Below are 140,179 nucleotides of genomic sequence, written 5' to 3' on the forward strand. Positions count from 1 at the left end.
CACCAAATGGGGTGGCCACCACACATCACCCTCGAGATGGTGCCTCTAGGCAGAGACCTACTGTGGGGAGCACATCTTATCCACAGGGATGAGGTGTTCAGCCACCTCAGCTGTTAGTCCCATTCGTCATTTTTCAGCACTACAATCTCCATCACACAGAAAAGAGTGAGAATATCCATGTATAACTCATTGTTTGATTTCATCCATGGCAGTGTTAGCTCTGATTTACATTTAAGTAGAAAAACATTCCCACGGGGGCTAAGCCTAGGGGGTAAAATAGCCCCCAGAAATCCTCAGTCCCATGTTCCTGGTGTGTAAGGAGAAGGTGTATGTCCATGTTACATGTACTTGTATCTGATTTATTGAGGTAGGTGTGATATCAGGAAGCCAGGAATGTATTAAGAGGATAAAAATCACCATATGGTCTCCATCTGAGCAAAGACCAGGCAGGGACAGGGACTCTCAGGGGACATTGACACCCTTCTACCCACAAGTAGACCTACAGCCCATGGGAGAGAAGCAGGGAGCCTGTAGCAGTGAAACCAGTTTAGGAGATGCACAGGCAAAGTCAGGATTTGTTGTTAGTGCAATTCAGATCAAAGAGCCATGACCTCTGACATCTCCCACCCCACGGGTCATGGTGAGCTTAATAATGACCAGGAGGAACCAGAGAAGCAGCACGGTGGTACAGTCCCCATACCAACACCATGGTTTCGTTTTTAAGAGTCGTGGTGTAGCTTTTTTTCCATGAAGTTCCCTAATGATCATCCTATTATATCCATTATCAAGCAGGGCAAACAAGACTGTGCCCGTATCAAAGTGCTGTAGAAATGGGTTACAAATCTGGTCAACCAGCAGGTCCGACACAAGAGATTCCTTGGTATGGCCAGGGTCAGGACTGATTCTGCAAGCTAAGGCTCTGGCTACACCACTTCCATGTCTGGATGAGTCCCAGGGTGCCCCAACATTCCTGCTCCCCTTTTTCCAGAGCCTGGGTTTCCAAATAGCCCAACAGGATGGTTGGGGAGCAGGACTACATGCCATGCAGTGGGCTGAGAGCTGCAAGGATGTCCTTGTGCCTGGGAGGCTCGCAGCCTTTCTCCATACCAGCCCATTGCAAAATCAGCTTCTGGGAGGACTGCTTCTCATTCATTTCTCTTGGGCCCATCCATGCTTCCCCCATTAATGCTGCCAAATTTAAGTCGGTTCTTAAAACAGTTTCAATTAAATGGCTTTTCAATCAGTTTGATCAAAAGTGCTCCTGCCAGAAGTGCGGCACACCCGTGTAAGCAGGAATTTCCTGCAGGACAGCTACTTTCTGAAAAAAAAAAGAGTTTGGATTTTCTCTTGGAAAATGATCAGCTCAAAACAGAACTATGTGGCCTCGTAGCCAACATTTTCCTTTTTATTTCTTCCAGAATTTGGAGTAGACGCTCCCCCTCCCCCTAAAATTTCATTCTCATCAAAATATTTCATGGAGAAAAAGCAAACCAAAAGCACTCTGCCCTGGCTCAGAGTTCAAACGCGTGAGGATTTTCACACAGCCCAGACCTGGGGCTTGAAAACGCTCTGCCTTCTGGCAAAGCCCATTCAGCAACATAGCTCAGAGTGCCCACATTTGTCCAAGGCACACCTCCAACCAGCTTAACACCAGGGGAGCTACCCTCGTTCTGATAATTTCCAATACGGATCTGCTGAGGCTTTGTTTTCCAGTGATTTTCTTTTTCCCTTTTATTTTTTGTTAGCAGCGACTATCTGAGGGACATACTTTCAGGGTTGGCTCTTTCCCCCTTTCCCAGCCTCCAGACGACCACGTCTTGATTCGATGCTCCTCGTGTTTTCCCCTTGCTCGCCACACACCAGCCCAGAGGATCGCTGTGAATTATTCAAGCTACGATGGAGCGCCCGGCGTTTGTTCACCAGACCAGATGGATGCGAGATAGACGAGCCGGGCTGCGCGCCTCCCTGCTCCTAATGCTGGGAGATTAGATGGGGAAGCCAGATAGCCCGGGTTTGGAAGCAAGCAAATGAGCAACCCTAAATACCTTCCTAGACCCGGTGACCGTAAGTCCTTGGCGGTGGCTGGTCCTTGTGGGATAATGCCAGGAATAGGCATATTAAGCACATGAATGTCAAGTCCTAATTCATCTCTTTAATGTTGTACAGTAGCAGGACTGTACCCCCCTGCTGCGGTGTAATTTCACGCTGAGGAGTCTGATGGGGCTTCCTGCAGACTGATCCTTTATGGATCAGAAAACTCACTTTCCCTTTGTGTTAGAGGGCCTGGAGATTATCTTATTAACCTCCTCCCTGCCAGAGCAAACTAAGCACCGGGCTCTGCCTCTTCTGAGGACTCCTATTTGTGTGTCTTTCCCCCTCCTATCGGTTCACATTGCAGAGGTGAAGAACATTAAAAAGCCAACTCACTGCCAGCAGGTCTAGCACTTATGTGAGCAGATGGGCTGGTTTGCATTTTCTTGGCTGAGATGCGACACTCGCCTTGCTTGAACTCTGCATTAGTTCAAACAGCATGGGGCGTCCACATTAGGGTTCCTGTGTCCCCCTTCCTGATTCTTCTTCTCTCCTCTCCCTTCCCCAGTACAGGTGATGTTTAAAACTCCTTCAGAGCAGTGCCCTGCAGACATCACCAGCCCCAGAGCTGCAAGCTCTGCCATAGGAGCAGGTCTGCCTTGGGCACTGAGCTTCATGCAGACTCCTTCCCTTCCAACTTCTTGGTCCAGCAAAGCACTTGAGGCTGCCAAAACCTGCACCAAGCATTGCCAGAGCCAAACCGAGCCAGCCCTTAGGCAATTTGCAGGAACATCAGGCAGCCTGGTGGAGGGCTTGGCTCAGGGGATGCCATGGTCCAGCAAGACACGGCAGGGACCAGCCAGGACATCCCTGTTCCTCCAGAGAAGGTCAGGAAGGGCTGCAGGAAGGAGGCAAAAACCCCAACAAGTTCTCAGGGACTCCTCAGATGGGAGATTTTCCAATCAGAGGAGACAAAAGCCTTCTGCTTTCACCTCCCTGAATGATGCCAAAGGGCCACCCTGTAGCCACGTCCCAGCGTGTAACAGGGGATGATAGTTTATAATCTCATTTTCTGGGCTGGCTGCCCTTCTGGTGCCCCTCATGCTCCATGTAAATCATCCGGAGTCTGATTTCTTTGGCTCACAGGACTGTTTTCCCTCATCTGCTTCTAACAGGCTCCTGGATGAGAAGGGAAATTGTCAGCAAAGCCGTCCTGGTCCCAGGACAGTCCCACCACCACACCTGAGGGTCGGCCTTGTGTGGATGCAGAACTGCAGCTGGGGCAGGATTCCCATCCTCACACAGTTTTGGCACAATGAGAGCTCCCTTCCAGCTGCCCTCGGTGAATTTCAATTATTTTTTTTTTAGGATATTGTTCATAACTGCTCATGTAGTGGCAAGCCACAGACCCCGTGGCAAGTTTCGCCACCACCACGGGCCTTCTTGCAGCTCATGAAAAATAACCTACTTTTTATCTGCAGAAAATAGCATCGCCTGGGTCTTATCACGGCAAATTCTTTAACAGCTCTCCAAGCATTGAATAGTCCTTACCTGTCTATAAGCCCCCAACTACAGCCACTGCTGCCCCGTCCCTCCAGCAGGGACAGAGCTGCCCCTCACCTCGCTGCAGGGCATCCTGCATCCATCCCTGGATGCTGCTATGTCAGGGGCTGGTTTTAAGAATTTTATCAATAATAGGGGTGGTTGGGTTTTCTTTTCTAATGCAGAGAGCAGAGTTAAAATCTATTAGTTTAGTTGTGATGGTATTCTCATTCTTGTTTTATTTTTCCATAGGAAGAAAAAAACCCTTCACTTCTTTCTACCCCAGCTTTGGTTAAGGTACAGCAATATGGAAAAAGGACAGCAGCTGAAACCTTTTTCCTTCCTTCCTTCCTTCCTTCCTTCCTTCCTTCCTTCCTTCCTTCCTTCCTTCCTTCCTTCCTTCCTTCCTTCCTTCCTTCCTGTCTTTTTTTCCTGCAAACAACCTGCTTAAGAAGGACCCTGGGGGAAATGTGCATCTCAAACCCTTTATTTCTGCATTTTCTGTCTGACAACTCTCTCCTATGCCCACGTGAGCTGGGTCAGGTTTGGCTTGGGCTTGGGGCTTTTATGCTCTTTCCAGCCAAGGATTTGAAGGTGACAGGGGAGGCTTTTGAAGCTGTGTGGGGTCCTTAGGTCCTGCGGGATGGAAAGCACAACCTGCAGCTGAGAGGCGGCACTCCGAGCTGCAGAAGCAGAGCTGAAGCCGTTCAATAGCAGAGATGGGTGCAGGTTACAGCAAAGTAAATGGGAAGGGAGGTGTAAGGGTGGCTCATGTGTGTGCCGAGCTGCTCATTCGCTGCTGCTGGATGCAGATCCTGCCTCGCTGAGCAGCAGGTGTGGAGCTGCAGGTCCCCTGCCCAGGCAGCAGCGGGCTTGGTGAAGAGGACAAGCGGTGAAGGCGGCATCCCTGCATCATCCCTAGGGAGCTCCAGTGCAGGCTTCACCCCACAAAGGGGGAGATTTTCAGTGTGAATAGATGCAAAGCCCCCTGTTCTGCCTGGCACGGTGGGTTTCCCTGAGACTCAGCCCCTGCCTCAGGACCCTTTCCAATCCGCCAGCCGCCAGATTCCCGAGCAGCAGGGAGGGCTGTTTGTTCAGACCTCTGTGGGTTAGGCAGCTCAGGCTTTATTCGTGAGCTTGGATAGGTCCCTGAATGAAAATCCAATCATATTTTAAGCAGAACGAGTTCCCATGAAAGTCATTTCCAAACCGCCTGGCTCACCCTACCTGTCGGCTGGATCCTCCATCCCCGCCGGGCTAAGCCTGGTGTAACAGCACTGCTCCTGGTGGTGTTACTCCCTGGAGCAGAGTCCGGCCCGCGGGACAGCACCCGCTCCTCCTGCCTTAATGAACACCTAAAGGGACGGGAGGCTTCCGAGCAGCGACCCTCCGGTCGGGAAGTTCTCCAAAGCAGCTCGGAGAAATAATACTTTATTCCTGGCGGTGCGAAGAACTGATAGGGACTGGCTAAGAAGGGTTCATGCAAATACTCCCGAATTAAGCTCCGTCTGAAGTGAGAAAGGGAAGATGATAAACACACCAGGCATTAAAACTGCAAAATATGCTTTGCAGGCATGAAACCGGAGGAGTAACAAAACTATCTAACATCACATTAAACAGCGAAGCATTTCTTATTCTCAGGGCTGCAGTTACCTAAAACCAGAGTCCCATTAAAGAGTCCTAACTATTATTTACATTTCTAAATCTTAAAACCATTAACAAAAGCCACTTAATTCAATTACTTTCCCTGGGCGCCGATGTTATTACATTATTGTCACGAAGCCGAGTTCGGCTCTGAGTTTCTCTTTTTTTTTTTTAATTCATTCCGCTTTTCTCCGCTCCGAGAGCCTCCCCCACCTCCTCGCCTCCCTCTCCCCCGATGTCATTGTGTAGAACTAATGGGGTAAACTGAAATGGTATCTGTCCTCATTGACAGGTTTATGAGAATTTAATAAAGCGTGGCGCGGATAAAATGAGATATTACAAGGCCACACAAAGCTGATTGACTTCTCCACGTCAGCATTTTTATTCGGTTATTTATTTATTTCTTCCCAATGCAGGGGTGATCTCGCTAGGCCAGGGGAGAGAAGAAGGGAAGGACAAGGCAGGGGGGTCCAAAGGGCTGATCAATCGATCCACCTGCTCCCTGTGAGCATGGGCTTCAGTGCTTTGGGGTTTTGTGCTTCAGGAAGGGGACAAGTGAGGGCCATCCCCACTCAGCATTGGTGCCATGCGAGCCGTGTGTCTGTACAGGTGTGAGATTGGAGATGGTGATAAAACGGGCCCTCTGCACCCACCCCAGACCCAGAGCACACAGGGAGGTTTATGTCAATCGACAAAGGGCAATCACAACCCAAAATGGGACTCTGAGGGTCCCCGAGGGGATGCCACCCACCAGCTCCAGCAAGGTGCCTGCTCTGTGCCTCAGTTTCCCCTCCTGCCCCATGCCCATCCTGTCTGTGTAAATGGGAATTGCAGAACACCCCCAGGTCTGCACAGACCAAACCTTCCCTCCAGGACTTCTGAGGAAATCAGTGTGTGTATTTAAGTGTGTTTGCTTTCATCCCATGGCACACAGAGCTGGAAATTCGGTCGGTGCGGTAACTGGCTGGCTGGCTCCCTCTCCTGGCCTCTTCAGAAGCAAAGCTCAGTAAGAAATAAAATAAAATAAAATAAAATAAAATAAAATAAAATAAAATAAAATAAAATAAAATAAAATAAAATAAAATAAAATAAAATAAAATAAAATAAAATAAAATAAAATAAAATAAAATAAAATAAAATAAAATAAAATAAAATAAAATAAAATAAAACCCACTTAAATTTTGATCCCAAACAGTGGAATAATTTTTGTTTGGAGGAAGGCTGTCAGGATGGAACTTGGGGCTGCTCCTGTTAGACTCAAAACCTGGCTTCACACACAAATAAGTGCAACCGTGTCTGCAACACTCAGTCAGAGTGGGTGGCAGAGACTTCTCTGCTGATCCCAAAGCGCAGGCAGTGTGCTGGATTTGAGGCACGATCCTGGGCACTAGAATAAATCCTCATGGCAGTGATGCTGTAGGTCTCTGAGCACTGACAGATTTCAGGATCAAGCCCTGCTGAGATATCCTGCTTGGCACAAACAGCCAGGTTCAGACAGACCAACAGCAAATCTTCCTTCATTGTATAAGAGCACTTAAAATCGCATGAAATCAGAGTTCCTCCCCCAAAGAGCTTGAGCTGTCCCATCAACAAATGATCCAGAAAAGAGCCTTCTGCTCCTTTCAGTGCCCTTTGCAAATCGAGGGCACACTGCAGGTTTTTAGGGCGCAAAAGCCCCGGGCACCAGGTTTCCACCAGGACAGCAGCTCAATCCTGCTCTCTGGTGGCTCACACCCGAAAGGCCAAACGCAACCAGCAGCGGTATCTTTCGAGCACCCCTTCCAGTCTGTGCCCCGATTTTTTTCTTATTTTTTTTTAATTAATTTAGCTCATTATACAGCTCAGAAGGCAGCTTTTCAAAAAAGGTGGAGATCATCAAAAGTGATGATAGTGGGAGGGTCTCATGTGCTCCATAGAGGGGCTGCAACCTACCCCAACTCATTTAAAAGCCTCCTCCAAAATCCTTTGCACCACGGGAAGCATCCTGCTGCTCTGCACAGACTGCTCACAGCCCCTTCAACAGCCTTCCCAGGGCTGAGCCTGCCTACGAGCATCCTCCCAGTGCCGTGCCTCCTTGCTGAAGGGCCACAAGGTGCAGAGCAAGCACTTCTTGCAAAGTTCCTCACCCCATCCCCACCGAGACGTTTATTTTCTGCCAGCCCCACTGATGTGGCAGCACAACACACTCATTCAGAGGGCAGGGCAGGAGGAGATGTCCCTTTTGGGGGTACCACCTCTGCTGTCCCAACCACCACCATCTCCCAGAGCTGGGCAACCACCGCTTGAGACCCCAGCTCTGGTTTTATCAATCCAGCACACCATGAGGCAGCATCCATGAAGCCTGGGCTCACCCCTGGCTGTTCTGAGAAGCATTTGATCATCTTCTCCATGCTGGCTTCAACCTGTAAAGTTCTCAGCACAGAGATGACCCCCCGGTCTTCCCTCTATAATGCACATTAATGAAGAGGCCAAACTTGACCACCCTTTGCCAACTTTTCTGCTCTCAGTCCCAAAGCATGAGAGATGCTCAGCGTGAAAATGTTTGCAAATCTTTGGCAGTATCCGCAACAGCCCCATATCTCCTGCTCTCTTTCTGTCTCCGAGCTGCTGGAGTAATTACAGTGTAGCAGTGCCAGCACGAGGCATTTCTGCTGATGAATGCACTCAATCTAAGCACAGTTTTATGTATCATTAATTCCTTTAGCATTCAAAAAAATAACTTTTTTGATGGCAGATAATACTGTAATCACTCACAATTGCCAATACAATTATCTTCATTCAGCTGTGTAAAACAACTACAGGAGTAATTTTAGCCACTAAAATTTTCTCTCAATTTTTTTTCTTCCTTATTTTTTAATGTTCACATGAAATGCAAAGCTGTTTGGACTTGGGTTGCTGTAACATAGGCACTACAAGAAATTAATCCCCATCCCCCCATTTCTGTAAAGAGGAGGTTTTCAGAGCCTGAGCCCAGTGCTTGCAAGGTACACTGTTTGCTTAGGGTGTTTTAAACAATCCTAGGGGGCTCTGAAAAGGTTCTTCCCATCCTTGGGACCCCACTGCTAGGACCTGCTCAACTTTACCTTACTATCCATCAAGCAACCATGCAACAGCTGCTCCACATTCAACACAGCACAGCTGATGAAGTGGGAACCACTTACCAAAATCCTGTGCCCTGTTCTAGCTAGAATAATTTGGCACACGAAATGGATGCCCCTGTGCCCATTTATTATTGTGCTTGCCCACCTGAAAGTCACCTGGGCTGGGATTCAGCACTGAGAGAGCAGCACTCCACAAGGCCAGAGGGAATACCTATCACTAAGGATGTTTCTTCTTCCAGCAGGAATCAGCTGCTCTCCTGTAGGAAATATTTCCTGTAGGAAACATTTTCAGGAATCTCACAGGAGCCTGGCAAGAACCCCAGAGCCGGTCTGAACCCAGCTGGCTGCAGAGGGAGCAGAGCAGCAGAATTTCTGATCAGGGCAGCAAAATTTGCTATCAGGGAAAACCTCTAGTGGGCAGGAGTCCAATGTGAGCTGAGCCCCAGCTGCTCACAGTGTCCCCAGGACACTGGCCAACGCCACAGAGCAACCCTTTCTTCTGGTTTCTGATTTCCTGGCCACGTTGCAGGTAGCTGACGCACAATTCACCTTCTGGTTGACTTCCAAGGTGTTGGTATGGAAGCAGAGAACAGAAGACAAAGGGCAGTCACCTCTCTGGGCCATGCAGGCCACCTTCCTGGGCTTATTTTTTAAGATCATGTTAGCAAAAAGAGAAAACCCACTACTATCTTCTGGGAGATTCTCTGCAGTTTCCCATTTGACCCCAAAAGTGCTCCACCTCAGGCGTTCCCTCTGCAGGCCCCTTTGAAGAACATCAGGAGCTGAACACTTCCCCTGGAGGGCTATGGCTGATCCATCAGCCTGAAGCTGATCACTATTGTTTTTAAAAACCTCCCTGAGCTAAACCAAGCGTGACCATGGCAAATCTTTTGCAAAACACGCCTGGGGTTACCTGGGCACAGCTCAGCAAGGAACAGGCTTCCTCGTGCTCAGTCCGGACAATATTCCTGCAACCAACAGCTGGTGTTTGTTCAGCTTTGGATGAACCTCATCCAAGGCCCACAGCAGGACTTTTTTCCTCCCTGGTTAGTGAGCTAAGTGCTGTAAATATAAATGCTGGACCTGCCTGCAGGGGGGCAGGCCCTGGAGGGAGCTGGCAGCTGGTGGCAGGAGCAGGTTGTTAACCGCTGGGAAGCAGCTGAGGAGCACTGGGGTGAAATGGGAGAGTGGAAGTGTAACAATTCTTGGCTGGAGAGAGCACAGTTGCTTATTCTGACACGAAGGGCAGCAAACGAAGTCAGACAAGGACAGCAAACAGGAGGTGTTGCTTCCTGCAGCGCGTGGATAAATTGTGGCTCTCCCCGCTGCAGGACACTGAGTGCCAGAAGGGGATTGCTTCACCCGAGAAGTATCTGCACACGCACAGAGCTATTTATTAGTCACTGAAGCCCAACCTCTGCCTTGAGAAGCCAGAGATCTCCCTCTAGGCGCCAGGAGATGGCGTAGGAAAAACATTCCTGGGTGTTTACCATGGCTCTGGTGCCTGCTGTCAGAGGGACCGGGGCTCGCTGCTCCTCCAGCCTGCGCTGGGCCTGCCGAGCTCGTGTGAGGTGTGATGGCTGGGAGAACAACACCTTTCTGCCCCTCCTGTGGGAAACACGGGGTGATAACATCGCTGGGACACGGTGATACCGCCCGTCTGCATGCTGGGTGGTGGGGGCAATGGGGACACAGGCTACGCTTCTCCACCTGCCTTGCCCAGAGGCTCCAGCCCTGCCAGGCAGCGGGGGAGATGCAGGGGCAGGAGCATGTTAAAATCCCATATTAAAATATTTCAAGTGCACCTGTTTTCGCAGCCTGCAAACATCCTTATTTCGGCGCTTATTTCGGCTGCCAAGAAGTGAGGCTGGTGCTGCAGAGGAGGGTGTGCCGGCTGCAGCACGAGCAGCAGGGAGGAGCAGAGAGCTGTCAGGGTGTTTGCCTTCATCCTCCCTGCAAGGGCAACCCCACCACGCCTGCTTCCCTCTGAGCAGTCTGTGCATGGGACTGCAGTGCCCTTGGAGCTCCCTTTGCTCTGTGATCCTCCGAGCCCCACGGTCTGAAAGAGGGGGGAAAAAATGAAAGGAAAAGAATGAAAGAAAGCAGGGTGGGGAGACCCAAACAGGCTCTGGGAAATAAAGGTTATTCTTGCATGTAATTTGCTTGACCCAGATAAACAGAGAGCTGCTTGTCCTCGAAACGAGAGCAAGAGGCTGTCAGCGATGAGTTAAGAGAGCTGAGTACTCCCAAGGCTCCTACACCCGTCAGCAAAGCCGGTGCCAGGACTCTGTGTACACACAGGGCATTGCTCACCACGAGAAGCCCAAAGGCTGAAGTGTAGCAGGTGGCCTGAGCAACAACAGGAGGAAAAATCAGGTTTGGGGCCATGCAGCCCTCCGTGGTGTTTCCTAGCTCGGCACTGCATCTGCCAGGGGTGGCTCAGGCACAGCAGGATCCTGCTGGGAGGCAGCAGGGAGATCCCAAACCCTTCCCAGCAGGTTTGCCACGAGAGCGTGAAATATTCGGGCATGAACTTTTTTTTGCAGACGGTGAGGATTTTTAAAGTCAGACCCCACGGAAGGCTGGAGAGAAAGCAATTTTAAGGGAGTTTCCCTGAAAAGTGAGCGCAGGGCCCCAGCGAGCACTTGTCTGCGGGTGTTTTCCACTTTGCAGGCTGCGGCAAAGCAGAGCACAGCCACACACCCGTGCTGTGCCCGGGATGAAGCGGGCTGGCCAGGAGGTTTCTTCTCTGTTTTTCTTTTTTCCCTCGCCCAGCTGCCTGGCTGCGGGGAACACGGAGGAGCCAGGCATCGCTCCTCCGATGTGCCCAGCCAAGTTTATTCCCCGAGAGCCGACAAATCCCAGCGCAGCACTTAAGACAGCCGCAAATCCCAAGCTCGAAGCCACACCGGGAGAAAGACAAACCCCAGCGAGCCTTTATCAGAAAGAGCCCACCCACCAGCAGGGAGCGAGGGACGCCTTCTCAGCTTCTTATCCCTTTCTCTCCCAACCCTCCAACCTTTCCCTTTTTGCCAAACCTCCTCCTCCCAGCCCGTGCGGTGCCTCGAAGCGGTTAACTCCCTCCCGAGCCCATCCAACGCTCGGCTGCCGGCCGCTCCTCCCCGGGGCTCTGCCTCCCCGTTCCCCGCCTCCCCGGTGGCCGGAGGCAGCCCCGGGAGCCGGCGGGGAGGGAGCGCGGTGCCCCCGGGGCCGTGCCCAGCATGCGGCCGGCGCCGCGCTCCCTGCCCGCGCTGCTCTGCTGCTGCTCCGCCGGGCTGCTGCTGCTGCTGCTGCGATGGAGGCGCTGGAAAGGGCTCTGGGAGAAAGTGGAGGCGGCCCGGCAGAGGCAGGAGGAAGGCTTGGACAGGATGGACAAGGCTGTGAGAAGCTTTCGGGAGCAGGTGGGTGCAAGGAGCCGCGCTGGGCGATCCAGCGGGGAGGGTGAAGGTGGGCGCTGGGTCGGCGCCCCCGAGCTAAATGGGGTGGGGATGGATCCTGGAGGGTGTAAGGGGGGGCAGGTGGGTGGTATTTCTGCAGGGTATGGGCAGGTGCTGGTGTGCAGCTCGCTGCAGAGGCTGTGTTTTGCCTGGGAGCGAGGCGGGATCCTGATTTCTCATCTGAAGTTATCATTTTCTTTTTGACCACGTGTGCCCACACCCCCCGGAAAGGCAGCGATCCCCTGCAGCGGGAGCCCCGCTGGGGAGCATAGCGAGGACGGGAGGAGGCAAGGCGTTATGGGGTCGTGTGGTGGGGGATAACAGGCGGCGGTGCAGGAGTCAGCAAAAAGAAATGCAGGCAGCGAGAGGAGGAAAATTCCAGCCTGTCATTTAAAAGTGCTATTTCTGCTTCCACCTCTTCCGCCATGGCAAGACAGTCAGCCCGATTGTTAAGGAGGCTGTAGGAAGTGGCAGAGGTGGCGTCTTGTAGCAGAGGCCAAAGTCCAGCGGCACAGCCAGGAGGAACGGGGAGCTGCTCGTGCCGAGGCAGGCTGCCATAAATCCAGCTCATGCGTGCCGTTCCCTCTGCGGTCCCACTGAGCTGCCCGGCTTGTAGTTCAAGAGGGCTCACTCAGGTTCAGCGCCCAGCTTGAGGGATGCGTATGATGCACTTGTGTGCTGTTTAGTAGATGGCAGGGAAATTTCTGCCAGCCCAAAATGAACTCTCTGCTGTCAGCTGAGGCTCTCGCTGGTGTGCGCCTCCCGGTTTGGTCATTTGGTAGTGCCAGGGGAAGAGCTGCCTGTTTTCCTGCCTTGCTGGAGCAATATTGAATAATATAGCCAATTCACACTGGAGTTCAGCACTGCACCGAGCAGCTCCTCCAGGCCCCGCCGAGACCTGTCTGAACAAGGCTGGAGAAAGGCTTTCTGCAGGGGCTGAGTAATACCGGTCTGGCCGGGAAGACGAGGCTCTAAAACACTTGGGCTTCTGCTGGCCCCGCAGGTTTCCTTCCATGCTCCCCAGCACTGGGGCAGGAGCAGGACTCCAGTCTTGGGGCAAATATTGCATTTGACCACTAAACAGCAGATGCTTTTAGGCTGGGATGCACTGGGCACTGGGGGGGGGAGGAAGAGCCAGCAGCAGTGTGTCATTCCCTGCTCATCATTTCCCTTAGCATCCCTCGGTGAACATGGTGTCCATCCTCTCTCTGTCTCTGCCGGAGCTCTCCAGGAAACTCCGGGATGGCTCCCTCCCTCCAGAGCACGTCTTCTACGCCTACCTGAGCAAGGTGAGGAGCGAGGGCAGCAGGGCAGGGTCTTGCCCAATGTTAGGGCTGGTTCTCCTGGGAGAAGCCCAGCACAAGGTTCAAATGCTGGTTCAAGCCTGGTTCAGACACTGCTGAGCTGTCACCACTTGGGGAGGTTTTAGAGTGCTGCTGTTGTCTCCCCATCATCTCCAAATGGGTTGGCAAACCTCAAAGACTCAGTGTGTGCTTTCATTCTCTAGCCAAAATGCCCTGATCACCTCCTGGGTTTGCACCTTGGGGTTATCACTTTATGCCACCCTACAAGCATGATCAAGAAAACAGCCTTTTGTAATCTGCTGTGCTGAGTGCCTCTATCCATCATGCCCCAGCTGGTGCTGTGGCCCTCCTGTGTCCAGACAATGGTTTGGGGTTTGGCACAAAAACTTCTTGGAAAAGACCAGAAAGGCCTGCCTTGGTGCCAGCTGCCCATGGGGAGGTGGAGAAGCAGGGAGAGGCAGGTGTGCTTTGCAGAACAGAAAGCACTTGTGCAACACTGCAGGCTGTGTCTCACCCATGGCTTTGCCTGCTTCCCCCAAGGCCCTCCAGATCACCAGAGAAACCAACTGCATCACGGAGTACATGCAGGAGAGCGAGACCCAGCTCCAGCAAGCCAGGCCACCGGGGAAGCCGGGTTTGCTTTATGGGGTGCCTGTCAGCATCAAGGACTCCATCAACTGCCAGGTACCAGGAGCACAATACCGCGCGTATCCTGAGATCCCTGGGGTTTAAATCTGGTGGTGGGGGGAGGTTTAACCTCAGCGTCTGGCTGGACTTTGTGATAGCTGATGGCAAGTAATAGGATTTTCTGCCCATCTCCCATACAAGCCAACGGAGAAGGCTGGTTAGGTTTTATTACCACCACACCATGTGGTGTGTACGTTCTGGATGTGTTGCTGGAGGTGCATGCACGTGTTTCTAGATTTAGATAAAAATACTGGGGGCAGGGAAAGTTGCAGTCCTTGATCTGTGAACCTGGTTGTACTCTGCTCCCAGGGCCATGACTCCACGTTAGGGTTCGTGAAAAACATCAACCAGCCCATGGCCGAGGACAGCGTGCTGGTGCAGGTGCTCAAGAGACAAGGGGCAATTCCCTTTGTGAAAACCAATGTCCCCCAGTCCCTCATCAGGTACGTGAGAGGCCCAGGTGCCCCCTCCCCATTCCTGCAGGAACGGCAGTTCTCCCTCCCTCCTCTCCATCGAGGGCTTCTATCAAGTCTAATTCTTACTTCCCACCTCTTTTTCAAGAACAACACCCAATCCACATTCCTAGCATCTTTAAGTTTTAAGGCTACTCAGAACAATCATTCATTCTGGTTTGAAATAAAGAAAGAGAAGAGGAGAATAATTGCTGCCTTTCTTTCTTGTGCTGGCTGGTTTTGAAGCCACCTTTAAAAAAAAAAATCTAGTTAACCCCTTAGTGGCAGTTCTGTCAGCTATACAGTACCAATATAAATGTACCCAAAACTTCCTGCTGTGTCTGCCAAGACCACCCTCGACACCACTGGCGTGGGATGAGGTGAGGTGTGCTCCCCTGGGCAGCCGCTCTGCTCGTGTCCCCCTGCCCTGCCAAACGACCTTTGGTAGAGCAGCTCCAAGGACAGCTATTGCCCAAGCCCTACGAAGTGCCTTGCCTTTCTTAACCGTAACAGGGCAACGACTGACCATGTTTTTAAAAAGCCACACAGAGGGGTTGCCCCAGGGATTATCAGATTTTGCAAGTCACTTTTTTTTTTTCACACTTTTTTTTTTTTTCACACAGATTTTGCAAGTCAAAAAAAACTTCTCAAGTTTCTTTTTTTGAAGTGAGGGGTCCACATCAGCAGATGTCTGCATTTCCCTCATTTGCACACTCTCTGTCTCTCTAGCTTTGACTGCAAAAACTTAATCTTCGGTCAGACGTTCAACCCCCTGCTCTACACCAGGACCCCTGGAGGCTCCTCGGGTGGAGAAGGGGCACTTGTAGGAGGAGGTGGGTCCATCCTGGGCTTTGGGACAGATGTAGGAGGGAGCCTGCGTTTCCCCGCTGCCTTCTGTGGGATCTGTGCGCTCAAACCCACTGGGAACAGACTCAGGTACTTCGAGTAATGCTGCAACCTCTCTGGGTGAGACCCCATGATCTGCTCTGTCGGGATGCTCGGGCTGCTGTGGGCGAGGGGAAAGCTGGGAGGTAGCGGGAAGGGTTCACTTCTCCCTCCTGCCCAGACATCTTCTGAGGACTGAAGCACCAGTTCCCCCAGAACAAAAACAGAGGAAATCTCCCCACCTGCACGCTGGGGACAGGGGGGAGCAGTTGTTCCTGACTGACCAGACATAAACCATTCTGGCTTAGTTTGGGTCTCCCTTGGGCTTCCCCTTGACCTCTCCTTCTGCCAGCATCTGCAAAAGGAGGGCAGTGGTTTCATGAGCACTTCCTGCTGCTTGAAGCCTTGTCCTTCTCTGAAAACTCAGCTGCTGTCTTTTTGTCTCTTTGCAGCAAAAAAGGAGTCATTTCTGGTATCCCTGGGCAGAAGTCAGGTAGGAATTGATGGCTGCCTTCCAGGGAGGGGAGAAAGGCAGGGCTGGGAAGGACCTCGAGCTGGCTATGGGGTTCCTTCTCCAGGACATGCAGAGAGGGAAGCAGGTTCCTTTTCAGGGACTCTTTCAGAGAGCTACCCCAATAGCACAGTTCCTGAGAAACGTGCTGATGTGTGCAAGAGCTGAGAGGAGCAGCTTGTGTAAGACATAAACCCAGATCCACCCTGTAACCCTCAGGGTGCTGTGCTGCCTGCCCCAGCCTGGTGGGAGGTGGGGTTAGTGGTCGGGGGGGATGTTCTGGTGTTGTGATTGATAAGGCTTTTTGCTCACTTTGTAAGGCATGCAATGGAGATGTCAGGGCGCATATCAATGGACAACAACCATGGGCCTGTTGGTGGGAAGGGACCTGTAAGCATCCCAGCCCCATTCTCAGAAGGGAGCTGTTGCTAACACCAGGCTAAGTCAAAGCGATGCTGAGAGGTCCTGCTTTCATACAGGACACGCTCCGTGTAAGCCATAATCAACCCTTAGCCATAATCACACTCTCCTGGTCTCCTCCAGTGGTCGCAGCAGTGGGGCCGATGGCCAAAGACGTGGAGAGCCTGGCGCTGTGCATGCGAGCACTCCTGTGTGAGGACATGTTCAACCTGGACAGCACAGTGCCCCCCCTTCCCTTCAATGAAGAGGTAAAGGACCTGAGAGGGGCTGAAGGGCTGTGAATAAAGCTGCTGTTCCTTTAGCTTGTAACGCTGGTGGCCCTGTGGGACATGCCAGCCTGCCACGTGGCATGTTGGTGAGGCAAGTGCTGCTTTCCAGGCCTGCAGCATGGGTGTATGGCTGGCTCCCGACACAGCTGAAATCCTTCCAGCTGGAGCTTTTCCTTGCTCCGCAGGTGTATTCCAGCACACAGCCTCTCCGCATAGGCTACTACGAAACCGATTTCTTCACCATGCCCAGCCCTGCCATGAGACGTGCCGTTCGGGAGACGAAGAAGCTTTTGGAGGATGCTGGCCACACGGTAGGATGCTGCACGAATCCAGCTGTCATGCCGAATCTGTGCTTCCCTGGCACCATGTGCGTTTACTCACGGCCAGGCCAAGAAGCACACTGTGTTGGCTGCTGTACAAACCAGGTCCTGAGGCAGTCTCCTCAGGGAGCTTTCAGTCGTGGTCTGACAGTGCTGGTCTGAGCCTCAGGGAGCACCTCTGTTGGGTGGCTGTGATCAGCTGGTGTCCAAGTATTTCTGTAGTCTCTTCTCAATCCCATTTCACCTCTTCTGTATGATGGCCCTTGGCAAGCAGTGCCACAGGTGCACTGCACGCTGCATAGGAAGCCACCTACTGATTGTGTATGTGGAAACAAGGACCTAGGGAGAAAAAAGGCAGCTGCAGGTGACAGCTCTCCTGTAGCCCAGTGGTCAGACCCATTCCTAGCACCTCAGTTTTCTCCTCTCCCCCATTTCAGCAAATGAGCTGCTGTTTATGAGGCACCGTGGTGGCTGCACGCCCTCCCCTGCCCTCACATAAGGATGAGGAGGGAAGCAAGGAGCACAGACTCCTGCTCTCTGTCCTCCCCTGCTGGTTTTGGAGAGACCTTTGTGCCCTGGGGCTGTTCAGGTGATGATGGTGGCAGAGCCCACCTGTATCTTTTGACAAATCAGTGACTGCTCAGAGGGAAAACTGCATTTTCAGGGAAGGATGAATGGAGAGGGCTCATGGCAGGACTCCTCAGCCCTTGCAGGAAGGAGCCCAGAAGCCCGTGATGGCTTCTCCCATGCAGCTTGGTTGTGCTTGCACCACTGACACCTTTTCTGTCGTCCTTCCAGCTGGTTCCCTTTGAAATCACGAACGTGGACTACGTGACTTACAACTTCTGCGTCAGAGGAATGTTTGCAGACGGGTGCACCTCCTTCCTCAAGAAGTTGTAAGTGCAGCCCAGGATTGTTTGTGTGATTGGTGCCTCTCTGGGAAAGCCCTTGCCAGGGAGGCTGGCTGGCGTCTGGGTACGGGTAGCAGATCCACTGGATACAGACAGTGGCTGATATGCAGAGGGATTTACTGGGGAGCTTACATTCAGTTGAACCTTGGGGCCATTTGGGACTGTTATCAGCCCTGACAGATCAAAGGAAACTGGGTGCTGATAGCCTATAAATACCACGGAAATCTGGGGAGCTGAGAGGAATGGAGAAAACCTTTTTGTCACTTAGGTATGCTGTTCGAGGGGTTGGTCCTCTGCAAGAGATCCACTGTAATTGCTTCCCAACACTGCTCAGCTAAATATCGTCTTCTCTTTCAGTGAAGGGGAGCTCGAGAGAGGCAGCATGGGGACATTCTTCTGGTTGGCGAAGTTACCAAACTGCCTGAAAACTCTCGTGTCCTGGATTGCCAAACCCTTTGTAAGGCCCACTTCTTCCTACCATAATTGTAGTCAAGCAATAGGTGTCTCTGTTGCAGTAAGATTTTACAAGAGGGAATTCTCTAAGCTTTGCTTCCTGGCTGTGTTTTGACACATCTCCAAACCCAAGAGATGCTGTTTCTGTTCCCCCTCTTCCCTTTTTGGGGAAAATCCACATGTCCTGCCTCAGCACCGAGCCAACAGCTTGCATTTGTGATAGAGCTGTCTGAGAGAGCAGAGCTGGGATTAATGTAAGGTATTTTCTTTATTACTTCCTCAGGTGCCTCGATTGTCAAATATCATAAGAAGTATGAGAACAAAGTGAGTAAACCTGAGTCTAACCAAATGTGAAGATTTGGGTTTCTCCTCTGGAGCGTGGCAGTGTGTGCTACATTAGGGATACTTCCCTAGCTGCATGCATCTGTGGAAATGCAAGGCAGAAAATACGAGGGTGGGAGCAAACTGAGAGCTGTTTATGTCAGCCTCATAACCCTGAAGGGTTTGGCCAACTGTTCTGGTACTGAGGATGGGAATAAGGGTGGGGACTCACAGCCTGTTGCTTATGAACTGGATGAAGCCTGTGGGAAGGAAATATGCTGGCAGCTTTGGTTAATGCATCTTTCATGCAATGACGTAGGGGCCCCAGAGGGTAAGTGAGAGGTAAATGAACAGGGAAGGAGGCTTGCTCTTCCTTGCTGCAATGCTGATGTTGGGCAGTTAGGGGTGAGAAAGTACTTAAATCCTGTAGTAGAGAAGGTGTGTTTTGTGCTGTGCCACTACGACACAGTACGTCTGTCTTCATGGTCAAGGATCAGGCTGTCTTTCATTGGCTTTGCTTCCTTTTTCAGCACAGTGGATGAACTCTGGGGTCTTCACCGCGAAATTGAGGTAAAGTACTGCAATTTGGGCTTAGATAGTTCTTTTGTTTTATTTCTGGAAAAAAGTTTCAGAGCTCACCAGCATTAGGAGATGACCAAGTCACTGATGTGAAGTAGGAACACGTGTCACACTCCTGAGCAGATCGCTCTTGGATGTGCAAGTTTTCAGCACACTTAAAGATTAGAACAACAGCAATTCATTCATTCACGGTCCTTAACCAGGCCTGATTTTTTTCTTGTACACCTGGAAATGTAGGCCAGCAGCTGCAGCACCATTTCTATTCTGTTTTTCTCAGAAAAAAGCCCTTATCCCAGCTTGCCCCTGCACTCCCCGCCTCCAGTTTTAGCAGGGGATAGGCTGCTTTGTCCACTGGGAGGACTGCTGGCTGAGCAGCAAAGGGTTGATGGGTTTTAGCAGGGTCAGGCCTGATACAGCTCACCCCACAACTCCTGGGGAAGGGCCAGGAGCCCAGCGGGGAGCCCAAGAAGAGCCTCAGCACCGGGGCAGCACATCCACCCCACTGACCAGCGGTGTGTTTGCTCCTCAGGAGTCTTGCCACCAGTTCATCGCCCAGTGGAAGAAGCTGAACCTGGATGTCATGCTTTGTCCCATGCTGAGCCCAGCTCTCGGTATCGGCTACCCCGGGAAGCTCTCAGGTAGGAGAAGGAAGCTCCCAGGCAGTGGCCAGTGGTGGGAAGAGCTCCAGCCCGTGGGGTGCACCCAGGAAAACCAGCCTAGTGTCTGCGGGAGCCAAGGGGCCGCTTTCCATCCTGCAGCCACTGCCTTCCCAGTGCACACAGCCGTTAGCTGGAGGTGGCGTTGGGTGTTTGCCCTGCACTGAGCCCTTTCTCTCCCTTAGTGGCAGTCAGCTACACCATGCTCTACAACTCCCTGGACTTCCCGGCCGGGGTCGTCCCTGTCACGATGGTGACAGACGAGGATGAGAAGGAGCTGAAGGGCTACCAGGGGTACTTCCGAGACTGGTGGGACCGGACCCTGGCAAAAGTAAGTCATGTCACATCCCTTTGAGGGCACGAGCATCCCCACCCCACCCCAGGATGCCTCCCTGCCCTCTCCCCACTGTGTTTTTGCCACAGGCTTTTCATGGCAGCGTGGGGATGCCCGTGGCCGTGCAGTGCGTGGCCTTGCCGTGGCAGGAGGAGCTGTGCCTGCGCTTCATGAAGGAGGTGGAGACGCTCACCCTGAAGAAAAACCAGCTCGTCTGAGTCCCCATGCTTGCTGAGAGCAGGATCTGGGCTAGCAGAGGTGCAGGCTGTCCTCTCGTCCAGCCCACCCGCAGGGCAAGTGTTCCTGCCTGCAAGGTGGCACTGATGGCTGGGGTGGCTGCCAGCCGTGGGACGCACGGGGAAAGCGAGACGAGCTCTGCTTCAGTGGAGCGCTTCCAACAATTGTCCTAATACAGTATTTTTTTTTTGTCAGTGGAAAGTCTGTTATTTCAGGTGTGTGTTTGTGTGGACGTTTGGGGTGGAATTGAGCAATCCTCTGAACACCACCCAGGGAAGTGCAAGAACATTTTCCTGTTACAAAACGGGGACACTGAGGCACGGGGACTGGTTTTGTCCAACATGCCCAGACTCCTACTGACAGTGCCATAGGGAAAAGGTTTGTCCCCGTAGTTCTCAGCTCCACAGAAGCTCCCTGAGGAAGAAATTAAGTGTTTTCCCTGCCACACACCAGCCATTGGAGGTCAAACTGAGCCTACAGCCTCTGGAAAGCAGGGAGGGAGCTGGATTGCTTCCCACACGGGGGACTGCTGACACCCTGCCAGCACGGGTGAGCACCAAGGGGAAATCTGGAGTGTGTAGCAACTCCCCAGTCCCATAGACACCTATGTTGCTTTCCACAGAGCAGAGGTATAAATTGCTTCATCCCAGTGCATTGCACTTACCAAGCAGCATGCCAGCCTCTGCTGCACAGAGGGAGCCAGGGCAGGTTTCCAGCGAGGTTCCCCAGCCGCTGGCAGGCACCCCACCAGGATCTGCTGCTGCTCCCCGCAGGTTTCCAAGGGTGCCTGAGAAAGGGGCTCCACAATGCAAAAGCGTCTTCCCAGAGCAGCAGTTCCCAAAGAGATCATAGCCAAAGCTTTGACAGGAAAAGGTATGGGTGTTTTTGTTTTGTTTTTAAATGTGTTATTGTTTAAACCGGAATAATGCAAAAAACAGTTTGTTTTTTTCAAGGGCTGGGCAAAGAGTTTACCCTGGCCTGTCCAGGACCCTGATTCTCTATCTGAAGGCTTTAAAAAAGGAGTAAGAGAGGAAAGGGGTGTGGGGGGGGGAACTCCAGGCATCCCAGGACTGAGTGCTATGTAACTGGTAGCTCCAGAGGATATTGGACTGAGTTTTTCACCAGTTGTAGGCAATCACTGCCCACACAGAAAAAGCTGGACAGGGATTTTCTGTTTGCATTTTAAAATTCAAGCCTGGGGGAGATTGTCCCAGGAGAGGCAATGCCAGGTGCTGGCCTGAGCTGGCTGGATGCAGCCCACAGCACCAAACAGCCAGGAGCTGCATTGCCTCATTAGTTTAATCAGTCTCTCCTTGGCGTAGAGGTGGGCAGGGTACAGGAGTCCAAGCGATGGAGATGCCAGTGGACCTGAACCAGTAAACACTCCTCTGGAATCCCCGAGCAAAGACCTCCAGCGAGCTGTGCCCACTGCCAAGGATCAGTGCCAAGGAACAGTGCGCAGTACGGGGCTGAGGCTGCTGCATGGTTTTAGGGGTGTTTTAGGACTTGAGGTGGCCAAAAAGGGAGGTCGTGGCCACCAGAGTGGCTTTCAGCCCCCAAACAAGACCCCTTCATCAGAGAGCACTAATTACCCAGGACACAGCCTCCTTACAAGCTCTGCTGTCCTACTGCCTGCAGCAGAGGCACGATCCTACACACCTGGCAATGCCGCCTTGAATCTTGGCAATGAACTTTCAGAGCCATCCCCCATCCCTTTCCCAGGGGCTTGCAGACCCTTGTGATTTGAGAGATGCTTGATTTTCCAACCCCCTCTATCCTCATACACTCCTTGGGAGTGTTCCTATAGCTATGGAGTACCTGTTGTGAGGGGCAGCTCCTGGGGCTGACGTGATTGCATGGTCCAGCTCCTTTGCCTCGTGCTGCCTGAAGGATGGCTTAGAAACTGGGGAGTACATGGGATGCTGGGCCCATCAGAGGGGATTTCTATGATATGGGTTGCCAAAAGGTTTGTCGAAGAGGCTTGACTTGGAAATGACACAGAGCAGTCATACTCCTTAAAGACATCTCCAGATAGCTCCATCCAGACAGCCTTTCCAGAGGCACCATGTCCTGCTTGTGCCTAACCTTCACTCCAGCCCCTTCGTCCTCCCGAGCTCCCTGCTCTCTGAAAGATGTGATTTCACTCCCTGCCCTCTGATCGATGTGATTTCACTCCCTGCATCAGGTCCCCTAGGGCAAGCAGGGCTCTGTTGTCCCAGGCTCAGAGGGCTGCACATGCTGCTGCCAGGGGAAGAGTGATGACAGCTGGGCGCTTCTAGTTAATGTGCTTAACTGCTAATGAATTATTAGATGTGGGGAAAGCCCAGACCTGGCTTTTGCAGACGTTCAGCCCCATTAATCAGCTCTGTCTGCTCCGTGTAGCCAGGTACAGCAGCAGCCAGTGGCCTGGGGAGCCACAGCCTTGGGGACATCCCTCCAAACTCAGAGTGATCCGAGCACACTGCTTGCAGCCCGACCCACAGTGGGCAGGCAGACCCTTTCAAAGTCCATGGTCTAAAAAGTCCATTGCTGGACTTTGTTAATGCAATGCTGTCTCACAGCTGATCTTGCACAGGAGGCAACTGAGAGGTCTGTATACATCAGCTCTCCTCAGAAGAAGGGGGGAGAGCCAGGCGCCTGTAGCTGACCCAGAATAGGAAGGACTGGGGGAGAAATTATGACCCAGGAGCGACTGTGGCAGGTCCTAGACCCATCATGGGCAGATCCTCGCATCCTCTCAGCCTTGCTCTGTGGTTCAGCTGCAGCCATTGTGCTGCTGAAACGGCTGGGGCACAGGAGGATCCAGCAGAAGATGGAAGAGGCACGGAGAGCACGGGATCTGGCCCTGGAACAAATGGAGAAGGCAGCTCGCAGGTTTAAACAAGAGGTAATTTGGGGGAGAGTGTGTGTGGAGGGAAGGGAATGTATCTTGGGTAACTGAAGAAAATGGGGAGTCCTAATCAATCCCTCTTTGAATAATGGTGAGGGCAAGAGCAGGGATGTGCATGTTTTGGATCGTCACCAACCTTTTCTGATAGTCACCGCCCTGTATTGTCACCGAAAAACCCCAACCGGTAAAGGCAGCATAAAGGAGGTATTTCTTAATACTGGCCTGTTGTGGGAATCCTAAGGGTGAATGCGGTATCCAAGCTGGGGACACTCTGAATCACGTCACCAGCTAAGAAAGTGTTCCCAGACCTCCCTATGCCCTTTTCTCCTCTCCCGTTGCTCCTGCCAAGCCTTTCTGCTCCTATCCTCCTCACTCTGCCACTCGATAGGAACCTGTCCACCCCATCACCCTCAAAGTACAGGTCCCTCCAGCTTCTGCACATCAGTGACCAAAAGCCACTTCACTCTGCCCACCTAGATTTTAGGAGGTTCAGTCCTTGGGTTCAGGATTTGCCTTAAACCCCAAATAAACACTAGCTGCTTTTTTTTTCTTGGGAAGGGGCAGGGGGAGGTTGCAAAGAGGACACACACTTTTTTTTTTCCCCCAAGTTAATGATAAATTTTGTAAAACTTTAGCTGGCTTAGCCGCCATCCAAAGCATTGTCTATTAATTAGGGTGGGGCCATGCAGGAGAGTAAACAAAGACAGGTCAGACCTCTCAAACCTCTTACAGATTCATGCAACTCTCTGGTCAAGAGGCAGCTTTCTGCCTGTTTTGGATCTATTTTTACGAAGCGAGACTCTGCAAATTCCCCATCAGCAAATTCCCCGCTCCAGTAGACAGAGTGCTATGCGGCAGGTCTGCATTTCTACGGGGAGTGTCTTTTAAAAAATCTCTGTTCAAGGTCACTGCTGGGCAGATGTTAGAACCGGGGATTCACAACCTCAACACCAGCCTTTTCGGTCATGTCCATCCCTCTGTGCCGAATTTCTTACCCTTTGCAGAACCCAGGCACCCAGACCGCACACATCCTCTCACTGCCCATGGTGGAGCTGGCAGAGAAGCTGAAGGAGGGGTCCCTGTCCCCGGAGAGCGTCCTTTACTCCTACATGGGCAAAGTGAGTGAAATGTACAGCATTCAGGGCTCTTCTGCTGAGGCAGCAGAAGGGGCTTTCAAACTGAAAAACAGCCCATTTTCTGGGAGAAGCAGCAAGGCCGGAGATCACAATTTGTCAATGCTGAGATGGATGAAGAGTGGCTTGTGGGTGAATGAGTAGAACAGGGATCCAGGGCAGAAAATGATCCCAGAAAGAAATATCTAAACTTTATGTGTAAGGTCTGAATGCTGGAGGTTTGAGGACATTGAATACTCATCTTGAAAACTCAATTTAAATGCTGTTTCCTTCCTTCCACCTACTCACTTGCTTCTCTGGAGAGGCTTTGGAGGTGACTCAGGAGGTGAACTGTGTGATAGACTTCATTCATGGCTGTGAGGATCAGCTCCAGAAAGTGAAGAAGCAGAAGGAGAAGGGGCTGCTCTATGGCATTCCCGTCAGCATCAAGGACCACATTAACTGCAAGGTACATCCCTAATACCCTTATCCTTGGTCTGGAGCTGGGAACAGAGCAGGATGTCCAGTCCTCTGCCCTCATACAAGGAATCCAGCCTGATCCTTTTAATCTCATCGCTACTAGCCAAAAGTTCCCTCAGGCAAGGATGTTCTGGACTATTTATTTGTGGGGTCAGTAAACCTGTCTTCTGACAAAAATTCAGTTTTCTTGGAAAATTCCTAACTTGCTGTGATCTGGAACTTTCCTCAGGTAGGAAAGTTCCATTCTGGCTGTGAGAAAAGTTAGGTGGGAGCTTTGTCAAAGGAGGTGTCAGGGCTTATGTCTGTAGTTGTTACAGCTCCAAACAGCATCTGTACTGGTACCTAAAGAACTGTGCTTCCCATCCCCAAGGGCCACATCTCCTCTGGTGGGCTGGTGAAGCTTCTGGGCCAAGTGAAGGAAGAAGACAGTGTCATCGTCCAGGTTCTAAAGAGCCAGGGGGCAATCCCCTTCGTGAAAACCAACATCCCTCAGACAATGATAAAGTAATCTTGTGTTTGCCTTTCCGAAAACACTGTGTCATGCAGCTCTGTGATCTAAGGGTGGGTGGGGCCCACATGCATATGCTCCCACTCTTGTCCAAACTAATCATGCACTGTGAATTAATTGCCTCCTTACTTTAATCTGAGTCATTCTATCCTCGGTCTTCCTGCAAAATACTACAGGGACATTATATCTCTTATATTTGATGCCTCTTTCTTCATAAACTAACTGTCCCAACAAATCTGCTTCACACTGATCCTACCCTCCAGGATTAATTCCACACTCATCCCTGTGCAGATGCTCTGTGCCTTGCATTTATGGTTTGCAGAGGCAGAAGTACCTCACTCACCTGCTGGTTTTCCCTCTCCCCAGCTATGACTGCAGCAATCTGATTTTCGGCCAGACCCTGAACCCCCTCAACCACCAGAAAACCCCCGGAGGCTCCTCAGGAGGGGAGGGAGCTCTGATCGCAGGGGGAGGCTCCATCCTGGGCATCGGCTCAGACGTGGCTGGCAGCATCCGCCTGCCGTCCAGCTTCTGCGGGCTGTGCGGGCTCAAACCCACAGGCAACAGGATCAGGTACAACCTAACTTCTGTCCCTTTCTCCACCCACTGTGGAGGCTGACGTGTCCCCCACCATGCGTAACCCAACACAACAGATGTCCATGTTTTCCTCCAGGTTTAAGTTACCACATTAATCTGCCTGCTCCTTTTCATCAGCTAGGACTAAGGACTCTGTTGATGATCTCCATGACACATGATGACCTCCAACTGTTAACGCAATAAAGACTTAATTTATGAGTCACAGTCGGGAAACTGAAGGGAAATGCTGCAGGAACATCTACTTTTTAGATACTTTCCAGCCCTAGCATTGTTTGTAAGAGTTCTCTCTGTATCAGAGCTGGTTTACTCCCACGTGAGGAATTTCATGCACCAGGGAAAGAAGATAATAGCAACTATCTCTAACCCCTAGCAGCTCACAGCCCCTGAAAGTCTTCATTGTCTAGAAAGTGTCAAGTCTTTGTGGGACCTTTCGTTCTCTTGTATGTTGCCTGGGGAGAATTAGGAAGTCTGCAGCCCAGCATGGTGACTTGCCTCACAGCAAGAGCTGCTCCTAATCTGTTTCTCCCATTACGTTCCTAGCAAACTGGGTGTGGTTTCTCCTATCACAGGAATGTACTCAGGTAAGTCCATCCAGATGATACATTGCTACTGTCAAACCTTCACTTCTTGCATCTCCTTCCGTTGCTGTGATGCCAGCTCAGTGTGCTTGCTCAGTTATGTGTTTCGCAACCAATTTAGACAGGTAATCTATTAGTCCAGAGCCTGCCTCATGCTATTACATTTTTGCACCATTTATTCTGTTCTGGATTGTGATCGGGGTTAACCTCATCACGGCAGAACTGAAGCAACAGACGTTCAGTTCAGGCAGTGCAGTGCATAACAGTGAGAAATGGGAGATGTGCATCTCAAAGGCCTGCAATATTTCACTGGATGGTTTGAAGACTCTGCTGGCCTCGGTTGCTGCCAGGCGGTAGTGCTGTTGGCAGTACGGCTGCAGTTCGTGCTCCTCTTGAGTGGGACTTGTGCCTGCAGAAGCCTGGCCCAGAAGGTCAACCTCAGTAGGTGGCACTAGGCCTCTGCTCTGAGACTTAGGGACTGTTGCTGCTGGGCTTTCTTGCTCACTTCTTGCACAGACATTGCCTTCATTCCACATTCCTCTTCCCTGACCTGAATTAAACTGCTGTCTGCTGAGTCACCACCAGTTACTAGAAGAGAGCTCCAGGCCCATCTGCCTGCAGTGATGGGATCTTTGTGCTTGCAGTGACAGGGACGCTGGGGCCGATGGCAAGAGATGTGGACAGCCTGGCCCTCTGCATGAAGGCACTGCTCTGTGATGAGATGTTCCGGCTGGATCCCACCTTGCCCCCCATCCCCTTTGATGATGAGGTAAAGCTCAGAGGCACTGTGATGCCTCCACTTTCCCATCACGAAAGTGAGATTTTGGGAGATTCACAACTGGTTTAATGTCTCAAGATAGTGAAGGACCTAGAGAGGCAAGTCTGCTTTGGAACTGAGGGGCCCCACATGAGCAACTACAAGAAGTCACACAGCTGGCTTGCCCTGATGAGACCTGCTTGATACTGACCCCTTACCCAGCAATAGCCAGGACAAGTTTGCTGGCTCCATCCTGGCCCAGTTTCTAAAGGAGCTGTTTTTGTTCTGATCAGAGAAACACCTCTCACTCTTTTAATGAGAGTCTGGTTTAACAGTCACTGACTTAAGAAATCATTGCCCTTTTCTGTTAGCTCTCTATTTCTACCATCTGATTGCTGCTTTCTGGCTCAGGTCCTAGAATCATAGTGTCCTTCAGTTGTCCCTGATATATGGACAATACAGACCAGTCAATTACCCTCAAGGAACAAGCTGTAGCCAAGTGAATTGTTCAGATGCTATCACATCTCCTATCTCATAGTTGGGACAAGTTCACATGGCAGGACGTAGTGTCTTTCTGACCACACCAAGACCACTGCTGAAGCTCTGTCTTCTGGTCAACAGTGCTTTCCACCAGCCCTATTACTCCTGTCATTCCTCCAACTCAGGACACCTCAGATGCTGCCTTCCTGAGCCCTAGAATGGTCTGATCTGGTACATCTCACATGTCAAGCAATGGCTCCTCTCCTCACAGGTTTACAGCAGTTCAAAGCCACTCCGGATTGGGTATTATGAAGGAGATGGCTACTTCCAGCCCTCACCCAGCATGAAACGGGCCATTCAGGAGACCAGAAAGCTCCTCCAGGAAGCGGGGCATACGGTGAGTTTTTATGCCTGTGGTTACCAGGAGCTGCTGTCCTTCTGCTTCTTACAGAATTCGGACAAGTCATTTCCCATCTCCTCTTTCACTGCCCATCAAATAAAGCCATTCCTCCCTGCCAAAATGCAATTGTCTGTTTCCCAAACCAAAGTGATCTCGCTTATGTTTCTGGCCTAGCAGACAGGAAAATCACCTTCAGATTCAGAGTTCACCTCCAAGTCTGTCTTCTTTAAAGCAGTGTGGGGCATGTTTTTTTCCCATCATGTTTGGTGTCCCCATAAATATCAAACTCACAGCAGCCTCCATAACCCCTCAGCTGCTGAATACAGTTTACAGATTTCTTGGTTGGTAAGGGTTTTGGAGCAGTTGACCTGCAAATAGACCCTTTCTAGCCTAAATTATACTGTGATTCCACTGATGGCAATTTGTATATGGGTGCTGCTCCAGTAATTAGTATAAATTAAAAGTATTTGGTGTTTTGAAGCCTCTAGATATTCTTCTCTAAGGAGTGGAGAAGAGGAGCCCACGCCAAGTCACATCATAAATAAGTGCTAATGCCTTGGAGACAGGAGAGGACAGCTGGCAGATGGCACCAGCCCAGGTCCCTCTGAAAATGCAGAGTGGCACAGCCCCTACTGCAAGATCCCCACCTCCATCCTGTTCTGCAGCCCTAGGCACTGGGAGCAGCTGGTGGGTGGCCCATAGTCACGGTTCCCAGCTGTTTCTGGCACATTGATCCACAAATGTGTGAGCCCCAGGGGAACCTGAGGCAAAAGACAGTGGTGTGAGCTGCCCAGAGGTGACCTACCATGTCCCTTGTACTTGAGAAGGCATCACAGTGGTAGGCTGCAACCCAGCATGACCCAAGCAGGGGTGCAGAACTGCTGGGCACACATTCCTGCTGTGTTACACCTTCCCACCACTTCCCACTCATCTCATTGTTGAGTCAGGAATGTTTAAAGAGGGCTCTGTGAATCATTTGTCTTTCTTGCATCCTGAACGGGGATGGTTTTCCTGCAGCTTATTCCCTTTGCACCGCCCAAGATTGACTACGTGGTAGATGAGCTGTTCACCAGAGGGATTTTCTCGGATGGTGCTGCTCACCTGGTGGACTGCTTGTGAGTAAAACCCGCTTGCTTTCAGTGCTGGCCCTGGGACTTGGCACTATATGGCCAGTGGATGCATTCAGAGTGTTTTTATTCCTGTGGGTGTGTACTAAAGAGTGGGCAGTACAGGAGCTATTTTTGGAAGGGTAAAATTAACATGGGCAGCAGCTAGTTCAGGAGGGTAGGTCATATGCGTCAGTAACCCTGTGCAGTAATAACATGCTGTGTGTCCACAGTGCTCTGGCACTGTGTTTTTATGCAGTTAGCTTTTGGTGCAGGGGAAACACCACACACTGTAGGACTTCCCCTGGAGGTGGGTTAGACCTGGAGGGCAGCTCACTCCTCCTAAGCAGGAAGAAAATCGGATGAGAAAGATCGTGGGTGAGGATAAAGACAGGGAGATTGCTTACTGATCACCATCACGTACTGTGTTTTTGCCCTTTCTCACGTACACGTTCAGAAAAGCACCACCAGTGTTGTTGAGGGGCCCAGCCATGCCCTGAGGTGGGCTGGTGGAGCTGGCCATGACCAGCATGGGGCAGCCCCGGCCTCTCCTCACAGAGCACCAGGCAGCTCTCCCTCCACACACCACAGTGGGCGCTGAGGCCATCCCTCTGCTCCATTTCAAGGACATCTACCACAAACATCTACCACTTGGCTCAGGGGTAGCATTGGCCTTCCCGTATCAGGTACCCTCTGGCACAGGTTGCTGTTCTTCACCACCCCTTCACTCTCTGCCCTTCCAGCAAAGGAGACATTGTGGATCCCAACCTCAAATCCCAGTTCAATACTTACAGGCTTCCTGCTCTGGTGAAAAGGATCTTGGCTATCATTCTGAAACCCATTGTAAGTATGAGGACATTTTGTCTGTGTTACAGGAATTGTGCAAGGTGGGAAAGCTTCCACGTGAAGGGTGGTGGGCTGCTCCACTCAGAGCTTTGCTGCTTCATGTCAAAAGTCTGATGGTTTTCAAAGAAAAACACACTAAAGTAAACTTAGTCCCTAAGCAAGGATATAAACAGCATCTCCACATCCAGGAGATGCTCTCCAGGGCTAGCAATGTTGTCTAGAGCCTTATTTCCATGGGTTGTTGTGATTGAATGTATAAATTAATGTTGGAGTAAAACCACCTCATTGGAGACTACCTGTTCTTCAGAGCCACTTCTGCTAGGACAAGAAGTGTGCTCAAAATACAGTGTCATGGTAGCCTATGTCATGCTGGCATGCCAGCAGCATATTTTAGATGCACTGTTGTTGACTAATCCCAGATTTTTCCTCTTCCCTCTGAAAGTACCCACGAATCGCTCGGGATCTCAATGCTCTCTGTGGAGTGGGGTAAGTGGCATTAAAATAACTCTAAAGGAAGGGATGTACATGAATATGTCCACTGGGTTCGTGGCATCTATCTAGATGTTAACTTGCTGGATAAAACCCTGTCATGGGGCTGTGCAGCGCAGGCTAAGCCTGCATGAATACATGCTGCCTCAGCACCACCTGGGCTCAGCATGGTGTTATCCAGGGCTATGCAGCCAGAGATTATTTTAAGAGCTCATCTTGGCAGGGCTAGGAAGTCTCAGCACAGGCAGATACAGGCTGTTTTCCTCAGTGTCAGGGGAATTCTGGTACCCAGAGCAGCATGTACCAACATGATGGAGAGGTATCTGCATGTGGATGCAGTATGGTGTGAAATACAGACATCTCTGAGAGAGGCAAGAGAAAAAAAAAAAAAAGAAAAAGAAAAAAAAAAAAAAAACAACTGCTGAGAGCAGCTGAATGTAAAAGACCACCATGATTTTTGTCGGGGTGCCAGAACAAGTGGAAGCATGGTGGTAAGCTCTTGTGGTGTACCTGTAAATACTTGTGAATCTGTGCAATCATCTAGGTAATACTATAGCTTCTTCCAAGAACAGTCAAACAGTTTCCATAAAAGTGGGCTAGAAGTGTATTTTTAAAAATGTTTTCTGTTGCTACAGTCCCATTGCTGATTAATTCTGCCACCTTTCCAGGTCTGCCAAAAACCTCTGGGATCAGCATGCAGCAGTAGCGGTAAGATGATTTCTTTTACCTTACTAAGTATAGTGAGATCCCTAAAATTTCTGAGCAGTTGCTTTCAGCTCTGTGATTGATTTGGTGTTAGAAATTGATCATGAGGAAATAAAATGGCTGGGCTTTTCTTTGAAATTCAGTCTTTACAAAAAGCGGTAAGAGCTCAAGACAATAGATAGTCATGTGGACGTCTCTGCTTCCTGGAATATGGGGAAGAAAAATTATCCAGTGCCCTGCATTTTCTAAGCAGAAAGAGCATAAAAACAACCACTGAAGATGAGGCTTCATTTTTAATGCTTTCCATCTCTTGGTGTAAATCCTTCATTTTAGACATTAGGTGCTATTATCATTAGTTAAAACCATGCTTGAGCAGAGATGCTCAAGCAGAGATGCTGGGAGTGTGTTATGGTTTAACAGGTCGAGCTGCTAAGCACCACACAGCTGCTCACTCACTCCCTGCTGCAGGATGTGGGAAAGAACTGAAAAAGCTACAAGTGAAACAACTCACGGATTGAAATAAAGTTATTTTAATAAGGAAAAAAAAAAAAAGTAAAAGCGATGCAAAACATTATTGCTTGCCACCAGCCAACTGGTGCCCAGTTGTTGAGCAACAACAGCAGCCCCCCTGCCAACTCCCCCCTGTATTTGTTGTTCCATATGGCACACACGCTATGGGACACCCCCCTGGCCAGCCTGGGCCAGCTGTCCCAGCTGTGTCCCCTCCCAGCTCCTTGGGCACCCCCAGCCCCTCGCTGGCAGGGCAGTGTGAGAAGCTGGGAAGGCCTTGGCTCTGTGCAAGCACTGCTCTGCAACAACTGAAACATCAGTGTGCTGTCAACATTATTTTCGTTCTAAATCTAAAACATGGCACAATACCAGCTGCTGTGAAGAAAATTAACTCTGGCCCAGCCAAAACCAGGACAGAGTAAAAAAACGCATTTGTGAACAATTTGGCTCAGGTGTATTTTGTATGAACTCGTTCTAGTTCAGGAATAAAGGACAGGAAGCGTTGTCCTGGACAACTGAGTCCAGCACTGCTCACAAACCAATCATATTCCTCTTCAAAGCTAGTTGGATTTTGCACCTGTATTTATTTTATTTGGCCATCTCCTCTCTTCCCGCTCTGATAATTGTAAAGCTTTGTATTTCCCTTGTTTATTCACTTGCAGTTTATTCTCATTTTATTCCCGTCCTTGAGATTAAATAACACCTCTCCTCTCTGGTATTTTCCACTGCCTCCCTTGTCCTTGATCTATTTATAGAGAGCAGTTGTATCCCCGTTCAGCTGGTGTTTTGCAAGGCTGAAGAAGCCGAGCTGTTTTAGTGTCTCCCCACAAGCCAGGATCCACGTTCCCTGTTCCTCACAACCCTTCCTAGAGAACAAACACAGCCCCAGAGTGCACCATGCAGCTTCCATCAATGTCGGTCACGAGACGGAAGTGCATGCTCACTTGCAGCAGGTCTGACAGACCATAGATCATAAGAAAAACTTCTGTAAACCAGCCTGGGCTGATGGGAGTATTTGGAAGGAAAAGGTCTGATTGCTCAGTGTTGGATTTTTCTTTTTATTTTTTAAGGTGAAAACAGATCATCCTTCCAGCACTCCTATCCCTTTACTGCTTCCCCCCCCCAAAAAAAATAAAAATTAAAATTAAAAAAAATCTCAAAAAGCTTTGTCAACCGCAATGATATTTCAGATTGTTTTGCTTTAGCAAAACCATTATTCACAGTTTCTACTGCAAGCAAATGCCGATCCAAAAATTTTGGCTAGCTACCAGCTTTCCTCTCAGAAAAAAAATGAGATTAGCTGCATTGACTGTATTTCCTGGAAACCCTTTCTTTTGTCAAACTTTCAGCAGGAAGGATCTCAGACTGCTGGTGGAATTTGAGGTCAGATAAAAAATAGCCTGGTGGTCAGGGCTTTCATAAATGATGTGAGAGACCCTTGTACAGAAAAGTTGGGGTAAGATTGCACAGAACAGGGTCTGGAACATGGGACAAATGTGTCCTATAACCAGGGTAGGCTGCGGAAGTAGCCACACTGGTCTGTCTGTATCTATTTACTAAGAGAAAGTGGAACAGCTCTTTTGAGGGTAGATTCATTCATTGCCTGATGTTCAGCAAAGGTGTAGAAATCCAAAATGCAAATCTAGTTCTCTCTTGGATGTACAGTACAAACCCAAAGCTGTGACTCCTACATCCTAGAGGAGAAGACTACAGGCTTACCTAACCGTCTCTTGCTGCTTCTTTTTCTTACCTATAACCCAATGCAGAATGAAAGCAGGTTTTGTGAAAATATTTGGAATTCATGTCTTCTATCCAAGTTTCTTCTACCAAAATAACAAAGCTTTTAGGAAATGGATTTTTTAGTGAGCTGAACATGATTCTTTGTATTACTGTTGATTTCCATTCAATCAAATCTGAAGATAAAACTGTACATAAGAAGGATTTGGTTAATACTCAAAGGAATCAACTCTGAAATGCCCACATAGCACCATGTCTAGGTCTGAGCAGGACATGGTATTCTGCCAGAAAACCTAGAGTTGGAAGAACAAAACCCATTGGCTCTTTCAAAGCACAGCTCAGATTTGATTTGATTTTTCACTTTTATCCAAGCAGGGTTTTTTTTGTCCTTTTTCCATGCTGTAGGCATTGATCTGCCACTGCTGTCCAACAAACATTGTTCATCATCCGCTCTGTCTTTCCCTCTAGGTTTACCGTACCGAGTTCATTGCTAAATGGAGAAAGCAAAGACTGGATGTGATTCTCTGTCCTGCACTGGGTCCAGCCTTTAACCATGGCTATGCTGGGAAGCTGTTTGGTAATCTTCACTGAGATGTCTCTAGATGCATCCACAGTGGTGTTTATGGGCACAGCAGGAGCAAGATATTTTGGTCTCATTAACATTCCCCAAGCCATGTGCAGTGCCTGCTCTTCCCTCCAGGGAAGATAGCAAAGGGACGTCTCCTCTGGGTGGGCCTCCCCATGCCCCCACCCCATCTGAGCTGCAGATGTTTGGATTACTATGGAACAGCATTAAGTGACTCATCTGTCCCAGCCATTACTGGGTGACTTTCCCTTGTATCATCTGTCCTGCAAAGTGCTTGTGAGGATAGTTGTTAGAGTTCTGGCTGCCCTTAGCACCAGAGCAGGCTCTTCTGACTGTGGTTATCTATGTTCTCCAAGACTTTAAAAATAGCAGAAAGACTAAGTTGCCTCTGACTTGCAGAAAGAGGCAATCTAATAGCTTCCTGCTGTCAGGGTCCTCCAGCCCTCTGAGATCCAAAATGCCCAAGATGGTGGTGTAGTCCCAGACCTGGACATCTGGATTATCTTGAAAAGATAGCCAGGGTTTTTCTCTGGGCTATGGTTGACATAGATTCAGACTTTGTCACAGACCTAATCTCCACCGTGACTGACAGGTGAAGTCATGGGGCTCACTCTGATTTCAACAGCCGTGCAGCCCTCAAACTTCCCCACCAAAAGTCCCTTTAAAAACAGCACGTTCCCTTTTAAAACAGCACGTTTTCATTGTCTCTTTAGGTCCAGCAACTCCAGTTCAAAATCCCTTTAAACCAAATCGTCACCTGAAAGTCCTTGCTGTCCCAGCACCCTTAAATTTTGCCATTGTGCATGCTCTGTGTGATCTTTTCCAGCTGCAACCTCCTATACCAACTTATACAATGTCTTAAACTTCCCTGCTGGAGTGGTGCCTGTCAGCACAGTCACAAAAGCTGATGAAGAAGAACTGAAGCATTACCGAGGGCACTACGGGGACCCTTGGGATAAGAGGCTGAAAGAGGTGAGCAAGGAAAGAGCTTAAGTCTTAGCAGAAGGCTATGACTGGCACAGTGGCACATTGTCCCATATCTTCTCTCTATCTCATAATGAGAGTGGAAACTTCTTTAGTGATGTGGTTGCATATAACGTGTTACCACCCTGAATGTGGTACAGATAAGCTGGTGTACACCAGCCTGCCAACTGTCCCCTTGCATATCTTTCGTCGACTTTCTTTCTTTACTGCCAAAAGACAGCATTTTCTTCTTGTGCAACACCTTGGGTGCTCTGACTCAACACCACACTTATTTTTTTTACAGGCTGTGGAAGGAGCTGTGGGGCTGCCTGTGGCTGTCCAATGTGTGGCTTTGCCATGGCAGGAGGAGCTGTGCCTGCGGTTCATGAAGGAGGTGGAGACACTGTCCCGTGGCACAAGGAGAAATGTGTGATTTATCAGGATCTGCCTCCATGATAGCTTTTAATTCCCTGTCCTCCTCTCCAGTCACCTTCTACCTAATGCACAAAGCAAAGTAGATAGCGAGCTGCAGACTCTGAACCACCATTTCAATAAAATGACAATAAATGCTCTTTAAAAAAAGTCAGCAAAATCTCATCTCTGTCCAAACTGTTTGTTAAATTGGGACAAAAGTAAAAGAAAGAAATGAGAGTTCACGTTGGACCAAAGGAGTCCAATAACTGTAGTGAAGTTATATTTGTTGTATGACATGAGGCTGAAAAGGTGTTTACATCATTATTTTGCTTCCAATAGTGGGAGTAGCAGATGTTTGTGGAAGAGTGTAACCTACTAAGTGTAGGATTCTTTCTTTAGCTGTGCCACAGCGAAAAGCTATCACAGCTATCTTGGCTTAGATACTTTTTGGCAAAAACTTGTAGTCAGCCCATCAGTGTTAATAGCTGCCAAGAAAGCTGTCCTTCATGAACTTGTTGGCTCCCTTTTTAAAGTTGTTACTTCTGTTGGTCTCCACACCATCGAACGGCAGTGGGCTCTACAGTTTAATTGGTCAGTGTGTAGTGGAAAGCTTCATTTTCCTTGTTAAAGCATATGCAATCTGAAGTGGTTACTAATCTTCCTGTGCCCCTTGTTCCTCATTGTTTCTTCCAGTTAAGCAATGGGAAAATGAGGTTGTTTTTTGTTGATGCTTATTTGTTTTTTTAATTTATTTGTTTTGTTTTTAATTGCTTGTAAGCACATAAGGAAACAATTCAATAATTTCTGTGGCTATTTTTAGGCCATTTGCACTTTTGGTACTTCCAGCTTTACTGTGAAAATTGTGTGCTGTTTCTTGTTCGTTGCACTCCAGGTGGATGAAGAGGCTGGGAGGGAAGGTGCAAGCAATGAAGGGAAGCAAAAAGCTTTGAATAAGCAAGTGTGTCTGGAAACATGACATCAACCTGAGTGATGATCCGTGCCTGCTCCAAGCCTGCATGTCTCTCCAGGTTACAGGGGCTGGAGATGGTATTTGTCAATGGGAAGAGAGGCTCAAGGCCAAGGGGCAATACAGCTCCTGTTATTTATCTGCCATCAGCCCTAGAGCCTCCTCGGGACTGCACAGGGATGCTGTGGTTGTCCAGCAGCCTCACATGCTCACAAGTGGGAAGATGGGAGCTCACTGCTGAAATAACCTGGCTAGGAAGGGCACCGAGCGATCTGGACAAGCACAGACCTTGTTTTGCAAGGAAGGGATGTTGTCCTGTGCTCCTGTATCCCTCCCTGTCAGTGCAAGGCTGAACGAAGCAAAGGGGTGCTGTTCCTAAAAGGACTTTCCACCAATATTTGCTTTTTGCTTTCCAGCTACTCTCTGTGGGTGGCTCTGAAAAGGCCTTACTGTTCCTCCCACTCTCCCCTCTCCAGCTTCCAGCCAGACACTAGACCTCAGGATCCAGCAGTGTTAGCAGCCGTTCCCAGGATCCGTCACCCAAAGGGCAGGGTCACCACCATGCAGCGGTCCTGCCTGAAGCTGAGACAGCCCCAAGGGTGCTCTCAGACATGGTCTGCAGCTCAGTTGGAGCCCTTCTGGTGCTGAAGCAGATGAGGTGAAGACAAGGTCCAGAAGAAGATGGAAGAGGCTTGGGGGAGAGAAAATCTGGGTTTGGATCAGATGCAGACGGCTACTCAGGAATTTAAGGAGCATAAGGAAAAGCAGAGATGCTGAGAGAAGGCTGGCAAGTTTAGACACTGAAACTCAAGGAGGGAAAGGCCTTTCATAGGGCATAACCTTATGTCTGCAGGAGACTTCTTCCAGGGCTGGAGAGAGGATGTCAGCTCCCTCCTGCTCCCATGGGCACAGTCACTGTGTTTCAAACCTTTCTGCAGGCAGCTCAGGCTGTGCTGCCCTCAGAGAGCTGCACTGTTTGCACTGTGCTTGCCCAGCCTCCTGGCACCAACTAAAGTCCAGACTTTGGTCTGTCTCAAAGAATTAGGTGGAAATGCTGCTTAGGCCAGGACTTTGTTCCCACTAGTTGCCAGTTCTGCTTATCTCCAGCACTGTATCTTGGCTGTAGTCTTTGCTTTGATCATTTTTCCTCCTCCTGATTTTAATAAGGACTTAAGCCTGCTAAATTTTCTCTTCAGTTTGGAGGGTAGACTTTATCTAGTTGCAACATCATGAGCAAATAAACTCTCCAGAAGAACTGATAGGAGCCGAATATACATTGTTTAGACACATCACTGGTCTCTTATAATACCCAAAGCAGGCAGAACCATCTGTGGTGTAACATAACAGAAAGTGGCAGGGGATATTAGAGACATTGAGGCCCCTGGGATCCTAGGATTACTTAACAAACAGGGTTCAAGGGAGGAGGTAGTTGAAGTAACTAAAAGCAAATGTTTGGAAATAGGTGGCATGAAAGCACTTTATCGTAAGGAGGTTCATCGTTGAAACACAAATGGAAAATGTGAGAATTATGACTGGGCCATCCTTCACTCTGAAACAGCTGTTTCATCTTTCCAAGCGTGATTTCAATCTGCTCTTTTTTTTTTTCTCCCTCTCTCTTTTTTTTTTTTTTTTTTTTTTTCCACCTGCTTACCCAGGATGAGACAGACCAGTGGAAAGCCAGACTTCTCTGGCATCTCTGTAACTGGAGAAGTAAGTAGAATCCATAAAACCCACTTTCCTATGAAAAGGCCCAAGGAGAACAGTGGTTTCACCCATAGAAGTGAGAAACCTGTAGGGATGGTCTGGAGAGAAAGCAGGCAAACCCTGCTATCAGAGGAGTGAGGGTTGGTATGGGACATTTCTCTCCCCATCCTATTGAAGCTTATTCAGGGAGAGCCAACAGGGTCCTGGCTGAGTAACATGACACAGGGACGATAGAGACACCTCTCAGATGATCTTCTCGGTTGTTGGAAAAGTGCAGATTGAATAATGGGAAGTTTCTGATAGGCTGTTTTGTCTGGAATTAAGTTGTCTCTTTTTATGAAAGTCTTATGATTTCAATAAATATTTCTGGGTGAAATGAGTCAGAAACTGGAGAGTGCCCAGAAAGTACTTATTCAGCCCTGAGTCAGTCGGAACAACTTCTGCAGAGGGGACCAGCCCATTTTCCTGTGACTTCAGCAACTTCTGAAGTACCTTTAAAGTTGTTTCTGAACAACGTAGTTAACACACTTCATTTTGTAAATTGTTTGAAAAAGTACATCAGAGCATTTGGATCCAAAAAAACATATATATGGGATATAATTCTTGAGGTTCATTCTTTGTCATTTACATCCAAATGGAGTCAAAGCTGACCTGACTTTAATAATAATAATAATAATAATAATAAATATTACCAATTTTGAGGGAAGACAATTTAATTATAGAAAGATTCTAATGGAAACCAGCCTGCTTGAGAACTGAAGGTGTTGTGTGGAGTGTGATAAAAGTGAGACAGTGTGGTTTTGCCTCTGCAAGTTGAGCTTTGCTGGGGACAGGCGTGGACAGACTGGGTTGGTCCAACTGCCTACTTCTGTGGTGGTCCAAAGTGAAGGAAATGTGGATGTCACAGTGAAATCCCAGATCAGCTGCCTCTTCTTGTTAAAGGGTCTTGGCTTTCATTTTAACTCCACTGGTGAACTTAATTAAACTGGGAAGTTAGTTTGCATCCCATCTTAACCTCCAAAATGGATTTATCTACATAGGAAGTTAATCTGGATTTGAGGGGAGTGCAGATCTGGAGCAGAACAGCCACTCTCATTCATATGGGTATCAATCCTCTTCTGAAGTTGTCACACCCAGGAATACCATACCCACATGCATTTTAAAGATAAACCTCGTTTGACAAAGTATTTCATTGGAGCAAATCAGCCAAACTCCATCTGGGTCTACAGAAATAGGAGAAGTAATAATGGTGCCATCTGCCCTAGGGGTCAGATGAGTACTGAAGGGATGGGGATTCTTTCCTTTCTGTTTTGCCTCCAGTCCATGACCCATTTAACTATAATTTCTATTGCTTTCCCGGCATTGCCCAAGACCTAAAAGCCCCAGGTGGAGTCAGGTAAGCGTTTTTATCTCTCTATACCAGTACAACAGCAAAAGGAGGAAACTGTGGAAAGGACAGCAAGGAAAATCAGTTAGGTGATTATCTGAAAACCTATCTCTTCTGTGTCACCAACACAGAGCGTGAGGCAGCAGGTCAGTGATGCAGTAAAAAAATATAAATGTATCTGGAGACTGCGTGATGGGACTGGATCAACTTTGCCTCCTTTAAGCTGATGCAGCTGGGACAATATCTAGAACAGCGTTCAAAACTGAGAGAGGTAGATGCCACTGGAAAGCCAGGATCTAGGATGTTCCCCCATTTGGCATCAGGGTGGTATCTCAGTAGTGCTGAGGAGAGTCCTGGGATTTGGGTGTAGTTTCTTCATCCAATTTTGAGAACCTAACAGAGGTACAATGAGAATCTGTGGTTCTGAGTTAAAGTGTAAGGAAAGTGCTTGGCAATAAATGAGGCACGATACTGTGGGACTACCTGTGTCCCATCTGAGCACAGCCACAACCACTTTGATATTGTGACCTTGGACCTAGATTGAGTCAGGTCATAAAAATATTGCGGAAACATTGAACTTGGCCTTGGTTGTTTATCATCAGTGCAGTGTGGAGGAATGAACACAGCACTGTGAGTCAGGCAGGCAGGCTCCCCTGCTAGGGACCTGAGGTTTGAATTGCGACATTCTGCAGGACATTACCTGCCTCCGTTTCCCCATGAGAAGAGTGGTCTCTCTCAGCAGACTTTTCTCTGAAGCACCCCTTGCTCCCCTTTGCCTAGTCATAGGTCCACACAAAGCCTCCCTCACCCCAACCCAGCCCATTTGCCTTCAAGTAGCTGCTCCCTTCATTGTTTTGGCTGGGCAAGGGTTATTTTTCTTCCTAGTAGCTGGTATGGTGCTGTGTTTTGGATTTAGGATGAGAACGATGCTAAACACATACCAATGTGCTAAAACTAATCGGGGACACAGCTGGGGCAGCCGGCCCAGACTGGCCAGAGGGATGTGCTGCACCATATAACACCATGCAGAACAATACAGCTGGGGGATGTTTTCCACCAACCCTGCCATTCGGGTACCTTCCACGATGTACGGTTCTGCTACACCCCAGACGGGCTGCTCTCCAGCCTTCAGGGTCTGAGATCTGATCAGGCAGGGCCTGCTCATACTCACCCGTTATGCCTGCTGCCCACTGCCAACAGAGGATTGATTTAACGTTAGTTAATCTTAAACCATAGCTGAGCCAAGGAAAAAGCTAATCCACTGCAGAGATCAAAGGTTACGCCCCCCCAGCAACCCCTGGAAAGCTCAGATAGGCTTTTCTCCAGCTGCTGTATTTATAAGATAAAGTGACTGGCAAGTAGTCAAACTCAGCTTCCTTGCCATGTTCTGATGTGGGGTTGTTGAGGTTGAGGAGCAGCAGGTGCCGATCGCTCCCACAACGATGTGCCAGCAGCAGCACCGCACCAAGCAACTCCCTGATTCCCATCCATGAGCTGAGGAAGTTTTTGAGAAAGGGAAGAAAATATCCTAATCCTCCTGAATGCTGGTTTTGCCGTAAAAAAAAAATAAAGTCTAAACACCTGCACAAGAGATCCAGTTTTTATAAATAAAATGGCAAGAGGGACGTCATCAAATCCTAATGGACGTGATCGACAAAATAACAGCTACCTCCCCAGCAGATAACAAGCAGGAAACCCAAACTTTCCTAGGTGTTTTTCCTACAGGTTTTTGGAGAATGCACATTCCAAACTACAGTCTGTTTGCAAGCCCTCTCTATTGAGAAGCCTTTGAATAAATTAAACAGGAAATAGTTCATACAGAAGCCCTTGGCCCAGTCCAAGCAGGACAAGATATAAAACTGCTCTTTACGCCATAACTGGGGAGAAAGGTCCCACCTGGAGCCTCTGGCAGAAAGCACCAGGAGAGACTCGAGCTCAGCCCCTAGGGTTTTGGAATAGGGGAAAGAGAGGATCTGAGGCCCGCTACACGCAGAGACTGGCAGCAGATGAAGGGGTTTGAGCTGCTTCAGAAGTGGTTGGTGCTGAAGCACAGCTCCTCCTGGCACCCCAATGCTGGGATGGGTGTTCAAAGGGAAGGTCCCCTCCGCACATCACACAGCTGATGCTGCGTGGAGTACGTGGGTCACATTGATCCCACAGGGGTTCAGATAGGAAACCCCGGTCACCCAGGAATCTTGGAAGTGATCGGAGCTGCCTGCCAGGTTAAACTACAACAGGACTCTAATTTCACATGGCTTTTGGAGTGCCTTTACAGCCCAAACTCTACTTGGAAGGTGCAAACCAGGCTTTGATTTTGAAACCACCCCATCCCTCTGGCTGGATTCAGCCCTCACCCCCCTCCAGTGGCTCTTCACTGCCTGTGTCCCCACTGCAGGCTGTGTCAGCACTGTGGGGCTGCCCGTGGCCAGGCAGTGTATGGCCTTGCCGTGACCAGAGGAGCTGTGCCTCTGGCTCATGACAGAGGCAAAAACACCAGTCCATCAATAAGGAAAGGGGCTTCCTCAGCAGCATCCGGACACCCGGAAGCACAGCTGTGCTTGCTAATAAAACCACCTTCTGAAATCCTGAGCTGGTTCGGACACAGCTGGCTTTGTCTCTGTTAAACATTTGCAGAATGTCTAAAGGGCAGGAGCAGAGCACGGGACCCGGTGCGCAGGCGGATGTGGGAAGTCCATGCCCCGATGCCTGCCAGCACAGGGAAAAAACTCCCACATCCGCTCAGCCCATCGCAGGGTCGTGTTGCTGTCGCATACACAAAGAGCTCACCTCTGACTCAGGAAGCCTTTGCATGGGTCCCAAGAGGCTGGGAGAGGATTTGGGTATTGATGTGGGCTGACCCTGTTCGCATGCACCTTCCTGAGGCACCTGCCCTAGCAAGCACCGTGCAGCAGGAGCTGGGGGCACTGCAGACATGTCCCTGTGCTGCTGCTCTCAGAAAAGGAGCAGTTCACTGAGGAGGCATCCTCTGAGCAAGGATTCCACTAAAAGAAAGCACAGAAAGTGGCCTGCTTAATTTGTTACCGCCTAGCTAATTGCCATCAACTCCAGACTATTTCTTAGAGGATGTCAAAGTCAATTTTCTCCACAGCCCCTCATAAATTTCCCCAATTAAAAACAAAGAGAACTCTCCCTGCTGAGACCAATGTGAAGAGGAAACAGTGAACTTGTCTTAGAGCTAATGATGGACATGACAGTGGATGGCAACTTAAGCATTAGAGACTGTCCAGCCCTTGTGGGAGAAGGCTCCACCTTCCTTTCCATACCCAGTTCCACACCTTGTTGGAGCAAGATCAGATTCTGAGCTTCTGGCAATCGAGTGCAACCTTGTGAAATTTTGTAATGCACAATCCCCAGCAGCCACCTAACAACCTTTTCCAAGATGAGATCCATAGGAGGACCCACCAGCCAAAACTGGATGACCATGCCAGACCATGGCTTTGGTTTTGGGGCTGATGTTGGCTGGGCTCTTGCCTTCAGCTCAGAGCACAGTTCTTGTGTGCTTGTAGTGAGAGGCGTCTGTGCTGGAAGGACCTCAGCAGTGGCCGTCTCAATATCTGATGGGAATATTTTGCTTCTGGACTGCAGTGTTGTGGGATTTTCTGCTCCTAAAGCAATAACCACATGCTCTGTCATGGGGTGGACCCACCTCTCCTTCTGGTTTGTGCAGGCATTGTGGCAGAGCTGAGCCCTATCTCACGGGCCTCCTGAAACTGCCTGTGGCTGCTGTGGTGGATGAGTGGGTACCCCACAGCCAAGCATCCTCTCGTCATACTGTCCTCATTCCTGTGCAAGGAAACCTTGAGAGTTCAAGCTGTTTTTTCCCCTTCTTCCATTGTCCTCCTAGGCTACACAGGAAACAGGAGTGAAGCTATTTCCTTGCTTCTTTTGACCAGCTGATTCCCCAGCCCTTCCTCCCCACCAGAGAACTTCCCACAGTCCGGAGAGCCTGTATAAACCCAATACAGCCCAGGGTTCACTGGCTGTGCAAACTTAACCTTTTGCCTTTCTCCATCAATCATTCCCCACTTCATGCCCCCGTGAAGGCATCTCTTGCAGGGGTCAGCTTTGGATTTATAAACTACTTGCTGAGCTGAGACACTGGTGCTGGAAGGAGCAGACCTGGGGAGGCAGGGAAGCTCTCTGCCTTGCTTCTCTTTCTCCCTCCATCCTCAGAGATCAGAGGGTCGAGCAAAATGATCCAGCAACAGCTGAGACAGCTCCTGACAGAGCCAGAAGTGGCTCCTGCTGCTGCCCTCGGCCTTCTCTGTGGCTCAGCGGTGGCCGTGGTAGTCTGGAAGTGGCTGGGTGAAAGGCAGATCCAGCAGAAAATGGAAGAGGCTCAGAGGACCCGGGAGGAAGGTGTGAAGAAAATGGCAGAGGCTGTCCGGCAGTTCAGGGAGCAGGTAACCCATCCCTGGGGTAGGCTGAGTCCCACCGGTGTGTCTTCTGACGTTGTTCTTCAGCTCCTGCTGCTAGCTTTTGTCACAGAGAGCCCAGGGGAGATGTTCCAGCAGCCTTCACCAAGGGGAAAGGCTGCCTTGGGAGGAAGGGAGATCACTGCTTTTCTCAAGCTGTAAGATGTGGTGGGAGCCTACAGCCAGGGAGATGTGAATTACACACTGGAAGAGGTTATGGGCAACAAAGGTGATGAAGCACTGGATTTTAATCAATTCAGATCTTCTCGATCTTTAGGGATCTATAAATATCTCTCGCCTCTATGTGTAGAAGCAAAAAAGCTTTTTCTCTTCCTACCTCTTAAGTTTATACATCCGTCCACACCCCTCTGTCTTTGGCTCTAAAACCTGCCTTCTAGATAGCTCTTGGAGAGTCTTCAAAGGAAGAATTTTCACCAGGATTCCCAGCAAGTGAGGCCTCCCGGCCCACCAATCTGCCCAGAAGAGACTTGGCCTAACTTAACACTAATGAGGCACAGGGCACTTAACTTCTCCTGTGAGCAACCAGAACACAACACGGGGATGAATGAGGCAGGCACCCAACCAGCATGGATGTGGGTGCAATTCCTGCAGTTCAGCAGCACTCATTTCTAACCCTCCTTTCCCCCCTGCTCCGTTTGCTTCTGCGTTTGTGCTGGTTCAGCCAGATCATGTCTACACAGGTAATGCACTTGGAGACAAATCAAAGCAACCACAGTGATATATATCTTTACAGTCTTTTTTCTTAAAACTTTAAAAATACATATTTATATATATATATACATTAGAAAAATGGTGTCTCTGAGAACTGCCAGTTGTCTTCACCTAAGCAGAGTTCACCCACCTGTGAGTCTTTATTGATTTCTTTAGTTTGCTTGGCCTGAGCTATTAGGTGTTTATTGCCACCCCAGGTTGATGCCAGGGCTGTCAGCATAGTGCCTGTACCCATACCAAGGGATGAAGGGCCAGCCTGAGACTTGTGTGCAAGGACTTTGGTACTTTTAAGGCACAAGTTGGACTCAGTGATCCTTGTGGGTCCTTTCCAACTCAGGGCATTCGTCTAACCAGGTTGGTTTGCTCAGATGAGATTAACTCTGAGTCAATGGGTAAGTCCCACAGTGTGGGAAGGGAGGCTCAGATGTGATTGTGAGTGTCCCTCACTGTAATGGATGCATGAAGGTCTTCTACACTCAGGTGAAGCAATCATCAGTTCGGAGTCTGAGCCCCCACATGCGTGATCTGCCTTTCTGGCAAGCTCTGTTGTTAATGCTGGCAAAATACAAGGGACTTATCTCCTGTGAGACATGGCAGAGACCCCTGCCATGGGTACCTGGAGATGCTGTCCTGCCATTCTTCCTCATCATCATCTTTCAGGTCCCCAGTGCGCAGACAGATGCCATCCTGTCCCTACCCCTGCTGGAACTTGCTGGGAGACTACAGGAAGGGTCCTTGTCCCCCAAGACCGTCCTCTACACCTACATAGAGAAGGTGAGTGCTGTGTGCAGCATGAAGGGCTGTTCTGCTTGCTTTGGAGTATGGGCTGGTGACTGAGAAGACTTGTTGGAGCTGCTGATTATAGCAAGTCTTTAATCCAGCAGATATCGGAGGAAAGATATGAAAGGACAGGAATACCTCTTACTCCTGGGTCGTGCTCATAATGAGATAGCCATCTGAGATGGTCTGAGCTAGGATGCTCTGGGAGGGGTTACCACTACTACTTGCTTCGAAGATCCAGATAGTTATTGAATGCAGTTATATCATTAAGATGTTCTTAACTAACACTTCTTCCTCTATGTGTCTGGCAAAGGCCCTGGAAGTGACCCAGCAGACAAACTGTGTGCGACATTTTATCCCAGAGTGTGAGGAGCAGCTCCAGGAAATACAAGGGCAGAAGGAGAAGGGGCTTCTCTACGGCATCCCTGTCAGCATCAAGGACCACATTGGCCACAAGGTGCTTCCCTTTGCTCCCCTGAAGCATCCCATCATGAGCCAGGCTGGGTGGCGATGGGGGGGACACAGAGGGTGGGGAAGGGGCCCGATCCCTCCTTTGCTTATACCGCAGGAAGCCTGGCTGGGCCTGGGGCTGTGGCCCCACATCTCATTGCAGCTGCAGCCCTGGCAGTTAGGAGCTGCTGATCCCCTCACATGAGGTGCGTGGATCTGGTGGGTGCTTTCTTTGAACTGAGTTAGGCCAGACAGAGTCACTGAAAGGGCAGATTTCAGTGACTCCACTCGTGCTGGTGGGAGCAGACTCGGCATTGATCTCACAAGCAGTCCTCCTGCCAGAAGGTAAATCCTGAGCAAAGGGCCCCAGCTGCACATCTGTTGCAGGGCCTCCATCAATGAAAAACCAAATGATTTCTCCTCTGATACATGGGTGAGCACAAGCTGGGCTATGTGGTATTTTGAGCCATAAGTTGGACTTAGGCTTCAGGGTTTGCTGTATGATTGATAGGAACAGGGCTCAGCTTCCAAAAATTCACTGGCAGCAGGAACCATTAACCTTGAATCCCTGCAGACCTGTAGCTTGTCCGTTGAGCCCTTTAGCAAAACAAGACCCAGGTACCAGAGCTAACTGAAAAAGGACCACAGGTTCCAAAGCAGCCTTAACCCTGTAAGTGCATAGCAGCCCTCTGCTAAGGATGGAAGGAGAGGGAGTGCTTGGCCCTTCATGAAGAGGAATAGATTAGTACTCCCCAAGGGGGACAGCAGATCTTCCTTCCAAAACTGCAGGGGAACCGTGCTGACCCTGTCCACTGTCCCTTCTCCTCTCTGCAGGGGCAACTGTCAACTTGTGGGCTTGTGCAATACCTGGGCACTCCAGAGCAGGAGGACAGCGTCCTAGTCAAGGTTTTGAAGAGACAGGGGGCCATCCCATTCGCTAAGACCAACGTGCCGCAATCCCTCTTCAAGTAACATAAATCATTAGAAATCTCTCCTCTGGCTGTGCTCCTGAAACCAAAACCCATCCTTTAGGTCATGGACAGGCCCCTTCCTGTCTCCTAAGATGTTTCGCAGATGAGTCCCTCTTCCATTAGCTGTCACCCATCTCAGTTGAACTGAAAATGGCTTTTCTGTAAGATGAAGGGGAAAAAACACCGTGACATAAGAAAAACTAAGTGCACTTGTGCATGGGAAGTGGGGGCTCATAGGAATGAGCCTTGTCCCAAAGGGTATATGGGGTGGATGGAGGGGTTGGCTATGCTGCATAAGCCCAGTGCAGGAGAGAGACGACAAAGTAAAGGTGCTAGACTCTTCCAGACTGTTTGCTGGCTTTCTCCTCAGCTATGACTGCAGCAATACCATCTTCGGCCAGACCCTGAACCCCCTCAACCACCAGAAGACCCCCGGAGGCTCTTCAGGAGGGGAAGGAGCTATGATCGCAGGGGGAGGCTCCATCCTGGGCATCGGCTCGGACGTTGGTGGCAGCATCCGCCTGCCGTCCAGCTTCTGCGGGCTGTGCGGGCTCAAACCCACGGCCAAAAGGCTCAGGTAGGTGCAGAGATCTGCCCTTCCCACTCTGCAAGGAGCCTGCAAACCCACTCTGCTCCTTCCCAAGGCACAACGTGTCCCTCTGAGCTCACACCTACCTTGTGCCCTACCCACCGTGTTCAGGGAGGGCTCAACACACGTATGGGTCTGCTGTCTGGTCACACAGGACAGCGTGTCCTTGGTGAGGAAATGGGAATTCAGACCTGCCTGAGAGTCAGTCCCTAAATCTCTGAAAGTAAATAAAGGGAAAACCTAACTTGTAAATTAGAGACAGAGAGAAAATTCTTTGGACCATACAGTCAAGTTGCCCTCAAGCTGCAGTTTTGGAGGAACGGATGCTAATTGCCAAATTCAGCAGAAGGATGATGTACACAGCAAGTATTTGAGGGAAAAACAAGACAGTTTCATAAATGCTGGCTTGCTTTGCTCAAAACCTTTCCCAAGAGGCAATATTGCTAGGTTCTGCCTGGAAACAGCAGTGCTTTCACTGTAAAACTGACCTGGAATTTAAAAAAAAAGAGGGGCTAAGGTGGTTCAATAACTCCAAGATGGAACATTTTTGGTTAAACTACAACTAAGAGTTGTTGTGGTTTAGATTTTTTATTTATTTTTAATTTGACAAAAATTTTCTGTTTTACTCAGCTCAGATCAAATACTTTTAATAATTTATTTCTGGTTCAGGTCCTGAATGGAAGATCACAATGCTCTATTCAGATGTATTGAGAATATCTCCCTCTTACTGGAATTACAACATACTTTTTTTTTTTTTTCTTTTTACGCAGCCTGTCTGGAGTGAATGGCCCAGTCAGTGGGATCCTGTCAGGTATGTGAATTTCAATTTTTTTATTTATTTTTTTTCTGTATGCTGTGACAAGCAGGAAGAGTGGAATGTGGCGGCTTTGTAGGGCAGGATGAGACTCTGGCCTGGGTTCAACAAGCCCCGGTGCAGACTGCCATGGCTCCTGGGGGTCACCTCAGAGAAGTTATATCACCTCTAAGGTTTTAAGTCATCCTCTAGACCTGAGAAAGGCCTGAGGCAGCCAAGACCTGTGTGGAGGCCACCTAGAATACCCCACCTCATTGCTTGATGGTTCCTTGCAGTCACTGTGACCATGTGGAGGGACAAACCAGTGCTTAGCACACTCCTTTGCTTATTATGGACATTTCCTCTTGTCCCATACCAGTTCCCTCTGCGCTGGGGCCGATGGCGAGAGATGTGGACAGCCTGGCCCTCTGCATGAAGGCACTGCTCTGCGAGGAGATGTTCCGGCTGGACCCCACTGTGCCCCCCATCCCCTTCAACGAGGAGGTGAGCCTGGTCCTTAACAGTCCTACATGCCTCAAGGATCCAGTTAGCTTTATAGTCCTGGTTTCTAGTAACTGGCTAGATCTCTTTGAGGGCACGATTCATAATTACCAGGGGAAATAAAATGGTGAGCAAAAACAAGTAGTAATTATTTCTGTTCTCTCAACTGGAGTGTGGTTTATCTGACTGAAAGACCCCAGCAAAGGGTGGGGAGGAAGGCAACATGAGACTGGTGTCTCCTTTGCTCCAGGTGTACTCAAGCTCTGCTCCTCTGCGGGTTGGGTACTACGACACCGACGGCTTCTTCCCGCTGCCTCCTTGCATGCGCAGGGCGGTGCGTGAGACCAGGGAGGCTCTGCAGGCAGCGGGGCACACGGTGAGCACCACCACCCCACACTCATCCCCACAGGGTGACCCCAGCTTTGCCCCTTCCTGCTGTAATCAACCTTCAGAAACTGAACAGAGCCACCAGGCCCAGCTGTGGGATAAATAACAGAGGCGCTATCTTAAATTACCACGGCACTGAGGGGAGAGTGATTGCCTGGAACAGGGGGGAGGAGGAATGAGGAGGTCTCAGATCTGAGCCAAACAGCTGCCAGGGACAAATAATCATATGGAAAGATGGCTAAAGGGCTGAAATGGGCCCCTCCACCAGTGTGTGGAGCCCAGGGAGGCTTCTGCTCTGCCTGTGAATATATCCCCAGTCAGGCCTTGGAAATTATTCACATCCTCAGGCTGCCAAATGATTTTGTGTTTTGGTGCAGCTGGTGCCCTTTTCTCCACTTCGGATCCAGTATGTCATGAATGAACTGTTTCTGAAGACATTTTTTGCTGATGGAGGCCGTGCTTGGTTGGATGAGTTGTAAGTAGGAGCCCTCTGGCAGGAGTGCTCTAAAACACCCCTATCCCCATGCCCCTGAGCACAACACACAGGCACAACTAGCTCCTCTCACACCCCAAACAGGAGATATTTGGGTTTCTGAGAAAGGGCAAACAGCTCCTCTGGCATGATCCCCTCTTGTCATCTCTCAGCACAGGAAATATTGTAGATCCAAGCTTAAAACCACAGGTGACTTGCTACAAGATCCCAAGGCTGGTGAAGAAGCTGCTGGCTCTGATTCTTAAACCTCTGGTGAGTTCCTGGCCTCCGGCTCAAAGCAGAGAGGTGTCAGCAAGGCCCTGAGATGCTTAGAAGCGTGATGGTGCTGGGAGCCACCTCTAACTGCAAACACGGGGATTTTAGGCCAAGGCACATGCTGTCACTTTGGAAGGTCTTTTCTAGAGCCCTGCTGGGGTTTATCCAGTGCAAAGGGAAATGAGAAGAGGACCAGCAAAGAGCTGTAAAAAATAATGCAGAACTCACAGCAAGTGGTTCTTCAGATGCTGTATCTAGTGGTGCCCAGTTTCCTACAGATTTATGCGTTGGGATTAGTACAGCAGGGAACTCAAGTTTGAAGCTCTATCCCTGCTTTGAGGCCTTCCAAAGAGCACACCTTCACAGGGATTCCTGGTGATTAATAAGAGCTGATCTGCACTGCGGCCCCATTTGTACAATAAACATCCTCTCGTCCTGCATCCTCCGGTTTTCACTGCCCTTCTCTCCAGTTGGGTTGTTCTCAGCTAACAGGATCAAAAATGTAGCAGTGTGTGGGAGGCAACCAAAATGCTTGCAGAAATCTTGTTTCTATGAGACACCAAGGAAAAAAAAAAAAAAAAAAAAAAAAAAGTTTGATTTATCAGAAATAAGTGTCTTGGTTCAGGTCAGTGCATTCCTCTGTGAGTAGGAAATAGTGAGCTGTAAGGAAAAGGAAAAAAAAAAAAAAAGAAAGAAAGAAAAAAAAAAAAGGAGAACCAACAACAAGAAGTTGGAAGCCAAGCAAAATGAGAACCATGTGGAGCATTCTTAAGCAATGTCATTGACCCTTAGCACAGCAGCCCCATAGAGTCAGGGCACGAGCAGAGGTTTCCTGGGATGGCACAAGTTACTGCACCCTCACACCATGCCCCTAACGAGAATCATTTGCCTTTCCAGTTTCCCCGCCTGGCTGACTATCTGAATGCCTTGTGTGGAATGAGGTAAGACAGAGCTGTCCCAAGGGATGCTCATGGAAATGAACTATGTTTTCTCCTCTAAGTGTCCACGATGGAGTGGGGGGCACCAGGTTCACAACAGGCTTTCTGCAGGAGGTTTCTCTGTCCTGGACAAAGCTTCAGCCTTAGGAAAAGGTCTCCCCACTTCCCTAGTGTTACACTGCCCCTAGTGTTACTCTGAAAGGATTAAGGGACTTGGACAAGGTCGTACAGGAAGCTTGTGGCAGAGATAAGCACTCAATCCAGACTCACAAGAGAAACCTTCTCTCTTCCATTTCCAGACATTTGTTGCTTAACAGCTTGGCTAAATGCCTACGGAAACTTCAGAGAAATTGAGGAAGACGTATTGTTTTAAGTAATTGCTAAAATCACTGAGTCTTATCAACCTGGAGGATTATTTAAGCAGTTTCCCCTCTTCTTAAGCTTAAAAAAATGTTACTATGATTTCCGCTTGCAGGTCAGTGAATGAATTGTGGAATCAACAGCATCAAATAGAGGTATGTTTTGAGGGCTTTTCTCTTGGGCATCATGTGATGAGTTGAGGCATTATGGTGTCAGTTTGGAAGAGAGGAGGAGGGTCGGTATTTAACAAAGGGGTTATGCAGTGGGGTGCTGGGGAAAAGACAAGGGGAGAGGCACAAAAGAGAGGTAAGAATGGACTAGTTGGGCTTTTTGGTTCAGGACTTCATGGGTTACAATGCTCACGCCCAAATGCCCACACTCAGTGGTCCCAGAGCAACAAAGGCTGTCCTGAAAGCAAGTCTGGCTCAAGAGGAACCTTGCCAGTTCCCATCCATAGTTTGTCCACGTGCTGTGGAGGCAAACACTTGGACACAGTGTGGGTCTCCTTCTGGGGATATCTGCACTACAGGCTGTAAGAGAAGAGTCCATGACACCAATCTGTCCTGATAGCACTGCAACCCAGCTGGGGTTCCTCCATGGGGCCCACACGCTGTAACCAGCCCTTCCTCTGCCTTGCCTCTGCTCTGGTGCACAGCCATTCCACAGCCTGGTGCATGCCCCAGAGAATCCGAGGTGTTCCAGGTGTGGACATGGCCTCAATGTCATCTCCCCTCTCCTCCCACAGGCATACCGCTCGCAGTTCATCACCCAGTGGAGGGAACTCCAGCTGGACGTCGTGCTGTGCCCTGTCCTAGGGCCTGCCTTCACCGTGGGATTCCCGGGGAAACTCCTCCGTAAGTGAGCCTGGGACCTTCCTGGGAGGGGAGAGGAGCACCGTGGAGCTTCACCACCAAAGCATTTTATGGGCATTAGGAAGGAAAAGCAACTGCCATAAAGCTTGGCAGACACCTGGGTGAGGTGGATCTGGTGGCAGTTGTTTCTTGCAGTAGGACTGGGACTCAGGGATGACCAGCCCTGGGCAGTTTTGCCTCCCAAAAGCAGCTGATTCTCAGGGCGTCAAGGAATATGTCTGAAATTGAGTCTGTAGCTGCCTGTGTTGTCTGTTTTGCTTCTCTCAGCTGCTGTCTCCTCCACGATGCTGTACAACGTCTTGAACTTCCCCGCTGGGGTCGTGCCTGTCAGCGTGGTGACAGAAGCTGACGAGGAAGAACTGAAGCTTTACCAGGGATGCTGTGATGACTCCTGGGACAGGACACTGAAACAGGTATTTGACAGGGAAAGTGGTGGAGCAGACTTCTGGTGAACGTTGAGGGTAAATGTCGCTGAAATCCGTGGTTCCTAAATGTCTGTCAATATGGGCACAGTGCAAAAAAAAGCACTTCTTGAGCTCCACCAGGTAACCCCTCGCTGTGTCCCCTCTGCAGGCTGTGGCAGGAGCCGTGGGGCTGCCCGTGGCCGTGCAGTGCGTGGCCTTGCCGTGGCAGGAGGAGCTGTGCCTGCGCTTCATGAAGGAGGTGGAGACCCTCAGCCGCAGGATGGGAGCAGCGTAGCCTCTCCAGTCCCAGCTCTGCAGGGCCAGAGGCAGCCGAGATGCAAACAGGGCGGCTCTGCATCAGTTTCCCCTTTTGCAATCCGAAGGGCATAGATTCCAGCAAGGAGGGAAGGAGGAAAGAGAACGCATTTCCTGCCCTTCTTCCTGCTGACAAGCACAGATCCTGTAAAGGACACAGCAGTTTCCTCAGTAGTCATTAAAAGGACTGCAAATCTGCCTCGCTGTCCTCTGTCTTGGCTGAAAGCTGCTGGATTCACCTCTATAAACAGCTCAGCAGCTGAGGCAGAGACCAAAACATCAGCATAAATCCTCCAGCACTTCATCATACAAACCCTTCACAACACCAAACTCCTTTGTTGAAAGGAAACCCTGCCTTGCCTGCATCACATTCTTCCTTGGAAGAAAAATGAGAGTATCTGAAGACTCCAGATGGACAATGCAGCTTCACATATTATCCTGCCGTCTGTCCCCCACCTCTCCTGCTGCTCATTCTCCTTTCTCCCTGTTTGCCCCAGTAAGCTGATAGGGCTGAAGACAACCAGTTCCTTTTGCTGCATTACTGACTGTGCAGTGTTCCCCACCAGCACACTCTGCAGCCACACTGGCACTCGTGATGTGATGCAGAGGGTTAGAATGTCTAATGTTGGGTTCAAATGATCAAAAATCTATGAAGTGCACCTCCCTGAAACAATGGGTATGGGTGGGAGCTACCCTCAGCAGTATTTTCGTGCTGGCACTGGATGTAAGCATGGGCTATTCTGCTGAGGCTAACAGCCCTGCTGGGAATACAGCTGTGTCTCTCTACCCCCTCCATCACTATTTTACTTGAAAAAAAATAATAAAATACAGGTATTAAGCAAATGTTATTGTAAACTTGAGTAACCCTCCGCTGACAGATGAGATCATATGAGTGCACAGTTATTCCTCAAAATCATGCAGCTCCCCACTGGACATTAAGTGGCATCTAGCACCCATGGCAGTGCTCACACCTCTCTGTCTGTGGGAGATGGCAACAGTCACTTGCCTCTCCACAGCACTAAGCTGTTTCCACCAGCAGCTATCAAGCACCACAGGTGTATTTTCAAGCCCAGTGAAGCAGCATTCTTAAGAACCTCTTCTTTAAGGACCTCAGGCTGCTTTTTCTAACAGCAGAGAGCTGATAAGCAGAGACAGATTATGCAGATGGTGAGATCTGGGGCAGAAAGCCTGAGATCCCCAGATGGTGTTTATTATCCTGAACCTGCTCACGTAGGACAGAAGCAGTCAGATGCAAGGGAGAAAACAACATCTGCACAGCACCATTTATCCTGTTCTGAGACAGATGAACTGCTCCATCTGATTGAGACCTCTCTTTCCTAGATTAAAGTCCTCAAACAGACAAACAGGCAGTAGACTCCACAGCAGGTCTTTCTCATTTATTCTCTGTCTGCAGTAAAAAGACTTCCTTAGAGATATTTTAATACAAAAAATAAATATCAAGTAGTTTTTCTTTCCCTGGAAATCTAGGATATTTCATTACAGCCAGCAACGGGGAAGCAAGTTCCAATTGAGATGGCCCAAAGATGTACAATGAGGAAGCTGGAGCTGCCCAAGAGCCAAAATCTGCCACCCCTTCTATGCTCGGTGTAACTTGCAGAAATAGATAGGTCCAAAGTTGGCTGTGAGGTGAGGAAGAACGAGCTCCCCCAGCCGGCAATCTGAGGAGAAAGAAAATGTGTCCTGGAAGAGCGTGCGGAAGTGGCTCAAGTCCTCGGCGTGGGTCATGATGTTGAACTGGGTTTCTGCAATTTCTATCGCTCTCTCGATCACGTATTCATTCTGCAGCGGGGAGAGGGAGCACGTAGAATACACCACGTCTCCTCCTGGCTTGGTAGCAAGGATCCCAGAACTAGGGGATGAAGAACAAACACACCATCACAGGAGGAACAGGACAGTGCAGGACACTGGCACTGAAATCAGGAAGCCAACACACAGCACATATGAGGTGGGGAGAGCTTTGTACAGGTACACACAAAGTAAGAAGAGGTTTCAGTGCTGACAGTAACAAGAGCTGCTGTTGTAACACAGCTAACAACAAAACAGTGTCAAGCTCACTCACATCAGCAGCTGCAGCTGCAGCATTGGCAACATCTGACGCTCCTTGGTTCTCCTTCTGTGGAAGATGTTGTTGTCTGTCTCCATCACAGAGTGCCTGTCCGTCGTGCAGGGCACGTCCACGAGGACCTGCAGCAGCAGAGATCCTGCATCATTTTTGGCCTCAGATTGAGCTCGGAGGTCACCCAGCACCTCACCCAACACCTCCAACCCTGCCATGCTCCAGGTAATAAAGCAAAACTCCTGAGGGGACACCTCCCGGTTTAACAAATCCTCCTCCCCCAAGCAGAACAAACCACTAAGGGGCCAGCACAGCCTACCAGGCTCCTGCCTGTCAGGGGAATGGGTACGGGTTGAGAAACAAGAAGCAACCATCTAAGTTTCATATCTAACCCCTTGCAAGTGAAGAATTAGGATGGGATATTTACGGATCATACAGACAGATAAAGGTACAGCTCAGGATGCCCATACTCACCAGATGCTGCAGAAAGGGTATAAGTAGAGGAAATACTACTCTATATGTGGCTTAGTCTCAGCATTTCAGGCTGTGCAAGGCTATACAATTATACTGTTGGATGAGCTGCTGTCTTCCTCTGAAACAGGAGAAAACTAAAATAGCTGGGCTAATCTTCACCGGTTTTCAATCACTTACCTTATGGAAAGTTCCACCTTCCAGCTCTGCCCAGTCCCTTCCATCGTACGACGTGACACTCACGGCTTCCCTGACATTTTTGGGAACGTAGCTACTGAGAATCTGGTACAATCTCTTTGTGCGGGAAATGGAGACGTCGTTGGCTGCCAGATGCCCTGGGGCGAGGGGAGAAAACAGCATGCTGAGAAATTCACTCTGGAAAAAAACACACATTATTCCCAACTCTTATAACCACAAAAGATTAACAGGCAGACAGGCAGCGCCACGTACCACAGCACTCTTTCCCATCCCAGTTTTACTCGACAGCCCCTTCGCTTACCACAAGCCCCAGTCTGCAGCAGAGCCAGAGTCTTGCCACCTGGAGCTGCACAGAGATCAAGGACGAAGTCATCCGGCTGCACGTTGAGGGCCAAAACGGGCAGGAGGGATGCTGCATCCATCAGATAGTAGCTGAGGAGCCCCAGAGAGTCTGGCCTGGAAACCACCATTACAGAAAAGCAAGCATGTGAGGGAACAAAACAACTGGAGGGTAAGAGGGACACATACAAAAGAAGCTGGTGCTAACACCCCGACAGTGGCAATGGCAACCCTGGTTTGTCCTAGGAATGGTCAATAAAATATTATTAAAGGCCTAGCTGGGGATAGTCTGGCACCTCTCAAAGCCAACTAAAATTGTTTGTTTTTTTTTCAAAAATGCAACTTCTTTAGCTAGTTGTATCTCGTGTGCTACATCTGGTTGATATCAGTGCAAAGAAAACAGGAAAACCACCTCACCAAGCAGGACGAAAGCGCGTGATGTCCCCCCTGGGGAAGGTGTAGCACTTGATGTTGGAGCCGATGGGGGCAGGCGGTGGTGGTGGCAATGTCCCTGCCGGTGTCACCGTCCTGCCTCCACCATGCCCCTCTGGGGACACACTCTCCCCCTTCTCCGCTCCCACTTGCAGCAAACTCTGTGCCTTTCTGGCAGCTTCGGAAATGAAATCGGCGGCGTTGTGCAGCTCCAGCTCCTGGGCGACGTGGTCGGCAGAGGCGAAGCTGTTGAGCAGGGCGCCGTACTTCTGCTCGCACAGCAGCGCGGCACGCACGGCCGGCCAGCGCTCCCCCAGCTGCGGGCTGTAGCTGGCGTCGAAGTGGTGCAGCGCCAGCCGCGTGGCAGGGATGCGGGGCGCCGTGGCAGCCTGGGGAAGAAAATTTTGGGGTGTGTGTGAACAGATAAAATCTCCAAGAGACAAAATCCCCAACATCGCGGTGACCTCCAGCCGCTGCGCTTCACTCGGTGGTCTCTCTGCTGCCATGCAAGGAGGGGATGGGCTGCAGGGAAGAGGGGAGCAGCGAGCATGCAGAAGGGTGGGGAGGAAGGAAGATAAAGGGGTGCAGCAGGGATAAAAGGGGGTGCTGGAGGGCTGAGGGGGGGAAAAGCCAAACTACACGGTGCCCGGGGAGCGGCGGCGCCCTCACCCACTTCTCCTTGTGGCGGTGCCTCCGGGGCGCCGCTCCCAGCCCCGGGGTCCCCAAACCCCATCGCAGCAGCGGCAGCAGCGGCAGCAGCGGCCGCCCCCCCAAAACCATGGCCCCGAGACCCCCCCCCACAACCCACGGGCACCTTCCGGGGCGGGCCCGGTACCGGCAGCGGGCGGGCGGAGCCCCGGGAGGCGGCCGCAGCCGCACGGGGGCGGCCGCGGGATGGGGATGGGGATGGGGGAGCCCCCCTGCAGCAGGGTGACGGCCACATGTTTGCAAATCTTGCACCACTGGGAAAACGGAGAGGGAATAAAGTTGCGCTAGGGTTGGGGTGGTGCTGGGGTTAAGCTCTGTTTGGGTGCGTTAGGGGCTGAGCTCGGGATCCGTCAGAGAAAGGGTGATGCATTTTGGAGGTGATGTTGTGAGAGCTGAGGAAGCATTTGCTACACAGCTAAACATCGCTGTTCGTTCCCTGCTCCTAAATATCCTACCCCGAAGGGAAACAGCGTGATTTTATGAGTTGGGCTCAGTGATCCTTGCAGGTCCCTTCCAGCTCAGGACATCCCGCGATTTATGAACGCGACCCCACTGCCCCAGGCTGGTGCTTACCGATGATGCCACCTCACTGTGCAGCAGTGCCCAAGTCCCCAATGCACCACTCAGGCATCATTCCCTGCTCCTGCACTCAATAATAGGGGGAACCACCACCCTGCCTGTCTGCAGCCCCATGGTCAGTTGTACTGGGACAGGACACAGAGCTGACCACAGCAGAGGCTTCTCCAACCTCTGTTAGCAACCCCTGAGGAGCAGCTGCCAGTTATCCCCAAAGGCTCATGAAACAGAAATAGCTTCACCTTGCAGCTTTCTAAGGGTGAGAATCAGGTATCAAGTTTGGGAATAACTAGCACTAATGAAAAAAAAAAAAAAAGTCTGAAAAAAAAAACCAACTTCAAATTTTTAAGTAAGTCTATTTAGCTGTTCAAGAATGTTACAAAAATGATGTTTCTTTCCTATAAAAAAAGCCAACCTTTCATGTTTTTCCTCTGGAAGGCAGCATTTTTGTAAAAACTGGTTTAGTCACAACTTACCAAGTGAACAACACTGGTCTTGTGGGGCTCAGAAATGTCTTCGTGGCTTCAACAAATTCTTGTCTATCACAGCAGCCACTGGTCACTGAGGCTGCACAAGGACATTCCCACAAGTGAGGAAAAGTCTCCCCACGGACACACAGGTGGGCTCTGACCCCCACTCATTTCATCTTAACCCAGTACCAGTACAAGTGAGAACCAGAGACTAAGAAATAAACCAAGAGCATTTCCACAGGAACTTTGAATGTTTATTATGGAAAATTACAGAACATCAGCATGGGTTTTCTGTAGCTGCACATCGTGCATGAGAACAGATGCAGTGACATGCTGGCAATCGGTCACTGCCAGAAAGCTGCTCCGCTTTTATTTCACATTGACAATAAACAGGCAGGAAGCAGAACTGTGAATCCATGAACCGACGAGAGCTTTCTGTCAGATTATGGAAGCAGATGGACAATCGCTCCAGTGTTCATTTCAGCTTGGTAAAGAGCTTGTGAGCAACCTGAAAGAGAAGACAAAGCACACAGTGACTGATAGTTCCTCTTCAAAAGGGCTGGAAGTCAGCAGGGTTTTACCACCCGTCTCTTGGTTTTCTGGGCCCTCTTGCAAAAAGTCATTCCAGAAAACTAGTGAGATTTCTTACAAAGCTGCACCTCAGATGAAAAGGGGTTAAATTGGGAAAAGCAAATACAACACTGAGATAGCAAAGTGCCACATGCATGGCAAAAACATTGTTTGACATTATTGTTTAGTAATCTACAGAATTTAAGCTGGATCTGCTGTAGCAAGTAGGAGAAACGTTTAATAAGAAAAAGCACCGACATTCACAGCTTTTTGGAGATTTTGGAGTGACTCGAGAGCTACCAAGCATCACACTTTCACGCTCAGGAGCCTGGCTGAGGGCCGGCCTGCTGTGCACTTACGCAGTGGTCCCTGGCGTGCAAGAAATCGAAGAGCTCCTCGGTGCACTGCTCCTCCGTCTGGGACCTGGAGGACACCCTGGCGTCGCACAGCTCCAGCCGCTCCCTCGCCTTGGCGCACTTCTCCGTCTGCTCGCAGTGCTCCCGCAGGGTGGTCAGGGGGTCCTGGGGGGACACACAGGGGCTGTGCTGAGCACGGGGAGCCCCGCACCGAGCCCCTCAGGGCTCAGACCCGCCCGTGAGGCGAGGCGAGGGGCCCTCAGCCCCGACTTACCACCAGCTCCTCCTCCTCCTCCTCCTGCGGGCAGAGCACAGCACAGCCGTTAGCGACACGAACGGGCACCGAGACGTTTTTTGCCCCATCCCCATCCCGTCCCCGCTCACCTCAGGCTCCCCTCCGCGCCCGGCAGCTCCGTGCAGCCCCATGGCGGCCCCGAAGGACTTCCCACGGTCACCGCCGCCCGCCCCGGCAGCGGCAGCGGAAACGTCCCCGCAGCGCCCTGCGCCCTCCCCGCCCCTCTTCAGCGCTTCCCCTCCCAAAATGGCAGCCGCCATATCCCCTCTTCACAACATGCCCCTCGCTTTTGCCCTCGCTGCTCCTCGCAGCCGCCGGGAGCGGTTTGACAGCGGGGCTCCCCTCAGGGACCCGAGGCCGGGGCCACCATGGCCGCCGTTCCCCTGCTCCCCTTTTCCCGCCTTGACCTCCCCAAGATGGCCGCCCGCTGCCTCCCCTCTCAAAATGGCGGCGGCGCGGCCCGCCCCCGCCCCAAGATGGCGGCGCGGCGCGGGGCGATGGCGGCGGAGGGGCCGAGCAGCCTCCTGGCGCTCAGCGCCGCGGCCGTGAGCCGCAGCATGGCGGCCCTGGAGCCCGATGTGTGGGGTAAGGAGGCGAGGGGAGGTAGCGGCATCAGGCACGGGAGCGGGGCGGAGGGCCGGGGGCCGGTCCTTCAGCTGCCGCCGTCTCCTTCTCGCTCTCCGCAGCGCTGCCCGGGCACCTCCTGAGGGGGCTCCTGCCGCTGCTCTCCGTCTTCCGTCTGGAGAGAGCCGAGGCCGCCGCGCGGAGAGCAGGTGCGGCCGGTGGGGATGGGGGGGGGGGATCTGGGGACCCCCAAAATTAAGCCGGTGGGGAGAGGGTTCCTCGCCCCGGCTCGGAGGGGGGGATCCCAAATGGCAGGGATCCCCCTCACGGACCCCAAAGTGTAGGGATCCCCCCCCCCGACTGACCCCAAACTGTAGAGTTTCCCCTCAAAGGACCCCAAACTCTAGGGACTCCCGTCATGGACCCCAAAGCTATAGTGACCCCAAACTGTAGGGACTCCCCTCATGGGACCCCAAAACTGTAGGGACCCCCCCCACACACACACTGACCCCAAAGCTGTAGGGACTCCCCTCACGGACCCCAATTTGTAGGGAGCTCTCCCTCATGGAACCCCAAACTGTAGGGACAGCTTCACGCTGCCCAACCAGACAGGGATACATACCCCTGTCAGGAGGCATGATCCCAAGCTGGAGTACCCCATAACTTTTAAATCCCACTGTCTTTACTTCCTCACATTCAACCTAAGGACCACAAAACACCTTCCTTGTCCTTGCCCGAACCCCTTTTCCCTCAGCTTCCCCCTCAGACAAGCACCGAGGGGCTGAGCTCTGCGGCAGGACTTGTAGCTGGTAAGAAGGGGTGATATGTTTGTGTTTGTGGGTTTTTTATAGGGCTCTCCACGCAGCCCGTCTGGCGCAAGCTGTGGGATGACGTGATGAAAACCAGGCCCCCCAACTCGGAGGTGAGGGAAGCGGCATGGCACCGATGTCCCGATTCTGCTGTCCGCTGAAGGGTTTCACTCTGGAGCGTGCCGCTGCTCCTGGTCACTGCTGGCGTTTACGTATAGGTGTTTGTAGAGCTTAGAGACATGGCCCTGGTACAGAAATCATTTGGGGAAACAGTTTATAATGGGACACACAGCGTACGCAGCCTTGATTTCACACCAGTGAGTGTGCTGAAGAAATAAAATCTGTCTTTTCAGATGCAATTCTTAGGGAAACAGAAGATAAAAGCCAGTATCTCCTGTCACACTCACACCTACGCTTGCAAAAATGTGCTGATGTATTAGAAGGTGCTGGAAAACCCTGACAGAAGAGAGTGAGTTTGAAAGAATTGTTTTGTGTATGAAAACTAAAGCTCCATCAATTCAGGATCACAAAAGGATGGTCAACAACCAACTTGTGTAGCCTATAAATAGACATTTGGGAAGAAAATTCCCAAGTTTTGGTTTCAAAACACTGAAATATATTTAAATTAAGCCAGAAGCAGAATGAAAAGATAGTGACAAGAGCAATTCAGTTTTTGAACGATTAACACGGGGGGAAAAAAAATGGATGGAAAGAAAAGGATGCTGAAAGCTAGGAAGACACTACTGCTAGCACAACTCAGATTGTTGTTGGACACTGTTTACCAGTGTAGCAGACAGCAATAATTTGATTTAAACAGAATAAAAGAAATTATGGCTGAGTTTTTGTTAGCGTGGCGCTGTTCAGGAGTTTTTATCCTGGTTGACTCTGAGGTAATTTCATTGCAGAGTATAACGTGCTGGAGGAAGAAGTTTCTTGAAACGTTCTTCTCAAATGTCCTTCACGGTGTCTTGGATGTTTCCTCTGACTGGCGTCTCAACGACCATCATTTCTCACCGCTGCTCCACAGTTCACCACACGTCACGCAGCTCACCCTGTGCAACATGCTACAGGGCGCCGTGGAGCTCACTGCTGAGCACAACCAAAAAGTGCTCGAGAACCTGGCCCACTCCCTGCGGATCCTGAAGTTCCAGCACCTCCTCTCCTCATACCAGTCCGTCAGGCATTCACTGGTTTTACTTCTTCACCGGCTGATTCACCACGGCTCAGTCAGCCAGTTGTCCATATATTCCTGGCCTGTTCCTGACACGGTTCTTCTCGTTCTCATTTTGAGCATGAGCGCTGGCTTTTGGCGGTCAGGAAATGCTCTTGCCTATCGCAGCAGCCCGTGTGGCCTTTGCAGAGAGGAGGGCAATGCCCAAAGCCAGGGGTCAACACGAGAGCAACCAGAGAGGGAGTGGAGCGATGGGGAGAACCTGAAGGGGTCCTGCGGGGCTCTGAAGGAGGCTGATGTGCAGGTGGAGGGGGATGGACAGGGGGCTGGCCAGAACTCCGGCCTCTCCGGACTGAGCTGTCCTCTGCAAAACCGAGCATGCGAGGAGGCAAGCAGCAAGGTGTCCTGTGACCACGCCAGCGTGCAAGGAGGGTCTTCTTGCTGCTCCGAACAGCTGTCCTGTCACCCGGTCCTTCGAAAGTCTCGCAGACGGCTGAAATCTGCAGTAGGGAAGAAACGCCGCTGCCTCAGACGCAGCAGGGGACTGTGTGCTGACCCGGATGACCTGTATGATTTTGTTTTTACTGTTGCTAGAGAAGACAGTTCAGGACTACTTGACAAAAACAGCATCACAGAGGGAGAAAATGCTGGGAACTGGACTAGTTCCTCCACTGGATATCCATGCTCTGGCAATGCTGGCTGTAAGAAAAGAGGAGGATCTGCTGGGATCTTTCCTCTGAAAACTGCTCCCCGCTTCCGAAGTGTGTCCACACTTGAATTGTGCTCCATCCCTTTGACTGGGGACACGTGTCGGACTCTGAGTAACCTGCTAAGCTCCTGGGTGTCTTTAGAAAACCTGGTTCTGTCTTACAACGGTTAGTGGTGCGGACAGGACGCTTCCTTCCAGCTGCTGTCTAAGGGTCTGACTTACTGCTCAGGCTTACCCTGATCTTATTTGTACTGGAAGGGGCAGTATTGGTTCCTGATCTCGAGAATGGCATTGTTAGAGAAGTTTAATGAGAGGGAGGACTTGTTTGAGGGCAAGAGGAGTAAGAGAGGAACCTTTATTTGTCAGAGGAAATGGTGCTGAGATGAAAGCATGGAACTGCAAAAACATAGCACATCGGGGTGGAGAAAAGAGAGGTGCAACATAAGCCCAGTAGGATCACAAGGGCAGATGGGGTGGCCAGGAAACAAAACAGAAGATGAACCAAAGCCTGGTCAGATACCAGCTCCACCTTCCTGGTGGGCAAGTGAGGTGGGCCCTGAGCCTGCCAGTTTTTCCAGGCTGGTGGATTCCCCTGTATGCAGTCAGTGCTGTAACTTAGTGTGTGGATAGGGCGTACCTAGGAGGAACCCCCTCTGGCAGTTTGTGAGTTTAGCCTTTGACTGCAGTAGCTTGGCTGGACAAGCTGAGCTGAAAGCTCTGCTGTTGGTGGAGCTCCAGCTGAGCGTGCGTGGTGCCTCTGCGCAGGCACATCTAACTCCTCTCTGTACAAACGCTGTTCCAGGCCTGGGTGTGAACATCTTCTGCATCCTCTCGGGGCTCCGGGCCCTCTCCCGACACCCGGACTGCCGCCTCCACGTGCTGCGCGTGAGCGACGTCTTCTCCCACATGCCCTGCATGGAGCTCGTTCGCTGCATCCTCAGCACCCTTCCCCAGCTCCACACACTCTCCGTCAGCTTCGACCTCAAGAACCAGCTGGAGGGGAATGGGCCAGAGGGGAATCCAAGCTGCAGTGATGCAGAAATCCCAGGTAGGAAACAGATCCTGAGCGATGCACAGGATGTGGCAGGCAGATAAGAGTTGTCTTGACATACAAGAATTGAGCTCTGCATTGTCACAGTGGCGTGTAATTAAGTGATTACGGCCTCACCTTCCTGATTCAGGTGGTGGTGGTGGTGTGCACCTCGTCATTTCCAGTCTGTGATGCTCTCTGTGGAGCCAGAGTTTTGGACAAAGCACCTTAATGCCACACCAGCCTGCCACAACATTGGCTTTGTACAAGACCAGACCCAACCTGCCCAGCAGCCCACAGGGAGCATATCCCACCAGATCTTTAAATTGTTCAGGAGCTTCTGCTGTGCCCATGCCACTGACTGTGAGGCTTCAAGTCTTACGACTTTTAAGAAGAGGGCAAGCTTCTCTTGATGGTCACAGCACCAGAGGACATGGCAGCGCTGTGCAAGCTTCTGAGTAAGTCAGGGAGGTGCAGCAGGGTGTTCTCAGCTCACAGGACTCTCCTCACCCTTATTAGCTCCTGAACAAACAGGGTAAAACTAGTAACTAACCCCTGAGTCAGTATGGAGTGGGGTCAGTGAATGTTGTGGTCTGGGAAGAAACTACAGGTTTGTGCATAAAGGGTGGCCTTTTCTCAAGGACTGTTTCACTGCCAGAACACAGCAGGAATTGGTGGTCTTGCAGGATTCCTGAAATGAGGGGTTTATATTACCACAGGCCTGAGTTCCCATATGGTGCTATGGGGCCAGCACTTCCCACCAATCTAAATGAGACACGTAAGGCACACGGATCCTTGGTTGCCCCGGGACCTAGCTGCGTTGAAGACAGGTACTCCAGACCAAGCTCTTTCATCGTTGTTTGTTTTTCTTGCCTTAGAGAGCTGCCTGGAGCAGCTGGAGATCCGATTCCCCAGGGAACCTCTGCACACCATGTTCCTGCTGCCAGTGCTTAAGGCTTCAAAGTCCCTCCAGCAGTTGTCCCTTGACAGCGCCACGCTGCCCTCTTCCCAGGAGCTCGGGCTCCTTTTGCAGGCACTTAAAGGTACTCTGCTATCCCGCAGGTAGCTGAACTGTGACACAGAGCAGTTCCTTGCTGTGCTCTTCCATCCTAGGAGTGGCTGCTTGCTTTTTAGTTGGCTCAGACTCTGCCAGAGCCTGTTACAGCTTCCTCTTGCTGGCAGTTCTGCTGGGTGAAGCTTTAGTCTAGAAGCAGTTTGGCTGCATTTGTGGGACTCTGCTCACAAACTGCTAGGGAACACCCGGCAGCAGTCCTGAGGTGCTCAGGTGCCTGAACCTCCTGTATCTAAACTCTGGGCTTTTGCTGTGTCCATGTCTTGCCAGTCTTTTTAGCATGGAACCAGTTCAGGTGGGTCCGTGGCTTCAGTGTGAACATCCTTGGAGTCATGAGAAAAGGAAGTGGGTGTCAGCCAGCCCGTTTTCTGTGCTGAGCTCATGAATGCTCTGCACAACAGGATGGTTTCTTTTTAATTATCCACAATCCAGCACAGTTTATCCACTGCCGAGTAGTTTGTGGGTGTTAGCTGGTAGTTGGGTCAGATTCTTTTTATCCTAAGGCCATGCAGTACTTGACCTGAGAACTCATTTTGCTTTCAGAGTGCAATCCAAGCTTGAAGAAGCTGAGCTTTCACGATGTGAACCTGGCTGACCACCAAAAAGAAGTTCTGCTTTTGCTTCAGGATCCCGTCTTGCAAGGTACAGCAAGCTCCTGGGCCTTGGTGCCACAGCTGGCTGTTTTGGCTGGCTGGCTGATGTTTAAGAAATGATCTTCAGAAGGTTTGGCCAAACGTCAGTGTCCCAGGGGCAGAGCTGTAGATGCTGGCAGAAGGGGAATGTGTTGGGTTCTATGTGCCAGCAGGGCAGAGAGGATCAGCTGCAAAGTTAGCCTGTGCTGCAAAGAGGTCTTAGCTGTAAAAAAAGGTTTTTAACCTGCAGAAGACATCAGCCTTTAACTGGGTCAGCTGGCAAAGCCACCTCCTGGTGCAGTGACTGCTGTCTTCACGTGACAGAACAGCAGTGATGTCGTGTGGTCTGCTGCCAGGGAAGCTTTGTTCTTGCACATGGAGCTATACGCAGGATGTAATTAAGGAATAATGAAGCACACAAGGAGTTACTAACGTGTGCTGTCAATCCATTTCTTCTGTAGAAATCTCATTCTCTTTCTGCCGGCTGTTTGAAAGCTGCACTGCTGAGTTTCTGACGGAAATCATCAATACAGTGAAGAGAAATTCATCTTTGAAGAGCCTCAGACTGCCTGGGAATCGCCTTGGTGAGTATTGTGGATGTTGGTCATGACCTTGGACCAGCTCCCCTGGAGTTAGCGTCAGTGTTGGAGTTAGAACCATTCCTAGCTGGTGCCAAACTTAACAGATGTGTGAGTGGAGTCAGCTTAGTCACCATTAGCTCATAAAATGAGGGGGCTGAGAACTTTTTTTTTTTTTTTTCAGTAGCACTCAGCAATGCACCAGGAGTCTTGGTGCTACAGGGACATTACAGTTATTTTTCTCTGTAGCTAAAGCAAGTATCAGCAGGAGTTCAGATCTGCTGAATGCTGATCTGCTTCAGCCTCTGACAGGAATGGATACAGCAGCAGATGCACTACTTTTCATCCAGAACCACAGATTTTACCCAACTTTGGGCCTTAAAAGCTTTAAAAACTCATTAGGCACTGGAGGGGTAGGAACTAGTAAAGGTTATTTTAAAGAAGTAGAACCAAACCTACAGCAGGAATTGCCTTTATGGATTACAGACCACGTAGAAATGTTTGAGAAATGAATTTCACGTCCACCCAGAATATTGTTTTCTGATCTTTTAATGAAATAAAACAGGAAAGCTTGGAAGCACCTGAAATGCACTAAATTGCTAAGGTTTGTGTTTAAGCCTCTGCTTTTGTCTGTTTCAAAACAAAGCTGAATTTTAACTTGCAAAACAAAAACCAGGATTTTTTTCTAGTAAAACAACCTGTCCCATCAGCAAACATTTCTAGCACCTTGAATACTGTTTGGGGGCTGAACTCACTTTTAGGGACAAACTAAAGATAAGTCCTTTGTGTTGTCAATGCATCTTCAAAGCCACCTCTCTGCACTGCTCCCACCCCCAAAATGCTTTAAATATTGAGGGTCATTCCCAGTTTGCATCTAACAGTTGCATTTCTCCCTTCTTAGGGAATCACAGGTTGGTTGCCCTGGCAGACATTTTCTCTGAAGATTCCTCCTCTTCTCTTTGCCAGCTGGACGTCAGGTATTCTGCTGCTCTTAACACGCTGTACTTATTGTTTCAGGAAATCCAGGAAAAGCCCAAGCAGGGTTTTGTTCCTTCCTTAAGGGAATGTGTGCACAAGAAAAGCTCAGAGAATGCTGTACTGTGGCTAGAGAATGGGCACTTATAACCTCAGAGATCTCCAGTGTGTCTGAGGCCAGGCCCTTCTCCCTGAGGAGTTGCCCTGCACATTTATAAATGAGTCAGGCTCCGTCTTCAAAGCAGCTTTCATTTTTTTGCTCCCCTGGGAGACTGCTGCATCCCCTCCTTGCTCTGAAGGTTAGAACTGATGGATCTACATACATCTATTCACAGGCATCAGCATGAACAGCTCTGTTCCCACCACCCCAGCACAGGGAGTGAGCGCTGTCATTGCCCCTCTCAGATCCTATGAATGCCTCTGCATTCCTTTCATCATCTTTGTTCTCAGCCTGAACTGCTCTTTTTTTTTGAGCCTGAATGGCCCTAAACAGAGGCAGTAACCTGCACTACTGTGTTTATTTCTTAAACTGACATTAAGGGATCATTCCTACTTTATACTGTAGAAGGAAGCTGTATTTTACACTGAAACATCCTCTCATCCTTGCATGAGTAATTACTAGAGGGGGCAAGTGATTTAAACTGCTCAAATTGCAGCCTAGACTCTTAATGAGTTTTTTGTCCTCCTTTTCCTGGAAAGCTCAAACTGCATTAAACCTGATGGACTCCTGGAATTCACCAAGAAGCTAGAAGGCCACATCCAGCAGAGAGGGGGACAGATTCAATTCACCCATCTCCGCCTCTTTCAAAATTGGCTGGATCAGGATGCTGAGACAGCTCAAGAAGCCCTTCGGCGTCTCAAAGCAGTGTGCAGCGTGGTCAATGACTCGTGGGACTCTTCCCAGGCCTTTGCTGACTACATCAGTGTCATGTGATGGACACAAGAAGAGAAGACAGATCAGCTTGAACTTGATCAGTTCTGTTCATGGCCAATAAGATTTCTCTCAACACAGGTAGGGTTTTCTTTCCATGGTTCAACAGGTTGCAGCTGTCTTGTCGCTTTTCTGTTCCTTTGAAGAAGAGGTGCCACAGCGAAGCAATAGAGGTGGCCATGTTTGTCAACAGCTCTACTTCCAGTTTGTCTGTCAGCTCCAGTTTTAGACTTTAAGTGGGACAGATGCATCAAATAAGCTTCTGTGACATCCTGCAGATCTCTGGACAAGCAGTTATTTATTTCACTGGAGTTTTGTACAAATTCCATGTTGGTTCAGCCAATATCTCATTAATAAGTATCTCAGTCCTTCAAAACAGCAGAAGCTTTCTGGACATGGACCCTGACAACTTGATCTAGGTTACCCTGCTTTTGAGCAGGGGAGTTGGACAGAATGACAGCCTCAGCCAGTGTGATTCCTGAAATAGGAACTCCTCCCTCCACTTCAAATGAGTAATTAAAAAAAGCTAAATAAAGCTCTCACATTTGAGCTTTTGTTTGGAAAATTTTACTTCCTAAGAAAATTAAACAGCAAGCTGCTTTGTATATAATTATTTGCAATCGTTTATCAAGGTGTCTGGGAAAAGAATTCTTCTTGCCTCTACTCCATATCTGCACTCATTTTTCAGGAGTTTTGAATAGTTTGTTTTGTAACATTTTTATAATAAAAATAGAATTAAGACCCATCATGTATCATGTGTGTGAATTTTATTACTGGATAGTAATAAATTAAAACACTCTGCTAGATCTGGGGATCCCACCCATAATAAAGCAAGTGGTTTTAGAAATGGATTGACCTTAATTGAGCCTGATTTTCTACTGCCTGCGTGTTCTCTCAGGCAAGATGCTCAACATAAAAGCAGAGGGTTTTTACAGACCCTTTTGTTCCTGAGTAATCACCGGGGTTCACATTTCATGGCAGAAATGGATCCCGCATGTTTTTCCCCCTGCAACTTTGAGTAACAGCTATCAGTGGAAAAAATGTGACTGCACCTGGAGTGCTCTAAACCTGCAGGCTTACCACAAAGCTGAAGGCAGGACTTCGAGCAGAACGCGTATACCGTCAGCATGAGAACCAGCACTGAATCCGTGATCAAGCGCACAAGGTCCAGTTATTCCCAGTGCGCTGCTTCTCAGGCATAAAATACAGCAGCAGAGAAAAAGCCCTGAACTCATTGCTGTTGCAGCAGACACTGACCAGTGCTAAGGGCCTTCCAGCCTCTCAGAAACCACGCTGTTCTGCTATCCCACAGCTGTGTAACAAATGTTTGTGTAACAAACCAGCATGTACTGCTATCCACTGCCCCTTTCCTTGAAAGGGATTAACGTGCCCCCACAGGGGGACGGTAACCTGTTAGGGAATTCCTCGCTGCTCCTCATGGGAGTGGTGGTGAAAGGTGAAGGTGACAGCAGCATCCCACGCAGCCTTCAGCACGGAGTCCTGCAGCCCCCGCTTGTCAGCGCAGTGCTTCCACTGCGAGAGGTCAGAGGTGCAGTCAGAGCCCTCCGGAGGGGGCCGGACCTGGTGGCCGTTCACGCAGCGACGACACTTGATCCTGGAACAGAGGCAGCGCAAGGTCAGTGCAAGGTTCCTCAGCTTGTTTGGCTTATGGGTTGTTTAAAAATGCAGCCCAGTTACGTCTGGATTGCCTCTCATCTGCAACCCTCCGACTGGATTATCAGGCAGCATCAATTACTGCTGTGCTTCATTTAGACTCACAACCAAACTCTGGCATGGGTGAAAGAGATGGAAGCATTTTGGAAAACCTCTGGTTTTGTTTCTAATGGTGCTGCTCCCTGCGTTTAGCTGTGTAGAAGTGAGCCAGCAGGGCCCAGAGTAAGTTTGAGATGTGTTTCCCTTGAAACGCAAGGAATGTTTAGAGCCAATCCCAAATGAACACCCCCACTACTAACACATCTTTAGCATCGTGTCAAGCACCATGTCAAGCCTCCTGAGCTCAGGAGAGCACGCCCTGCTCCAGACTGCTCCATCCTGGCTCCTGCCACAGCCACTGGGTTGTTGTGCTCAGGCTGTCCAGGAGATGCCGGGTTGAACAGCTGCACAAGGGAAAGGAACAGCAGCAGTCCTGACAGCTAGGCTTGGTGCCACACAGACAAGACACTTACACAGAGCTAAGCCTTGAGTCAGCTTAAAACTAATCCTCTTCACTTCCTGCTTGAATTAAGTCTTATTAACCTTCCCAGTGAAGCATTTTCCTGCACTGTCATCTTTCTGGTAGCTACACCACCACAGGTCTTGGGGGCTGGGGATACAGAAGGAAGGGCAGACAATGGAGCATAGGATTTTTGCCTGCTCAGAGCAGCACTTGGGTTGGCCTCCTGAGCTCTTAGCAGACAGAAAGCGCAGGCAGCAGAAGTAGCTCAGCATTTTGGCACTGGGAAATTGGGCAAACCATAAAGAGAAGGAATGGGCAAGGAAGGACCAAGCTGGGCTCCACCAACTTGTAACAGTTCTGATCAATCCCTCTTTCTCAGTATTTCACAGCCTTCAAACAAAGGCAGCTAACAAGATAGCTTGCTCACTCATCAAGCAAACGCAGCTCTTCTAACATAAAAGTAGGAAGACAGCACGGAACTGCTAATCTCCAGGTGGTTAACAGCTTCAGAAACAGACACTTGAGGCTCTCCCTCTCTGAGCTTCTTCCTGCTGCCTGTAGCAGCACTGAATCAGTAGAATAAAGTGAGGAGTTCTTTGCTGACCCCGTGTTACCTCTTATACCACCAGTATACTCACTTGTCATGGGTGTCACTGGTGGTGGTCTCATTTAACGTGAACAGCTCCTTGAGCTCCCCGAGCGAGAAGTGCCTCTCTACATCCTGCTCTTCATCCACCACACAGCTGCTGAGTGCCTTCTTGTGGGTCTGGCGCTGGAATATCTTCTCTTCTATGGTCCCTGTCTACAGAAGAGAAGGTCAGAGTTGAAGCACAGTCGGGATGCTAGGGGAGGAGACGACACCGGGAAGTGTCACAGAGCAAAAGGCAATCAGACATAAGCTGCTGGGACCACTGAGTGCCTTGCCAGACCAGTACGGATGTGAGGCACGCGTTATCAGCTGTACTCTGACCGTGTCCCATGTGGTTACTGATCTAACCCAACTCTGCTTCTCTTGTCTTTCTCTGTGGCCACAGGAGTGGATCCCACTGGGATACGGATGAGGAAGAGGTGGAACTGCCCCTTGTGTCTGGAGCTCACACACTGCACCAGGTGATGTTGATGGGAAGAAAGGGAAAGCGCCTCCTAACAGAGCTGCCAACATACAGAACTTGCACAGCACAAGCCTTCAAGTCATGAAACAACAACCCTGGTGACAGCCCAGGCCACTGAGGTCAAGGCAGAAGTTTGCTCCCCAGTTCCTGCCCAGCCTAAAATTCCTGCGAGCAGCTTTCCTTTCTAGCACTTGCCCAGTTCATCACAAACATCCTTGCCAGAGGAGGCTCAGTAGTATGGGAGCTAACAGCAGCACTGTTTGGTAGGATCAGTTGGTAAGCTACAGAACAAGACATGGGAGAGCCATAAAATGACTAGCATTGCTTGGCATTGCCTGCTTGGACTGGAGCACTCTCACAGTCAGATGCTCCAGGGGCCAGATGACAAAAAACAAAAAGCAGCAAGAGCTGGCCCTGGGTCAGAAGAGCATCAGCAGTGTTTGCTGATTCACCCACACACAGATCAATCCCACGCTCTGTCTGGAGGGAGATGACTACTTCTAAAGCAGATGTACATGTAAGTCAGTATGTTACATTTTTAAAGCAAAAAATAAGAGGAAAAACATCTGTTTTGCAAACAAATGTAATACAGAGGTGGGTAGGGGTTAGGTCAGATTTGCAGACACATTTGGTAGTTCTAAAAGCAAAGGAGCTGCCTGCTTCCAGGTGCAACCAGGTCAGAGAAAAAGTGGAACACCATAAGGAAGAAAAGGGCAAAGAACGTCTATTTTGCCAAAGTAAAATAACTATTCATCAAGGAACACAAGTTCATAGAAGAGGTCATCCTGAACAAGATGAAGTGAAGGTGAATGGAGAGGTAAAGGTGAACGAGGGCATAGAGAGGACTTTTCTGAAGAGTAATCACTACTGACACTCCCATACAAGTTGTTCCAGCAGTGGCATTAAATCTTAGTCTGGGCTGGCACCAAGGACCCCACGGGGAGGAGGTGAGAAGATGAACTCACCGAAAGCAGCCGATAGATGTAGCACATCTTCTTCTGGCCGTCCCGCCACACACGAGCCATGGCCTGTTCATCGTTAGCAGGATTCCAGTCTGGGTCAAACATAACCAGCCTGTTCGCCCCGATCAAATTCAAACCGCAGCCGCCTGCTTTGCTGCTTAGCATGAAGATAAACTCAGGGCTCTGGGGAGAAAGGGAGGCTTGGATTAAACAACAGAGGCAGCTACACCGTACTCACAGCTCTAAGAACTGGCAGGAGAGCTGCCCACATCTGGCAGGTTCTACTTACTGAGGGGCTGTTGAATCGCTCCACGATCTTCGCTCTCTTTTTAATGGACATGGTGCCATCCAGCCGGACGTATAAATACCTAGAATATACAATGTTTGCTACCATCTGACTGCTGTGACCTTTAGAGCATCCCACTTAGACAAAAATCTTCCCCAAACTGCCTTCTAACAAGGTCCTAGGCTTTAGAAGCTTTTGCATCAGGCCAGAGCTTTTCTGCTGAGTGACCCCAGTAGCAAGAGCACAAGCCACATTAGTTCCAATTCCAGAACATCTGAGGTACGTGACAGGTCAAAAGTTCCTGCTGACAGAAGCTTTAAAAATAGGCAGTTTCTTTTACAGTGTAGGCTGCATGTACAATTTTGCAGGATTAGACAAATGAAACCCAGAGACAAACCTTCTGCTCCTGCAGAGCTTTTCAAATAGGTCCAATGTCTGAGTGTAGTTAGACACTAAAACCACCTTGTCATTACTGGTGCTTTTTGTAACTGCAAGGATGTAGTCCAAAACCAGCATCTTTCCTGGATAAAAAGAAAGAAGAAAGCAAGCTAGAAAAGAAGTTCTAAAATTCCTGACCTTGGAGGGTCACTTGAGAGGACACTACACTCTTCATGGTTGCCTGTTAGGCAGCACATTTGCACTGCTGAGCTCCACAGTACCTGAAAGCTGGGGCTCCACAGATTTGGTGCTGTAGCCAGCAGGGAACAAATCCAAGGCTCCCATAAATCCTTCTTCTTCTTCCACACACTTATCATAAATAAGGGCAGGGTCTAGAAGACAAACAGAGCTCAGAGTCTGTGGAATGCACAGAGACACAAAAAGACACCAGTGTGAAAAAAACAAGCCCATTACACCAGTAGAAGAACTCACGATTGCAGAGCTTCTTCAGGGAAGTGATGGAAGAGAGAGATGACACGCTGATCTTGCCCTCCTTCAGCTCCTCCACTGGCTTAGCTTGCTTCAGGAAGTTCTTGTAAAGCTCAGCCTGCAGAGGTGTCAGCCTGAAACAGAGTAAGAGCCCTGCAGTCACCCTGTCCCCAAACCAACACCTCTCCTCCTCCACCTACACAGTGGCTTCATTTTAGCTCTAGCACCCCTTTTTAGCTACAGCCCAGACAGCCTAGAACTGCCTCCGATACTGGTGGTGGATTGCTGCTATCTCTGCCCAGAGCTGAGAAAGCAGCTCACAGATACGCAGCGTAGCCCAGGGCTCTGCTCCACACAGCTGCCCAAAGCAGGCCGGTCACCTGGCAAAACCCCCAGCCGTGGGTTGTCCATCCCTGCTTCAGGAATTGCAAATGGTGTCAATCTTATTCCCGAGGGAAGCAGTCAGCACAAGCACAGAAATCACTGCTTTTTGCAGCTTTTTAATCCTTCTTGTTGCTCCCTCACTCAGGGCATAAGCTTTCTGGTACCTGCAGCAGACCACCTGCTCTATCTTCACCGGCAGGTACTTAGAGAGAATGTCCGAAGTCCTTCGGATTAAACACCTGCAAAGAAGAAAACAAAGATCAGATGCTTAAATGACAACAAAATCCTGTTTTATCAGTATTATTCCTCATGAGCTCAACACAAAGCTTTGACATCTTATCTCTAGAAGTCTGTGACAATCCAACGCATGGCAGAAGCTGGACACCCACCACCCACTAAGCAGCTTCATCAGCCCATACTACAGAAGCCAAGACACCCCACTACCTCTGCCAGGCTCCCAGCCTCATGAGATTTGGAGAAATCAAGCATAATCACACCTAACAAAGCCCAGTCCCTTAGCAGAGAAGTTCAGCTCTTCCTCAAACTACCAACAGCATTATCAACTCACATGACACCAGATCAATGGCACGGACAGCAAACAGGGAAAGGATTTAACCATCACACAACAGACAGAGCCCAAAGCAGTCAGCTCCTCCGGTAACTCAGTAGCCATCCTCTGCCAAGGTGGATTCGTTGTCTGGCCCACAACACGAGCTCACAGCATATCCTCTAGGGCTCTGGAAATGCCCCATGGAATAGTTCTACCGTACTTCAGAAAAGATGGCATGGACTAGAAAAAGTGCTGAACTGAACAACCAGAATTTAAAAAGTGCAGAAACCCAGTTCTGCCAGGAAATATTAAAAATATGATGTTACAAAATCCACAGAAGAAAAGACAGCAGGGATATATCACAGCTCTGAAATCTGTCAAAGGTTGTTAAAGAAAGGAATAATCTGGTCTCCAAACCCATAATCAGTAGGATGAAAAGTCACAGGCTTAAACTGCAGTTAGGAAGATTTAGGTTACACATTAAGAGCATTTTCTAACTGCAAAGACAGTGATGCCCTGGAAAAAGTGTCGTGAGCAATTTGTGAGGTCTCTGATGCTGAGTGGAAATTAAGTTATGGGATGCTTTAGGTCTACCACCCTCTGCCTTGGTACAGTAAGACAGATTAGAAGCCTTCTGCAGGGCATTCCAGCCTATGATTCCACGTATCTTTGGATCACTACCTCGTCTGTAAATCCAACCAATTCACCTTGCAATTCACGCATTTCGTTTTCCTTGTTTGTATATTATGACTGTTACACAATAAAGGAAAGGACACAGACCTCAACACAGCTAGGCACAAGCATTCCTGAACACACTTTGACATCCCATTTGGATCAGCTAAAGAAAAAATGCACCTCAAGAAAGAATAAGCTCTTCTCCTAGCCTTTTCTTTCTCTCAAGTCTTCTGCAGGCTGACCTGAGTCAAGGCCATGGCTGTCTCTATAGAGAGGCTATACTGTGTGAAATTCAATTTACCATGACTGTGAGCTGCTAGACTGTATTTGTGATGGGTGCAAAAGCTAAGATTAAAAAAAAGAAAAAAATGATGATGATAGTACCACTAAGAATTCAGAAGAGTATCTAGTAAGAGAACTGCCAGCAGATGTGGACACACTGGTTGTATTCATCAACATAAAACAAACCAGATTTAAGTACATACTAAAAATCAGACAAGTAAGATTGCATTTTGCTTGACAAAGGTGCTATCTAGGGATCAAAAGGTACGTCTCTGATGCTAGTATCCTAATCCCATTAGCCCTACAGAACAAACAGCTATGAAAGTACAAGCTGGACTCTTCTGTGACTTGGGCATCACCAGCAAGCTAAGCAACACTGCTCATACTGTCTGCTACTCACAGCTGGGTCAGATGGATCTGCAGGCTGACCCCATCTACGCTGTGGTTATGTTAATGCAAATAAAAGGATGCTACCTGACTGTTCAGGCACCAAGAGAAAACCAAAACATAAGAGCCAAATCACGAGTCGGTATCTGAGTACATTTGCTCAGGGGTGACTGCAGCTAACTGTGCCATTTCAGTGTGCTGCTTTTCAGACTAAAGATACATGTCACGTAGATTCTTAGGCAATAAACACTTGCACAATCACTTACCGAATAGACTTAACTGGCAAGGGAATTTGTTACAGCTACAACTTTAATTTGGGAACATATCCATGCACCAAGGGTTTATGCAAAAGCTCTGCAAAAAGAAGAGGGATGAAGTTCACCTGTTCACGATGCTGATCAGCTCTTTAAGCCTCTCTTCTCCTTTTTGTCGCTCAGCATCACTCGCATCTGCATCTCTGCCTTTCAAGATGGGTAATTCAAAATGTCTTTTAAATTCCTGTGCAGTCCCTGCACAAACAGAGATGAAAAGGTGACAACTCCTACCAAATAACCTTTGATCAGTACCCCCACAGCCCCAGTTATCATACCATAAAGCATGTGGCCCAGCAGATAAAACAAATTCTTGCCCCATCAGTGCGATTTGGTTTTTGTTCTATCTAGGGAAGATTCAAACAAGGCAGGCAAATCTGTACAACAGCAGATTATTTTCTATTGTAACAACACTGCCCTGCCAAAGCTAATACAAGTTTAGTTAAACCCAAGTCCCATCAGGCACATACTGATTTACTCACATTCCAACTACAGTTTTACTCCCAGAGTTTATCCTTGCAAATAGCAGCGCAGACATTACGCGTCTGTTTCAAAATTATTTGTCATCAGTTCCTTGTTACTGCTCACAGGCTGAAAGTGGGAAAGTGACCACTGCATGCATATAGCTCTGACAGCACTACTTAGAGTATTAGCCTCATCTCAGACAGAAAGAAGTACAAGTACAGGGAGACTAGTTTTGCCCAAAGCACAAGTCAAGGGGCAAAATATTTTATTAAAAAATAAAAAATGAAGTACATGGAAATAACACATGCCACAACATATACTGTATCACCATGCTCTAGTCAATTCAAACTCCTATGCCAGATGGGTACAGGGACAGCAGGAGGAAGCTGTCTTCCAGGCCACCTCTGTACTCAATGCAAAGAACATGTCACGTCAAACCCTGCTCTGGACAGAGCCTCCCCCACAAAGGCATCATTCCTGGCCTAGATTGCTACTTTGCTATCGCCTTTGAGTGTTGTGGGGAGTATTGTTACAAGCTGGCTCTTCCAGCTCAGCAACTCCTGCAGTATCTCCAAACACTTACCAGAAACTCCTAGCCTAAGTGGACACGTTGGCTGACCAGTATAGCTACATAAGATCAGCCATGTAGTACTCAGGGTCACGTATCATCTTATTTTAATCATTAATAATCCCTCTCAAACTGTTTGATTCAAATACTTTAAACTGAAACAGAGCTCTAATCACATGCAGCCTCTTGACAAGAGGATCTTGACCTAGACTTTTCTAGACTCAAACAGAAGGAGAATTAAGTCTCCAATCTGCAGGTGACCTTTCCTCTCACCAGTAATCAGGGGAGGCCTTGCCAGCAACCTCCCCCCTTCCTCATGTCTCACACGTTTGTATTTCTTACCTAGGATGCCAGAATTAACAAAGTGCACCAGGCTGAAATATTCAAGCAAGTCATTCTGAATGGGGGTGCCTGAGATGAGGACCCGCCGAGGTGTGTTTAAGCTGTTGAGAGCCTGGTATGTTTGGTTTTCAGAGTTCTTCAGTCTGTGGCCCTTTGAAAAAAGACAACACAAATGCAACTGATAAATCTAGTGGTTGTGATGGGAAGCAGCTTAAAGACCCTTATCAGGACTGACATGTCATGATTGTTACAATCCACCTCATAGCTTGTCCCATTCCTGTAACAGAGTAAGTGTTTTACATGTATTCAGCCGTTGTGACACACATCTTTTAAAGGCAAGAGCCTGGTGGGAAACCTGAAGTCACTGTGATGAAACACAGCATTTCCATTACAATATTCCCAGACTAGGGACATCTGAGTCACCCCCAGGTGAAAGCACCTTCCATGACAATGCTGACAGTTGCGAGCTCCGAGAATTGTTTCCCAGTCAAAGCCAAGGACACTTCCAGTTACCAGCATCAGGCACTGAACTCTTGGCCTTGCATCATCCAAGGTCAAGATCATCAAGTCGTTCACACCACCTATACTCAGAACTCCCAGGCCTTTGCACCCTAATAAAAGGGGTTCTGCATCAACAGCCAGTAATCCAAATATGGGCCCCATTTCCCAATCTAAAAAGGGGATGAGGCAGAAAACAAATTGCTCTACACCAGTGTTTCACAGCCTGTGTTCCACGGCCTGGAAGAACTGGGAGGTAAAATGAAAAATTACTTTCAGGAAAAAGAAAAAAAAAAAACAAAGGATTAAGAAAGAAAACATCTACAAATACATGAGCAAATTAAAACAAACAAACAAACAAACAAACACACACGCAGGAGTGGAACAAATCTTTTTCTCTTGCTTTGATTTGAAGTCTGCTTCATTTTCCACAAACTGTTACCGTACATACACTCTGTATGTACACACTTGGAACTGCTGAGGCCTCTGATTCCCAAAGGAATGACAAACAAAGCCCCTGCAAAACCCTACGAGACAGCTAGGAAAAGCAGTTCTATTAGCATCTGAGTGTTTTGATGTAGGACAAAGCCTACGTGGAGAGATGCTTGTTACAGGAGCCAGGTTACTTCAGAGACAAGTATTTATTGGGAACACAGGGAAGATGCAGAGCCAAGGACCTGCACTCCCAGCAACCCAGCTGCTAGCCTGCCCCAGGGACACGGCGAGGTGGAGGCAGTCACAGAATCAGTGCCTAAAAGGCAGATGCAAGTTGTCTGAGTCCTGAGGACACTCTACATTCCTCACAGCAGTTCCAGCACATACAGAACCAAACCACCGGGTGGCGCCACTTTGTAACAAATCTCAAAAACAGGCCACAGAGAGAAGAGAGTTGGCTGAGGGCCCCAGCTTTATCGTCTCAGGGAGGCAGAGGGCATTTGCTTTTCTTCAGAATCTCTTTGCTCCTCACTAACTGTAAGCATAAATATGTAATGATAGAGGAAAAAACAACTCCATTTCAGCCATATGAAAACACAGCTTGAGGACTCAGGCTTGGCATAGCTGGAGCCAGCAGCCAGCAAGCAGGGAGTCAGGCGAGGTCTGCTTGTTCTTGAACAAGTAGCACCTGAGGTACCTCCCACATCTCCTCCCTCTGCTGCAAGCAGTAGGCTCCACAGAGGGGAAAAGAGTCCTGCCATGGGGGAACCCTTCAAACTCCCCCACAAGCACAGAAACAAGCCTTCTGAGCTTGTGACTCCAAAGAGCAGGGCACTCCTACTCCCCCTATGCCAAGGGAACCTTGGGAAACAGGACTGCTGGTTAACTGGCTCTCCTCAGGTCCTGACCCTAATTCCATGACCTGTCTGTTGTCCCCTGGAGAAGCACAACAGCACCTTATTACCCCGTCCTCAGCAGGATTCAAGCCTGGACAAACAGCCTTAGAATATAGAGATTTGGGATGTTACAGCTAGAGCAGCAAAGCGGCCTAGCAGTCAGGGAGTAGGGAAAAGGGTGAATAAAACCTGGGTTCAACAACTGAAGTTCAACGTGACTTGATGCACGGCCCTCAATCTGAGCAAAAGTGACCGTGACAGATACCTTCCTCCACATCACAACTTGAGACTGCCAGACAAGGGGCTGAGGGCAGCCAGTATGACACACAAAAGCATGCTGAAACCATTTACCTCAGGAGTCTCCAGCCCAACTTCTTGCTCAAAACATAGCCAAGTTAAAAATTAGTGGGTAGAACATAAAGCTCAATTACATCCCACCTTTTCAGAAGCAAGATTTGTCCCAATCTCAAGAAAACATCAGGAATGTGTTCTCCTTAGAAACTCCCCCATACCTCATCACATATGACCAGCCCAACACTGCCCTTCTGTAGGGCCTCGGCATGAAGTCGGAAGGTCTCATAGGAGATGATCAGGATGGGTGAAGGCACTCGCACACCACGCTGGTTCATAAAGCCAACTGTGAATGGAAAGGGGGAAAAGGAGAAAGGATTAAAACAGAAAAAGGGTCCAAACTCTGCAGTCAAAATCAATCCTTTTGCACTAAAAAACTAGGAAAACCTTTCCATTTGTTTCAATGCTGCCGGACCCTGACAAAGAGCTGGTTCCTCTGTAGGCACTCTTTCCACCCACATATAGCAAGGACACTTCCCCCATAACTGCTCCCATTTCCAACCCCTTCCCACCTCTGCCCAGTCCTGTCCTAGATTCTGTCTGGAGCAAAGACAACACACAGGAACTGCCCTGTCTTAATCACACGGCTGGACTTGGGTTATTGCAAAAGAGCAAGCATTATCAAACAGGCAGTGACCCTATCTAAACACGGTACAAGGAAATTTTCATCAGTCTCCAGAGCTCTAATGACAGCTCACAGCTGCTGTAGGCTTCTTCCAACACAAGATTTTGACCTAAGCCAGCCAACCGCACCATTTGTAAACATTTCTGTACCTAGTTTGTGGTCAATTTCTTCTTTGGAGCCTCCGTCAATGGCCAGTGGCTGGATCCTTCCCCCCAGCCATTTCTCTACTTCATTGTACCAGTTTCTGACCAGGCTGGAAGGAGACACCACCATGGCTTTCTCAATTTCAGGCTTGCAGTCTGGACTCTGCCGGAGAAGCGTCCACATGAGAGTGATGCACTGCAGGGTTTTGCCCAGCCCCATCTCGTCTGCCATGATACAGCCATGACTCCCAGGGATCCGCCGGCTCGTCACGCACTCCCAGAGGAATTTCACTCCCTGCCATGAAATTGTTCTGTTAGAGCAGGACGGGGACAGCCACAGAATGACAACTTCATTACAGCTTTATTACTGCATTGCACAGGACTGATATTACAGCAAACAACGTATCCATGTAGCACGTCCCAGGGGATGTACAGCACTCTAATGAGACAGAGGGAAATCACCCAAGACACAGCTAAAATTCAGCCCCACCTGGTCTGAGGAAACATTACTGGTGCTGACAATTCGTAACATGCACACAATTTCAGTACGTTTTTACTGTGTAGTTATAACTAGCTCCCTAACTTGAATTCCCCAACATTTCTACCCTTGGCCAGGCTACCTAGGCCCAGGCCATCAGCTAACCTGCATCAATGAATGCAAATATGTGTTAAGCATCTTAACAGCACCCAATGGAGCGCCCAGTCTTGTTTCTACTCCCTGATTAACTCTCAGAATACCCTCAGCAACCCTCAAGCCTTCTGCCTAGAAGCACGGAATCACTATGACTCACCTGGGGACTCAAAGTCCAAAACAGATTTAGCTTCAGAGAAGGAACAGAGCTGAGGTTATAGCTCATGTCACGTGGTGGAAGAGCTCAGCCCATTTGCTAGGCTTTGACACATAACCAGGACAGATAAAAGGGGAAAAAAAAAAAAAAAAAGACTCTGCAAAGTGTTCTATCATGTGATGATAGAGAATTAAAGAAAACCTGGGGCATTGTCCTGGCAATGAGCAAGCTCCCTGCACTGTCAACTGAGCAGGGAGTGACAGACAACTTCAACACACCAACAAATTCACGCCCGTACTTTCCACTGTATGGGACCAGAAGACAGACCACTTGCACTTGCAAGTCATTTTCTTCCTTTCTCAGGCTCTTAAGAGCATTGAAGCTTATTAAGTAATTGTTCAACTGGTTCAAATATACTGCTGACCAAAAAAATGGAAAAAATTGGCTGGGGAACCAGTTCGGTAACCTCCCAGCAACAAGGCAAATTACATGACAAGGAGCAAAGCTGTACCACAGGCTGGGAGCATCAGCTGAAAAAGCAGCACAGGAATCTCAGCAGGCAACAACTGATCAGTCGGACTAGAACAGAGTCTGCTTTTTGAGCAGCTGTCGAAAAACAGACAATGCGGTTAGGACACCAACGTAACTATCATTACCTGACAAAAAAGCCAGCAGGCAGGATCTTACCCAAACAGAGTGCCTCCAGCTATATAGCCAAAGGCCAGCATTATGATGGGTCATGGGTTCAGCACCAACTCTGAGATAAAAGAACAACCCAGGAGCAGCCTACAGCGCTCTCAGAGCCATCTGAAGATCTCCCATGCAGGGAGACAACAGGCTTGACCTGCTTAGCCTGAAGATCAGCAATAACAGCTTCCACCAGTGCTGCCTCTAGGCTTAAAGGATATTATACTGCATCTGTGATGAATCTCAAACTCTGCAGATATCTACACTAGATATTTGGGGATTAGCTTTAGCTTCAATATTGTGATGTTCCACATTTTATGGCATAAGATGTTTTTAAGCGCTCTCCACCTGTAAATTCCAAGTCTCCCTAGGTCACTGATGGCTCACAAGCACAAAGGACACACAGGACTGTTGTAACACTCCCAGCACAGCCTCTTGCATAATGCAGGACACAATATTTACACCATACAGGCCTCTAAGATGATGGTTAAAACAAACATTTCACTTTGTTTTTGTAACAGACTAAAGTCTGTTGTCCCATGCTGCTAGTTTGTGAGGGCTGTGCAGACCTCACAGTTGGTGAGCAACAATTACAGCAGAGGGACTACAGCTTTCGGAAATGCACCAAGTCCTCCAGCCATACTCTCATGTCCTGGTAGAAAACTTACTTCTCTCTGATGAGGCCGTAAAACACGGCTGAGGACAGGATCCACCACAACATGGACAGGTACTTTGTCCCTGCAGGAGAGAGTCAAGAAAGATGACAGTATGATTACTTCACTCGGCACAGCATGTGTTTAGGTTTTGTTTTTTCTTTAAGTCTCACTGCTATTCTGAGGACTCCTCAGTGGCATAAAGGAAACAACTACCAAAGAAAGTGAAAAAAGGATGAATTCAGTTTTGAGAACAGAGTTGCACAGGCCTGATCTACTATATAAAGTGTCCGTGCCCTAGAACAAGGGCAGAACATTATTCAGAAAGGCATTTAAAAGTCATTATTTTTTTCCTTGTCTCAATAAGAATACTGTAATTGCATTACTGAAGAGACCAAATCAGGGAACACCCCCTTCTGTCTACAAATATCCCAGCTGACAGCCTTTTAAAAGTTACAATGGCACAGAAGGAACTATGGCAGAATAAAAACCATTAGGCAGCCTAATATCTGACTGTCAGCCATCTCCCTTTTGCTGTCTCCATACACTGATGTTTCCTGAGCCACAAGATTTTCTAAACAGCTTCTACATGTGTGCACCTGCATTCCCTGCAACAGGTTTTAATGTTTGATGAATGGGAGATCAAACAGGCTGTGGAAGAAGGGAAACAATCTGGCATGGGTGTATGCCTTCCTTTGACTGTTGCCATACCTGAAGCAACTCAGAGGGAGAATACTTGGAACCCAGCTTGCCTCGATGTCCAGATCCCAGCTCAGACAAAAACAGGAAGAAACCACACAAACCTACATGTGCAAAGAGGTCAGAGCTAAAGCGTTTGCACAGGTGATGACTCACTTGTCTATTTTCAGCTGTTCGTGGGCACTCAGCGGTGGGGGCTCATATAGAACCAGAGCTCCTTCCTCAAAAGGGTCATGGAGAGGACTCCTCAGCCCTGCCCGTTTGATGCCCAGCGCCCGCAAGCCCGTTGGCCCTGAAAGCAAACAAAGGCACAACTCAAAGAACAACTTCTTCCAGAAGAAAGCAGAGCCTTGCAGAAGTGTCTGATTAAGTTTGGAAACAGTGGATTAACTGGGTGCAGTGCTAAAGTGGAGAAGACAACTGTTGCAGACTGCAAATCCACGAGGGCACTTGTTTGGCAGCGCTCTGCCTGCACACAGAAGGTAGCTCTGCAAAGATGCAGAGGCGAAGATGGAGCAGTGGCACTGCCCACACTGGGTGCAGCAGATGCCAGCTATGCTGGCATACAACAGGACAAAGTAACTTGCAAGGTGACTGACACTGTCACACCAGATCAGAGCCACAAACAGGCACAATGTTTCCCTCTGGGCACCACAGATGCTCCTAGTACTTAAAGGTGGCCGTTTCACTTTTTTGAAAGACTGGCAGGATTCAATCTTCAGCAGCTCAAAAAATACGTTTCCATGTACATCGTATGTACTGGGACAGAGCCTCTTTTGTATCCTCTAATCCAAGCTCAGCAAGAGCTTTATCTTTTGCACAATGTCAAGAAGAAACTTAGACATTAAGAAGTTCTACAGTGTTACAGTTAGAACCATACTGCTGTTACGTAAGCAAGGATATTATTTTACTCTCCGCTGAGCAATAGCAGATGTTTGGCATTGTAGCCAATCTCTCAGAAAAGTTAAAAAAAAAATAAAATAAAATAGGAGGAGTCCATTTTCCTAGTGTTATATTTTGATTGTAGTTTTGGAATTGAGATTAACATAGAAAGAACACAGACAAATCACTTCTCCTGTCAAAATTCAGCTCAAAGACATCTGAGACAATTATGCTCCCAGGATTGATTTTGCTTGGGAAAGAATCAAGCGGAATCAATTCCCCTACTGCTTGCAAAATGGGAGCGTATCACAAGTTGAGACAACGATGCCTCCACATCAAGAAAGAGTAAAGGAAGCAATCTCCACTCCCAGTTAAGAGAGGAAGCCAACAGTCACAGAAATCAGCTTTTACAGTTATAGGTCCACTACAGTCTCCTGATAATTCTGCTTTTCCTACAAGCTCAGAACTATGTCAAACAAACTCTTCCAGGGCCGCTCATTTAATATGCAGCCTGGCTGAACATGCCTCCAGACATATTTTATAACTAACGTGTGAGTGAAACTGACTGACCCATCTTTCAAAATTTCAGCTGGATAGCGAAGGGAAAGAAGGGGTCAAGAAAAGCTCCTTTTGTTTCTGAGATCTTCCGATCCCTGATTCAAAACCAGCTGAGGCTTTCAAGTTCAAAACTACCCTTGCTTTGAAGATCACCTTGAGACTCAGCACACCAAAGTTGAAAGAACTCTCTTTTTCACCCTGGCCTTCTGTCTGTTTGTACCATCAGGGTATTATTTAGGTGATAAATTTCCATGGATTAGAATTCATCTTGCTTTTGTATTTGCAATGTGGCATACAACCTCCTGGCACTACATCAAATACATAACCATAAGAATACAAAATCCAGTTCTGAAATGCAGGATTATCCAAACTAAACACAAGTAAGAAATACGAAGACTTTGTTAATACTGGTGTATTTTTCTTTTGGAGTTAACTCAGAATTTTTGGAACACATGCATCATTCCAAACGAAAAAGAAACACCCACACAGTAATCCCCACAGACATATTTGACAGGCCAGAGCATTACCTATTTTACTGGAGTCAGAGAACACAGACAATCCTTATATCTCCTCATCTTACCTTTATAATTTGGAATGGGGATTCTGAAGGGTTTGGATAAAATGCTGCGGATAAAAGCCTCCTAAGAATTCAAAAAGAAAACATGCTTCAGAAGTTTGAAATCAGAGATTGGTCAAGACAGCAAGCCCAAAGTGTTTTTTGAGAACTCAGTTTTGCCAAGTGTTGAGAGTCCCTCTACTCAATCTTCTCAAGCTCCAACCCCAACTATTTTCAAAAATATCCAAAAGGAAGAAAGTAACAGAACAGCACAACTTCTCCACCAGCACCTCCACTTCTCAAAGCTATTTTCCTCTGGGTTATCCAACACATGAAACTGACTTTCTTGACTCCGTCTTCTTAAATCCACTGGCATTACTCACTTCTTTAAATCCTCCCTAACCTCAGTAATGCAGTCAGGCAATTCACACCTGCAAAGGGGCTGTGTTCCATCAGTGGAAGCCCAGAGAGCACAGAGCAAGCAGACAGCACCTGAGACGCGCGTGTGGAAAGCCAGCCACATATCTCAGCACAGTCCTTCACCCAGGCCCTACAGAACTCTTATAAAAGTTTTCCAGTGTAGAAAGTACCCCCACCACATCTCCTTTAGCACATCATGAATGGAACAAGCAAAGGTCCCTCCTAAAAGCCATGCAGAGCTTCTGTAACGCCTCTGAATGTTACATATAATTGGGATTATATGGGTCCATGGAAGTCCCTGTGCTCCCCATACACAACCCAGGCCAGCAGCACACCCACTCACATGCTGACTGCTATCCATGCAGCGGGGCCCGTTGGTCAGCTGAGCCAGGGGCTTACGGAAGGGCGACCTGTAGCATTCCCTGCTCTCCGTCTCGCTGCCAGCCTTCCTTCTCTTCTGAGCCTGAAAAAAACAAAAGCAAGACAAAACTTGAGGGCCGTCTGGCAAGACAGATGTGCCACTGTCACGCTCCGTGAGCGCCCAACCACACAGAAACCCCACAGCTGGCTGAGCTGACCCCATCGCCACCACTCACCTCAGCTGCCAAAGGACAGAACCAGGGTCACCAGCCCCTACAGACAAGGCTGTGTCCCCCTCCTCATCACAAAACAGCCCCCAGACCCCACAAAAGCATCCCCCAGACCTCAAAAAGCCCCCCCCAGACCCCACAAAAGGCAACTTTGCCCATACCAAGCCCCACCCCACAGCCCCCCGAGGCTCCCCCACGACCAGCAGGCGCCCCCCCGACTGAAACCCGCCCCAAATCCGCCCGGCTCCGCCACCTTTCCCTCACACAGCGGGGGGAAGGCGACCCCTGAGGGGAAGGGTTGGGGGGGGGGGGGTCGCCCCTCACTCACCGCCGGCGGGGCCGGCTGCCAGCCTTCCTCCTCCTCCTCATCCTCGCCACCCGCCTTCCTCTTGGCCAGCTGGCTGGGGGCCAGGCTCCTGCGCTGCAAGAGAGGGGCAGGGGGTGAAGCGTGAGGGGGGCGCCGGGGCTGTGGTGGCCGCGCTCCCCCTCCTCCATCCCCTCACCCCCCCCCCACTCACCATCGCCTCACGGAGACGGGGGAAGGGGGGGGGGGGGGCGCGGAGCGTTGGGCGCGCGCCGTCCCCGAGGCGGGAAAAGCGCGGGCGCGCTGTGGCGCCGCCCCCGCCCCCGGCAGGGCGCTAGGCGCGGCCGAGCGAGCGCCGAGCGGCATCGAGCGGCTCGGTGTGCTATGGGGGGGGGGCTGCTGACTGACTGACAGACTGACAGACTGACTGACAGACTGGCCAAGGAGGGCTGGGGAGGGGCGGCTGCCCTCCCTTTATAACCCTGTTGAGAAATAAAGTGCCGATTCCGCGCCGTTTCGTCTCTTAGTTGTCCTTCTGGCCACGCAGGAGAGACCAGGCTCTGTGAAATGAGCCGAATTTTGTTGTTGTTTTGAAGCATAAGAGCAAAAAGCCAAATTTGCTCTGTAATTCAGTTAGTCAGCTGTAGACAGGGCCACCACCACCCTGTGCAGGAAATCCCACCTGGAGCAAAACATGGCCTTCAGGGCAGTCTAACAAATAAACATTTAAACAGGTAACACACCCTCAGCATAGCTCTTAGAAGAAATTTGTCTTTCCTTCCTCCTCCTAAGATGAAAAGGAAAAGAGGGGAGAAGGATGATTTCCCATTTATTGATTGTTTCACTGGTAAACTTGAGAAATAAATACAAAAACTTTGGTCACGGTTGCACAGCTGACCTTAAATATCAAGAAACACAAGAAGCCCCTTTGGTAGTATCCCCACTTCACATTACCTAATAAACTGAATAGAAAAATAGTAAATATCTATGTGAATACATTTATTCACCCTTAAGGCATGGACCATAAAGCAAAGCAGATATAAAACAAAGCTAAATTCTTGCAGCTCCAGGACATCTGAGGTGGAGGAGGGCAAGGACTGCCTGCAGCCATTTACACCAGCTGAAGATCTGGTACCTTGATTTAAAAGAAAAAAAAAAAAGTTCAAAACCATTTGTCAGTATTTATTCCAGAAGTGCTTTCAGAGCTCAGTGACAAATGTTAGATGTTGCAATTATTGTTTCGCTGGGCAGAGAGTGGTTCTATAGGAAGGTAATGGCTATTTTTCCTGGCATGAATAATATTCACATTAATCGCCTTCCTCACTGTGGCTTAGGGAGCAATTCTGCCTTGTGCTTTTTGCCTGCTATGGGAACAGACACATTTTCTGGCCTAGGCAGTATGGATCAATAATAAGAGGAAGGGGAGGCAAAACGCTCTTGCCTGCTCTGTGTAGAGAACTGCTCCAGCAGCAAGAAAGGTCTCAGCCATCCTACATCCAGCACTGAACAGCTGAGTCCTATGATGGCTTTTCTTTGCTAACCATTCATGGAAAGGCCCAGAGGGAAATCTGGGGAGATGCTAACATCTGAGCACAGTGGTAGGCTCACTCATAAGGGAGCCACACCACAAGCCTGGAGCAAGGCGGGCAGGTGTGTGGGACAAGCCCTTATGCTGGGTACAAACACTCTTTTCCACTCTTCTCTCCAAACTATCACCTTCAGGCAGAGCTTAAGTCATCCTCTCTTTTCCCTGCCTAATTACACAATTTACTCCTTCTCTGGTTGTAATCAGCTCCCATTTATACAGCCCTGAGAGATCACAGGATAATCACCAGGGGGAATAACCCTGTGATTTCCCCTGCTGCCTCTGCAGAAGTCCCTCCAGTGAGAGGGGGGGGGTGCCAAACTCCTTCCTCAGGGACTCTGCAGGGTTAGCCTGGCATCCCTCTTCTCCCTCCTGGTCCCTATCCCACCCAGTCCCAGGTGGATGCAGTGACTCTCCAATGACTCCCCCAGCTTGTGGGATCTTCCTTTTTAAATTCTGCATAAACACTTTTTTTTTTTTCTTTCCCTAAGGCTCTTTCATTTTGCTCTGGAGTTAAGAAATACCTAGCAGGAATCAGGGTCTCATTTTTTCTCAGCTCTTTGCAGGCACCAGGCAATGACAGGTCCTCCCCAAGAGAGCTGACAGCCTCCTCTCCCCTCAGGAGAGCTTGTGAACCCAGGGACTGGCCAAGAACAGCATGAGGGAGAGGTAATGTGACAAAATGTCTCCTGATGGAAGCAAGCCTCAGACCTCATCTAACAGCTTCAGCCATTCTGCAACAAAAAACAGGCAAAAACCTGTCATCATGCTAAGGAGAGCAAAGCTGTAGCTTTAGCAAAATTAAACAGTGCCATGTGGATCTTCTTAGGTGAAGCTCTGAAGGGATCAGGGCTGCAGGATCAGGACCCCAGCCCACCGGTATAGTTTGGACATACTCAGCTGGGAAAGTAATTAGAAAGTAATTAAATATCCCCAGTTAATTCCTGAACAAACCACAAGAGGGAAACTGAGTACGGTCATACCAAGTTGCTGTCAGCTGGAGTTGTAATCCCATTTCATCACTGTCAGAGGCAGCTCAAATGCCCTTCCACCAAAGCCACTTACTGAGAGAGAGGAAACATTAAGTGCTTTAAAAATATTCACTTCAGGGAGAGAAAAATCCTGTTCCTTTCCTGAGGTCGGATGCCGCTCACCATGCAGCCGGGCTGCACGCTGAGTGCCGGATGGAGGCAGCGGTTCAGCAGCAAGGACCCAGCGCTGCAGCCGCTTTTGGCACATTTGCATGAATATCACCCAAAAGAAAATTGAATATCGAGCCCAGATTGGTTCAGGCTGGGTGGCTGGCATGGTTCACGCCTCGGCTGTCTGCCTGCTGAGCTGCCCCAGCGATGAGCAGTGGGCTGGGGCTACACCTGCAGTGCAGCACCCATTGTACAGGTGGGAACAGCCAAGGCACAGCCCTGGTGCCCCCCAGTTTGGGGGCACAGTTGTGCAGATGCTGCCTGCTTTGATCTCGAATCCCTTTGCCACCACGTATGAGATTTCATGGTGCCTTTCGATTCATTTATGACTGCTGTCCTTTTGGCCCAAGTGGTACCTAATCCTTATTACTGCTAGAGGAGAAAAAAAATAAATCTCTGCTAATCTCGTTTATTTACAAAAAAAAAAAAAAAAAAAAAAATATCCTATTTTCTTAAAGCAGAAAAGGCAGATGGAGCAGGGAGATCTGGGGCTGAGAAATGTCCACAGGCATTTCTCCAGCGAGCTCTGAGCCCCAGAAATGCTGCACTCCCCACTCCCATGGGTTTGGGGCTTCCCTCTCCAAATCCCTCGTTGTCTCTGTGGTGGAAAGCAAGCCGACCACCCTTCCACCGTGCTGAGCCACATGCCATGGCAGGGGAGCCATGAGGTGGAGAGGGAACCAGGCAGCCTCCAGGAAAAACAACAACCTCCTCCAGGGAGGAGGGCCCCGGGGCAAAGCCCTGGGCTTTCTCCTTGCACTTTGTTGCTGCATCCAGCACTGCTTGCAGCTCTGGCCCTAATTTGGCACAAAGCAGCTGATTCCTTTGCAGGTTCATGGTGCTGGCTCACAAAGCAAGAGACCCCCTCAGAGCCCCCAGGACACTGCTCCACTCCATGGGACCACTTTCAGGAACCAATCCTCCATTCACAAGAAAGGCTGTCCCTACCAGGGACTTCCCCCCACATTCACTTTTGCTTCAAGGTTGTTGTTTTTTTCCCCAAGAAATATTTTTATGTGCGCACAAATCTGACTCAGGTTTTGAATCAGCTCAAAACATTTCGTTTGATGCAAAGCAAAACGTTGTATTTTGTTTACAAGCTAATTAGCCAGTCTTATCTCCCTCACCTTTACAAGCACAGGCAAGCCAACAGCACAACCTGCAAACGTTAAAAAGGCTGGATTTAGGAAACATCATACGCAAGCTGTGTTGGCACTTCCAAAAACACATCCCTCAATTCTCAAAAGGAAGAGGGGAGGCTGAAATGACTTCCCAAATTCAGCTTGATTTTGCAAATTGGCTTAGCCCTGCTGAAGGCCCCTTTTTGCAAGAAATTTACAATCAGTTGCAATTTTCCTTGCCAAGCTCAGACACTTACAGAGCACTCAGAGAGCTGCAGAACAAACCCAAGGGCAAATCTCAGCCTTACGAACCAGACCCTGGTCCCACTGGGTCCCCTGCGACCCCACATCACCACCACCAGAGATCTTTGGGGCTGTGTTCAGGATGCTGCCCGTGGGTACGAATGCACCTCTAAGTGAGTCCCAGTGCAGGACCAGGACTGAAATGAGTCCTGCAACCATCTTAACAGCTTCTACCTCCAAAATATCACAAGTGTGAAAGCTGAAAGACAGAATACTCATGAATGCATAGTATATATACATATGTACATGCTTACTTTCTAGGTAGGTAATCTGCTAGGTTTTACAGGACAGACAGAGCATTGTTTTGCTCAGCCAGGTGCTCTGGGGCTGAAAAGGGAAGTGCCACCCCCAGCTACTTGTCACTGCTTTCCCCAGCTGCTGTGCCTTGCTTTGGAGGAGCCCTTCCTCTGGCAGGAGGCAAAACATTATCCTCCCTGCCCCGTTATTAAATCTCAACAGAATTACAAATAAAAATAAAAATAAAATCTGGCTTCTATAAGCAATGGCGCAGGACAGAGGAAACATCATTTCATTGGGGCAATTAGCACAGGCTAATTAAACCCTAGTCTTCTGATCAGGCTCTGCTGATTAAGTTGGTTGCAGACACTCTGGATTATATTAACAAAATGAATCAGTTAATTACACGACAATCAATAAGAACCAAAAAGTAGGACAAGCAATTTGCCTTTAAATGACCATCTAAATTCATCACCATGATGCGTGTTTGTAAATGTTAAGGAAAGGGGCAGACACGATGGATCTCTTAGGCGCTAAGATAATCATTTCTGATAGCTGCTATTCACAAAAAGCAGGGAACTTACAGCATCTCCCTGATGAAAAAAAAAAAAAAAAAAAAAAAAAAAGGCCATTATTTTCTATAATAGTTTACAAAACAAGGAGAGCACAAACAAACACAGCTACTGGGGAAAAAAAAAATACAAACAAACAACTCAGCTACTGGAAAAAAAAAAAAAAAACTACCTTCACAAACTTAGTCCTTTAATAAACTGAAAGTCTTCATTTGGAGTTGTGACCTAAAATGATCAGCATTGCTTTGAAGCAGAGACATTGTGGTCTTGAATGATTATCTGACTTAGAGCTCCCATCCAAATTGAAAACCTTAGTGAAGTGGAAGCTGGAAAATGACATTGTTAAAGAAGCAATTTTGCCCTGAAAAGCTTAAAGCCTGAATGGAAGGACTTAAAAAAATAAAGAGGAAAAAACTATTCTGTGAAAAGAAATATATATATATATATATATCTGTTGTTCTCATTTGGCAGGGTTCAAAACAGGCAGACCATGAGGGATTCTGAGCATTTGTAATGAGTGCTTTTAATCATTAAAAAAAAAAAAAAAAAAAAAAAGCTTGATCAAGATGGCTATTGAGAATTTCTTCTCTCTGAAAGCTGCTTTTCAGTCAAGCTAAAAAGCAGTAACATTTTCAAGAAAAAAAAAAAAAGAAAGAAAGAAAGAAAAAAAAAAAAAACCAACAGTGAAAATGTCATAAAAAATGAAACATCTGACAAGCATGACAATCTCCCCAACCTTGAAAAAAAGGGAATTGGGTATTTTATTTTTGACTCTTTGCTTTATGCTTTTGGCTGCCAGGATAATGCAGAATTAGGAAGGTGACTTTTCCTTCTTCCTGGAGACCTCAGGAGCAGAAAGATGAGCCTCATCCAAAATCGTGCCTGTAATCACAGTCTCAGGTGGGTAAGGGGAGACCTCTGGAGATCTCTGGTCCAAACTCATGCTCAAAGCAGGGCCAGCATCAAAACTTGTTTGCTTTGGGCTCTGAAGACTCCAAGGTTGGATGCTCCAGCACCTCCCACCACCCCTGATCTCAGGCAGAGGAATTGCACCCAACTTTTCTGCCTCCAGCATCAGTGCCCTGACAGGTGCCCCTCGCTGCCCTGAGATGGCCACGGCAGAACAAAAGCAGGGGCTGCACACTTAGAGGCATCTCCAGTCACAAGGGAAAGAGCCTCAAGAGCTTTTTGAAGGCTCTGGTCCATGGCCTTCAGTAGGACGTGAGAAGTGGAGAGCAGGTGCTCTCCAAACCAGCCCCTTCCAACCAGCCGTGCTGTGGACACTCAGCCCCACCACAAGCCGGCCTCCAAGCCATTCTCCAAAACTGCCATACCTGGTTTCTCTTCCAGCTTTGTTTTCTCCCCTTTCAGTCTGCTAGCAGCTGTGTTTCTGAGGGCACAGCGGTCACTTACGTGTACCAGTCCCTGCAGCGCTAAAACAAAGAGGCAGAGCTGCAAAGCCACAGCCTGGCCTGCCAAGCAGGGAATCTTCCACATTTGTGGGCAATCCCTTGCCACGTGCCGTTTGGTCTATCTCACACGGGGAGCGGATCAAGCTACCAGGGGACCTTCAGCTCTAAAACCTGCTAAAAGACTGAAACTGCCCAGGAAGAGAGTGGATGGCAGCGAGAGGGCTCAGCAGCAGCTCTCCAGGTTCCTGCGATTGCTTTCCCAAAGCCTCTCAAGCTGTCTGCCGAGGTGGAGCCTGCAGAGAGTTGAGGCAAATACCTTTCATCTTTTTTAAGCTCCGTTTCTGAAGGAAGCAGAATGCTGCTGCTTTTCTCCTTTTTTCTTCCTAATAACTTTTAAATCCTTTGGCTGCTCGCACCAGGTTTTTCACAGGGGGACTGGAATAAACAGGCAGCCGGGGAGAGGAGGGAGAAGCTCTGCTAGTGCAAAGTGCCTCTCGTTGACAGTCACATGAAACATCTCATCCTCTGAGCAGAGCCAGGCCTCCAGGATAACTCCGTGGGCAATGGGCTGCTCTGGCTCAGCCGGCTGAGTCCCAGGCAAGTTGTTCTGCTTCATGGAAGGGCTTTGCAGCTTAAAGAAGCAGGCAGAAAGAGCTGATTTGTAGCATGGAAGGAGGTCGTGCCCAGAGCTTCTTCGGTAAGGAGCTGCTTCATCCACCCCACGTGCACCTGCTAAAGAGTTGCAGCCCAAGGAGATAGAGGTTAGAAATTAAGGAAGACCTTGCCAGGAGGAAAAATAATCCTGTCTGGCAGGGAGGGCGTTCCACCTTTGTTAAGAAAAAGTAATAAACCCTTCTTTTAGGGCTATGCTTTGGGTGCAGGTGACCCCTACACCTCTATCCTGACCTAATTTCTAATGTCCAACCTAATTTCTACTTTTCTGTAAGGAAGCCACTGTCCTTGAGAAGACCACCAGCAGGTTTATGCACTGCCTGAAGTAGATGGGCAGCAAACAGACCTGAAAAGAGAGGGTGACAGCGTGACAGATTTTAGGGCGTGCATGGTGCTGCACAAAGCCCAAGGACAACCCCTGTCCCATTGCTCCAGACAATAAGGATGCTGCAAATTCCAGGTGGTAATTCATGCCTACATTAATGCCAAAATTGATGTATGTGCTGGACATCTACCAATGCTCCTCTGAACATTGAGAAGAAGACTTTTCTTCTTCAAAGGCATCCTTGTTCTCCTTGGAGAGTCTGCTTTGAAGGCACAAGGACCCTGAAGTCAGGTGATTGTGCCACACAGTCACATCAGCAAACCTGGCACGTTTGTGTGCAGAAAAGAGAAAAAAAAAACTTGATCACTACTTGCATTTTACCTTAACTAAATCCGCCTTGATCTCACAAAACCCAGGGTGCTTGAGTACAAAGGCACGAGTTCAAAGAGACTGCAAGAAGATAATCTGAAAGCAAAAGGAAGCTCTTCAGGAAGTTGGGAAGAAGTAATTAGAAAGCACTGCTATTCCAAAGCTTCAAAATAAATGACATCAAGTCAGCCATTATGTACTCACTAACCTAAGAGCATCCTCTTCTCCTGTCAGTCAAGAAAAAACAAGCCTGTAGACCTGTGGGATTGCAAAGGCAGGAGCTGGGGCTCCTCACCACCCTGCTCAAGCAGGCAATGGCAAACACTGCCGGTGAGGCAGGGACCAGAAGCTTTTTGGGTTTAATTGTGCTTCTCTGTCCCCGCCACCACCAGTGTCCATTGTGAACTCCATGAGCTCCATGAGCTTCAGCATTCAGTAGCAAACATCCTGTTTTCATGTTATCCATCCAAAATGTGCTGGCTTTTCAGTTCAGTATATTCATTATTATTTCATTTCACCTTCAGAAACCATAGCTTGGCCTAGGAAGCCTGGTGACAAATCAGAGGATACCTCTGTATCTTCCAGCCCAGGTTAAAGCTAACACCAGGGCTGCATTCAGGATCCTATTGCTTCAAAACTGCAGCAGGTTGCCTGGACTGGTCACACAATTCTTCCCTCTCTAGCCTCCCAGCTGTACCACACCGCTAATCATTGCACAATTTCTGTCCTCTCAGACTGAAAGCTCCGGGGGCTATCCAAGGACACCACACAGGAGGAGCCCCTCCATCAGACAACCAGGGGCTGACGTGCTTAAGCTGAATGCAGACAAGGCTGGCAGCGAGGGATGGCATCCTTCATCAGGAAAATTGATCCACAGAAGTGAAGAGGAGCAGTTTTGTCTCCAGCAGGCAACATCAATACACACATATGGGTGCAGAGCTAGCATTTCTCCTGCAGCATTTCACCATCCCCCTTCCACATCCCTCCCTACCCCTCACAACTGGTCGGATCCCCGCTCCTACAGCCCCATGTGCTGGTGGTGCAAAACCCAAACCCCTTTCCCATGCCAGGAGGATTGTGGAGGTGCTGAGCAGGCTCCCAAGGTGCTCAGAAGATGCCCATGTGAGCATGTGGTGCCGCTCTCTGCTGTCAGCAAAGCTCCACGAGCCTCCCAGGCTGGGGCTGCCGGCAGCAGTAGGAGCTCAGTCCCCTGCCATTAGCACTGATCCCTCCTAAACCCCGAAGTGATTGCATTAATCAGTTTGCTCCGAAGTAGGCCATGCTGAATGTGTTTGAGCCGGGCTGATAAAATAGGGAGAGGAAGAAGCGCAAGGAGATTAGAAAGGAATCGTGCTTAATTTGGGAACGTCTCTGAAGATTTATTCCAAAGCGTGAAAGCCACGGGGAACGCTCCCGCCCGGAGATTAAAGATGCTCTGACTCACGTCTCCGAGGCCTGACAAAAGCCTATTCAGGAGCACTGCCTGCAGCCACAAGACAGGGGATACAGTTTTCCCAAAGCATTTCAATTTGTGACAGAAAGAAAAGAGGAGATTTCATTAGTTTCACCACATAACACGAGACACGATGGTGCCCAGCGCTCCCACAGCTGGCTGTAGATCCCTGCCCTTTTGTGGGCCTGAGGGGAACCACAGACAGCAGCTGGGCACAGCTTCTGAGTCCCCACTTTCTGGTGTTTCCTATCGCTTTTGGCCTCCGAAGAAAAGCAGAGCAGAGCCAGGAGAAGGCAACCAGAGAGGAACAGCGTGAGCATCACCCCGTGTATGCTGTGCCCTCTCACGTCTCCATATTTCACAGAAAATAAATGCATTGGGTATGTGCGTGGTGCTGAGGCCTCAGCATCTCTTGCCCTGCAAGCACATGATGTCTGTGCCAGCTCCAAGGGAAAGAAGGTGGCACCTGTAAGAGGGTGGGTGTAGGAACTGGTCTGGCATTTTCTCCTTCTCTTTGAACCTGGGAGCGATGGGATGGCATCCACAGGGACCTGTGGTGTCGCTGCTGACAGACTGCCCGTGCTGCAGGGCCCTTTGTGGTGCTGGTGTAACCAAGGATGAGCAGCACAGCTCCAGGGCACTGGCATGAAGGAATCAACACTTGGCTGATGCAGGGACAACTTGAACATCCCCTGTTGTAATCACTGTAAGCACAGCCCTGTGTTTTTGCTCACAAGGGCTTTTTGGTGGATAACCCAGTGAAGAGCTTGTGGCTGATCCTATTAGCACCAACACCATCGGGGTGAAGGCTAAGATGGGCAACAGCAGCTTTAGCTGCATTTGGGAGGTGGCAGCTCATGTTTGGGCCTGTGGCTGCCCATGCCTCCATGCACAGGACCACACACCAGGTACTACAGCTCAGGGCATGGGATACCAGCAAGCAGGAGAGCAGACGTGGCACCGTGCTGCCTCCACGTGAGATGTTCCCCTGCATGGCAGTGCGGCAGGTTGTCCTCAGCACAGCATTACAGACGGTCCTTTCTGAGCAGCTGCAATTGCTGCTCCTTGTTCTGTTCTCCAAGACAGCTGGAGCTGAGACAAGTCCGGCACTGTCTGAGCCTCTGCAGAGTTTGTTTTGATCTTGCTGCTGATGGGGAAGGACAGCCAGAGCCTGCTGAACAGAAAAGGCTGTGTACCAGCTCTCGGTGTCCAGGTAATTGTACTCATCTTCCATCCATCATCCTGGGAATGGCAGGCTCTGTTGCAGGACCTAATGCCCTTTATGCCATTTCTTTCATGGAACGAGCTTGAAATTGATTTTGAAACAGAAGCAAGAGCCTGTATCAATTTTCCCTTGGAGGTGTGACAGTGTGTCTGCCTTCTGCCAGGTTACTTTATTTTTGTTCTCTGCTGTGCGTGTGTTCCCCTCCCTTTATTCACCGAGACAGGTAGAAAGGATCCCATTTTTCTGCAGTCAGGCTGCTGGGGGAGAGGAGATGACTGATAACACGGGACAGGAGAACGACAGCCACCCACACACTTCACGCCGTGTCCACCACCATCACCCTCACCAGCTTTGTTTGCCATGGGAAAAGTTCAAGGAGGAGGTCTGAGGCAGATCTGTTCTCTGTAGCTCAGTCAGGCCTTTCCAAATCACAAAATCTAGCTGCCAAATTGTGGAAGGAAATCAAGTTTAAAGGCTAATGCACAAGGGGCTTTAAAAGCTGCAAGGGGACCCCATTAAAAGGCACCCACAGGTTTCTAAGCAGTGCAGGGTCGTAGGACTGCTTTTTGGTGTCATTCTTGAGCCTCTGAGGTTCATGCTTCAAAACTTGTCTCTCTAACAAATGAACCTGTAATGATAACATGCAAAGAAGTGACAGGCATGTTCACAGGACTGCTTTTGTGCAGGCATGGAGCAACATTATGAACTCAAGATGAAGCCTGAGGTGGAACTCGACCCTACGAATCCCTAACAGAAGAAAAGTGCATCGTCCAGTTGTCAACAGGATCGAAAATCAGAAGGATTTATTTGTGTTTGTCTGCTTTTTTGTTTGTTTGTTTTTCTTCCAGATCTGTTTTGGATTAAATACTAACAGAGCAATCAAGATTTCCCCCATGCTTAAGCAGAAACCTTATAACCATCTGATCTTGAAGATTCCTGTTAACAGCACACTGTCAATCACCAAACACAGCTTCCAGATCTGGTTCAGTGGCAGCTTGAGGTACTGCCAGCTGCTATGGACCTGGTATGGTTTTCATGGCCTTTCATTGGACACACTCAACTTGGTGTCCACCAGGACTCCCAGGCCCTTTTCTGCCAGGCTGCTTTCCGGATGGGTGGCCCCTGGTGTGTCCTGCTGTCCTATCCCTCCCCAAGTGCAGGACCTTCTCCTTCTCCTTGTTGAACTTCATAAGGTTCCTGGCAGCACATTTTTACAACCTGTCCTGGTCACTCTGGATGGCAGCACGACCTGCTGGTGTATCAGCCACTCCTTCCAGTTCTGCAGCATCAGCAAACTTGCCGAGGGTACATCATCCACATCATTTATAAAGATGTTGAACATGATTGGGCCAATATTGACCCCTGGGATACACTGCTAATTGCTGGCCTCCAGCTGGACTCACACCAGTGACCACCACCCTCTGGGCATGGCCATTCACCCGGTTTTCAATGCACCCCACTCCCTGCTCATATACAGCAGTGGAGATTTCTTCTTTTTGTCTGCAAAACCATTGTTGTGCTTCACTGTCCTTTTTTTTTTATTATTTATTTATTTTTTTCCTGCCTCGCTGCCTTTTGAAACTGACTTTCAAACAGTCCATATTGGCACCTGGTGAGACCTTGTTGCCACGTACAGAGGGGAGCAGGGAGAGGTGTTGTTTTTCATGATTTGCTCCATCACCGAAGGAAACAGCAGCCTTGTAGCACAGGCTTCTTCATCGCTGTTTCATGTCCGTGCATCTGAACTTCTTGTTTTCAGATTGCTCCGGGGCTGGCTTTAACAGTGGTTGATTGAGAGGTCTCAGCACGGCTCTCGTGGAATACCCACGGAGCAGATGGAAATGTTCTCAGTGAGGCATTCATGCATATGCAATTGGTACAGAGGAAAACATCTCAGATCTCACTGCTGCTGCCAGCAGTGCTGCGTGTCAGCTGCTGGATGGACTCGTAATCGGGTACTTATTGGGCAGTGTCAGACAGCAGCACAGGTAAAAATCTCCCCAAGTCACGTAAAAATGCGATTGATGGTTCTGGTAGAAAACCTTCAAATGTTGTAAATATTGAGATGGCTTATTTTGTCACCAGGTGTTGAAATCCTGACAAAATGCTTGAGAAAAAAATAAGTATATCCTTTGATAATAAATATTTTGATCAGCTTTTACAAAAGAGTGTGATTAATAATTGCAAAGGATGTCTTCCTACTTGAGCAGGCCTTTATAATTTCTGGAATCATATGGGTAAACAAGACCACCAGCACTTTCAGAAAGAGCAGGGGTTATATGGCTGAAAATGGACACAAAGCTGTGTTATGATTAGAGGGTCATGCTTTTGGTTCCCTCATGTTAGGAGAAATGAGGCAGCGAGGAAACCAAGCAGCAAGTGCTCCCTCACCAGCTGGAAATATGCTGTGCCTGGTGCGCCTGCCCGGCATGAACACGTATGGATTTATACTGGAAGTGAAGTGAGGCCCTATTTTCAAAATTACAAAAAAAAATCCTTTTTATTTGTAACACAATAAACCAGCTGTCCTCTCTCATCTTCCCTTTTTAATTTATCTTTTTTTATTAATTATATTTTTAAAATCATGTTTGCCATCAGTCACGTCCATTCTCTAACTCTCATCCTTGATCCAGACCATCCCTCCATTGACCACAAACAACCTATGGTGAAAAGTCTGGTGTTCTCAACAAGACCCCAAAGCCATAAATGTTTTGTTTTGTTAGAAATTGAGTTTTTCTGGACCTTCCACGTGCAGGCACAAGTTTCTGTAACTGCTGTCCTGCAGCCCGTGAAACACTGAATGGCCAAGCAGAAAGGCAGCGGGCTCAGGCAGCGCTTGCATTGATTAGCTGGGCCCTGATTGATGTGTGGATGCTTTAGGATTTGTTCTCTAATGTACTTTCAGCAGCGCTAATAAAATTTCCTTTGAACAAGTGGGAACAGGTGATCACACAATTATGTGTGTCTTGTCTGTCTGGATGATTCAGCCTCATGTTGTTGTCATAGCAGCGTGTCCCCGCCGCGGGCTCTCACGCGGAGGCAGGGCACTGTTGTGTATGTGCTGGTTGGTGATTTGCAAATAATAAACAAAACCCAGTCACCTGCTTTGTTAGGAGAGGGTTTGCTTTGTTGTTGGAATTGTAACTGCATATAAAGGTGGGAGGAAAAATGGAGCGGATTGTTAGCGCCCCTAGGATGCCCCTGGAAGGGTTTCCAAAGATAAAAACATAGCCCAGATTTGACTTCAGTTCTGGGAGCAAAAGGAAAGATCTGTTAAATTTGTTTTCAAATCCTCTGGAGTGAGAACCCGGTTCCCTCTCCTTCCAAAGGAGTCGAAGCATGCTCTTCGGTGGTGCTGTGTCATTTCCCACCCAGCATGGCCCAAGGAGCAGGACTTGGTTATCCAGCCAGCTCTGACACCTGGCTGCCTCCAGCCCCAAGCCGCAGACCCACACCTGGAGCTGAGTCTGCACCATCAGGGACACCATCATCCTGGTACCGTGTGCTGGGAGCTGAGGCCGGGTGCTGTGATGGCATCTCACATCAAGTGCTGTCACCTAATACTGCCCTGGAACTTGGTGGATACCTGAATTTGCTCCTCGCCATCCTGAAGAGCCACATAGGTTTGAAAGGCATCACAATGCAAAGGCAGCAGGGGTTTCTAGAGATCTGAAACAGCAGCGTGCCAACTCCCCGTGATAAAACATGATGTAAGAACAGAGCCTGCTGAAAAGGCACAAGGTTTCTGGCCTTAGTTATAGAAGTAGCCAAGCCTGAAAACTTTGGTGCTTCCAAAGCATTGTTTCCCATGTTTATGTAGGTGAATATTCAGTGGGGCATTAAATATCTGGAGACCTGTGGACAATAAAGAAGTCATGTCCATGGCTGGGATCCTTGCAAAACTGACCAACAGGAAGGTCCCACAGTGACCAAGGGGACATCAAAGCCCCAGCTGGGCACAGCACCGGGCTGTGGCAGTGCATGTGGAGGACTCAAGCATGTACCAGAGGCAGGTCCTCACTCAAGGTGGATCTCAGTCAGTGACTAATTCTGCTTGCTCCATACAAATAAGACCTGAGCAGCTGCAGGTCCATTTGGGATTGATTACCAGCCAGACATGTTTTGGGAATGTGTTACAAAACAGTAAAAGACAACACACTCATGCACACACAGAGCAGCTAAGGAAGAGAGTGGAGATCCTCGAAGATCCCTAAATCTAGGAGCAATCTGAGTGTCACTAATTTCCTTTCTTTCTTTTTTTTTTTCCCTGACAGACAGAGCCCAATACGATTCAGGTGTCTAAAAAAATTTTTGATCATGTTTTTTAAAAAAAGAAAAAGAAAGAGATTGAGGAAACCAGAAAATGGGATGGGATTGCACCGTGGTGCTGTGACCTCTGTGTGCCCAAAGCTCCACCATAAATTGAAAGAAAAATGCCAATTAATCTGACGCTGAGGAAGGCACAGGCAACAAAACCATTTCATGTTCACTCATTTCCCCCCGTGACACGCAGCGCTCTCCACCTTGCTAATTGGAGAAAGCTCGCTAACAGCTCTCTGATGTGGGTTTAATTAAATACCTTTTGAATGCCTCCGAGCTGTGGGAGAAGCTGGTGGAGCTGTTCCAAGTGTGACAGGCTGAGGGACGGCTTCTTCGGCGCTGAAAAAGTGCAGATGCTGTGGGAGCGGTGCAGGAGTCTCCAAAACAACAGCGCTAGGAACTGAAGGCTGATAAGATCTGGCTGTGGAAAGGAGGATCTTCCACATCCCAACAGGTCTTGTAATGCTGCGGAGAAGGTGTTTGGTCATCCTGGGAGAGCTGCAGCAAAGGAAGGGCTCAGAGGGAGGGGGGACAACTCTACAGGGCATATCTGCAAGGCCAAACCCTCAGACAAAGCCTTGGCCCTAAGACAAGATTCCCTGCTTCTTTAAACACCCACTTTCCCCTCCATCTCTCCCGCATCCCAGGCTGAGCACTGCAGGAAAGAATTCACAAATAATCTAAGAGCAAGGGAAAGAGTCTATTTAGCTTATCAGAAAGGAGGTCAAGAGGTGGTTTGATTACAGTGCATAAGAGCCGTCAGCGGAGGAAAACACCAGTTTCTAAAGAGCTTTTTAATCTACCAGAGAAAGCCAGAACAAGAGCCAATGACTGAGAGATGAAGCCAGACAAATGCAAATAAGACACAGAGCACATATCTTGAGCAGAGGGGGAGATAAAGGAGAAGAGCAAACTGAAGGAGAACAGTGCTCAGCATCTCTGGGTGCCTTCAGCTCGGGGCTGGATGGCAGGCCTGAGGCAGGGGGAAGCTGGTTTGGTGCCAAGGAGGTGTTCAGGAGCCTGCGGTACACATCAAAGATATTCTGGAGATATCCCATAGATATTCCTTCTTTCTCAATAGCAGTCCCTGAATATTCAAGTTCCTTGTTATTGCAAGGGCAGAAAAATGCTTGATGTTCGTGGTTTCTAAGCCAAAGCCATATACTGGGGGCTTGGTGGTCTGGGAGTTTGACATTGCTCCTGCCAACCAACCAGCCACATCCTGGTGAGAAAGTCCAGCAGAGTGGAAGGAGAAGCTCCACCATGGGTAGGAGTTAAAGGATGGCCAATAAAGCTTAAAAAGAGATGTACCAGAAGTCCATCTCATCATGCACCTGGGTCTGGCAGACGTGTGAGACTCTAGCAGGGATATAGGGGGGAAAAAAACATAACTCTGGAGTGATCCTTTACTCAAATTTCTTCCTGATTTCCAGCAGTTTGTGGCTGCTGAACTCCCAAATTGGAGGTTGACACACAGCCATCAACAGGCTCTGAAGGATGTGTCTCCCACGAAATTCCCAGGCTGCTTTTGGATCTATTTACACTTTTGCCTGGAGCAACAGCGTTCATAATTTAATAACACAATGTGTGAAAAACTACATCTTTCCTCTCATTTCAAGTCATCTGATCTTTTCACTGAGGCTCCAATTTTTTTTGTGTGTCAGGAACACAGCATTCTTACTAATTGCCATTTTTTTTGTAGGAGTCAAGATTGTTCAGGCTTCTCGCCCACCCTCTTGGGCAGAGCATCCTGACGGTGTCAGTTCCCTCCAGTGACAAAGTGGCACATTGCTCCATCAGGAGGTGTGTTAGAGCCAGGCCAAATGAACAGCCAGCTGGTCACTGCTGCAGACCAGAGGAGATACATCCTAGAGTCATCCTCCAGAGCTGGATTGCAAAGGGCAAGGGGAGTATGCACAAACAGCATGCCAGAAAATAGGGTTTACCTTGGGCTGGCTGTGAAAATTCCGTATTTCTTTTTTTTTTTTCTCCTACTTCTAACCTCAATATCTCTGGACATCTGTAGCAGAAATGACACTAAGCCCAAGCAAAAGAACTTCCCAGAACTATTTTCTGTGTTTCCCATCTGAATTCCTCCAATTCAATGATGAAATAAAAGGAAAAAAAAAGGGGGGGGGGGTTCTAAGCCTGGATCCTCCAGCAATGTCCAGACACCTACTCTTTATTATTGTTGCCACGTTTTCTCCTTTTTCTCTGTAAAGCTATGTTGAATAAAGGAAAACTTTTAATGCATAATCCAAGCAGGCCCTTTTTGCCTCAGGGGTTATTTGCTGGTGAAACCAGTATTTAAATATTTATCACTTGAATGTGAAGGAATACCCTGGGTTGCACTGTCTGGCAAATAAGGCAGCTTATTCAGCACTGAGTTAAAGTCATCATTAAGCCTTGGAAACAATTTCATATCAGCAATGGATGGTTGCTAGCAATTGGGTAAATTGTAGCACAAATGAACCCATCTTCATCCTCCTGTGCTGCGTGGGCTGTCAAAATGAGGGTCCACAGGTGGGAGAAGTAGGCTGAACGTGGCTCACCCTGCCAAATGTTTGCCAAAGCCTGCTGAAGGCAGATACCTTGACTCAAACAACAGTAACAACAGCAAAAACACATGGAGAAAACAATTTTGATTCAGCCCACATTCTTTTTTTTTTTTGTAATATGGTTCTAAGAATAAAATAACCCAACCTCATACATCAATGCTTTTTCTTAAATTAAGTGTTTAATCTTTTTAATTTGATTTATTTAATTTATATAATGCGAGTTCAAATAAAGTTTAACGAGTGAAAAAGAAAATAAAACATCACAGTATCTACAGGAAACATATTGCTTGACCCATGCTGGGAGCTAAATAGTTTGGGCGTGCGACAAAAGTCAATGTTTAGATTTCCAATCCCCTTCATGCTAGGAAAGATTTGTCAGCTCTTGAAAGGTATGTTGGCTGTGGCAGCTGCTTCCTGCATTTGTCTGGGTGGCGTGAACAGTCCTGCCTATCCAAGTCAGGAGGGATGTGTGGGAACTTTCCTTACTGCTCCTTGTAACACTGCGTGTGTGTAGTTCCCATCTGAAAATTAGACCACCAATTCCCAGCCAGACCAACTAGGAGACAGTCTCGAGATGGAAGAGTTCGCAGGTTGAACACACAGACCAAAGACTGTTAGTCCTGTTTTACTGAGTGGATAATAAAGCCCAGAACCTTAAAAAGCGGGAATTAATAATTTCAGAAAGGGCTAGAGAGCGTGAACAGAAATTAAAATCAATTTTCTAAATCTGCGTGCACCTTGGAGCAGAGAAGGGACGGACACATCGGTTTGGGCCTTCCTGTGCTTACCGTCCTTGTTGAAACCTGGAAACCTGCAGGGACTTCATCTCAGCAACATGCTGGGGGTGGCAGACAGTGGGCAAAGCACCTGCAGTGGAAGCTCTGGCGTACAGCACCCCAGGAGGGTTTTATCCCAGGCACGGTGAGGTGATGCTTTTGGTGGGTGAGGAGAGGACTTGCTCCCTACTGAGCTCTGAGAAAGATTGTAGTCTGCAGGCAGAGACAGGATGATTAAATAAACAACATATGGCACTGACGGCCCCAAAACACAGGCTCTGGGTAAAGGAATAGCCTATCTTGAATTTCCTCCCTTTCCTCAACCCAGAGAGGGTTCAAAAAAACCTGTGTCCAGCTTCAAAAGATAAAAATAATAATAATTATTATTATTCCTCTGACTTTCAGGGGCCAGCCCGGTTGGCTTCCAGCTGCTTTTAGTCCTTTCCAGAGTTTTAGGGAACAGCCAGGATTCCCCTGCCAACCAGGGAGCTGGGTGCAGCCCCCAGCCCTGGGCAGTTAACAGCGAGAGGCTTTTTGGGGCTTTTCAGTGAGCACAACATAAAGGGCTGTTGATTTTTTTTTTTTTTTAAAGGATGCTATTAGTGTTCTGGGAAGAGCCTGGGCTTATACTCATTAAGTCTGCAGTCTCCAAAGCTTTTACAGAGAGAAAAAGAGCATAACTGGCTGAAATTCTTATTGTCGTAGCAAATGATCAATGCACTTATTCGCAGAGACATCGTGTCTGCGATTAATTCATAGCCAGAAAAAATAGCAGAGCACCTGCTGTGTTGCTATTACCTTATCTCTGCCTCGCTGGTTGGATCTCAGGTACGAGCAAAACTAACCCTTAATTACTTGGTTAAAGATCCATCGGCTGCCAGGGAACAAATGGAGTGACAGAGCTGCGTTTGCTGCAGCGTTTTGCTGCTCACAGCGATAATTGAATGGAAGGAAACATATCACAAAGTCCCACAAAGGCCAGCACATCAGCACAGGCAGTAGATACCAGGCTGTGCCCCAAGAAATGGCCAGGGACTAAGAAAAGGATGTGGACAGAGGGACTGCCAGCCCTGGGGAGTGAGCTTCACACACTGGTGGGGAGCTGGATTATTTCTATTCTGCTTTCAGGAGGACCTACTCTGGCCTCCCTCAGCATCCCCTTTGGATACTTCTCACCTCTTGCATTGTCATCATTGCTATTCCCTGTGTTTTAGAGAGGAGTTGATGTCTGGAGATGCTCCTGTTGTGTCTGGCACCTTCTTCAGGCATCTGTCTCTGTAACCCTGTGCACGCCGCTCCCCCTCCAGGCAGCATTTCCTAACGCCCAGGCAGCAGATCAGAGGAGGCCACCCAGCACTCATCACATCTCTGGTACAGGCTAGGGACACCACAAGCACCTCACAGCCTCAGCCAAGCAAATTCAATCACAGCCCCGCCATCTGAAGCCTGGAAGTGCAAGGAGCAGGGAGGAGATACTCCAGGGAGACAGAGGAAAGCTCCAATCCTCTCTCTGGTAGGACGCATCCACCAGCAAGATGCTGGGACAAACACCCCTGGGTGTCCTGTGGTTGTGCACAACCCTGGCCGTTGATGCCAGGCCCAGGCATGACTTGTTCACGGGGTCACAAATTGCACAAACTGCACTCCTCCAGGTGGAGAGAGCATCCCCTCAGAGCCCAAGATCTCAGGGCTGTGCAGTGATGGAGGAGACATTGGGATGTCCTTGGCGGGGCAAGCAGACGGGCTTGTTCGTGCTGCAGGCGGACACGCTGCGGGATGGAAGCGAGGGCTTCTGAGCCGCTCTCGTTAAGGACACGGGCAAATAAAAATGCAGGAGAAAATCAGCCGTGTTACATGGTGATGCTTTTAATTGCCTCAGCTAAATGGGAATTAAATGCTGGGATCTTCAAGTCCTGTTTGATGTTTAGCATCCGTGCTCTAAAAGGATGGGTTCTCCAGGCACGGCTTTGGTGTGCCCAGGGAGCGTGAAATCACTCCAAAATTGCTCAACGTGTCAGGTAATTGTCCTCCACCACCCGAAATGCTCTGGTTGCAGGCTGGGGGAGCAGCCAGCACCTCTGTTGAGATGACGGGGGCTGTTTCCACGTGCCTGGCATCGAGGCAGGTACAGGCACCATCTCCCACCGCTGTAGAGGAGCCACAGCAAGACAGAGATTTCCTATCCGCCCTGGGCTACACACTTTCCATTTTCTCCTTGATATGCTCAATCAAGACACATTTGAGTTGAGATTAAGGAGAATGTCAGATAGATATTTGTTCCCTTGCCAGAAAAAGGGAAAAATCACAGGCATGCATTAAAGCGTGTTCCTGCTCACAGCACACCACGTGCCACAACGGCTGCCCCAAGCTGCAAGTTTTGTTCCCTCAAACGGGGTCCGTGATAACGTCTCACCTGCCAGTTTGGTCTGAGTCGTGGCCATTTCCACCTCCTGCAGTGAAAATCTTCTACTCGCCTCCAATTATACCACCACAGACTCTGCACGGCTATCGAGAACGGTGGTCGAAGGGCAGCCAAGATGCAGCCACCGCGTGCAGCAAACACTCCCAGATAAAGCAGCCCCATCCCACATGTTCCTTGCATGAATATGTTGCACGCCAGTGGCCATCCTTGCTGCCTCTCCCAGTTCTGCTATGCCTTTGGAGATGAGGACTTTGGGGCTGGGGATGAGAACACATCATCTTCAAGATTCATGGATTTCTACAGTGGCACAGAGACAACCCAGAGACAACGCCTGTTCTGCTCTTTCACCCTTTCCTGATAACTTCTTGCTAACAGGAGCGGGGCTGAGATCCAGTTCCAAGCTCAAATCCCCCCGTTCCACCCCAGGACTGCCTCCCCACAGCCCATGCAATCTCCAGAAGCCCAGACCCCCTCTGGGGACCGTGCAGCAGCTCCCATCCTTCACACCTCTCACAGCTGTCTCGTTAGCAGCATTCCTGGCTGCAATCTGCTCCGAGCTGCAGGAAATCCTGGCAGGGTGATGGGATAGCAAGGCTTGGGAATCAGCACAACCACACACCCAGCCCCTTTTCACCTACCCCACCCCTGCAGTTTGATGCTGTTGGCCTCTCCTTAGCTTTCACTCTCCAAATATTTGCTTAGAGATTAGGAGCAGCAGATCAGAAGGCAGCCTGCAAGACCCAAACATGGCTTTGGGCAGCAGAAAGGAGCTGGCTGCCTTGGGAGGAGGTGTTCTTCACCCAAAGGAAACAGAAAAAGTCACCTTTCCAAGCTTGGTCATTTTTGGCACAGAAGGCCAGACTCTCCTCTGGTGCAAATGGCTAGAGCTGCATTAAAACCAGTTTAGAGCTATCAAAAATATCAATTTATCATTTTTTTGGGGTGTTTGTTTGTTTTATGGTAGGAAAACGGGAGAAGGGAGTCCACCCTCACCCCTCGTGCTCCAGCTGCCTCCCTGCCAGCCCCAACCTGCTTCTTTTCATCACCCCCGTGACAAAACGCCCCGATGCTTTATCCCAGCAGCGACAAAGAGCAGCCCATCATCTCCAACAAAAAACTGTGCAATTACCAAGCGGCTCTGAGCTCACCTCCTCCACTAGCTCACTTGTTTATTTTGGAGGGGTTGTAACGCACCCCGAGCCAGGGGAGCTGGTACTCATCCAGCCCACAGGAGGATCTTGGCCAGGAAATAGAAGCTGTCACCACCACCACATCCTTCCAGACAGACGTTGTGGAGATCGACAGCTCCGATAGCACGCAGGGAAACTCCCAGCTGCATCTCCTGGCATCGCACCCTGCCTGCTGTCACTCGGCCTGCTCCGAGCTCAGCTCTGCAACCAAACCCCTGGCCTCCAAGAGCAAAAGAAGGGGACCTGCACGTCCCACACAGACACCTGCCCCAGGCTCTGTGGTCCAGCAGGGACAGGGCTGTTTTTGGAGTCAGAGAAATGCAAATAACGTGAGCAGATGTTTATTTATTTCCCCCGCTGCAGCTCAGCCACTGGAACGAGATGCCCAGCAGAGCAGTGAGGTCTCCAGGTTCTGGTGGCTTCAGATCAGTTTTTTTTTTCAGGCAGTTTTTTTTTGTTTGTCTGTTTTTTTTTTTTTTTTTCTGGAAGGGATGTTTTGTCTAGGCACAGCACAGGGTAGGTGGGAGAAACAAAACCTCCAGCTTGGATGACCTCCCCAGCCTCATAGGCTTGGCACCTGCTCTGAGCAGGAGGCCAGCACCCCAGCAGGATGGGACATCCCTGGCCTGAGCTGCTGTGGGGATGTGTGCACGGAGATCTGCTGCACCACCAGCATAAACCAGTGAGCGTTGCAGTGAACTCTGCCCCTTTACTGGGCCATGCTGGGAGCTCTCCAGCAGGAGATGTCCTAGGTACTGCGGGCCGATCCGTCACAGAGCTGGCTGGGGACACGTCCATCAGGCCTTTCCAAAAGCCCACGGAGTTTTTCTCCTTGCTTTCTTCCTCCTCTCCCTTTTATTTTTCTGCACTCTCAGGTGAGCGTGGGATATTTCAGAGAGATCTCTGCCAAGCTCGGGCGCTTTGAAGGCAGCTGGTGGAGCAACCTCCAGAGACGGGGAGAAGGAGCGGGGCCGGCTGGGTGCCTTCCCAGGAGAACCGAATCAAAGCCAGAGGAGACGGCAGCACGAGCTGATCTGACTCAATCCACCAGGGGTTCCTCCCTCCCTTTGTTACCGAGCCCAGCCCCGTGGCCCTTCCCGCTTTGAAATTAGTGAAACCTTTGCTAAACTTCAGATTATGTTCCTGGGTTGCCAGTGGAGATGGCCTGCAGCAAAGCCCTGCGTTTTATCTTTAATTACCAGCAGGAGTTTTACATTCTTGCAGAAACCGAGCTGAGAGAAAAAAGCCAGCATCTGTGGTCCCCGCTGCGGAGCTGAGCACCTGCTCAGGGGAAGGCTGGTAATAGGAAGAGAGGGGTCAGCAGAAGATGATCTTCTCAGCCCTCCTGTACAGACTGCATCACTGATGTGTTTGCTTAGCCAGAAGGAAATCCCTTCCACAAACCCGTGGCACTGCTGAGTAAAAGAAGGCACAGAAAATTAACAAAGTGGGAGCATCAATTCTTTGTCCATCACCAGTAAGAGTCTCCTGAGGACTACGCGGGAGGAGGAAAACGTTCTCTCTCCAATGCCCTGGGAGACAAAGCTGTGCTTCCAGCACCGCTATCCAACTCCCAACCAAGGGTTTCCATCCCCTGTACATTGTCCTGTGCTGGAAGTGGTGCACAGGTTGCTGTACTGGCACGTGTAGGGGCAGGAAGGCAGAGCAGCACGGGCTGAGCTGGTCACGGTACAAGGGGCTGGGGCAGGGCAGTGTATCTGGAGCTTGTTTCCTACCCGTTTGTTTTTCTTGCTGTTCTTGACAAACCACGCACAGATCTATGTGTGTTCCTCGGGTTCGAGGTCACCTTGTGTTCAGCCGAGCACAATAAAACCTTAAAGGAATGGGGTGCAGCAAAAGAGCTGGGTGGCTTTGAGCCCGAAGGAGCAACGGGCCTGGAAATATCACAGCTACCAGAGGTCAGAGAGCCCTACAACTGCTATCTTTGCAGGTGGCTTCCTAAGACACCCCGCTCCTGCAGTGCAGAGGTCTGGGGATCGCCTCTGAGCTGCTGGTGACAGCTAAGGAGGGGTGAGAGCCTGTGCGATGCCGTTCCCACCCCGGCCAGCCTGGTCAATTAAAAAACAAAGGCAGAGGTGCTTGGTCCGGGTCTGCTGGCCCTATTAAACTCATTATCTCCCCCCAACCAACAGAAAGAGGGCAACTGTTCACGTAAGACGCAGCTAATAATATCTGAGTACAGGACATTGCTGCTAAATTATAGGGAGGGCTCGGGAAGGGAAATTAGTGTCATTTGCAAGCCCAATAATAGGGGCTGCGCAGCATGAATGCCGATGCGGGAGGAGGGTGCGTGGCTTATGCAACCGTCCCCATCCTCCTCCGGCAGGGCACAGCCACCTCCTGCCCCCGGCAGCTCTGCCAGCACCCATGGGACCGCGGTACCCATGGCCAGGGGGTGCAGGATGCCAGCTCCGTCCTCTGAGTTATTCCTTGACCTTGGGGACCCTCCGGCAGGTGATTAGGAAATGCCCCCTTCCCCTGACGCACAGGTGAAGCCGTGATTACACTAATCAGCTGCTCATTAGTGTTACTCAGCTCAGGCTGATCCTACACCCACCGTGGGCACCACTGTGCTCCTCCTCTGCCTCCCTCAGCATCCCAGAGTCCCTCCAGCCCATCAGGCTCTGGCTCAAAGGTTTCCTCACACAGCAGCCACCCTGGCTTTAGAGAGATGCAATTAAGATGAAACCCATTTATTGGAAGCGGCTCCACGCCCAGCACTGCTCCGATGTCACCTTTGATCACTGTGACCAGCCCAGCGCATGGATTTGCAGGAATGATTCCTGTCATTTCCTCCCTTCCACCCTCACTCAAGGCCAGGGAGGTCACGCAGGTGATGCTGGCACTGACCTGCAGCAGGGCAGGGACCCCTACACCAGCACATCCAAATTAAAGGCACCAAATTTGCCATGGTGGAGGAAAATCACTGCTGGGGGAGGCTGGGCCATCCTCCCCACCTACAAGTCAGACCTGCTCACCCCACCACTTCAGCACCAGCCCAGTTTTAAGCCCCCAGGATGTGTACAGGTGCTGCTGGATCAGAGCCCTCCTGCTCTCATCAGCTCCCCCCAATCTGACTGCCAGGCACCGAAACCCCAGCTCTCTCCTCCGCTGCCTGCATTCATCAGGTTGCATTTTCTGAGATGAGAGGTTTTTCCTACTTGTCAGCGCTTCCACCCACGCACACGGCTCCCTCCTGAACTCTGTCTCACTGCCTCCAACCCTCCCTGCTTTTTTTTGGAAATGGAGAGCAGATCCACGTGCATCCCCCTACCCCCCAGGGAGACGCAAAGCCACTTACAGGGCTCCCTGGGTGGAGAGGCTTCTTCCCCTGGTCCCTAACTCCAGCCTGTTTTGATCTCCAGGAGAGATGTCTCCTCCCTGGGGGTGGAGGGAAGAGTGAGAAGCTGCCCTGCTACAAAACACACCGGTAATTTGCAATTCATCACCAGCCCAGGCCCAGGTGCACTCTCTGCTGCCATTACAGGGTGACACTTCCCTCTAATGCTTGGGAACAGCAGCTGTCACGCCACAACTCTGAGCGCTGCTCTGTGCCTCTCCAAAGGTCTCAGATTTAGCAGCTTCTGAGGATTTCTGAGCACAGAGCAAATTGGTGTCTCATGTAGGCGACAGCCCAAGGGCCAGGGGCTGGGTCCTGGTGTGACCCTGCCGGGAGGGACCCTCCAGGCTCCATGGGGCTGGATCAGGACCCAGGGGCTCTCCCTACACAGGGGGTCAGGACAGGACCTACACATTCAGCCCCAGGGCACCATAATCTCAGCAGCAAATCCCTGCCCCCCTGAAGCTGTCCCTGCCAGCCCCCCTGCCCTCCCGCCCCGTGGGAGCAGCTCTCCTCCCTTCCAGGTGTGAGCAGGAAATGGGAGGCTTTCAAAAACCCTGCCATTAACAATAAAAATAATAGAGCAGGAACATATGTCTCTCTGCAGGCCCATCACTTTCTGCTTGCTGGAATTGAAGTGTTTTGCCATCAGTGTGACAGCATGCTGATACATCGCCGGAGCCATAAAGCTGCTGGGTTTATTACTGTTATTAACCAGGTTTTCTAAAGAAACAATAGCACGCCGTGTGGGACCGCCTGCATGTCAATTCACGCTCAGCTTGGGAGCTGGTCAACCAATTTCAACCCAAATAGCTCCAAAGTTGGAGGCTTGGAAGCTGCCAGTTTGCACGTGTGCCACTGGAACAGAGGGATGGGACAATCCCAGTGACAGCCCTGCTGTGATGAGACCTGACATCACTCTGGGAGAGCCCCACTTTATACATTTTTAGACCCCAAAGAAACAGAAAGCTAGTATTTTGTTGTTGGATTCCATTTTTTTGTTTTTGTTTTGTTTTTAAAGCACCAATGCTCCTCATCCAGGATGGAGCCAGCATGGAGTTACAAGACAGGACAGGCTGGGGCTGAGCCCTCTCCTCAGTTTGTCTTGTCAAGGTATCAGCATCAAGCACCTCCCAAAGCTTCAGCTTTGTCATTTGAGATGTCATTTCTCAAAGAGACTTCTAGGGACCTTTTCAGGACCTCCAGGCTAGATTGGCTGAAGAGGGATAAGTGGTAACCCTAGCTCAAGTTTCCTGCCCAGGGACCCAGTCCTGGGCTGAAATACCAAACATTTTCAGCATCTTTCTTCCAACCACACAAAACTAAGCCACACAGCTAACACCCCAGCTCCCAGTTAGACCTGCTTGGATACTGGCTCTGGAAGGCTTTCCACCTCAACCCTCCATATTCTTCAGTTAGTTTCCCCCAATAAATTCTCATTTTCTCATGGGTTGCTCAGAGAAGCAGGGTAGTTTTGCTCTGGGAAGGTCAGGGCCATCCATCTCCTTTGCCAGGGGACCAGAAGGGAGCATGGTCCTTTGCACACAACCAAAGGCAATGCATGCCCAAGGTTACATTTTTCAGGATAGCATCCAAACCATCATCCATCACCCCAGCAGTAACCCAGACAAGCAGCCAGACCGACAAGCACAAGGAAGGCTTCCCATGGAAAGATGAAGTCAGTGCAAGCCATTTCTCCTCGTGCTGTGGAGCCAGGAAATCTCTCCATTGATCACTTGGAGCTCACACAGTTTAGTCTTCCAGTTCAGACCATTCCCACACAGCTGTGACCAGGCTTGATCCTGCAGGAAGAACATTTACCAATGCACACACAGGCTTAGCTAAGCATCAGGCCTGGAGCACCTTGTTCTTACTCATTTCTTCTCATTAAAAAGGCAAATATCTGTAAGTAAGCAGGGGGTGTTGCTCTTCCTACTTCACTTGTTTCTTGCTGGAAACAGGGTTGCCCTGATAAAGGTCTGGGTGAGGCAGATAAGACTTCATAACTGCTCCTCCACTGGTGAAGGCTTATTACTGCCATGAATTAGCCTTTGTCCCCTCACTGGCAGCAGGAAGGGATGATTTCATGCCATACAGCAATTTAATCCCTGGCCCACATCAAAACACTGTTTGTTGTGGCAAAACAATGATATTCACAGATTGACCAACTTTCTTACAATGAGAAACCCACATGTCCACATCACCCCTGGGATGGAGCATGGCCCAGCACCAGACTGTTTAGACTGGCAATAAGCAACTATTTAAAATAAAAATAGGGGATCTCAAGATTAATCTATGCTAAAGGCTTGAAACTGAGCTCAGCTTCTGGCCAGAAGCATCCCCTCGAAGTACTGCAGCAAAATAAATGAAGCACCACGACAGTCACACTCCCAGAGCCTCCAAGGTCAGTGTTTTCACACCTCGCTCCCCTGTGTATTGGCGTTTGGAGTCCATTTTTCACAGGTACAGACAGTCACAAGCTTGTGAGGGGAAAAAAAAACTTCGTCTGTTGTCATTCCCTGTCTCCAAGCAACAACTGCATCTCCTCTGCCTTCCACCCTCTCCACAGCTGGCAGAGACCTTCCCACCGAGCAGCTTAGCAAGGGGATGATCTCTTCACCCGCAACAGTGCTGGTTCCTGGCTTTCTTCTCACTAAGCAACAGGCATTTGAGAGCTGGAAGTCCCTAGCTGCATTTTGCAAGGAAGAGGAGGCACTTTTGTAGGGCAGGGCAGCTGGTGGCCTTGTCTGGGCTGACACCCAAGTGTCATAAATGCAGCACTGGGAATAACCCCATAAGGACCCCAGCAGAGAAGGAATAGGCACGCAAGGACACTGCCACTTCACCCTGTCTAACCAGGGATGCTAACCCCAGGAGGAGTCTCCTGGGTGTTATTAGAGTCACAACTAAGCTGAAGGAAAGCTCTCAAGGGAGTAGATTTTGCTTGGGGAGACCTTTCAGCGCTGTGTCAGGATGGAAATTAGCAGTCTGAGCCTCCCCCGGAGCTTTTTCTTCTGCCAATTAATACATGAATAATCAGCATAATGTTTTGCCAATTGTTTAATGCTCCTACACCAGCGGCTACCCTCCCACAAGCCCTCCAGCCCCATTGAGAGAACCAATTAACTGCTTAAACATCTTCTGAGTCCTCCAAATCACCCACACAGCTCTTCCACAACAGGCATGGGCAGAACCACACCCTCACAAGTCCATCAGCACATTAAAGCCAAGCACAATCAGCAGCTGAGGACTTGCAGGAAAAGTTTGAGGTGAAATAGTGGCTCTGCAATGAGTCCATCAGCCTTCCCTCGTGCATGGTCAGCTGTGCCTGCTTGCAGAGAGCAGTTTGACACCTGTATAGGTGCTTTCCTGATATTTTCAGCTGTCCTCAATTCAGCTACGAAGAGCTGTTATGGTCTGTGCTGGAAACCTTGTCATCAAACATTTAATTCAGCTTCCAGCTGATTTGGAGTGCCTGTGTGCTGAGGGGGATCACCACCTTGCTAAAGTAGTGCCTGAAATATATTGTGGGTGTCCATCCATTCCTTAGTCATAGTGATAATGAGGGTCCAGAAAGATTTCTTCAGAGCTTTCTTGTGGACTTTCCTCCATCCCTTTATCCACCCTAAGAATAAGGAAGGAAAGTATTCTTTCTGCAGTGAAATTTCCCCTGGGAAATTTCCCGTCAGAATCCACAGACAAGCATAAAAAAAAATATTCTTGTGTAGCGGAGTCCCACAGAGCCTCTGAGGAGCTTAGATGCATCAGATGGTACCAGGTACACACTGCCAAAGGTTTCAAGTTTCTGTATTCCTGAAGGCAGACCCATCTCTGACCAGTTGTTCATATGATCACCAACCTTGGTGCCTGTGTGCACTACCATCAGCAAAATAAAGAACAATAAACATTGGTAAATGCACTCAGCATGCACTAGTGGTGCAGTGTCACAGCCAGAGAAAGGACTTCAGGGTCCCCGGGGAACAGCTGTGTTGTTGTTAAGCTGTGTTCAGAGGAATTGTGGCCTATGCTGGATTTAACCACGAGAGCAACATTTACAGGCCATCACAAATACAAGGCCATATCTGCGTTCAGTGCTTCTACCCTAATAGTGCATCATGCTTAGCTTATCTTGCTGAAAAAGCAGTTTGGCCCTGCTGATATATGACACATCCCTTTTAAGCTGACATGAATCCCTCCATTGTCACCCAGGGATGCTGGATCAAGGCCTCCTTGGATGCAAAGCTGCCAGGAGGCCAGGGAGGAAACCAGGCCCAGGCCATGAAGCCAGAGCTGCTTACAGGCTCAGCGGGTCTTCTGGCCCCTTCACTCCAAGTGCAGAACAGCAGAATTGTTATTAAAGCACCAGCTGGGCTGGCAAAAACAAGCCTCTCAAGCCATCCTGCAAAGCCAGAGAGGTACAAGATGACTCCTGACTTCCCATTAGGCACCCCTCCGGGCACCTGCTGTCTTCCCTGCCACGTGTGTTTGTGGGCATACCCTCAAGCCATGTTTACAAAGGGATTTCAGGCTCCTTTTAGGATAAGAGGTTGCTATAGAAACAGCAGATAAGAGATTGAGCTCACTGGGAGAAGGCCTGGGCTCTATTGGCTTAAACAATAGGAAAGCCCATCGGGGGAATACATCTGGCTGGGGACTGAGCGTGGAGCGCAGTGTTTTAATGAACTCATCCTGCCTTTTAGGAGAAGGCTGAGTGTCTGCAGCACTGGAAAGCTTTTGGCCTTCTGGAGGATGAGGTCCACTAAACCGTGAACAAAGATATGTCCACCCACAGGGTCCTGAGCCCAACCATCCATCAGGAAGCTTCCAGCTAGAGCCTGGGCTCACAGCTCAGCCCTGCTGTCACCATCTCATGCCTTTGGCTGGTCTGTGAGCAGGCAGAGGTGTGACTGGTCATAGAAAGTGCAGAGAAACAATCAGGATGCATCTAGGTAAATGAAACTGGGTACAGACGAGTGAGGATATAGTCTTGAAGAAACATGTGCCAGGATCATAAAAGAGCTGCTCAGTCCTGATCCAGGCCAGAGCCATTTCAAAATGCAAACCAAGACAGCAGTAAATCAACCCCAGGGGCACACTGTGCTAAGGGGGGGACTCTGACCAGAGGCACAGGAAAATATCTCCTAGATATTTGGCTGCAGGTGGATGCTTGCATCTTCTCACTCTGTCCTGCAGCCAGCCTCCAACAGGAGAAATACACCTGGAAAAACACTTCCAAAGAGAAACCTCTGTACAAAGCACAGCCAGGGCTCATCAGCGAAAGGCAGTGATTAACTGCTGAAATAGCAGGGCATTTCCATTTCCAAAGGCAGAGCTACCACACAGTCCTGAGAAAACCTCTTCACAATCAGCCTGTGTTGAAACAAACCCAATCAGTTAGACACCAAGAATGAGTGTCCCTCTGCGGATCCCTGCGGGGAGCTGATCTGATTATAGAGTCAGCTGGGGAGGTACTGGAAAGCACCCAGCAGGGGTTCGCAGGGAAGAAAATCACAGAGGAGTCTCAGACCAGACAGCCTGTCAGCAATAAACTGCCTACAAATGTGTGGGGAGTTTGCCTTAAGAAATGCAGGTCCTCCTATAGCCTCCTGAGTGAAGCGGTAGGGCAGGAACAAGTCAGCACAGGAGTGTGCTCTCTCAAGTGGTCTTTGGGACATGAACCACTAAGGTAGGAAAGCTCCAGCCCAGGGATAGCATCCTGAATCCACAGGCCACATCACAGGAGCTTCAGAGCTAAGTGTCTCAATCCCTGGAAGGATGAAGACTGAGCACAGTCACAGCATGGAGGTGGCCTTTCCTTACCTTCATAAGACAGGACAGGGCAAGGCTATCAGCCAGCTCCCAAGGGATTCTGTCCCCAGCAAGGAACCCTGTCACCCCACAGCCCAGCCAGGAGCTGGAACAAGCCTCAGGTACCCCACAAGCAGCTGTAGGGTCAGCTCCAAGGAGAGGCCTTCAGATCATTGCAGAGATGCCATCTTCTCCTCCTGAGCTTCTTGTGGGGCAGCACTGGTGCCAGGGCTTGAATGAGCAGGACCTTGAGATACACCAAAACTGACCCTAAGATTAGCACTCCAAACTCTCTTGTATTCCGTCACTTGTCCCTCTCCCCACAATTATTTCCCACAAACACTGCCAGCAGTCACAGCCACCCCCCAAAAAAATGAAGCTCATGCACAGGAGGGGTGCTTTGAGGGGGGAGGTCCTGCATTTGCCCACATCAGAGGGGCAGAAAGCAGCAGCAAGGGCCTGGAGTGGTGACTCAGTGCCCACCGGTCCCTGTCACAGCATGGTGCACAGCCTCTCCTGTCACCCTGCAGCTGGGAGCTACGAAGGACCTTTTGAGACAGGCACCGGGGGAAGCCGTGCAGAATAATCTACAAACCAACGTCTAATAATATTGTCAGATCCCCAAAGGGAATGAGGAAGAGAAGCAACCTGAAATCAACTGCCAAAACAATATGCTTCCTGATGTGGGCAGGGAATGGTTCTCTCACTAGGTAAGAGTCACTAATTTAACCTTGCTGCTCACCCCCTCTTCTCACTTAAAGTAAATACTTACTTAACAGCAAGAAGAAAGGGAAAGAGAAAAGGAAGCATCCTCTCTGGAAGTGAGATTAAAGGGCACTGGAGGACAGAAATAGACAAGAGAAAGGATGGTGCTTTTTGGAAGAACGCGTGCTCTGCTTCTGGGTCAGGACATTCTCCCCTTGGCTAGATCCTATTACAGGCAGCAGGATTCAGAGATACTCAAAGACACTGATGGTAACTGAACAAATCCTGCTGGAATCAGGCAGGAGCTTCCTCCCACCTCCCACAGCTTTCAGGTTCAAAGCCCAGCTCCTGCAGGAGGGGCAGGACAGCACCCATTAAGCAGGCAGAAGGAGCTTAGAGTCATACCAGGCAATGGGACAGGAGGAACCAAAAGAGGAGGTAAAAGAACACTTAATCCCTTCAGTAAATACTCAAGCTGGCACTTGTATTTGTCAATTTGCACATCGCTATTCAATCAAAAACAGAGGCTGGGTGTCTGGGAGCAGCAAGAGCTGGGCTGCTCCCAGGGGACAGCAAGCAGGGGGCAGAGGAGCTCCATGGGCCCTCACAGACCAGGGCACAGCACCCCAGCACCTCAACAAGGCAAGCAGAGCAGGGTGCAGGTGACAGTCCATTGACAGCCCCACATGAGGCAAGGTGATAAATCAGACCCAGCACCCATCCAGGGAGCCCCCAGCAGGAAATGGGGCAAGTTACTTGCAACACACATCCAGGGTTCATTATGGAAACAGAATCAGAAATGAGAGAGACAAAATTTTCCCTCCCTAGCTAAGCACCAGGACCAGAAAAGAGGCTGGCAGCTATGCCCTGAGCTTAAATGGAGCCCCCAGACCAATGTGCAGAGGGTGCAGGGGTGGGTGTCCCAGCTGAAGCTGCTCAGGGCAATTAAAGCCTATTAATGCACAAGGGCGATTTGCTTAGCAGAAAAAAGCAATTCTGACTAGACAGAGGGCCCTTGAGAAGCAGCCGGAGTCCATTAAAGAGACAAGCAAAAATAAATCTAATGTAGCAAGGGGAGTTTCCACATCTCTTTTTGTTAATAGCCTATTGCCAACCAGCAATAAAAGGGAGGAAAGAATTAACTTCCTTACCATATCTTTTCAGAGGTCTTAGGTGGGGTAATGAAATAGAAAATTCATTTCCAAAACACATTCAGCCCTGAAACCTGAGCATGTTTCCCTGGATGTTTGAGAGGGATGCAGAAGGAAATAAAATAAGGCCATGGGCTCCTGAGGTCAAGTCAGAAGTTGAAGTGTTCATTTAAAAAAGGGGGGAGCTGGTGTTTCTGGAAGAGTTCATCGAGGGGAATCGTCTTGCTGACACTTGCCAGGCAAATTCATTCCATGGGAGGCCAAGGCAATGGGAGTGATAGGAGATTCTTCACAGTTTTATTACTGCTTGAAAAGAAACACTGAATTTGGGGATTCAGGGAACAAGTGATTCCTTCTCGTGGCTGCACTGGAAACCATTTGTTACATAGCCTATATAGACAAAGCCACAATGCACTGCATATCTACTGAGTTTAAAGCATAGCACAAGCTGCAAATGAAACATTTCTATGGGGAATAGCTTGGAAACTTTGCCCTCAGAGTCCTGCTGTCTTACAGCTCACTGCTGAGGCTACTGATAAGAGAAGCAGGGAAATTCCCCGGGAGCAATAGCTTGCCATAGGGACACTGCCCTCCCCTGTCCTCTGGGCCAGCTCTTCACCGTTTGGCACTTTTCTCCCCTTTAATGTAACACTGCAGGTTGACTCCCTGCTGAAACAAGTGCTGAAAGGCCCATCTGTTTGCCTGTAGAACAGGCAGCTCCTGGCAGATGAGCTGCCCATGTCCACACTTTTCCATCACTCTCCTGTCTGCCGCTGCCTCTTGGATATTAAAAACCACCTGCAGTGATGTTTCCTCGTTGCTCTGTGCTTCCTCCTCCAGTCTGTCACCTTCAGCCCCTTGGCAGGCGATTAGCTAGTCGGGGAAGCCGGGCTGAAGGAAATTACCAGCTCCCTAAATAAGCATGCAGGCTGACTTAGCGAGGGTTTCATGATGGACAAGCAGGCTATTTCGGGACTGCATCACTAAACCGCATTATGGCTTTGTGGATGCACAAAATCTGTGTAAGAATGAGGCTCAGGCTCAGTGTGGCTGGCCTGCTGGCCTTTTCACCTCACCTTGCTCCTCCCTTGGAGCAATGAAGCACTGCTGGACCACGGCCGTGGTTTCTCCAAACCTTTTTGTACCACATATAACAGTACAGGTGCTGGGCTCTGGTCCTAACACCATGCCCACTGGGTTTCCCTTCCAGCAGGCTGGCATGGCTCTTCCACACCGTGGATGTCAGGGCTGTGTTCCTGGGCTGGAACCTCATCTGGGACACTTTGTCAGAGCAGATCTGTCCCACTGCCAGGCTCCCAGGTCTTCTCCCTGCACGGCCACCAGCTCAGTGCCTCCCTTCCAGCCCTGGGCAATGATGGTTTGGCTGCTCGTAGGCACTCAGGGTGAGTCTATAGCGCTTACTGATTTATTGGTTTTCCCAGAGCCAGATCAAAGCCCTTAGCACTGAAAGGCCTTAGCCAGTTCGTTTCTTGCCTAATAATTCCTCCGAAGTTAATTTCACTGTGAGACGGATGCTGTTTGTGCTTCAGCCTTTATAATCTTGCCTGCCCTTGCTCTGGTAAAGCACCCTCTTCATCTCCACCCCTCAGAAAACCCATATAATAGAGAAGAGGCAAGAAAATCATGCTCTGCATGTTTTTCAGGCAGCTTGGCATTTAATAAGTACACTCTACAACTTGAAAGGTCAGCTAGATCCATACTACAGCTGTGGCACCTTGTTATGTATTTAGGAAACTAATTAGGAACATGGGTTCTATGGGGGAATTCTCATCTGTCCCCGTGTTGCCTAATCTGTTGTCCTTTGAGACACAAAGGAAAGAAAAAAAAAAAAAAAAAAGAGAGAGAGAGAAACAGAGTGGATGGTACTTGAAAGAACAGCAGTACAAGGTCCTATCTGCATCTGCCCATCCCAGAGATAAGCATTAAGGAAATGCTGCAGACTTCGGCCTCTGCCAGTCCATGGCTTGCTGCAGAGGGAGCTGGGCAGTGCTCACAGCACATCAGACACCGCAGGAAGCAGGGACTGAGCAGCATCCTCCATGGAAGGGGTTTCTGCCTTGGTTTCGTGGTGCGATGAGCCAAAGTGGGTTAGGAAAAACCCCAAAATGGTATTCCCAAATGTAATTTTTTGAGAAATTTTGAACCATAGGGGGAAAAAAAAATTGAAATCTGTTTCAAAGGAAGACCAGAAACTAAAGAAAAATAGCTGTGGGATATCCTGCAGTCCAGAAGTTCTCCTGCTTATGAGCTCTGCAGAGCCACGCTGGTTAAGCAGTGGGATGAAAGTGAAGAGATTACTTCTGAGGCTGTGGACGGGTTCATTGGAACCAAATTAACACCCTCTTTCATGTTCACTTTCCATCCATGCTTTTATTTGCTGTCAGGAGACCTAACCCGTGCCTTTCACTCACTGAGTCTCCCCCTTTCCAGCCTCCCATTTCCAGGCCCCCGCTCGCCCTCACTCGCCCCGTCGCAGCATCTCTGCGCACCCACTCCCGACGTGACTAATTGTCCCCAGGGCTGGCAGCACTTCCCACGGTCTGGATCCACATCCCTGCTGCCATCTGTCCCTGCTGTAACCTGCTGCCTGCCTGCAGCCCGCTGCTGCACAGTTACTGCAGAGCCTCCCTGCAAGGCACGAGGTCCCTGTGGCACAGCTGTGGCCAGCCATGGAAAGCCCACGCTTTCTCTGGGGTGTTATTTTCTTCCTTATTTACACCATCCTGTAAGATTTCCTCAGCCCAAAGGCCAGCCCAGCCCTCTGAAGAGGAATGGTGTCCGTGCTCCATCACAGAGCAACACCTGGACATGCCCTGCAAGCCCCCTTTGACCCCCTGGAGCTGGTGCACACTCATGAGCCATTCAAAGGGAATTTTCTCCGGATGCAGAAGCTGCTCTGGCTGGATTTCCAGCCTGCCTTCAGCTGCCTCTTGTGCAAAGGTGTATTAGAAATGACATGAGTGAGCTTCTGACTTGACAATCCTTTTAATAACGACCCTGCAGTGGGCCACAATTACTGTCACGCACCAGAGCTCAGATCAAACGCGATCAATTTTCAAGTAAAAAAGATGGTTTTCCTGACCGTACTGCTAACAGCACTGGTCTCCTGCTTGTTCAGGGCTGTCACAAAGCTCTGCTCACTAGCATGACCCAAAGTCTGCTGGTGTGTAAATGAAGGCAGAGATCAGCTCTGAATCCCTGGCCTCCCGAGCTCCATGTTTCCACCACAGCCACTTTCAACACCCAGTAGCTTGTGACTCCCCTCCTGCCTGTCAAACTGCTGGCACTCATCCACACCAACACGGAAACGACCCTGTTGTCATTCATCCCTTCTAGAAAATCATCCCTTCAAAAAGATCACCCCTGGCACAAAGATCTTCCTATCCTCAGAGCTATGCACTGACTTCACGCCGGCTGCGGGAGCAATGCTGTGAGCAGGCAGTGGCAGCATAAGGGTTTGGACATGGGCTGGGCATCAAGGCACGAAGCACAGCAGCAAGTCCTCTGCACACACTCCAGGAGCACAGTACTGTTAGCAGGGGCATTGCTGGAGTCATTGCTGCTGGGTTTGGAAACTTCCCTCTGAGGACCGAGACCCCACTGAGGATGCCGAGGGCTTGAAAGTGCATCCCAGAGCCTTGAGGTGTGCCCAGCACAGAGGAATCCCAAAAGTGTGAAGGAAACTGAAGGCAACTGATGAAATATAAATCTCTGTTTCTTGGAGAAGTCCCTCTGGCTCAGATAGGGGTCAGGTCTCTCGGATGTCCCACTCCCACTGACCAAGCTCCCAGCTCACAAGCCGCAGGCTCACATTGCCACCACAGCTGGTGAGTGCCAGCTTCTGAGCAGACCTGGAAGAAAAGAGGCACCACAGAAAAGGCAAACAGTGCTAGGGGGGGAGAACATTCAAATGAAGCATTTAGAGCTGCCTCTTGCTGTTGTGTCTTCCCCCACACCATCAGCCTGGACTTTTCTTGCTCTGCGCTGCGGGTGTGACTGGCTCTGACTGATTGCCCCTCATTTCCATATTAAGCGAGGCGATTGGAAATGAACGCCTTCTTCTGCCATGAAATTCTGTCTATAATTTTTATTAAAAGGTCATTAGCATCTTTTTTGTGTTCCCTCCTTCCGACGTCTGTGTTTTTGCATGCCATTAAGAGAACCATAGGAGAGAATTTTAAGAGTTATGAAATGCCAGATTATGTTAAGTAGATTCTGGACGGTCTTAGCAGAAATCTGGCACCTCGATAAACCTGCTGCACTGCCTGGGGTGTGCAATATTAATTCGAAACCCTGTATGAATATCCTCCGTGGATGCTGCATGGAGTCCCACCAGGTCAAGGGATGGTCCTACCTAGTCTTACCTGGCAAATACCACTCAGTGAACCAGAAATGCCCTTGCTGTGGTTACCCAGCTCACCTGACATTACAGCACAGGCCGTCTTCTGGACCAGGACCAGCTCTACAGACTTGGCTTTCATTAGCCAAGGGTCTATCAAGATGCTGAGGCTGATGAGTTTTCTCTCCAGAATGCCAGGCAGCTCCTCTCCCTGGAAAGGGCTGCTTCTCGTAGCAGATAGGTGCAAGACAACAGAGAGTTTGTGTGATTGCTTCAACAGAAGGTCCTTCCATCATGAATGCGTTCTCCAGCTAATTGGAAAGCCCAATGGGAGCTGAGGAAAATAAAGAGCTGCCCCTTAACACGCCCGAGCGCTTTCCTTCGTCAAGGCACGCTCAGCATTCAGATGAGCTGCTTATTTACAGCTGCCGTGCCTGCCTGGAGAGCTGTGCTGCACACACTTGGGTGAGTCCAGCGAAAGGTCAGCTGGTCCTGCTTCACGAGGAGCACTGCTGGTGGGCTCTGAGCTCCAGCACTCTCATGCGTGAGCACCACAGAGAGCTTAGACCTGTGTGCGCAGGGAGGAGGGGTAGTGCAGCCTTTCATCTCCTTTTCCCACAGAGTGAACAGCACCAACCTTAGAAATCCAGGTTAGGAACCTTTTGGTGAACAACAGTCCCCACTCACCTGCCTTCTGCTCTGGGTGATGTCCCCCACCCTGCAAAAGGAGCAGCCAAAAGGGACACGTGCCCGTGCCTCAGCCTCCCCAGCTGACAGCTGCCTGTAGTTGCTTGCAGGAGGATTCCCAGCTGAGATCTGAAAATCTGATTTAGATGGAGGAGAGGGAGGTTTGGGGAGCCCACCGACACAGAGACAAGCCTTTTTTCCCAGTACCAGCATTACAAGCCAAGTGGGTAAAGGGTTTACTTCACAAAGCTTCTGGAGATTTCTTCTTTTCCCTCCAGTCCCAGCTGATGATGAAAGATAAAATCTCAAGCTTCTGTGAACCGCAAATGAAATGGTATAAAAACAAAACCAACTGGTTTGAACCAATTAAAATGTTTTGTTTCAGTAGCTTCTGACCATGCTGTTAATAATCAGATTAATTTGCGGAACAAGGGTGTTTCAAATTGCAAAACTAAAAATCTCGCTTGTTAAAGTGGCACTTTTCAAGAATTTCAGGGCTGTTTTTTATCTGAGACGTTTGTCAAAGCTGTTCTTTTTTTACCCACCAAAAGTTTCAGCTTCAATACGTCTGCCACACTTCTGACTCAAACAGAGAGAAAAGCAAGGCTGTCCTTGCTGGCTCAGTCACAGCCCAAAGCCAGTGTGGAACCAAGGTCGAACCCAAGGTCACTCCCTAAGTCAGCATCACATCAAAGGTTTGAAGCCATCGGACAAGTCCTGGATCCCTCACAGGATTTCACTTTCGGTTTTCACCTGGATTTTGTTAATGCCTTAAAATCTCCAGCCCATCTTTCATCTCCAGGCATTACATGCAAACCACATTAACTTCTAAAGAGATTAATGGGGCTGTGTTGTACAAGAGCTGGTGGTTTCCACTTCATTTGCACCGCTGATCCAGGTGACTCCTTCAGCATGCTCTGTGATCGACCTACCTGGGCAGCTTGGATGTGACTGGAATGACAAGCGAGCCTGTGGCAGAAGACAAATCTCCTCGGCACTGCTGTTACTGCTGACATTTCTGCTCTTCCAGACATCAGCTCGGAGGCCTGGGTACTGTTCCAACAAATGATGCTTTGACTATTGCAAGAGGCTCCAGCATATTCAGGTCCCCAAGTGAACAGCCGAGCGGTGTTCACTTAGGAAAGGAGTTGGAGAGATGCAGCAGTGGCGTAAAGAAACCTGCACAGCTGAGGTCACAGACAGCTCTAGGATTCCTGGAAAGCATCCTAGGAAAATCCTGGGAAGCAGCATGGACAATCCTAGAAAGCAAAGGGGAGATTCCTACAGGAAAGCCTAGGAAATCCTGAGAAAACATCTACAAAATGCATGGTAAGCATGTTAGGACTTCCCTTGAGAGTAACATGAGAAATTTCTTGGAAGCAACACGAGGCATTTCTAGAAACCAAAGAGGAGATTTCTAGAAAGCAATGAGGAAATTCCTAGGAAGAAACATAAAAAGCCCTGGAAAGTAATATAAGAATTCCTAGAAACATAGTGATCTATGAGTTGGAAGGAACCTGAGAAATTCCCAGGAAGCACTCCAGGAAAATCCCTCAATAAATAAATAAATAAATAAACCAAAGGAGAAACTCCAGGTAAGCAAAGTGGAGATTCCTAGAAACCAACACGAAAATTCCTGGAGAACTCCTTGGCAGATTCCTGAAAAACATCCCGAGATGTTCCTGAAAGCCACATAGGGAATTCCTTGAGAGCACCTGGGGACAATCCTAGAAGACTGGGAGCAAATCCCTAGAAACCTCCTGCCCAAAGCAGGGTCAGCTCTGAGGTCAGACCTGGTTGTGCAAGGCTTTGTCCAGCCAGGTCTTAAAACCTGGACAGGGATCACACAGTCCCTCTGCTTGACTGTCCTCATGGGGAAAAACACAAGCCACAGAAAGAGTACACATAAAAAGAAAGAGTCTGAACCTCTCTTGTTCCTGCTGGTGTCCATCACTACTCATTCTCCCCCTGTGACTGCTGTGAAGAGCTTGACTTGATCTTCTCGGTAACTTCCTCACAGCCTCACAGCCTCCCATCCTCTCCAGCAGGCACTGAGCCTGCCTGCCTGCCTCCCAACTTGGTGTTCTTTTCTCCACGCCTTCCTCAGATGCTGCTTCTCAGCCCACTGCTGCTCAGGAAGAAGAAAAGATCACAGAGAAGTTGGTGGCATCACTCTGGTGATGTTCAATTATCTCCAATAGGCCTCACTACGTCTGATTGCCTTCCCTTTGCTTTCATGCCTGACACTTCAAACATTGGGGGTGGTAAAGCAGGAAGGCTTTGGTTAATTGAATGAAATGAGGACTCCAAAAAATTGATTTGCCTCATTTAGAAGGTCCTGGTCTGCCTGTCCCCATCGCTGTGCCCAGCCACCGGCAGTGCTCAGGAGCATGAATACCAGGAGAGAGGATGGGTGAATGCAGGATGGTGCCCTCAGGACTAGATAGACCCCAGTAGTGCCGAAGGCACCTCGCAGGGAACTGGTTTCAGCATCCCCACGCTCAGCCTCCCCCCTCACCACCTGCAGAGCACCTCAGCAGGATGGTGGCTGCTCTCCAGGGGAATTCCTGCTCCTGAAGCCTCTGCATTTCTGCCTGCAGGATGACAGCTGCTGCTAGGGCAGAGCCACGCACGCCCACGGGCTGGCTGCATGATGAAAACAAAGACGCCTGGATCCTGCAGGATGTTGTTTTTATCACCTGGCTTGTGGCTGCTGCCGTGGGACTCTCCTTCAGGGAGATGTCCCAGCACTTGTGCTGAAAGAGAAAAAAGGAGAAATGATTACAGAGCCCGAGCTGCTGTGCAGTTGGGAAAGCAGATCAATGTATCTTCAGCAGATCAATCACTGTCCCAGGCAAGGGATTTCTAGCTGGAAAAACTCCCCTGCTGGGCCATTAGTAGAGCACCCTGTTCTAAATCAGGGCCTCCAGCTAACAACAGCGCTCTACTTGATTAATGCTGATTAGCCCTGCTTTGCTTGGTATGTTGATTAAAAAGCAAGGTTCATTTCCCAGGTTTCCTTCCCAATCACATTCCCTGATTTCTTTTGGCACCTCCACAGCCTCTTAATTCTTCAGCCCTCCAAGAAGCTCATCAGGCAAGGACAATGCTGAGGCACCAGCAAGCAAAGGTCAGATGTGAACCATGTCCAGAGGGAAGCTCTCTCCCACGCCGTGTTACTCCCAATGGCAGGCTGGCTGGTGGCATCTTGACCTTAAACTGTTACTTAGGGACTTCAAATGCAGATAAATAGCCAAGGCTGCTCAAGATCTCCTTACATCCTGGTGGGGCTTTGGGCTTTCCTTGGTTCTCACCAGCCCTGGAAGCAATGGGGACTGTGTTGCCTCTTCTCCAAATTATCAGCTGAATTGCTGTAGGAGGTTGAGACCAATGGTACACCCAGCCTGTTCAGTGGCTGCAGCAGATGCATGAAAAGCAGCAGAAACAGGGCACTTACAAAGTGGTCTTGACTCAAACTTCTCATCTTTGGTGGTGTGTGGTTTGGGGTTTCATTAGCCAGAAACTGCATTCATCTCATGGGGTTTAGCAGCCACGTCTTTTTCTAATCCCTCCCTGAACTCGCACCAGCCTCCACAGCATCCTATGGAAATGGGCTGGGCAATTCAATTGCTCTTCATGGAAAAAAAAATACTTTCTTGTGTCTGTGTTAAGTGTGCTGATTGCTCACTTTCAGAAGCACCTAATTATGAGGAAAAGACAGTGATCTTCCTTCCCTCTGTGATATAATACGATAGGCCTCTGTCATTGCCCCTTTAGGCACCTCTTGTTCTAGCTGGGGACTCCTACCTTCATACAGAAATGATTTTGCAGCTTATTGGAAGTTGTTTTAATAAAACAACCAGTGCTCAGGAAAATGAAGTTCCCATTACCGCCTCTGCTTCGCAGTAAGAAAGGGGAATTCAGAGCATCCTTAAAACACAGCCGAGTAAACAACAAGTCGGCACCGAGAGCAAGGAGTTAATCTGACATCTGAATATTCCCTGCTATTAAATAAGACGAAGACTTGCCTCCTTCAGCTCTTATGTAAATAGAACTCATCTGCGATGCAGATTTTATTAATTAACTGGCAAATCGAGAAAACCCTAATAGGCTGTAATTGAACTCCGCGTTGATGATGGATGAGGAGACACTTACAGGCCAGCCGCTGTGTCTGTGCAGCCACTCCTGGAGGGGCTGCCATCCCCTCTCGTCCTCACGGCACAGGCTGCAATGTCCTGAGCAAAATCAAGGAGCTCCGCGGAGCAGACACGTGGCACTAATGGGACACCCAGCGCATTTTCCTCCTGAGCCACCTTTCCCTGCAAGGCAGCACGTGGCAGAGCTCACGGGAAGAAAGCAGTGGCATCATGGAGGTAGGGGGTGAAGGAAGTAACCACCTGCACGGATGCTTTGTGATTCCTGTCGGGGAACTAATTTTGCTTTTATTTTGATAGGGGAATGGTGAGGTGGCAGCGAGGTGCCCGCCCTCAGAGCTGCTGAAGCCTGGGTTTGTCTCTGCAAGGGAAGGGGAAGTGGCATTTGAAACAGTGAGATGTGAGAAGAGTCTCATTATTGCTCTGGATGGCCCCTTCATTAGAGGAAAACATGGTATTTAATGAAGGGGAAAGAAAACAGGAGCTCCCTGCTGGGTCCAGAAAGGCTTCTCTTTTCAGCTCTGGTCTTGCTTTTCCTTATTTGTGGGAGTGAGGGAGGCTGGACAGATCCATCCCCACAGTGCCCGTCCCTGGGTCTCGTGAGGGGTGCTCCAAGGCCACCCCAAACCAAGGTCTCCCTGTAGACAGCAACACACAAGTGCCATTCCCTCTGCACAACCCAGCTTTGGGGCACCTCCCCATGCCCACACTCAGGTGGTCAGAGACAGGGACAGGGTGCTGAGGGCTACCCCTCTCCAACCATATGCAATGTGGACATAGTGCTTAGGGACACGGAGAAGTAGCAGAGTTGGTACTGTTAGGTTGATGGTTCCACCTGGTGATTTAAAGGTATTTTTCAACATAAATGACTTTATGATTCTAAGATTCCTTTGTTACCAAGGGGAAACTGAGGCATGGGAGATGTGTTTTCCATGCTCAGCACCAAGCCTGAAGACCACATTTGATTAAAGAGAACATTGCATTTTCCTCTTGGGCTTCCTTGCAAAATGCCCACAGATTACCATGATCTTTCTCATGATTGCTTCAACAAACTCAATATGGGATTCACACATCAGGCTAATTCCTCCCTGCTAGCACCAACAATTTGCTCTCTCAGTGACACCCCGCGAAGTTTTCATCATGGGAAGGCAGAATCCCTGCTCTTCCCCTTCCTCCTCTCCCAGTAATTGGATTTTCTAGCAGTGTGTCAACAGACTCCAGGAGAAGAACCGGCCCACGTTCCCTTTGCTGGGACGAGTCTAGCTCTGCTAGGAATTGAGATGAAAGGAAGCTGGTTTCCATCCCAGCACAAGCAGGCAAGAAGTGAAGCATGAACAGAGAGAAGACAAGCAGAGAAGCAAGCACTGTTTCATCCTGGGTCTCTGCACCCCAAGCTGTCCTTTACCACCACTCATGGCTGATAACCTTCACTCGGGTCTCCAGATGGGGTGTTTTAGTTTCAGAGTCTCACAGACATGTGAGGCCTTTTTCCTGCTCTTGCTGCTTTGCCCTGTGAGCCAGTGCCTTCATCCTGGGCCTCCGTGCATTATGTACCTGACTGCAGAGGCCACAGCGCCGACTAAACCCCATCACCGGGGCCTTCCAACCAAAGGAGCAAGTTTCCTTAAATTACATTTCCAGCGAGTATCTCTGCTAATTAAAGATTATGAAACGAATTTACCATTGCTTCAATTAAAATCCATTCACAGCTAATACCTTCCTCTTCTCAAACGTTATTTATTTACCGAGGGCGGGGAAGGAAGGAGCTGCGCTCGGAGTCTCCAGAAGTTCTCTGGGTTGGGAACAGGCTCGGCTCTGCCTCGTTACAGGGAACGGGTCCCCGGAGAATGCAGGCTGATTGCAATCTAATTTATGGCATTCATCAACATATGAATTAATGCTGGGGTCTCAGATAGGAGATCTCTCTATTTCTCCCTCCCCTCTTCGTGAAGGCTTGGCTCCCGCATCCATGTTCCCTTCCCTCCTGGCACTGCTCCTCTCCTCTGGTGCAGAAACAGCCTGGATTTGGGTTAGAAAATGGGCACCTCACCTGGCTTTCTGTGACTGAATTAAAGCCAACTGAAGCCAAGGAGGGACTAGTGCCTGTTTTGTGTAAGCTTGAGACCTGCTTGGCAGCTGTCTGCCTCAGTTTCCCCATCTGTAACCCAAGGATGCTGCTCCTGGTTCACCTTGGAGAGCCCCAGGGAGAACAAAACCACACTCATGCTGTGGAGCCCTGCGTGCGTGCTTGCAGAAGGCTTTTGTGTGCTTTCCTATGGCTCGTCTGTGTTGTTCTTGGCTTTGACCTTGGGCAGAGCTGGACAAGAGAATAATCAAAGTCACTTGTATTTTGGGTGCTGTTACACATGTTAAAGAAAACTTAAAACTGCAAAGTTTTCTTCTGGTTGGAGCCACTGACCCCCAGAGTAACTGAAAGCCCTGGAGCTTTTGACAGCGAAATAAATCATCAGCAGCAGTGGATGGAGGGCCATGTGTCTGCTGTCTGCCTGGAGGCAGGCACAGGCGAAACACGACAGCAAAACAAGTCTGAGGCCACAAAGTCAGCCTGCAGCACGCCTTGGGGCGGGAGAGGGAGGGCTGGGAGCACCCGGTACAGGTGACAGAGAAGGGAGCTGTGGTCCAGGATGGGACCTATCGACCTCTGGTGTCTGATGGCCAAGATCAAGCCCCCTTCCCGTGGGGCACAGCCCCAGAGCCAGAGTTGCTCTGGGGACAGAAATCCCGCTGTCACACTGCCCAGGTCCCTGGGTCAGGTCTAGAGAGAAGGTCTGCGTGCACATTTGTCTGAGCCCAGCACTGTGAGATGGAGGTGCTGCTGCTCCGTGTCCCACTTCTCCATGCAACAAAACCACCCCCTGCTCGTTGTGGATTTCATTTTTGCTCTTAATTCAGCCTTCCTCTGGGGTTTCATCTCCTAGAAGGGAAAATACAACGTGCAGCACCTTAGTCACAACATAATAAGGTTGGTACAGCCACACCTCTGGTTTCAGGTGGGCTCAAAGTCACTTCCATACTTGTTAAGTACCATACTTTGACTTCTGCTAGGTCTGTCCCTCAGTCCCCGTGCTCCCGTCCCTCAGTCTGGAGCTGCTGCAGACCCCGAGGAGCTGGCTGATCTTGCCCGACCTGAATGAGGAAAATTGCCATCCAGTTTCAGCGTTCGGTCCAGCAGGGCTGTGTCCACACCTCTCACATACTCCAGGACCCACCTCCCTGTAGTAGCTGGATGCTCCCACCCGTGACCCACCATTTCCACACATTGCCTTGGCATGCAAGATGTCCTTTAGGACACTACCCACTAGAAAAGAAGCACAGGGCAAAGTTTCAGCCCCTTTCTGCCATCATCTCCCTTAATGTGAGCGTGCCTGGTGTGAATGGGGCAGTCTGCAGGCACAGGTACAGCCCCGCAGGCAGCAGCACGAGGATCAGGCAATGCCCTGCATGATGCTGAGCTGAACCAGTGCCTGGGAAACAGCAGGCAAGGGCTAGGGAAGGTGTGAGGATCAGGGCACGGCTGGAGCACGATCTGCAATGCAGAAGAGAGCACTGCAACACCTCCCGATTGCAGCGGCAGATCCATCAGGAGTCACGGAGTGTGTTTGCAACCCGCCTGGCAGCCCAGCCGCAGCTCAGATCAACCAGCCCAGCACTTCTCAGGTCTTCCTCCACACCTCAAACACCAGCATGGTTTGCAGGCCCCACATTGGAAGCAGGTCTTGCTCTGGGAGGTGGAAACACAGGAGGAAAGACTGCAAGGGACAGAGGGGAGACACGTGCACTGCTGGGTCTGCAGGGGAATGAGGCTTTGGGGAGCTCTCTATTTCTGTTCCTCCTGCTGTGATGGGGAAGTATTTCAGCAAAGTAGGTTAGTTTTCTATTTGCTTTGCAAAATTTCTGCAGAATTTTCTACCTTCCCTGCTACCCTTGTTGACATTTAGAGTTTCCTCCTGGTCCCACATGTTAGCAGCTGGACGCCTGCCCCAGCCCTGCCCTGTGAGACTCCAAAAATTCAAACAGGGTTTGTGTGCCTTCAGCTCCTCCTGCCCTACACATCCAGCCTGGACCACAGAGGAGGTAGAAGATGTACAGACTGGCAGCTTCTCTCTGCACGTCCCTTCAAGGGGCTTTGGGAGGTGCTAGACACCAGCAGCCAGGCTCACCTTTCTGCTGGGTTCGGAGTAGCCAAGCTGTGAGTGGAGAGGGCACGGACACAGAAAACCCAATGCTTTCCCACCTGCTGAGATGATGCCTTTCTGTTCTGTTGCCAATAGCTATTAGATTTACCCATAAATAAGCCCTGTAAATAATATTCAGTTATTTTTATCTGTGCTGTGGCCAAGCAGCTCTTTCTAGGGCTGCAAAAAGAGCACATATTTCCCTCCTCCCACCTCACCTCCACAATTACCCTGTTGTTTTTCACTTGGGAAATTTTCCCCTCTCTCTCATGAACCCTTTCATGCAGGGTATATTTCTGTGCACATCTTCAGCCTCTCAAATCCACTGACATTTTTTAAGGTAGGGAAGCGATGGAGAATAAGCCAAGCTGGCCATGAGATGGTGCCACTTGCAGAGTTAAAATCCCACTTTGTTTACCAGGCAGCAGACAGGGAAGCACCTTCCTAGGCACTGTACTGGCGTGTTCACGGTGGCATTTATTATTACAATCTGGCCTGCTTCAGCTTTGGCTGTATGAATAATACAGCATTAAAAAAAAAAAAAATGTTAACATGTTTTAAGTAATTTTTATATATAGATAGATAAAGATAGCTCATTCTGATTCATCTGCTAAAAACTGCTGCTGTTCCTTGTTTGTTGTTTTGTTTTGTTTTGTTTTCAGGCAGAAATTACTGGGCAAAAGGAGAGGACTGGAAATCAAGGGTGAGCCTGTATTTCACCACTTCTTGTCATGCAGGAAGGTGGCTGGCAAAATGTTGGGACCACGAGGATGGGTCTGGAGTTGGTGTGGGGGTGAAGGCGCTGCTCTGGGTGCCCAGAGGTGCAGGGAGAGCATCCGAGCTGTGAGTGTGGACCCCATCCTGCTTAGAGCTAAAACCCAAGTGGTTTGACATTCTCTGAAAAGTCTCCCTCAAAATGCAGGTGGACAGAAAGGAGGTGAAGGTGCTGCAGGAAGGGCCCCAAATACCTCTCCACCACTGCCTTGGGTGCTGCAGCCGGCTGCAGGGCTGGGAGCATGGTCAGATCTCCACCGGGCACGCGGCATCTCCACCAGGCATCAAAGTGATCCCAGGGATCAGTTTGATCCTGCCTGCATGGAAATAAAACACTGGTTCTGTCACTGTTACTGGTTCTGTCACTAGAGTTACGCAGAGAATACGACATCAAATAAAAATACCAGGGAAATAGCCGAAACAAGCACTAAGCATCCATCACAAGGGACAGGACCTTTCCTGACCCACTAAAACATTATTTGTTCTTGTTCCCAGAGGCCAAAACACCGCTCTTCTGCATGAGATATGTGTGTCATTGTCTATGTGTGTATCCCTAAATTCGATTTGTCCAATTGCATTAGGACAAGCAGCTAATTCTGAAATTCATTTTGCTCCCATAATCAACCCCTCTGCCAAACGGCATTTGGGTGGAATTGTGGAGATTGTGATTTTTATTTAAAGTGATTGATCGAAATCATTAGTAATGTTCCCTAAGTGGAATCCATGGCAATCCTTTTAATCTTCCCGGCATCACGGGAAATGCAAACATTTTTTTTAATAACAGAGGGTTTGAAATATAAGGCTATTAAAACCTGCTCTTTTATATTTCTCCCCGCTCTCTCCCTCTGTAATGGGATGGAAATCGTAATCACGGAAATAAAGCCTCCCCTTCAGACAGGAGATGCAGAGGGTGTGTAATGAACAATTAAGCATCTATTTAGTCGTTTTGAACCGGTGTGGGCATTAATGGCAATGAAAGAGGCCAACTTTACTTTCACTGCAGGGAAATGCAAGAGGTGGAGGGGTTTTGGTATTATCCTAAGCCCTTTAATGAACACAACGCCTGCAGCAGACCTTGGGGGTCCCCCAAGTGCTTCTCCAGCTCCTTCTGAGCACAGCCCCGAGGGCTCTAACCCCAAATTACCTGGCTTCAACCCAACTTGTGAATAAAAGGGTGGTGGGAACCCACCCGGGATAGTGGCATCCCAAGCCCTGGGTAGCAGCGAGCCAAGGGGATGGCTCAGCCCCTCTGGATGCTCTCCTTCCTCGGGCTGATGTGCTGGTGGTGCCATGGCAACTGGGGAAATACAGCTTCAGAGCAGCGTCAGGCCCCAAGGACAGCGGGCAAGCACCTTGGGTTGCCCTCTCCTCCTGGGGACCCCAGCCAAAAGACGCATCTCCAGAGTGGGGAAATGCCAGGCTGCACCACGGCACCACTGTATGGAGCTCAAAACTCACCTTGCATTGAGGAGTTTCTGTAAAGAAATAAATCTTGCCACATTTTCCCTCTTGGACAGATAAAATCTGGCCTGGCAGGTCATTGGGACTTAGCTTGTGTACGAGGGTGGGGCAGAAAAGCCTTTTCCTCCACATTTCCTTTGCTCCTGGGCTGGACAATCCATCCATCACCTACCTGAGCCCTAGTGATCTCACTGTGAGGGTGGGATGTTTCATTTCATTCTCTGCTCTCCCAACCTAAATGCATCTGGTGGGACTGCAGCTGGTTGGTAGCACAAGACACTATGTGAACCTTTTGCTATTACTCCTCAGAAGCCCCATTTGGCTGCATTCAGGCCTAACGTTGTGATTTCCTTGCCCTCATGACAGCTATTCCTTACACGGTGAAGCTGCACACACACACACACACAAGTAGATGTGAAAAATGGGGCTGTGATTTATTTTCACCTCCAAATACAGACGGACAATGTGCCCTCTCTAAGATTCCCTCTGTTTGAATAACCCCCGGTGCCTTCCAATGGAGCCAGCACCCCAGTGAAATCCCATTGCCGAGGTGGATAAAGGAGATCCGTATTCATAGACGATCCAGAGAGGTTTAAAACCAGCACCGAAGCAACCAGCCCAGCTCTTATCGAGCTCACCAGGCAGCGGGACACCCGGGGGCTCAGCTCCCTGCGAGCCAGCATCCCCCTGACCCCAAAACTTAGCAGGGCAGGGGCTTGGGGAACAGCACCAGGGCTGGCACAAGAGCTCGGGGGAGAGCACGGGGGCTGGTGCAAGGGCTCAGCACCCATCCTGCCTTCAGCATCCGTCCTGCCTTCAGCACCCCCCCTGCCCCCAGCACCCCTCCTGCCCCCAGCACCCCCCCTGCCCTCCTCCCGGCAGCGCCCCGCCTGCCGGCACCGCAGCTCCCGCACCCCGGCCGCGCTCCGCGCTGGCTCCGGAGCCGCTTTGCAAGCCCCGGGAGGTTTTGTCTCGGCTCGGACAGAGGGGTCGGGGGGTGGCACGACCCCAGGAGGAGCCCCCCGGTGGAGGCGGCTCGGCTGCGGGAAGCAAGGGGGGGGGGCGCGGGGAGCCGGGCGCGGAGGAAAGCCAGGCGGAGCATCCGGGAGCCGCTCCCTCGCACAAGTCCCCGAGGGAAAAGCCGAGGCTCGGCTGCCCTCCGGACAGCGCCGGGCTCCCTTTATTCATTACCTGCCCGGGATTTGGGCTCCGAAGGGCTGGGAGCGGGAGATGCTGGCAGAAGTTGCGGCGAGCCCGGCTGGAGAGGACGGGGGCTGAGCGGCTCCGGAGCGCAGCGGGAGCAGCTGAACTTTGGGGTTTTAGAGCCACCCTTTCCCCTCGGGGGTCTCTCCACGGGTGCTCACGGCACATCGCAGCACCCCGGCCCGCTGCTCCTCTCCCCGCAAGGACAGGAACCCGCGAGGAGAAGCTGGAGGAGGGCAGCTTGGTGTCTCTTTGCCGGATGACCGAAAACACCTCCCGGAGCCCGTCTCCCCGGGTTTCATCAGCAAACGGCGTCGGGGAGAGGGAGCCGAGGAACAAAAATGATGCTGCTCAAATTCCTTCCAGCACCTGCTGTTTCCCAAGGAACTCCGTGCCCCTAGGGGCTCGCTGTGCGCCTGTGCCGGAGTGAGGACCGATGGACCACGGACGCATCCCGACCGGGTCGTGTAAGAATTTGCTGTTGAGAAACCTTCCCCAGCAAGGCTTCCTCTGCCTGGTTTGCAGTGTATGGTTCAGGGTAAGCACGGCAGTTTTTGCCTGTTTCTTTCCCCTTTAAATCTCTCGGGCTAGGAGATCTCTTTCCTCGCTGCAATTATGATCATTTGCAACATCAGTGCCATCAAAGATTGGAGCGCTTTCCTCTCCCAGATCCTCCCCAGCGTGAACAAGACTCTGAATTTGGTACAGCAAGTGGAAGCCACCACCAACTCGGTGGTAAGTGTCCTCCAGGACCCCGAGCAGGACAACTACCTGTCCAACAGCCAGTCCATGAACTCCAGCAATTTCACCGCCGGCCTGGACCACTTGTTCCAGTACTCGTACTCGGACAATGACCAGCTTTACAAGGAGTACAAACCCCCTCCTCGTGATGCCATCCCCCTGCCCAAGGCTGTCCTCTACCTTCTCATGGCAGCCCTGGTGGTGGTGGCCGTGGCGTACGCCATCGTCGGGCACCTCATCAAGGACCTCGTCCACGACTTTATAGGTGAGTGTGGGCATCATCACGCCTTTGGGGCGAAAAAAGCCTGGTGCAAATGCCTACCAGATCTTTTCCTTGGATGTGGATGAGTTTTAGACCGAGCCCTGACCCTTGCACATTTATAAGAGTGTGACTTAATCCCATGTGCTGGGCTCTCCCAGCTGAGCTGCATGTTGCCCAGCTTCCCCGAGGAAACCCTTGGACCCCCTTCCTAAAAAAAAATAGGCTTGTGCATGTGTGTGCATGTGTATAAACATGTACTTGAGCGTGTCTGTGCTGCGAATGCTTTCCAGCCCCTTGGCCAGCTTTGACTGAGCTTGGATTAGAGGTCCCTATGATGAGAAGTTTCATGGCAACAGATAGCTGGGTACGGGATCACGGCCCGCCGGTGTGCTGTGCAAGGAAACTGCAATGTGAGCTCAACGCCGTGGTAGGCACAGCGCAGCCACAAACTCCTAGGAAACACAGCTCGGTAGGCTTGCTCCCCTACACAGCGCCTAGCACAGTGATCACAGCCTCTGGGGCTGCTGTGACAGCCCTGTAAAATGATCGTGAGAAGAGTGCATTTGTTGTTTTTTTTTGAGAATTGGCCTCCTGGCTCTTTCGGTTCCTCCTGGTGCTGATGGACGAGGTCCCTCATCATCGGAGACCCGGGCTGGACGTGGGAAGGCAGCAGTGCAAGCCCCCAGTGATGCTCTCGCTGTTTGCCCCATAGCTCGCACGGCTGGTGGCACCGAGCCCTAAAATCCCCGGGGAAGGATGTCCCCCTGCAGGGTATAGGGGCTGAAATCCCTTTGCTCACCCCTTGCCCCCCGCCAGGGACAAACCCCCCAGGCTCCTTCTATGTGGTGGGAGGGAGATCACACTCATCTGGAGCAAAGTCTCTGTGGTCACTCATGGTTCCCCTTTATTTCCCTGCTCCTGGGGCGCAGGGGCTGCACCCCCTCAGAACACCGAGCCCGCATGGTGAGCAGCTTCTGCTCCTTGCTGGTGAAGCCCTTCAGGCAGGGGGTCCCAGTGTGGGGACAGGTATTTGGGACAGGAGGGGGACAAACCTCCTGGCAGGGCTTCAGGGTCTCGCGTGAGGCTCAGCTCTGGAAAGGGCAGGGAGCTGCTCTGGAGAGCATTCTCCCCCCACCCCCCCCCCCAGCTGGAGGGAACAAAAACAGTCTTCAGGTGTTATATTTAACACTTAATCAGCAGCTTTCTGGGGCTGTAACATCTCCCAGATCTGCCGCTCAGATGACTTAACGTTGCCTCCCCGACGAAGGTAAGCAGCAGTGACAACACCTAAAAATACACGCTCCTGCCCTGAGGCGCTCGGGTCAGAGCAGGTGCCCCCGCGCTGCTATCTGCAGCCCCGGTGACCTTGGGCAGAGCACGCTGGGCACCTCTGGCTTCTTCCTCTGCGTGGGATGGGGCGAGAGGGGTGTCCTGCCCCTTGCAAAGCCCTTGGCTGCCTTCGCAGAGGGATTCCCAAAGCCTTTGGCAGCTCCAGAGCCAAGGGGATGCAGGGACAGAGCTGGGGGCTGCCCGCGTTGTGTCTGGTCAGGAGCAGCCTGTCCCAGGTGGGATGCCTCTGCTTCCCATGCCAAGCTCCATTCCTGCTCCTGCAGAGGTGACATCTCCCCAAATTGGGGTCAGAAACCCAGCTGAGTGCCTGTCCCAGACTCGGTGTTGGGGCTGTCCCATTTAGCTCTCTGTGCCCATTTACAACGAGCCAGCCCTCGGAGGGGAGCAGGCGAGGCCGGGTTTGTTCCCACCGCCGAGCTGCAGCCTTTGAGGAGAGGGTTGCTTTTGAATAAGTTTGCTTAAAATGACTTTTGGGGCAGGACAGAAGGACAGGGGAACAGTAAATCAGAAGGCGGCCTATTAGCTGCTCTAACACACTGCCCAGATTTATACCCTCGGCAGCAGCTCAGCCCTCTGCTCTCAGCGTTTCTGTGCTAATCATATTGAGAGGGATGCAGAGACAGATGGAAATAAGATGCCAAAGGGCTGGAGCCTGTTTCGGGGAGATTAAAGTGTGAATAGTTAATCACTGCTTTAAGCATCCCCTCAGCAATGTCAGGGATGGTTTTGACTCCTCAGCAGCAGCTCACAGAGCACGGCTGGCGGTCGGAGCACTGCCCGGCTCCTGGGGACCCCAAAAAGTGCTTGGTTTGGGATGGCAAAGGGGCTCCTTGGTGCCTTTCCCCTGTGAAATCTAAGTAGGCATTTCTTTAAAAAATTCATTGAGAGCTTGGTGGCCCCGCAGCCCTGGGGGACAAGTGGTGCTGTGATGCTCAGTGAGCTGGGGAGGAGCTGGAGCCCTTCCCGGAGAGACCTGGCCGAGGATGTGTCCGGAGAGAAAAAGCACTGGGCAAAATCCCTGGGAGAGCTCCAGCAGCAAGGCTTCGGGGAAGAGGCTGTGACGGAGTAAAGTGGCCGACCCCAGCTCTGGATTCCCCAAATTCATCGGGTGCCTCCGTGCAGGGATGGAGGCGAGCCCCCGTGGCAGGAGGAAGGCTGCTGAGTGCAGATCAGCCCCGGCTAAGACAAATCGGGCTGAAGCCTTCGGAAAGCAGCTTAACTCAGAGCTGCCGGAGACAGCAAGTGCCGGCTTGGCAAATTACAAGGCTGTCGCCAACGTAGGGAGCGCCTAATTACTGCAATCCTCGGGAATCAGCCCGCCCTCCCTCCTCCAGCCCCAGCGGTTCGCTGCAAATCGCCCTTATTGAAACGCAAAATAAAGAAAAGGGAAAAAAAAAAAAAATTAAAAAGTTTGACTCGAAACAAAGCAGTTGCCATGGGGACTGCAGCGCGGGTGATGCCCGAGGAAGGCACGGCGCCGTCTGCAAGGGAAGGAGCTGCGGCTGTGCGTGGGAGCCCGTGCTCCGCCGTGTCCCCCGGGTAAACCGAGGTCTCCTCTGTCTTGCTGATCCCTACGGGACACCTTGCCCAAATTCCTTTGGGAATGGTCCCAAGGCAGAGGCAGAGCAGGCTCTGGGGGGACAGAGCTGTTGGTGGCTTTGGGACTGCTCAAAACCCCGAGCTGTCCTTGCAGCGGGGTCCCTCCTTCCTTTACCCTCTTGCCCAGTAGCTGGATTTTTGTTTTCCAGCCTTATCTCAATCCACCACGTTTTTTGGGCTTCTTTAGGAAGCCGTCTCCTCGAACAAAAGAAATCTTGCATGAACGTCGCGTGGCTGCAAATAGCTGCTGGTGACCCTGCAGGGAGCTGGGCTCTGCCTTTCATCGCTCCCCCGCAGATCCGCAGGGCCCCTCGGGTCAGGAGACAGGGTCAGGTTGCCCTCCGTGCCCCTATATCGCTGCTAACCCGCCCCTGGCACTCCCCCCGCCTCAGTTTCCCCTTTGGGGTGTCTGTCCTGCTGCAGGGATGGATACCCATGACCTGACGTCCATCTGTCCGGCTGTGGCCAACTCCTGCCCCACTGCAGACCCATGGGTCAGGACCTGCTGCCAAAAAGGAGACACTTCTGCTCCCGGCGCTGGAACCAAGGCTTTTTTAGCAGCTGTTTTCACACCCAGCTCCATTTAAAGCAAATACAACCCGAGCACGAGGTTGATTGTTCATC

General features: G+C 49.7%; 7 protein-coding genes across 7 annotated transcripts; 4 read left to right on the forward strand and 3 right to left on the reverse strand.

The window, feature by feature from the left end:
- Window positions 1-11,539: 11,539 nt before the first annotated feature.
- FAAH (fatty acid amide hydrolase) lies at window positions 11,540-20,211 on the forward strand (the record flags this gene model as incomplete). The annotated part of the gene is made up of 15 exons (XM_084290923.1): window positions 11,540-11,719; window positions 12,931-13,044; window positions 13,600-13,743; window positions 14,056-14,189; window positions 14,928-15,134; window positions 15,536-15,576; window positions 16,138-16,262; window positions 16,469-16,594; window positions 17,402-17,499; window positions 17,872-17,971; window positions 18,251-18,291; window positions 18,819-18,858; window positions 19,397-19,505; window positions 19,709-19,854; window positions 19,947-20,211. The coding sequence occupies 15 exons, from the start codon at window positions 11,540-11,542 to the stop codon at window positions 20,073-20,075; spliced, it is 1,734 nt and encodes a 577-aa protein (XP_084147049.1). The 3' UTR covers window positions 20,076-20,211.
- Window positions 20,212-22,771: 2,560 nt separating this feature from the next.
- LOC311211987 (vitamin D3 hydroxylase-associated protein) lies at window positions 22,772-35,271 on the forward strand (the record flags this gene model as incomplete). The annotated part of the gene is made up of 15 exons (XM_084291058.1): window positions 22,772-22,981; window positions 23,989-24,102; window positions 24,422-24,565; window positions 24,947-25,080; window positions 25,451-25,657; window positions 26,222-26,262; window positions 26,904-27,028; window positions 27,768-27,893; window positions 28,914-29,011; window positions 29,746-29,845; window positions 30,291-30,334; window positions 31,006-31,045; window positions 33,758-33,866; window positions 34,702-34,847; window positions 35,143-35,271. The coding sequence occupies 15 exons, from the start codon at window positions 22,772-22,774 to the stop codon at window positions 35,269-35,271; spliced, it is 1,767 nt and encodes a 588-aa protein (XP_084147184.1).
- An 8,253-nt stretch (window positions 35,272-43,524) lies between these two features.
- Window positions 43,525-52,566, forward strand: LOC311211988 (vitamin D3 hydroxylase-associated protein-like; the record flags this gene model as incomplete). The annotated part of the gene is made up of 15 exons (XM_084291059.1): window positions 43,525-43,734; window positions 45,139-45,252; window positions 45,572-45,715; window positions 46,543-46,676; window positions 47,050-47,256; window positions 48,039-48,079; window positions 48,441-48,565; window positions 48,813-48,938; window positions 49,327-49,424; window positions 49,595-49,694; window positions 50,595-50,638; window positions 51,111-51,150; window positions 51,741-51,849; window positions 52,135-52,280; window positions 52,441-52,566. The coding sequence occupies 15 exons, from the start codon at window positions 43,525-43,527 to the stop codon at window positions 52,564-52,566; spliced, it is 1,764 nt and encodes a 587-aa protein (XP_084147185.1).
- A 1,408-nt stretch (window positions 52,567-53,974) lies between these two features.
- NSUN4 (NOP2/Sun RNA methyltransferase 4) lies at window positions 53,975-56,883 on the reverse strand (the record flags this gene model as incomplete). Its single annotated transcript, XM_084291155.1, has 6 exons — window positions 53,975-54,456; window positions 54,667-54,791; window positions 55,315-55,469; window positions 55,634-55,788; window positions 56,089-56,492; window positions 56,773-56,883. The coding sequence occupies 6 exons, from the start codon at window positions 56,881-56,883 to the stop codon at window positions 54,183-54,185; spliced, it is 1,224 nt and encodes a 407-aa protein (XP_084147281.1). The 3' UTR covers window positions 53,975-54,182.
- A 1,206-nt stretch (window positions 56,884-58,089) lies between these two features.
- Window positions 58,090-59,353, reverse strand: UQCRH (ubiquinol-cytochrome c reductase hinge protein). Its single transcript, XM_084291516.1, has 4 exons — window positions 59,168-59,353; window positions 59,058-59,081; window positions 58,787-58,948; window positions 58,090-58,365 (listed from the first exon to the last, which is right to left on the reverse strand). Exons 1-4 carry the CDS (start codon window positions 59,336-59,338, stop codon window positions 58,333-58,335), a joined length of 390 nt encoding a protein of 129 aa, XP_084147642.1. The 5' UTR covers window positions 59,339-59,353; the 3' UTR covers window positions 58,090-58,332.
- A 197-nt stretch (window positions 59,354-59,550) lies between these two features.
- Window positions 59,551-68,435, forward strand: LRRC41 (leucine rich repeat containing 41). Its single transcript, XM_084290789.1, has 10 exons — window positions 59,551-59,663; window positions 59,765-59,851; window positions 60,494-60,564; window positions 61,357-62,497; window positions 63,134-63,379; window positions 64,240-64,404; window positions 64,977-65,075; window positions 65,527-65,649; window positions 66,545-66,620; window positions 67,318-68,435. Exons 1-10 carry the CDS (start codon window positions 59,555-59,557, stop codon window positions 67,550-67,552), a joined length of 2,352 nt encoding a protein of 783 aa, XP_084146915.1. The 5' UTR covers window positions 59,551-59,554; the 3' UTR covers window positions 67,553-68,435.
- A 149-nt stretch (window positions 68,436-68,584) lies between these two features.
- Window positions 68,585-85,502, reverse strand: RAD54L (RAD54 like). The gene is made up of 16 exons (XM_084290790.1): window positions 85,451-85,502; window positions 84,712-84,772; window positions 82,848-82,983; window positions 82,008-82,077; window positions 79,871-80,159; window positions 79,258-79,382; window positions 76,917-77,067; window positions 75,613-75,739; window positions 73,501-73,575; window positions 72,956-73,086; window positions 72,745-72,855; window positions 72,483-72,606; window positions 72,089-72,167; window positions 71,803-71,982; window positions 70,364-70,527; window positions 68,585-69,164 (listed from the first exon to the last, which is right to left on the reverse strand). Exons 1-16 carry the CDS (start codon window positions 85,466-85,468, stop codon window positions 68,963-68,965), a joined length of 2,043 nt encoding a protein of 680 aa, XP_084146916.1. The 5' UTR covers window positions 85,469-85,502; the 3' UTR covers window positions 68,585-68,962.
- Between the last annotated feature and the right edge of the window lie 54,677 nt (window positions 85,503-140,179).

The sequence above is a fragment of the Netta rufina genome (genome assembly GCF_964035555.1).
Source record: "Netta rufina genome assembly, chromosome: 8".
Taxonomy (NCBI): domain Eukaryota; kingdom Metazoa; phylum Chordata; class Aves; order Anseriformes; family Anatidae; genus Netta; species Netta rufina.

Coding starts and splice junctions, on each gene's coding strand:
- LRRC41 (XM_084290789.1), top strand. CDS start 59,555: ATGGCGGCGCGGCGCGGGGCGATGGCGGCGGAGGGGCCGAGCAGCCTC. Junction 59,664..59,764: donor CCTGGAGCCCGATGTGTGGG/GTAAGGAGGCGA, acceptor CGCTCTCCGCAG/CGCTGCCCGGGCACCTCCTG. Junction 60,565..61,356: donor CCAGGCCCCCCAACTCGGAG/GTGAGGGAAGCG, acceptor ATTTCATTGCAG/AGTATAACGTGCTGGAGGAA.
- RAD54L (XM_084290790.1), bottom strand. Junction 80,160..82,007: donor TACGGCCTCATCAGAGAGAA/GTAAGTTTTCTA, acceptor ATTTCATGGCAG/GGAGTGAAATTCCTCTGGGA. Junction 75,740..76,916: donor TGTTAATTCTGGCATCCTAG/GTAAGAAATACA, acceptor CTGTTTGTGCAG/GGACTGCACAGGAATTTAAA.
- UQCRH (XM_084291516.1), bottom strand. CDS start 59,338: ATGGCGGCTGCCATTTTGGGAGGGGAAGCGCTGAAGAGGGGCGGGGAG. Junction 58,949..59,057: donor AGGAGGAGGAGGAGCTGGTG/GTAAGTCGGGGC, acceptor GTGTCCCCCCAG/GACCCCCTGACCACCCTGCG. Junction 58,366..58,786: donor TGCACGCCAGGGACCACTGC/GTAAGTGCACAG, acceptor CTTCTCTTTCAG/GTTGCTCACAAGCTCTTTAC.